The sequence below is a fragment of the Brassica rapa genome, chromosome A05 (genome assembly GCF_000309985.2).
Source record: "Brassica rapa cultivar Chiifu-401-42 chromosome A05, CAAS_Brap_v3.01, whole genome shotgun sequence".
In the NCBI taxonomy this organism is placed as follows: Eukaryota; Viridiplantae; Streptophyta; class Magnoliopsida; order Brassicales; family Brassicaceae; genus Brassica; species Brassica rapa.
This window is the reverse complement of record NC_024799.2, coordinates 8,516,751-8,624,539: the sequence shown is the minus strand read 5'-3', so window position 1 is coordinate 8,624,539 and position 107,789 is coordinate 8,516,751. Positions and strand designations below refer to the sequence as shown.

At 32.0% G+C, this 107,789-nt stretch overlaps 9 protein-coding genes and 3 long non-coding RNA genes across 14 annotated transcripts; 6 read left to right on the top strand and 6 right to left on the bottom strand.

Annotated features, from left to right (window-relative positions):
- Nucleotides 1–1,219: 1,219 nt before the first annotated feature.
- LOC103868311 (GLABROUS1 enhancer-binding protein-like 1) lies at nucleotides 1,220–2,755 on the bottom strand. 2 transcript variants are annotated; one of them, XM_009146416.3, is made up of 5 exons: nucleotides 2,642–2,755; nucleotides 2,407–2,556; nucleotides 2,040–2,342; nucleotides 1,838–1,963; nucleotides 1,220–1,741 (listed from the first exon to the last, which is right to left on the bottom strand). In XM_009146416.3, the coding sequence occupies exons 2-5, from the start codon at nucleotides 2,554–2,556 to the stop codon at nucleotides 1,418–1,420; spliced, it is 903 nt and encodes a 300-aa protein (XP_009144664.1). In that variant the 5' UTR covers nucleotides 2,642–2,755; the 3' UTR covers nucleotides 1,220–1,417. The 2 variants fall into 2 exon arrangements, with proteins under 2 accessions (XP_009144664.1, XP_009144666.1); XM_009146418.3 differs by lacking the exon at nucleotides 2,642–2,755 and having other exon boundaries at nucleotides 2,407–2,640.
- A 7,199-nt stretch (nucleotides 2,756–9,954) lies between these two features.
- On the bottom strand, nucleotides 9,955–16,149 carry LOC103868312. The gene is made up of 2 exons (XR_632840.2): nucleotides 10,702–16,149; nucleotides 9,955–10,270 (listed from the first exon to the last, which is right to left on the bottom strand). It is a non-coding gene; the product is annotated as an uncharacterized LOC103868312 (long non-coding RNA).
- Nucleotides 16,150–19,896: 3,747 nt separating this feature from the next.
- Nucleotides 19,897–29,042, bottom strand: LOC103868313 (beta-glucosidase 42-like). Its single transcript, XM_033291555.1, has 12 exons — nucleotides 22,925–29,042; nucleotides 22,797–22,863; nucleotides 22,512–22,722; nucleotides 22,366–22,440; nucleotides 22,201–22,288; nucleotides 21,826–22,051; nucleotides 21,565–21,680; nucleotides 21,184–21,401; nucleotides 21,057–21,091; nucleotides 20,835–20,937; nucleotides 20,561–20,669; nucleotides 19,897–20,484 (listed from the first exon to the last, which is right to left on the bottom strand). Exons 1-12 carry the CDS (start codon nucleotides 23,002–23,004, stop codon nucleotides 20,256–20,258), a joined length of 1,557 nt encoding a protein of 518 aa, XP_033147446.1. The 5' UTR covers nucleotides 23,005–29,042; the 3' UTR covers nucleotides 19,897–20,255.
- Nucleotides 29,043–29,989: 947 nt separating this feature from the next.
- Nucleotides 29,990–33,033, bottom strand: LOC103868314 (NDR1/HIN1-like protein 6). Its single transcript, XM_009146420.2, has 2 exons — nucleotides 30,626–33,033; nucleotides 29,990–30,513 (listed from the first exon to the last, which is right to left on the bottom strand). The coding sequence occupies exons 1-2, from the start codon at nucleotides 31,083–31,085 to the stop codon at nucleotides 30,218–30,220; spliced, it is 756 nt and encodes a 251-aa protein (XP_009144668.1). The 5' UTR covers nucleotides 31,086–33,033; the 3' UTR covers nucleotides 29,990–30,217.
- Nucleotides 33,034–34,613: 1,580 nt separating this feature from the next.
- On the top strand, nucleotides 34,614–39,592 carry LOC103868315 (sucrose synthase 5). Its single transcript, XM_009146421.3, has 13 exons — nucleotides 34,614–35,092; nucleotides 35,446–35,600; nucleotides 35,679–35,862; nucleotides 36,346–36,464; nucleotides 36,557–36,869; nucleotides 36,957–37,130; nucleotides 37,238–37,354; nucleotides 37,605–37,771; nucleotides 37,867–38,091; nucleotides 38,269–38,835; nucleotides 38,935–39,073; nucleotides 39,167–39,252; nucleotides 39,335–39,592. Exons 1-13 carry the CDS (start codon nucleotides 34,847–34,849, stop codon nucleotides 39,381–39,383), a joined length of 2,541 nt encoding a protein of 846 aa, XP_009144669.1. The 5' UTR covers nucleotides 34,614–34,846; the 3' UTR covers nucleotides 39,384–39,592.
- Nucleotides 39,593–41,861: 2,269 nt separating this feature from the next.
- LOC103868317 (protein REVEILLE 2) lies at nucleotides 41,862–48,667 on the bottom strand. Its single transcript, XM_009146422.2, has 6 exons — nucleotides 48,428–48,667; nucleotides 47,959–48,033; nucleotides 47,706–47,817; nucleotides 47,262–47,572; nucleotides 42,226–47,176; nucleotides 41,862–42,078 (listed from the first exon to the last, which is right to left on the bottom strand). The coding sequence occupies exons 1-5, from the start codon at nucleotides 48,482–48,484 to the stop codon at nucleotides 46,766–46,768; spliced, it is 966 nt and encodes a 321-aa protein (XP_009144670.1). The 5' UTR covers nucleotides 48,485–48,667; the 3' UTR covers nucleotides 41,862–42,078; nucleotides 42,226–46,765.
- A 25,506-nt stretch (nucleotides 48,668–74,173) lies between these two features.
- Nucleotides 74,174–74,992, top strand: LOC117134440. The gene is made up of 2 exons (XR_004458615.1): nucleotides 74,174–74,886; nucleotides 74,923–74,992. It is a non-coding gene; the product is annotated as an uncharacterized LOC117134440 (long non-coding RNA).
- Nucleotides 74,993–78,248: 3,256 nt separating this feature from the next.
- LOC103868062 (O-acyltransferase WSD1) lies at nucleotides 78,249–83,048 on the top strand. Its single transcript, XM_009146153.3, has 7 exons — nucleotides 78,249–78,503; nucleotides 79,256–79,834; nucleotides 79,924–79,990; nucleotides 81,853–81,947; nucleotides 82,046–82,255; nucleotides 82,355–82,492; nucleotides 82,637–83,048. The coding sequence occupies exons 1-7, from the start codon at nucleotides 78,303–78,305 to the stop codon at nucleotides 82,802–82,804; spliced, it is 1,458 nt and encodes a 485-aa protein (XP_009144401.1). The 5' UTR covers nucleotides 78,249–78,302; the 3' UTR covers nucleotides 82,805–83,048.
- A 269-nt stretch (nucleotides 83,049–83,317) lies between these two features.
- Nucleotides 83,318–92,110, top strand: LOC103868061. 2 transcript variants are annotated; one of them, XM_033291285.1, is made up of 6 exons: nucleotides 83,318–89,820; nucleotides 89,898–89,984; nucleotides 90,082–90,091; nucleotides 90,160–91,678; nucleotides 91,754–91,850; nucleotides 91,941–92,110. In XM_033291285.1, the coding sequence occupies exons 1-6, from the start codon at nucleotides 89,726–89,728 to the stop codon at nucleotides 91,972–91,974; spliced, it is 1,842 nt and encodes a 613-aa protein (XP_033147176.1). In that variant the 5' UTR covers nucleotides 83,318–89,725; the 3' UTR covers nucleotides 91,975–92,110. The 2 variants fall into 2 exon arrangements, with proteins under 2 accessions (XP_033147176.1, XP_009144400.1); XM_009146152.3 differs by having other exon boundaries at nucleotides 90,058–90,091.
- Nucleotides 92,111–92,183: 73 nt separating this feature from the next.
- Nucleotides 92,184–94,083, top strand: LOC103868059 (protein C2-DOMAIN ABA-RELATED 1). Its single transcript, XM_009146151.3, has 3 exons — nucleotides 92,184–92,582; nucleotides 93,404–93,499; nucleotides 93,570–94,083. The coding sequence occupies exons 1-3, from the start codon at nucleotides 92,472–92,474 to the stop codon at nucleotides 93,867–93,869; spliced, it is 507 nt and encodes a 168-aa protein (XP_009144399.1). The 5' UTR covers nucleotides 92,184–92,471; the 3' UTR covers nucleotides 93,870–94,083.
- LOC103868058 (glutamate receptor 2.8) lies at nucleotides 93,885–105,463 on the bottom strand. The gene is made up of 6 exons (XM_009146150.2): nucleotides 105,073–105,463; nucleotides 102,681–103,990; nucleotides 102,209–102,521; nucleotides 101,627–102,033; nucleotides 95,016–101,384; nucleotides 93,885–94,855 (listed from the first exon to the last, which is right to left on the bottom strand). The coding sequence occupies exons 1-5, from the start codon at nucleotides 105,350–105,352 to the stop codon at nucleotides 100,815–100,817; spliced, it is 2,880 nt and encodes a 959-aa protein (XP_009144398.2). The 5' UTR covers nucleotides 105,353–105,463; the 3' UTR covers nucleotides 93,885–94,855; nucleotides 95,016–100,814.
- Nucleotides 105,203–106,770, top strand: LOC117133981. Its single transcript, XR_004458066.1, has 2 exons — nucleotides 105,203–105,433; nucleotides 105,510–106,770. It is a non-coding gene; the product is annotated as an uncharacterized LOC117133981 (long non-coding RNA).
- Nucleotides 106,771–107,789: the final 1,019 nt, after the last annotated feature.

Below are 107,789 nucleotides of genomic sequence, written 5' to 3'. Positions count from 1 at the left end.
ATAATTACATTAATCATATAATAAAAATTTTGATTTTTTGTATATATTGTATTTTGAATTTTTCAAAACGAAAATAAATTACTAAAACTGTTAAAAGTCTCAAATAAACTTTTGTGATCAAGGTTTAAATTTATTTTCTATAATAAGATACAATGATTATAAAATCATATGAATAAATAATTTTATTTTAATAGGTGTTTATGTTAATGTATATATATATATATATATCATATCGTTTATTAAACTATATACATCATATCAAAATACATACTTATATTTTAATATCTACGTTGAACATATTTTAAAAAGTTAATATTTTAATTTTTAAATCTTCATATTTTTGAAATGATTATAAATTATTGAAATCACTAAACATTCCATATTATAAAAAAATCGTTGGTGTAAAATTTTGTTACAAAAATATGCAAATAATCATAAAATCATATGAATAGAAATCTCATTTAATAAATATTCATATTAAAAGTATACTATATATCTATGTTAATATCATTTAAATTTAAGTATATATCATATACGATAGATAAGATTGATTGTTTTGATTTATTTACCCTAAAACGATTGCAAATAACAAGATCAATCGTTTGATTTATATGCACACACCAATTTATTACATAATAGTAACCGATTTCTTAGTTATTTAATATATAATTATTATTTTTTATTTTATAATATGAAGAAAAACATAAAATAAGTAATAAATATAAAATATTTATTCTGCTCAAGACGCGGATCTTAACATAAGTACGCATGTCTTTATTATTTTAAATCTTAAATATTTTCTAAATCTCAGGCCAAAACAAAATAACGAAATGAGAATAAACTCAAAAATCAATATTTATATCGAACAATATCCAAAATGAAAAAAGTGACACAAAAATGAGAAAAAATATTGAAAGTAATTAGGATTGGCACATGAACTTAAACTTTTCATAACCATAATTAACTTTTAAATTGTTAAATCATGATATAAAACCAAGCTCTCATATTTTCATTGTAACAAAATAGTAGACCTAAGGTTCTTCGGCCTAAACATTAGATTCTTATGCGATAAATGATTTTTTGAATAAAGTATTTTTAAAATGAAATCAGCTTATCAGTAAACAAATTATATAATTAACAAAAAAAAATTAAAAAAATTATTTAAGGACCAAAAATATTTATTCGATCAAAAATATAAATTTTATTTTTTTATAAGATATTTCTTAAATAATTTTCATATAAATTCACCATGCGCAGATCTTATCCGGGTTTCCAAGTAAAGTAATCAGTAAAAGAAATTGTAATAAGCTGGAGAAAAGAAAACACATCTTAACTAATTAAAACTTATACTAAAACGTACTACCAACTCTCTAACTAAACAACACCATTACAACAAAAATGATGCAATGGCCTAGTTTCATCCATCATTTGCTGCCTCTACAAGCTTTACGGTAAACCTAAGCTTCTTGATTTTCAATTTTACTTCCTCAGAACATAACGCTTTCCATTCATTGCTCAACTCTTTTCTTTTCTCCGTTCCAAGGTTCATCATCAGCTTCTTAAGCTGTAACTTCCTCTGCCAATCACTTAAACCTTGCAAAATCGTGGTCTCAAACGCATCTTCAACAACGCGCAACTCATCATCATGAGTCTCTTTTCCGTCAACCTCACCTTTCTCCGCCCCGTTTTCATTTACAGGTTCATCATTACTTACTCGCCCATTTTCCCTAAAGCCATTCTCCTGATTCAACACAAACACTCATAACTGTTACTGCGATAGCAAAACTTTAGACTTGGAAACAGAACTTGACAAAAAAACGATAAATGAGTCACTTACGTCACTCTCGATCTGCATTACGCTCTCCATGCCTCCATTAGCAAATTCAGATTCTTTGCCATCAAGCTTACTACTTTCAACCCCATTGTAATTTACATGTCCAGCATTATCTAAGTGTTCATCCTCCTGATTGATCAGCAAACCATACACAAATCAGTTTTAACTATTAACAAAATCAAGAAACAAAAGATGAATCCTTCACTTGAGTATCTCCTGGTGCTTTCTCAGTGCCTCCGGCGTTAGCAGCAACTTCAGCTTGGTTTAGGCCCCAGATCATGTTGGAGTATCCAAAGGCTTGAGAGTCAGTGAGCCTAGTAAAGAGCGGATCTTCCCCACGATCGATTCTCTCCATGTGAAGAACGAACTTCCTTCTCAGCTTCCTGACCTTACTAAAAAGCTGCTCCTTGGAGAATCTCACATGGATGGAACCTTGCACGGAGCAGAAGAAACCGTCCCAATCGAAACTTGGATCGTGCCTTGTCTTCACTCTGTATTCCACCAATCCCTAAATCCACAGCGAGTGAGAAGAGGGTGATCTAATGGAAAGGAGTAGAGTCGATGAAATGAACCTTTAAGATAGAGAGCTCATCGTCCTCGTTCCAGATCCGTTTGATCACCGGAGATGCCAATTTCTTTTTCTTGTTCTTGTTCTTCTTCGTCGAAACTTCTTCTGAGGGAGAATTCTGCAGACTAGTATCCGAGAAATTGAGGCGCTTCATCTGCACATACCTTACACATATGTTTGCATCATAAATCAATTTTGACCCATATCGATCAGTGGGATGAGCCGAGAAAAAGACGAACCTGAGACTCGAGCGTTAATCAAGTGGAGAGAGACGTTTTTCTCGACAACACCAAAGCCCTTAAATTATTCTAATTTGAAAATCCCTATTTGTTTTCTAATGACACCCTCATATTTTCTTATATCTTCCCAAACAACCCTTATATTTGAATGCAATTCTCTCAAATAGCTTTTTCTAAGTTTTTATCACGAAAATAACTTTAAAAAAAAAGATCAAAATAGTTTTTTTTATTTTGAAAATTTTAATTTTAATTTAAAAATTTTGAAACCTTAACCCAAAACTCCTACCCCTTAACTGTAAATCCTATAAGAGCATGACTGGTTTTTTTCGCTACCACCTGCAAACGCAGCTTTTGCGGTTGATAGCGGTTCACAGCATTTTGAAACAATCACACAAATCGCTACAAATCGCTTCAAACCACTCCGAACCTCTTAAAATCAAAAGCTGGTTGCGGGCGGTTGCGGAAGGATCCCTTTTTTTTTCTTTTTTTAGAAACCATCTAAATACAAAAAAAAATATTCAATAAAAATTTTAAATTGAAATTATAAAAATACTAAAAAAAATGAAAATATATCTATTATATTTTAATTAATATTATAAAATTTTAAAATAAAAATATTTTCTATAATTTAAAAAAAAATTAAAACTATAACTTTCTAACTAGAATTTTCATATTTATTATAATATTATGATTTTTTATATTTTTATAATTATATAAATGTAAATATTGTTAATTTATTATTAAACCGCTGATGTATTTGGTAGTTAACCAGTCACAAGTATCCCGCAAACGCACCAATTTCTAACTGCAGAACCAGTCGTACAAATCTCTTAAAACCGCTAGAAACTGTAACCATCCATAGCTGCAAACTCCCGCAACCGCAACTGCAACCGCTGCGTTTGAACCAGTGAGGCTCTAAGTTTAGATTAATTAAACATAGGGCAAAAATATATTTTTATCCTTTAATAAAATTTAATTTGGTCATTTTTTCATTGAGAGTTATTTTTTGTAACAAAAACTTAAAAAAAAATTATTCTATAAAATTTCCCTATATTTAAAATAAATTTCTATAGCGGGAAAAGAAATTTTGGAGATTTCATCACTGTTAGCTATGTCACTCGAGTTTCGGTTCTCCCTCGGTAGAGAACGGTCAAAACGTCTTGTCCTCTAAAATTAACAACTTCTTTAAAATCGTAGTTTTGTTTTCCTCTTCCTAGCTTATGCTCCTGCGACCGATCTTGCGGCGACTCCACCACCGCCGCAAAGAGTGTGAGGTTGTTCGTTAAGAAAAAAACTATATGTAGATTATTCACACTTGATTTAGTCTGATGTTGGTTACTTTTTGAACTTATTTTTGATTTTGTTTCTAACATAATCTCTCTTAGTTCAAGAGGAAATAATGATGAATAAGGTAGAGCAGGAAAGTGACTGATATTCTTATAGAATACAGAGATTATAAATCCTTTGGGGAAATACATATCTTGAATAAATGGGGATATATGTATATGTTAATTTTGAATAAAAAGATCAAATTTTGTGATGGGATGGGATGGGATGGTTAGAAAAAGAAAAACCTAAGAATCGAGCCTAATCAGGTGGAGAGACACGTTTTTCTCGACAAGACTAAAGCCCTTAACGACCTTAAATATTCGTCCAAAATAGCAAAAAGAAAATTTAAAATGGCATTCACTCACAATTTAAACCACAAAACTTTTTAATAAGCATATTAAACTATCAAATTGGTTTTTGTATCACAAAAAACTTTGGGTTTTCAACTAAACTTATTTGTACATCAAATAAAAATGGTGATTGGTGTGGGAACCGAAATTTACACCGTCGATTTCCGTAAATGAAGGAAAGTCAAAAAATCCTAACTTTTTCTGAGATCCCGTATTCTATGCGAGAGCCAACGACAACTGATCTAATAAATTCAGAAAATATGAAAAGATAACAAAACGAATTTATAGAAAAAAAATACATCTTATTTTGAATCCACGTAAGAACGTTGCGATCATTACAAAAGATTATAAAAACTTCGGCCGCAAGAGTTGTCAGCGAATTACCGCAGCTCGATAACAAAAGACGAAAAAATACGAAAAAAGTTTTGATTGATTTCGGACTGAACCTTATGAAAGGATGCTTACGTACCCCATTCAAGGATTAAACCGAACGCAGTTCAACTGAAAGAGTGGAACAAAAGATCGAACTGCTTGTGCGAGTTCGTCTAGTAATCGTGTGCCAGTCATAAAACAACACATGTCAAGAATAATGCCTAAATTTTCTAAGTGCATAGAGTTCTAAGATTCTAAGACAATCGTCCTTGTGCTCCTTACCTTGGCTCCCCTTATATATGCCTTCTAAGTCGGTCATCCTTTCCTTTTCTGCCCACGGGTCGAGTTTACCCCTTCGCGGAAATATTTCATTTTTCTTCGATCTTCATGTTTATCCTTTGAAACTTGACATTTATCTTCTCCTGCAAATATCAGATAAACCGTTATAGTAGTTTCGGGTTCATGCTCATCCAAAATCGTAAGTGGTCTTTTGCCGCGTTTTAGACCCTTTTCGAGCCATTTTTTTACTTAAGTGTTTTTACAACTCCTTCGAAAATCTCCGTTACGACGTTGGTTTTATGAAATAATTCAAGCCAATTGTATAGCCGATATAACTTATGGTGTTAAGTTGACCGTTATCGTTTTATACGATTGGTTCGAATTTATACGAAAAAACCAATCTTCGATAATTTTATCGTAAAGTTTAAACGGCAACTCCAATCGAGACAAAAAAAGGGACAGTTCAATCAAGGCCCGAAGGAGAAGCTAAGATTGAGTTAATCAAGACGGATCCTGGTCGCCTGATGGCGAGTCGGATAAGGTGAGTTGGACGAGGTTGATCCAAATCGCCATAAGGCGAGTTGGACGAGGTTGATCAAACTCGCCATCAGGTGAGTTAGACGAGATCGACCTAACTCGTGTTATGGCGAGTTGGATGCGGTTGATCCAACTGCGAGGGTGGACGCACGCTGATGCGGTCGTTTTGTTACTTGGGAGTTTTCTACTTATGACTTTTCTGAAATTATTTCGAGAAAGTTTCCTTAAGAGATGCAATCTTGGACATTGATTTCGAGATTACAGTTTTTGACCCCAACAGTCAGCCCCTCATCTCGCACATTTCCAGCATGATTCTTGCGGACGAGTGATGGTTTTAATCGGAATCTATGGCTAGGAGGGCTTTTCCTTTCTTGAAAATTTATTGAAATTGTTTTTATTATAAAATTTTATAATATTAATTAAAATATAATAGATATATTTTAATATTTTCATAATTTCAATTTAAAATTTTTTATTAAATATTTTTACTTTTGTATATATATTGTTTTAAAAAAAGAAAAAAAATTTATCCTCCCGCAACCGCCCGCAACCGCAAACGCTAGCTGGAGCCAGCTTTTGAATTTATGAGATTCAGAGCGGTTCGAAGCGGTTTAGAGCGATTTGAGTGATTGTTGCAAACCACCGACAACCGCTACAAACCGCAAAAGCTGCGTTTGCGTGTGGTAGCGGGAAAACCAGTCGTCCCCTTACTTACTTGAAAAGATGGATAATTAATGTGATTTATATGCAGTAAAAATGCTTTTGGAAAGGAGATCATGCTAAATATAGGAAATATATAACTTTTTAAAAGGTTTTTGGTAATAACCAGATATACGTTTTTCGTTGTGACTGAAAAAATATTGCTAATTAAATCACTATATTTGAGTTTCTTTATTTATAAAATGATTCAGTAGCGACTAACTATCCCTATATATTAATAAATAAACGTTTAAAAAATTGTAATTTTAAGTTTATATAATATAGACAACAATTTAAATCAAAGTTTACTATATATTATGGCCTAAATATTGCATGCTTCAGCTATAAATTGGAAAGTAATAATTTTTTAAGTGTTGGTTTTCTTATTAATAGCAAAGAGAAGCTTTGATAAAAAGAATAGGAAAGAGACATAAATATTCAAAATTATTTTGTTAATAAAAAAAAGACGAATATTGTTCGGTTCTCAGGCTTTCCTCGCCTACATAAATTGATATAAAGAGTAATATAGAAATTGAGTTTCTTTTCTATTACCAAACAAACTTATATATCAAACATTTTCCGTTGCAACACAATTCCTTAAAACTTAAATTATGAAATTTATATTGAAGATTAAGAAAAAGCTTTGGCACCTGCGTAATTGTTTTTCGTAGTCTAGGAAAACATTAATAATGACTTTTCTTAGTAGTTAATGACGTTAACCTCACTTTCATCCTAAAAAAAAGTATCAGTTGTAAACAAATAATAATATCATCTTTCTATATTTGGGCCTTACGTATAATACTATTAGGACTGCAAAATTTTAAGTTGTCTTAATGTGGCACATAACCATACTATACTTCAAATTATAAGCTTAATCCAATTTATAATTGTCTTTTCAATATTTTAATTTTTCATCTTATGTTGTCAAAAAGAAAGTAAAAATCTGATCTTCTGAAAATTAGTGTAACTTCAAAATTGAAAATATATAAATTTTATTTACTGATAAGTTAGCAAAATAAAATATCCAAATGTATCAGCCCAACATATAAATGACTATATAAACAATCAAAAACTGTAGACATATAAAAACAATTTGATCATATATAATTCTTACATTTGTCAATACAATATGTTTAATTAGAAAGATTTGTCAATACAATATGTTTAACAACTACTACTTAATTAGTATTATCTATAGACTATAATTGAGGTCGCAAAAATGTTTTTTTAATTTCAATTGAGCCGAAGGAGGATCAATCGTAAACTGTCGGTATTATTATGGTTAGATGACAATAAAAATTAAAAATATTAAAATTTGAACCAAATTTTTGTGATACACAATTTTAGAGTCAAGCTCTTTTGGTAAGTTTAAATAAATTGTTTTTATACCAGGCTGTTTAAATAAATAAGAAAATTTTCCACCAAGTTAATGTTTCCACCGAATTTTTAAGCTTGGTACACAATTTTGAAGTTCTATATGGTAAGTTTAATTAAAGATAATAATATAATTTGTCACCAAGTCTATAATTTCGACCATTGAAAATAACTTGCCAAATATGTTTGTGGTAGTTATTGAAAATTTACATAAATATTGGTGTAACGTACTCCCTCTGTTTCATATTAACTGTCATTTTAGCTCATTTTTCTTGTTTTACAAAGAGTGTCATTCTACAATACCAATGCAATTTATACAACTTTTCAGCTAAAAATTAATTGCAAAATACATTAATTTTATAAATAAATCGATTTATCTAAAATACTATTGGTTAGATATGTGATATTAATGAAAACGTAAATGCATTTTAATAAGTCTCTTAATATGTGTGAAAAGTGTCTAAGTGACATTCTTTGTGAAACGGAGGAAGTATCATGCTAAATATTTCAAATTTTCAAACAATCTGAAAACTACATATGCCTACTATATATATATATATATATATGGTTGAGTTTTTCCTTAGACACACCATCAAAAAATTTCACAACTCTTACTTTATGATTATAGGAGTATCAATGATATCACATTTTAATTGTTTGATTTAGGCTTCTATATTTTTTCTATGTGTGCCATATATTTATAGTTAATTAATTATTTTATATTGAGACAAACATAAATATCAAATATATGACCACAAGAACACATGTATTCAAAAATCATCAGATTTTACAATATGAAAATATAAGTTTTTTAATAAATATGTTATCATGCACAAGGCGCATGTCTTATCCTAGTAATTTATAATCTTTAAGAGGTCTGGCATCTCCGTAGAACTGCTAGATTTTTTTACTTTCGAACCCGTAAGAACTATGTATTACATTCCGTTTAGCATATTTTTTTTAATTGATTTTCTATTTTTACACTTTCCCACCGGATGTTACATTCATTTCAATGAATAAATTCTCCTCGCCCACGTGCGTTGTCCTTATGCTTCAAATTAATAGGTACAACTTAATTCCCTATATATTAAAAGAGAAACATTACAACATATTTTTGTAACCACATGTCATCACAACAAGCATTCTTAGAATTCTTAGAAAAATATGTTGGTCCATATAAATATATAATAAGATTTTTATTAAACTAACCATAAATTAATCATAAATATTCTTCATTGTTTCCTTAAATAAAAACCACGGAATTACCTAATGTGGCTAAAGTATATATATGACAATTAATGATTTTGAATAATAAAGATTTGATAAAAATCAGTCTATTCTTTATCATTTTAATTCATTATAAAATAAATTAAACAACCACATTAACTATATAATAAAAATTAGATTTTTTTGTATATGTTATATTTTGAATTTTAAAAAAGAAATATAAATGAATAAAGTTGTTAAAAATCTCACACTGAAATTTTTGTGATCCATGATTTAAAATTTATGATATAACAAAATACAAATGATTATGAAATTACATAAATAGGAAGTCTTATTTAATAAATATTATATATATGCATATTAATATATTTTTTAAGAAAATTATATACCATATAAAATACATAAGTATTTTAATTTCGAATTTGATTTGAAAATTTTTGATAAACAGTTTGAACAGTTATTCACAACTTAATATTTAGATTTTAAACTTTGCAATGAATGTTTTTAAAATTATTAATTATTAAAACTTTTAAACATCCCATAAATATTTTATTGTTATCATTGATTTAAAATTTTTGTTATAAAGAAATACAAATAATCAAAAATAATATGAGTATAAAATATTTTTTAACAGATTTCAATATTAAAAATGTACTATATATCTATATTAATATCATTTAAACTTAATTTTATAACATATAAAATAGAAAAAGATGTTTGTCTGAATAAATAAAATTTATTTTAGTATTTGTACAAATTTAATTATATATGTAATAGTTACTAAATTTTGAATTATTCAATATTTTTATTATTTCATAATATGAAAAAATATATAATACTTCAAAATAATTTATATATAATATTCTTTCCGCGTAAGGCGCAGGTCTTAACCTAGTCTCTTTTAAAACAACAAGGAACAATCTTTTTAAAAACAAAAGACATACCAAATCGTAATGCACACTTTACTTGCAACCTAAAATACTTCGAATTAGTTTGTAGGTGTGCAGTCTGCACCTTATACTTTCACATGCAAATTGGGATTGAGACAAGTGCTGAATATACAGTCCACAAACTTAAGAGTCCAAATTAGAGAAACCCACAATTAACCAACAAATTATGGATTATAATTATAAAAAGAAATTACAATAAGAAAGTCCACATTCACCTCAAACATAATTCCTACAAACCCTAATACTATTTGAAACCATAAACATCAGAATACACTGCTTTTACAAAAACGAACATAAAATACAACGAAAGTATACAATTATATAGTTAGATATATCACATGTAAATCAAAGCGCGGATAGACCCTAATATAGTATATGATAAAGCTAACGAGGAGATCATAGCTTTGGGGAGCCTGGAGGACGACCCTTTGATGGGCCTCTTCTTGAGCCACTTGGCGTTACTCGTACCTTTCTTTGGTATACAATTTGTCGCATTCCATCTTTTTCTCCTACTGCAGTGATCATAACACATTCCATTACTAATAAATAGTCGTACCAACACCTTCAAACTAACTATCTAAACAATACACAAATCTTGATTAGTCACAAAAATTAACAACGGAATATAATCATAACTTATAAACATTCTTTCATCGATTTTCTAAAAATGATTAACTAAAGTTTAGATGACGAATCAGCAGATAAAAAAAATATGACGAATCATGTTACTGTAACACAGATCCACGGACTACATCGTAATTTATCATGCAGATTTTCAACTACATTCTTATTGACGAACTATTTTACAAACTTAATTCATAAGGTAATTTGATTATTTTTTTGTAATGAACAAACATAAAATCGAGGAAGAAACTATATATATACTCTAGAGAGAAACCAAATTAGAGCGTCGCACATATACATATAAAAAATAAGAACTCACTGATTTTGCGGTGTAATGTTAATCCAACAGAAAGAGCTTGTAACTGACTGAGAAATACAGGACATAGAAGGAGCAAAACAATTAGAATTGTCGAGACTTGTGAGTTGTTTTGACTCATAATGCTGCTTCTCTAATCTACATTCACAAATCTAGTTTCTCTTCCATTTACACACATATATATATATATATATATATATATATATATATATACGTATATACTTCCCCAGTTTGTTTATTATTTTTCAGTGGCTAGTGGAAACATGGGTAGAGTTATCTAATTTAATATCGCTCAAGTCAAATTAAGTTAAAGCATCACAAGAGGAAAAAGAAGAAACACCGTGATGCAGAGAAAAAAAATACATGCAGCTTTAGAGCATGTTATCTTTGGGTTTCATGATAGAAAAAATCAAATAGTTGTATCATTTTTTTTATCAAACAGTTGTATCATTTTTTTTGTCAACAAACAGTTGTATCATTTATATCATCATTTTAGTAAGAATATAACTAAAAATTATTAGAAAATTAAAAATTTGACTTAATAAATGAGGATTTTAGGTAATTATTTATGGGAAATTTGCCAAATATCACTCAAAACTTGATTTTAACCACAAAAGTATACTCAAACTTGAATCAAATACAAAAATAACACAAAATCTATTGAAATTAAAACCAGCTCCTTATGACAAAAAAAAACAGAATTCATTTTTACGAATATATCTCTGTAAAGTCTTCTGAGGTTTTTAAGTATTTTGAGGTTCCCTAAGTCTTCTGAAAAACTTATAGAAAGTCTTCTCATATAGTACATCTTAAAAGTAATTTATAAATTTTATAAAAAATATTTTGATGGAGATAAAATTGAAATCATGTAATTATAAATATTTGTAAATGATATAAACTAAGATATAGTAAAATTGAATTGTTTTTAACATAGATAAATGAATGCAGTGTGTCATGGTATTTTTTGGTTAAGAGTTTGGTAACATATGTTGTAGTATTATATGTTTTCTTAGGTTTAGATTATGAAAGTTAACTTTTTCTGGAAAATTAAATTTTGACTTATATGTGTTTAGTTTTTTGTATATTAAACACTTTTTAAGTTTAATAAACTGTTTGCTTCTATTTAGTTAGTTATTTGAGTTTATGGTTTATATTTAGGGTCTAGGCAACTTCAAGAAAGTCTTCTGGTGAATAGTATTTTATGGGTAGAAGACTTCCTTGAAAGTATTTGAATTCCCGCTAAAAATATTTTAGTTTTCCGCTAAAAATATTTTAATTTCCCACAAAAATATTAAAGTCTTCTAGGCGAATAGTAAATTTCTAGAAGACTTTCAAGTAAATCTTTTAGGATTAGAAGACTTACTTGAAAGTCTTTTGAATCGAAAATATTTAACATTATTGGAATTTTTGTCTCCTTTTATATAAAGAAAATTTACACATTATATATATTCCTCTCAAATGGCTGCCACAAAAATGTAATGTTTCTTATTCTAAAACTCTCCAACCTCTCTCTAATCTCTTTGAACTTAAAAACACCAAAATTTATATCAATTTATTGTTATTTCATGTCTTCTTACTGATTTATTTGTTTTTGCAAGTTTTTCATTACATGGTTTTCATCTTCCACTCCTTTAAAGATAGATCTATAAATCATTTTTTTTTCATTTGGTAACCTCTTATTGTTTAAAGCTACTTTTTGAAAACTTTTTTGATTGTTTTAAGTTCTTACTGTAATTTTGAATTTTTTCTATGTTTTGAAGTTATTTGAATGCTTTTGTATATGCAGGTTTTTCAGATCTGAGACAGATTTGGAAGACTTCCATGAAAGTCTTCAAACATTTAATGCACTAGGAAGTTTTCTGGGATGTCTTCCGGAAGACTTCTTCTCAGAAAACTTCTGGGAAGACTTAAATTTCCAGCGAAAATTTTAAAGCGGGAAATTAAAATTTAAGCGGAAAATTAAAATTTAAGCGGAAAATTAAAATTTAAGCGGAAAACTCAAATTTTAAGTGAAAATTGATATTTCAAATTATTGAAAGTTAAAAAGTATATATTATGATCTAAGAAGACAAATTAAATCATACGACTTGATATTTTTGAAGTTTTTTTTAACACTTTTGAAAGTTTAAAAACATATCTTAAAGTTGAAAATACAAGCTTTACAAAAACTAACATATGAATATTGTTAACCTCATTATTATCATCAATTAAGTTATGAATTTCATCCAGGAGCCCCAATATTGACTAATGTACATGAATTAACAAAAAAAATGTTAAAAAGTCTTTATAATTTTATAGAAGATGAAAGTTTTATTAAACATTAACGTAGAAGTGCCATTCGACTTCTACGAAGTCTTCGATTTAGGTCATTTTTGCAATTGAAAATTTACAAAGGAATACTTCTAGAGAAGTCTACTCTACAACAGACTTCTTTGTATGTCTTTCTTTGTAAATATGGGCTTACTTTTGTTTTTTAAAAAAATATTAAAAATACTAGAGTAGACTTCCCGGTAAGTCGTCTAGAACAGGTTAGTTAAGCAATTGGCCGGATTATGTCAGATATTTGACTTTCTCTAGACGGCTTAAAAGGAATCCTTCTGCCAATAAATAAAATTTAAATATTTAATTTTAACTAGACGACTTCCATGTAAGTAATCTCATCTTACTTTTGAAATTGTAAAATAAAATTATATATTTTATATTAATTAGTATGACTTCCAAGTAAGTCTTCGGCAGATGACTTACACGAAAGTCTTCTATGATAACCAAGGTTTGACCAGAATCTCGAAATAAAATTTTGGAAGACTTTCGTGTAAGTAGTCACCCGAAAGACTTAAATGTAAGTCATCTAATTAAAATAAATATTTTAATTTTTATGTTCAGTTGCAAAAGTAACCTAAGACAACTTTCATCGACAGTGAGATGACTTCCACAGAGAGTTCGGAAGACTTACATGGAAATTTTCTAGCGGACGACTTCCCTGTAAGTCGTCTAGAGAAAGTTAAATTTCTGAAGCAATCCGGTCAATTGTAAAACTAACATGTTGTTCATATACGACTTACTTGGAAATCTTCTCTGGTATTTTTAGTGTTTTTTGTTAACACAGAAAAGTTAGAAAACTTCTAGAGAAATCGTCTCTAAAAACTCACATAAAGTCAATTGGAAAACTAACATATGCATTGGTCAGAAGACTTTCGTGTAAATCTTCTCCGATGTGAAGACTTATACGGAAGTCTTCTGATAGACAAATCTAGAAAAAATAATTGATTTCATAGTTTCAACCAGTGACAGTGAGATAACTTGCTTAGCTTCTCCAACCACAAAAAACTTCACCACCAAAATGACCTACTTGTTAATGACCAATAATCATAAGCTTGAATGGCTCTTTGAACTTTAAAAAGTTTCGAATCAAAATCTTGAGATTTTTTGGATGAACGTAGAGAAAAAGTGAAAGAAATGTTTTAGTGCATAAGAAATAAAATAGAATGACTAAAAATCATTTTTTTAGATACATTAAAAACTTCAAATTGGTTGTTTATGGTGGTTGTGTATTCATGGCAATGACAATATTGTAAATACTTGATGAAGATGAGAATGATAGAGTAAAATATTTATTTAAAAAAAGAAGAAATTTATGACATTTTCAAGGATAATCCAAACTTTTGGGATAAATTTAACAAATAAAATTTTAACAAAATCAAGAATTAGTTTGGTGTTTGACTTTAAGTTTTGAGTCGTATTTGCAACAAGCATTACATTTATTAAGGGTATCTCAATCCTTACTCTATTTTTTCTTTTAAAATGGAGTAAAAGTGAATATGGAGTAAGGAATGCTCCAACCCAACTCTATATCTCACTTTATAATGAAATTTATTTCATAAATGGAGTAATTTATTTTTTGTTTGTTTATCATTCTATTATGAAGTAAGAAATAGAGTAAGGTTGGAATAATTTTACTCGATTTTTATTTTTATTCAATTTTGAAGGAAAAATAGAGTTTTACATTGGAAATATTGTAAGGACATCTTGTAACAAAGAAAAAGCATAAGTGGAAGAATACAGTCTACGAGTGCATGTGGCCGACAACTTTGACGTCTCTTTAGACTTTGAAAGTCCATTACGACAGCGTATTTCTTTAACATATTTCCTTTCCTTTCTTTTGTTTCCATTCCCTAAACCAAGAACCCCATATTATTTTAAAGGAAAAACTTTCAAAGGAAATTGCACTCAATATACATGAAAAAAACATAAATGCACTAACTAACCAAAATTTTCTCCTCTTTTTTACTTTCTTTTCCTATTTCTCTACTTTTTCTTCCAAAATCTAATTTTTCATTTTTTTTTATTATTTGGCAAATAAGCCCAACTTTCAAACAAAAAAAAAATTGACCAAAAAGTATTTCATAAATAGATAAATAATAACTATACTCTATAGATATATAAATATAATAAATAAGAAAATAGAAAGTATAAATTTTATTTTATGCTCAAAAAAGCCGTATTCAATTCAAAATTTTATATTATTTTTCTTTTTAAATTCAATTTTTGACAACAGAAATTTTATTAAAGCTATAAATAAAAAATAATATATATATAAACAACTATTTAAATAAATAATTTAACAATACAAAGATAAAATACAAATTTTGTATGTTCACAAAAACTTTATTCAATTTCAAACTTTTTATTTTTTCAAATTTGTTTTGATGTTTTTTTGAAACTCAATTTTTTAAATTATTTTACATATAGTAATTTTAATATCAAATTTTAAATTTGTTTATAATTATATATTTTTAAATGTTAACCCCCCCCCCTTAAATTATTTTAGATATAGTAATTTTAAATTAATTTATAATTATATATTTTTAAATGTTAACCCCAACACCCTTCCTAGCAGACCTTTTTTTTTATTTGGTAGGTAACATTGCCGAAACGTATTATTCCGGGAAAGGCGGCTAATACTAATCTAATAATTGAAGTAGTCATCGTCTGACCAATTGACTCGGACACCAGACCGCTCGTGCCCGCGCATCTGTCTTATCCGATTACTTAATAGAAGTCAGTCTCATCTTTGAATTGCTGAGAGGACTTGGGAGAAGCTTATTCGTGACTATGAATAAAGACCCGGAGTAGTGATTCTCATACAAGACTTTGCCCGAACGTACTTTTCGTTTTCATTATGTTGGACCTCTCTTTTTGGTCGAGTAATTTCATCAATCCCAAGTATATGTCTCAAAGTATCCTGTTGTTTCCTGTTGGTCTCTTTGAGTTCGTTACTCTGGTTACCGCTGTAGTTTCAGTGAGCGTAGTGAATGCCTCGTATTGTTGCTAGTTTGTCTGTTATTTCTAGAATATGTATAGTACGTGCTGTAACATGGAAGTATTTGCCTAGATGTCTGCTGCTTAGAATGCCCTGTGGTTCTCGTTCTAGTTTCTTTTTCTCTGCTAGTTGCTCTGGACTGACACAGTGACCTGGAATAGGCTTGCTTCTTCCTAGCGATCGGGCCTCATAAAGAGCATACCACAAGTAGGAAGTGGAATTAATACAATGAATTCAAAAGCATCATACCTCTCTTGGTCGGAAGAAGTCAATCCTTATGTCCCCAGCGAGCAGGTCAAGGTACCCTATGTTGCTGCTTGCCTTTATCTTTCAGTCTGCCAAGCAAGCTGGACACCTTAACTGAAGAGAGCAGATGAGACTTTTTCCGCCCTTTGCAGAAGCAGGAAATCGATCTTTAGAATTGAATAACTCCTCCTTCTCCTCTTTCATCGTCGTTAGTCCTTTTGACATAAGATTCTCAGCCACCTTTGGTCTGACTAGGAAAACGTACACGCTTTCCCCTTTACCCCATAGGGCCTTCTTTCTCATCAGTTGCGGGGTCTGGTGGGCCGAAAAGAACGGTGGTGTGGGATGAAAGAAGTGGGTTTAGTATGTCCTAACAAAACCGCTCGTCTAAGGGTGTCAATGCAGCTAGAGAGCTGCTGCACCTACGCTTCTCTACCTGCAGGAGGTAAACTCACTGGGGAGACGCTTGATTCGCTGCAAATCAGAGTGTTCCACCTTCTTGACATAGTTTCCGTCTCTTGAATACCAACTTTCTGCAGGGGTGGATTGAGCCGAAGAAATGAAACAAAAGATACGGTAGAGCCCTCCTCAATACGTTGCCCTCACAATCTAAACTCTAACTTTTAATATTTATAATAAATATCTTTTACCATTTTAATGAAGTCTATTTTAGCTATTTTGATCTTTGTATGTTATATTTCTGATTTTTTTCTTAGGATTATCCTTAAATATTTTGTTTGAAGTCTTGTTTCTCAATAACCAACCAAGACGAAGTTGACTTTCACCTCATTATATGAAGTCTTGTTTCTCAATAACTAGAAGTCTAGAACACATTCTCTCTTGAATGAAAAATCAAAATGATGTTACCAGTCCTTACAACAATCTCACGTCCAACGACTTAGAAATCATCTTTAGCTTCTTATTCTTCGACACTTCCACTTTGGGTCTTGATTTCCCCCCGTACTTGATGAATTTCCCCAAAACTACTAACTCTATTGGCGTTCATTCGATTTCTGCACTATTCATTGTACCAACTCCTGTCCAATGACTCATCGAAAACTAAAACTGTTTATAAAAGTTGTATTTGATTTATTTTTTTGACTAATATTTTTCTTCGGCCATTTCTTAGGCATGTCCGAATCCTTATTTTTATTGATGGTTATTAAATTCTTACCCCCCCCCCCCCCCCCCCCCCCCCCCCCCCCTCCTCACTAGACAGAAGATGTTACAACATTAGAGATGAGCTGGTTATAAGATGAGAAGAAAAGAGGAGTTAAAGACATTTAGATAGAAGATGAGTTTGGGTCGACCAGACCATACATGCCGTACAGGTCTGGCTCGACCAAACCTCGACCGAGGTAAAAGAAGTTTACCCGAGTAAGCCGGATGGTGAATAAAAGGTAACTGAAGCTTCACCCTTTGGTTCTGACCGTTGAGAGGAAAGAAAGGAGCCATGAACGTGTATTTTATGTGTATTTTCAATGAAATTATAACGTTTTTAATTAAGTGTATTTTCAATTAAAAGTATGACAATTTAAAATGGCCGACAAAAACATGCCATGAACGTGTATCATATGGAATTATCTAGTTTGATTTCCAGATAAATCTATAGACCATGAATATCCTGTAACTATATGGAATTATTTAATCTGATTTCCACATAAATGTATAGACCATGAATATTCTGTAACTATAATATCCATGGCAAAATCCATAGAAAGCCACGTTTAGTAAATATCTTTAGTCAAAATCTACTCTATTAAAATAGAGTCTTATATAAAATTTGCCTTGCCATATTTTAAATTTGGACTTATTAAATATGTTGTGACTTAATATTATTAAGTCATTTAAATTATGGACCTACTTAAAATAACTCAATCTAAGTAAGATAATATTTGGAAACTAAAATATTATCGCATAACTACCTCCTTGAATATTGTCTTATATATTAAAACAGAAGTCACATCCTTGATTCATGTGTGATTTAAAAAAAATGGACCTAATAGACATATTCCTAAAAAATCATGTTGCATTTAATCTCTAATATTATCATTTAAATTTTGGACCTACTAGAATTTTTTATTGGGTTGTCAATATTTAGATTTAAACAATAGATGATCCATTGAATTTATAGATAGTATAAATTAAATATATATAATTTAATCTTGTAATACTATACCTCCATATGTTAAATATTTAAATATTTGTCGATGTTAACTTTTAAAATTATAAAAAAAAATTTTAAATAACAAAAATCATATTATCTAACAATTATTAATCTTTATTACCTTAAACCAATGAATTTTTTTTTAAACTATATAGTTTATTTTAAAAATTAAACAAAAACCAAATGTTTAATTATTTACTTGATAATATAAATTTATGAAGCGAAAAGTTTAATTTTTTAAAAAACTTTCTAAATTTGTGTAATGTTACAATATCTTTTGAATATGATAATAAAACAATATTTTAATAATATTTATATATATAGTTATGATTTTAATAATGAAATAATAATCCAAAATATATATATATAAAAAAAATACAAATACATGTGAAAGTTTGAAACAATCTATTCAATGAAAAAAATATACCATAAACTTATTATGCTTTAAAATTTATAGACACATATATATTATAATATATACCAATTTAGAATTGAAAATAAAATATTTATATAAAAATAAATGAAAACAAAAATCCGCGCGATAGCGCGGATCGAGATCTAGTTATTATTTAAATTTCGCTTACATATAGAAATTTTAAAACAAAGGTTTATATTGCTATAGAAACGAAGTTTGATAAATGTGGAATCACCTACCATATTCTTATATATTCACCCTTACATAATTTTAATATTATAGATGACTATATATATTCAGTAGTATCTACTCCTAATTTCCCCGTGTATTTTGTAACCCTCCTATCCTACCTCACTAATATTATTTAACCTTCTTAACGTTCCAAACGTGACATACCTTTTGAATCTTATAATATAATTGCTATAACTTAGTAAAAGAAACTATATATACTTAAATAATACGTTTCATACCAAAACCATGACTATTAACATGTACTATATATCGTCCATAGATTTTCCAGCACATTTTATACACATTTCAATTTTATATTAGATAAATTATATATCAGCTTTCAATTTTTAAATTCAGAATGAACAAAATAAATCTTTATTCTGAATAGAAAAAATTCATTTGGCATATCATTCTAAATTAAAAGATGAATAAATCGCTGATTATTGTTATACTATAAATTTCACAATTTTAAATTCGTGCATTGTTTGTTTAAATTCTGAAAACAAAAGATATTTTTGTTATATTATAAACATATGTAACCATATATTTTGAAAAACTTTCCATGTAAATCAAAATGATATATATTTTACATAGTCAACCTACAATATTGTTTAAACTGAAAATATAATAAATAAGTTTTGTATTGTTCAACATATATTTAGTTTAATGATTTGAAGAATATTCTTATAATTTATTTTACATAATTTCATATCTAAATTCAGATGATCAGATCCATGCGCTTGAACTAAACTCAAAATTTTGGATTTCTAACATTGTTATTTAAACAAAGCCAAAAACTAAAATAACAAAACCCAAAACAAACCAAACTCAAATTTATATATAATCAAACCATTACTATACTTTTAGAATCAAAAATCAAAATCCACAACCAAACCGGAAAATCAAGAGTACAACCTCGACGTAAACCGAAGTTTACAAAATATCATCAAACCAAAAAAAAGTTAATTTTGAAACATAAATTATAAATATAAATGATGATAAAATTATAAATACATATATAAATAATCACGCGCGGTTGCACGGATCAAAATCTAGTACAAGCTTTAAACCAAAGAATGGCATAAGTGATTTGTTTTGTAATGATTTTATACCACCACCATCATCGACTAATCTCCTTGGTACAAATTTATAATAACACAGCGCAAATCGTGTAAATGTTATAGTAGCTTTGGATTTCCTTTCTCTGTTTTCCATTCCTTTTTACCTTTGTTGTCTTCATCACCTTTAAGAAACTTCATGAACCAATAGGCAGAAGATTTTGGGTGACGGGTTAAACCATTCTTGTAGTCTACATATACCAAACCAAATCTCTTGGTGAAACCTTGCACCCATTCGAAGTTGTCCAGCAACGACCATGCGAAGTATCCCTTTATGTCCACTCCGTCTCTGTTTCAGTTTTCGTAATTAACAAAACTAATTACTTTATTGCTACCTAATTATTTGTTTCCTAATGTTGGCTCACTTGATAGACTCCGCGACATTGGCAAGGTAACTCTTGAAATAGGCAACTCTACGCTTATCGTCGAGCATATCATGGATAGAGGCAGATCCGTCATCTTCATCATCCATGCCTGTCGTGTTTTAACAAGATATCCAATGCTCAGGATATATATATAAGAAATGGGATATAACAAAAACAAAGTAATATTTGCTCAAATGCAAACTTAGCTATTCTGCTCTTCTTACCAGACTTTTGCATTTAATCGAACTATAGAGTTATAAGGATAGGTAAGTACCATTCTCAGTAATAAATATTGAAGGGTGGTTGTATTTTTCGCTGACATAATTCAAAGTCTTCCGGATTCCCCAAGGCACAATGTAAAGCCAATCCGAAGCTGCCTGTAATTGGGACAAATTTGGTTACTTGATCACTAGCTCATGCGTACTTGCGTTGGCATATGTGCAGAAATGTTAACAGAGTCACTAGACTGAGAGGAGACTAAGAAGAGAGCTCTTACCCTGTCGCCTATAGGCTCTCCATCTTCCCATTCAACTGTGGACAGAAAAGAAAGAGATGACTACAAGGAAGTAAGTAAGTAAGAAGATGCTAGTGGTGAAATAAATTTCAGTGTTTATGTTTGTTACCATTCCTCTCCAATTCTTGTGCTTTGTAAAAGTCACTCTCGGCTTCGTTGTTTGAGACATGAGCAATTATCCTCGAAGTGTAGTGGTTTATGCCAAGAAAGTCCCATGAGTTCTGAAGCATAAACTCCTTCTCTTCCGGAGTAAATGTAGGAAGATTATCTCCAAATTTCTGGCGCATACTTGCAGGGTAGTCTCCAAAAAACAAAGGATCCAAGAACCTGCAAAAAGATTTTAATCTATTTTTTCAAGGACTGATGTATACTTCAAAACGACGTTTTGCTCTTGCCAAGTAACCCCAAGTCAATGGAAATTTGATATTACACCTTCTCAAAAAAAAAAAAAAAAAAGGCAATTATGCAACTCAATGCATATCTTACTTACCATCCAAGTTGAAAGTCAATTCTCCTACCAGCAGCAACCTTGTCCTCCATTTTCTCCGAATTTGCCTCTGCCCACTCACAATCAACCGACAAACCAATTTGTCCGCCTTGACTTTCCTAGATTCATATATGTAAACGAAAAAGCGCACTGGTAAATAACAAGAACTGTGATGCGCACTAGCTGTCAACAACAGAACCGTTGACGCATCTTCCAATAAACCAAAGGTCCCAGAGAGAGAAGAAACTAAAGTAGTGGCTATACCTTGTACTTGCTTCTATATACTGAAACAGCAGTTGCATGAGCCAAAACTTGATGATGTGAGACCAAATATGGCTCGATCAAGGGTTTTTCATTTCTTCCAGGTGCAAATATCCCAATGCAGTGTCCATTCACCGAGGTCTGAAGTGGTTTATTTAATGTAATCCAGTGCTTCACTCTATCACCAAAATTGGCAAAACAAGCTTCTGCATAGAGGCCAAAATAGTCTCTGCACATGAAGAAGAGAAAGATTTAGTGTCAAAACAACCAGGAAGGAGGCTTCATATAAGAAATTGTGGAAGAATGCAACTGAAGCATAACCTTTAAACTTGTATTTCTGCATTTCAAGATCTTACAGACAAAGATTATACTACTTACACAATTTTCCTGTTTGTCCAACCCCCGATGGATTCCTGGAGATGTGAGGGGAGATCCCAATGGTACAGAGTGACAAACGGCTGAATACCTGAAATAGTAATCATCTTGTGAAATGATCATCTACAGATAGTGGAAAAGGCTCGCTGCTGCGGGTGGAGAAAATACCATTTTCAAGAAGGGAATTGATAATATTATTGTAGAAAGCAATGCCTTCTTCATTGACTTCAGTTCCCAGACCATCTACAACAAATGCAAACAAAAGAAAATAAGCCTTTCAATTAAAAAAAAAAAAGCAAAAGAAAAGAACATACCAGGGAAAATGCGAGACCAAGAAATGGAAAATCTGTAAGCGCTGAATCCTAATGCTTCAATAAGCTCAATGTCTTCCTGAAAATTACTGAAGAAATAAGGAAAGCATAGGGAAAAAAAAAGGAAAAAAAAAAAGAAGTTTATTGTGCTAAACCTTATATCTATGGTAATGATCCACAGCGACATCGCCATTGCTTCCGTCAACAACTTTTCCTGAATCACAAAGTGTTAATCTACATAGTCTTCGTAGTGATAATTAAGCTGCAAGGAAGGAAGGAAGCGGATACCTTCAAGATGAGTGAACTTGTCCCATATGTTTGGCCCCTATTTACCTTCGTTCCAGCCTCCTTCGATCTATAATAAGAATCAAAGGTTAATACCTTCTTTCTACACAAACTTCAATACAAGTTTCAACCTGGTAAGCGGAAGTGGCGACGCCGAAGGTGAAGGTGGAGGGGAAACTAGAGCGGTAGACGTCCGCAGAGACGGCAACATTATCCAAGTTAAGCTTCTGCGCCATTTCTGATCAGAGTGGAATCCGAGATGCAAAAGAGATGCGTTGACAATAAACTTTCAACACAAACGAAAATAATAATAACAATCATAATGTGTAGTTGTTAAATACCGCTTCGTTCAAAACAAAACAAAATACCGCTTTTCAGTGAGCCGGATAGTTTTTTTTTTTTAATTTCGGTTGAGTCAATTTGATCACTCTCTCCGGTTTATTTTTCCTACGTGTTATCGTATCACTAGTCTTATCTTATAAATAATACTCCAAACTAAACTAATTAATCTTTGATTGTTCACCCTACTTTTATTATTTACTGATTTTAAACTATTTTCCTAGCTTCATCACAATTGATTTAGATCTATTGTGTGTCCTCATTCCTTGTGGATTCGATCCATAAGTACTACAACTGAATCTCTTATTTGAGAGAGTACAAGTCACTCCTTAAGATAATTTGAGTGATATAAAAAGGTTCGAGAGAGAGATAACTTCGGAAGACATGGAGAGATTTATCTCAAATGTGTGAGGATAATCAAGCATTGGGGTTCATTGGAGTTTATTCGAAGAAGAAGAAAATGCAGTGAAAATCGCCTTTAGGGTTTACAGAGACATCAGAGAAAAAGAAAAGAGAAAAGGTTAAAACGTCGAAGTGTCGGTGCTATGTATTAAGATCAATGTGGAGATTTTTGGTCCTGGCTTTAGACAGAGTCCTCACGCTGACTTCTTTGTATTGGGCCGAGAGTTGAAGTAGAAGAAACGATCAACATGGGACGAATTCGCGATAGTCCTAGTCGTCATAGCCTCGAGATTAAATACGAACTGACGTGTTCATCTTTTTCATAAATTTCTACGTAACAACCTGAAACAAGAGAGAGAAACAGATTCAGTGAGAGAGAATATCAAGATCAAGCAAGCCAAAGAACAGTTTTAGCTTCTTATTTTTATCTCTTATGTTGTACTCAGAGATAGATTCACGTAGCTCGTTACAAAGGCTGTAAAGGCTCGAATTATATTATCTCTTGTGAAACTCTTGATGCCACAAAGGATGTGGTGTGTATATCATTCTCTTTGATAGTGAATCTTTGGGAGGACGGTCTCCCATGAGAATTAGTGGTTGCTGGCTGTGAACTCGTTAATTTATTGTGTTCATAGCGTAGGATCAATCAGAAAGCAATTCGAAGTTACATTGATAATGTTTAATCATCAATCTTAACTTCTTCGATGAATGGCCACTCCATCATGTCATAGGCTTTACTCATATCCGTTTTATTGTCATTATTTTTTCTCTTCTACTTGGCTTTGTCCGTAGCGCATGAAACATTTCATGTGTTGTCATGAACTTGTCTGTAATCTGTCTTCCAGCAACAAAGGCTTACTGGATTTATGATTACGTTCTGGTAGGAATTTCTTCAATCTCTGGTATTGGACCTTAGAGATTATCTTATAGCTGAAATTGTACAAACTAACCGGTCTGAACTGGGACTTTTATGTTAGCTTTGTTGCTTTGGGATTAAACAAATATGGCTATCGTTTAGCCCTTTTGCCATTGTTCCCTGAAAAAAGAATTGATTAATCATACAGGTTAAATTCTCCTTTGCGATATCCCAAAATTTCTCGTAGGAGAGGGCCATCATCCCATCCGGGCCTGGAGCTTTTTCTGGATGCATAGAAAAAGCGTCAGTTTCACCTCCCTTTCAGAGACCAGAGCTGTTAGATCATTATTTATAGACCCAGTGATTGTTGTTGAAACCTCATATAGCGCTTCTTCTATATCTTCTGGGCTAGAGGACTCCATGATTTTACTAAAATAACTAGTAGCAACGCTACCAATCCTTCCTCCTTTTCAACCATATTTCCGGCCGCATCTAAGAGCTGTGTAATCTGATTCCTTGCTCTCCTCTTCTTTGTTAAGGTCCTTTGAATTATGTCTCATTCTCTTAACCATAGTACCTGAATTTTTTTTTTGTTTCCAAAACATTTTCTCTGCCTTAAGAGCATCAGATAGTTCCTTGCTTTTGATTGTTCCTCGGTTGTACCATCATCAATCGAGTAAAGATTCCCGTCCTTCTCTTTCAAATCCTCCACCAATTTTTATGAATTCATATTGTTCTGCCTCCTCCATTGGCTTAAGGCTCTTTGGCAACTAGAAATATTTTCCATAATATTTTCTTCAAGAGGGAGATCTGATGAATTTCATCCCTCAAGAATGACTTGCCTCAATTCCTCATTATCCAACCAACGCTTATCAAATTTAAATTTAACTGTTGCCTTAGTTGGTTTTGTGAGAATGTTTGATAGGACTGGACAATGATCTGATCCCCGTAAACGCAAATACTTGACAGCTGAGTGAAGAAAATTCTCAAGCTAATCCTCATTTTAAGCAGCTCTGTTTAATCGGCATCTGACAGTGGTGCGTCATCTCTTTCCAACCCACGATGTCATTTTCCAGTAAATGGAAACTCCAATATGCGAAAATTACTTAGTATCTGCTTAAAAGGCAAAAACGAGCTTTCAGAGTGTTGTCTTCCAACTTCCTTTTCGTTATGACTAGCGATTTCATTAAATCTCCTATCATAAACCAAGGTCCAGTTTGTGTCGTTGAGAAACGTGTAAGACGTTCCTAAACTTGATCTCTGCATTTTAAGACAGGGTCCCCATAAACAAACGTCAAAAATACTTTTATTCCATCAATGACTGCCTCAATGTCAATAATTTTGTTATTCGTAAATAAAACATTTATTTGAAATTCATCCATAGAAAATAAAGCTAAAACTCTGATGAGGCCAAGTGGCTCAACGGTAAACAAACGATCAAATCCTAAGCCGGCCTGAATGTTTTGCAACAGCAGCCTCCAGTTCTTCGTTTCAGAAAGGAACACAAGTCTCGAGCCTGCTTTTGACAAATGCGCTGAACTGTGAAGTCATTCCCAATCCCCCGATAGTTTCAACTCAGAGACTTCATAGAAGATTGTTCGGGGGTTGACCCCTGCAAACCATTATCCTTGTGAGAGCTGACTTTATCTTTCTTTGATTCACTGTGACGCTTGTTCCCATGATGCTCAGTTTCCCTGGAAGAGGGTAAACCACCCGAGTTAGAATGACGTTTCCTTGGAGATCCCTGACGAAGGAACTCTACATTTTTGCTTTGAAACCCGTATGGTATTCCAGTCTTGCTCATTCCTTGCTTGATGATGAAACTTTTGTTTTTTTCACTCTTTGCAGCAACAATAGTAACCGTTTATTTTGCAATAAAATTTTACCTTCTTCCATTGCTTCCAATTCCTCACCAAGTAAGTCATCCCCTAGGACATCACATTCCACCATTGTTTCATTTTGTTGATCTACAATGGTGGTTGAGTCACCAATTTCCATACCTTGCAAAGTTCCAACAACCTGACCATTATCCGGGGCGTTATACAAATTATCTTTCTCCGTAGGAGAGAAAGTGATAGCGCGGGCAGCACCTTTATTATGGAATGTTACGTTAATCTCACTAGCAAAGTCTTCTCGAGATGGAGTAATTATGATACTGGCAAGCTTCCTACCAGTGTGAGAGACCTTCAGCTGACTGGAAATAGGATCATCTGGCACTGATGTTGACGAGTTTCCAGTCCTGAGAGGATTATACGACTCTGATGTCCACTAGTAACTTTTGTACCTGATTTTCCAAAATCTGCTCTTTTGTCATATTCTCTCCATGTCTGCAACTTCTTATGCTCATTCTTATGTTCATATGGAACATATGGACGGCTGTGTCTAGGAGCAGGACGGAACCATCGATTATCTCCTGGCCTACGTAAAGCTCTCTCCTGATTGTAGTCATATCGTCTAGCATTTCTTTCAAACCGGTTATTATGTTGATTCTTAGAGTGTGATGTTCTGTATGATATTATCTCACTGCTCTTGAGCAACTGACGTCCATTGTGACTGATAATGATCACGATCATCTCTATCCCGCAACAAAGATTGACGGCCAAGAGTATCATAAAGTAGTTGGACACGCGAGAATACTCCTGACTTCATCGATTGAACACACTGATCATCCTCCTTATTTTTGCTGTACCCGACTTCATGACTCAATAATCCACAATATGAACAATGCTTAAATAGCTTGTGATATTTAATTCGAATGGAAACCTCCTTCCCACTTGGTCTCTAGACCTTTTTTGGTGAACACAAGCGCTTTCCTAGTGTCCAAATCAACCAACAAGCGACCTTCAGATAGCTCCATTGTGTCAATGTTGCCAATCTTTCCTCCAATGTTCTTCAGGTTGCCACCATCCAAAGGTGCAAGGGGATTCCTGTAAGATCCACCCATAAGGGAATAATCCACGGATATTCATCATGAACTATCTGTTCCCATCGGACCATCACAAACATGCAAACGTTATAATAAAAACATCCCTGTCTTAACACCCATTGCAAGTCTTTTCCTATGCAAAATTGAATAAGAATATTCCGTTGGCTGTGATTTTATCTCGCATCTCCCATTGGCATGAACTTGATTAGTTTTTTGACGTTTTGTTTTTTAGGGTTTAGGATTTTTCCGATCAAGGACATACGATATTCACGCATGGTGTGGGAGTCGTTCTGATCCACCAGGTGAATAGGTTCATCCTCATCCTCATAGAGGATATCTTTCCCTTCGATATCTGCCATATGAGCAGAACGTAAGAGATCGAGGATCCCATGTAAGTATATGATATCGCTAGGACGAAACAGAGCATTATGAACGGTGAGACGGAGCTAAACCAGCCAAGGAGTCGGATAAAAGCAGGACCTGACGTAAGATCAGATCTGATGAGAGGCAAAACCAATCCAAACCAATCAGAGATCAATGAACCCGCAGATTGGTGAGCCTTTTTGGTGACTTGATGAAGAAGACTTAAAGAGACAACACGAAACTGGTGATGAGAAGCAGATTCCTTGAACGTGAAGAAGGAGAGACACGGTTGATCTAATGTCGAAGAACGTTTAGATCAAGAGAACATCAAAACCCCAATGAAGATTTTGATCTCATGAGCCGGCATCCCCTATCGACTCGCCAGTGCTAGGGTTCTTTTAAAAAATATCTATCTCATGACTAACTTATGCAGAGAGTTATACGTAAGCAGTAAATTAGATTGAATATTCATCTATGAACATATATATGTATCGTCAGGTCAATTAAAAAATCCAAAAGTTTGTACACACAAATGGTTTTGTGCTAGTCGCCACTAAGTTGTTCTTAATGCATTGGACAGAGTAATCAAATTGTGAAAATAAGCAAAAGACAAAAGAACAGAAATCATGTGAAGGAAAATTTTGGAGATCAAGCATCATCGTCTGGGATGATCCGCAAGAAAAATAATAACAAGATTGTTCAGAGAGTAGTCACCAAGAGAAAAACTACAGTTGAAATGGTTCTTAAGACTTTGAAAGATCACAACTTTGTCTCCACAAGATAAGAGACGTGAAAGCCTCTTTGTGTTGACTTTTACTTTTAACAACTTTTTTCTCCTTTTCGGGTTCCAATGTAGAATCGACATTTTCCTGTCCTAGAAAATGTTTAGTAAGTAAATAAAATTCAATGCTTCTCGAAACATTGGTCTAAGACAGTTAAACAATAGGACATGAATTTTATTTACTTACTAAACATTTTTCTCGAGAAGCATTTAGTTAAACAATAGGACAGGAATTTTATTTACTTAAATAAACATTGGTTTAGTAAGTAAACATTTTCCTGTTCGTTTGCTCACCCAGGTGATCCATCTGGATGAAGATGCAAATTGATGTTCGTTTTGGCTCTGTTCGTTTGCTCACCCAGGTGATCCATCTGGGTGAAGATGTAAATTGATGTTTGTTTTGTGCATTATAATGCTACATCCAGATAGATCACCCAACTGAATTTTTAAAAACTCATCTCAAATTCTCACCCAAATGAAGGTGAGTCTTGATGGTGCATCTGGATGCAGATGCATCTAGTTCAATCTGAAATGATAAATGACAAAAATGATCTTTTAAAATCAAATATTATTTTCAAATCGTAAAAACGCATTTTTCCGCCAAAACTATAAAACGCATTTTCCCGCCAAAAACCGGAAAAATCATTTTCCCGCTAAAACCAGAAAAAGCATTTTTCCGCTAAAACCGAAAAAACGCATTTTCCCGCCAAAACTGGAAAAAGCATTTTCCCGCTAAAACCGGAAAACCGCATTTTTCCCGCCAAAACCAGAAAAACGCATTTTCCCGCCAAAACTGGAAAAATGTATTTTCCCGCCAAAACCGAAAAAATGTATTTTCCCGCCAAAACCGGGAAAATAGATTTTCCCGCCAAAACCGCAAAAATGCTTTTCCCGCCAAAATCGTGAAAAAAAAAAATTTCTGCCAAAATCGTGAAAAAAAAAAATTCCCGTCAAAAAAACATTTTTCCCGCCAAAACTTCATAACACACTTTTTCCGTCCAAACCGCAAAAACGTTTTTTTCCGCCAAACCCATTAAACGTATTTTCTGCCAAAACCATAAAAATGCACTTTTTCGCGAAAACACACATATTTCCTCAAACACCACAAACATATTTTCGGTCAAAACTGTAAAAAATGCTATTTTTCCGTCGAAACGTAAAAAAAAAATATTTTAGTCATTTTATTAACAAGTCCACCTGGATGAAGATGGAAGTTAAAAAATGAAAAGCAAACGAACATAGTTGCAGTCAGATGATTCATCTGGATGCATGGACGAAATGAAAAAACGAACAACACCCAGATGGAGCATCTGGATAAGACATCTAGATGGACCATCTAGATGCATCTTCCAGATGTACAAACGAACAAGGCCTAAGTAAATAAAATTCAATGCTTCTCGAAACATTGGTCTAAGACAGTTAAACAATATATACCAGTCTTTTCTTTTCGGTCAATGCGAAAGAAAATTCCATTTTTGAGTCTCCAAATCATATTATATTTTTGAATGAAACAAAAACCTAACCAATAATGAACAAACAACAAACAAAAGTGTATATTATTTATTAATTATTTACAAGGTTACAAGGTGTGAAACAAAATTGTTTATTCTCTTTTAAAAACAAAAGCAAAGGAGATGATCGTCTTTTGGGGTGGGGGGAGGTACTACGAATTGAAACTCAACCCCTCCATATTGTAATGCAAATTGCTGAATAAACACAGTAATTAAATAATTTTGAATTTAGAAAAAAAAATGAAATTATAGTCTAAACCTGAATTTGCAGTTACTACTTCTAACACTAATCACATTGTTAGCAGCCAAGCTATCAACGGATACACCACACCTCACCATGAACTTTACTTCCATCAGCTTTAATTTCCCGAGTTTGATCCGAACCGGTTGTATAACTCTAATCCGCAACGGTATACTTCCGGTTAACTGTTGTTGCTCTTGCAGTGTCGCCATTAAACTGGTTGCATTCTGAGTATAACCAGTCATTTCTACGAATATAATAGTCGTATTCTCATGTCCTTGGTAGAATTTCGGCAACGACCCTGTAGAGGCATAAAAATAATATCTTGTTTTGGTTTTCTTATAAATAAATTTAAACAAATTAAAACAAATAAACTAAAATATCATAGTTAACAAATTAACATTTTTGAGTACCATTGCTAAGTCTGGTTTGCATGTACAAGACGCTAATTCTGCTTCCGTCTTCATAGTAGATTCCAATTTTCTCGTTGGGATTCTTGGCGGTAATGGTGACGTTAAACGCAGTGGACAAACTGGAATCTTGGTTAAGTGTAAACCGGGTGAGCTGTAACCGGTCGATATTGTAATCCGGTAACTTCGGTCTAAAGACAAGGTAGAGAATACCAACGGCCGCTCCAACGATGACAATAAGGAGGAAAATAACTAGGAGCGTGTAACACACGCACCTACAGCAACAGCTTCCTCTCTTCTTCCTCGGAGGAGTATCCAACAGTGGTGGTTGCGTCACAGATTCTTTGGTCGGGTCACCGTGTTCCGATCTTGAGGAGCCACGTGGGACTAGAGGAGCCGTTGGATGTGCCGGAGGTGGAGCTTCCGGGTCGCTCACCGGATGAATTTTCTGGTGATCGGACATGTTTTTATGTGCTTGAAGATTGGTTTATATTTTGGTAATTAAAATTCAGGTAATCTTTAGATTTTTGGGCAAATGAAGGAAGAAAGTTTTAATGGAGAGAGGATCTTCTTCACGTTTTCTCTAGGTTAATGGTATTTATAAGCTGGTTGGTGTTTGGTTTAATACGTATGCATGTATGTATGAAAGTTTAAAAAGTAGGAAAAAACATCTGCTTGACGGAATAAATTAAACATTTAATTTTTCAGACAAAACGTGTCTTTTTGAATTCCTTGTACCCTTTTTGGACCGTAATCGTCAACCGTTGATTATTAGTCGGATAGTTTTGTGTCAAACCAAGCATAATTAACTCGATGTCAATTCTGGGTTCCGCGGACCCTAGGATGAAAGTTCGTGCATAGTAGCAACGGGTCTGATTGAAAAACATATGCATTTTAATGGGCACTTAGGAGTTTTTTTTTTTGGGGGGTCATCATCGTGAAATAAGATTGAGTATTTGTACTCCCAACACACAACTTCCCCCCTAATAGGACCAGTGGCGGACCAGTGGCAGACCCGTGGCGGACCCAAAAAAAAAAAATTAGGCTTTTAAGGTGTTGTTGAGGAGATTCGAACCCCCATTCCGTGGATGCATTCCCACACTATCTAACCAGTACACCACAAATGATCAACAAAATTAGCTTACAAATTAAGTTTTTGTTATTATTTGTGGTGTCAACTGATACCATAAATCAACAAGTGGATCCATCACTAAATAGGACCGTGTATCAAAAACCGAAACTTTGTAGTTAAATCTAAAATTGTAAGAACTAAGAAAATATATAATTTTTCCATAACATAAGGTTTATTTTCCAAACTTTCTTTCAATTAGATTATCCTCTTTAAGGTTTCTTAGAAAAAAGTCTAAGAATAAAGAAACTTACAAGTATCTCTCTTAAGCTTTGTAAAACTGATACAATCTTGATCAGCTCGACCATCATCCAACACGGATTGAACATCGGCACGGATGAGACAAGCGATCCAATCATCGATCATGCCAGTCCAACCGGCAAGCACGGCGATATGGGCGATCCGAGAGTTCAATCAAGAAAGCTTGGAGTGGAACTAAAGGTTCATGAGCTCAAATGGATTAACTATGGTCACTTTACTCGTCCAAGAAGTCATGAAGAAGAACTTGGTCGAGCCAGATCAAGCTTGGAACGAGCTAACTTGAAAGATTATCAATACTTCATGACTATCGACCCATTCGTCCATAAGAGTCCATCGGATAGATATCTGATCCACTTAATGGTTTTTGATGAACCAAACTCATTTCTACTCAGTTCTAAGTCATGTTTGGTGGGTAATATCCTTACAATCAAATCTGGTTTATCAAGATATCTCCATCCTATCTTGTGGTGCCATTCGACCAGCTGATTATCAAAGGAGCGTTCTAAGTTAGGGTTTGGGTCTTGGGTTTCATTTACCTGAGGTTCAGTCCACACGCCTTCTTCAATCCTAAGCTTGATCGCCTTGTTTCCTTTGACAATCGTCCTAAGTACATTCTTTGTTTTGGGTTTAATATACCCAAGGTGCTTGCTACATGACCTTCTGGAAGTGAAGGATTATCCAATACCATCCTAAAGTGCATTCAGGGACAGATCGTACCCAGGATAGCATCAGGTGATATCAGAGACACTTGAGGTTTCAGTATTTCTATCTTATATCCATCTTTCTCATCTTTTCACAAACACTTTCTCTATCTACTGTAAGGAAACTGAGCAGCTTGGTAACCTTGTACAAAAAAAAAAGCAAAATCAAATTCAAAAGAAAAAAGAAAAAGAAACGAGATCGAGGAGAAATCCGATCCACAAGCTTGAATTTCCAAGAAAATGCAATCTTTCTATCTAAACTTCTATTTATTTGGAGAACCTCACTGGATTTGATTGATTTGTTCTATTGGAACTTCTGAGAATCACTGAGTGGTTCGAGAGAGAAAGAAAACAGGAGATTAACACTTGTGAAGATTTTATTTCTAACCTTGTTTGCTACTTGTGCAGGAAACACTCCTAGGGATCTACTTTGATCAGCGATTTTTTCTGCTCACTAGTTTCTTAATAGTGATGATCCAGAGATAACCCACGTTTTGCTACGATTTAAATAAGTTTTGCCATGTTTCCTTTTTCGTAACAAAACTGTGGCAAGTTCGTGTATTTTTTTTTGTTTTGCTACGAAATAACCGTGGCACTTTCGTTGCTATATGCGTTTTTTTTTACTAGTGAAAATAACTAACGAAAATGAATATTTTTTTTGTCAACAACGAAAATGAACGTTCAACGATAAAAATCATGACGATAAAAGATTATATAAAAGATTATGTGAAGTTTATTTATTTATAGAAGAAAACAATTAGGATTTTCTTAATTGGATTTTTATGTTAGCCCATTTTTAATTTATATTTTAAGATAAAAACTGGATTAAAACATGGAATGAAAATGTGTAACGGAGATCCAAGCTTTTTAAATATATGTGGGTGAAGTAACTTGTTGAACTGAATTTAAAAGTTTTTCTCTTTTTCCTATTAATTTATTTTTAGTTTTTCTTCAATACAATACAACCGGAAATTAAAATGTAAAAAGAAAGAAAATACAACAAAAGGTCAACCAGAAAATAAACCACAAGCCAAATAAATGCGGACCGGGCTAGTATGAAACCGAAACAAACTGACTAGAGGGACAAAAGGAAAGAATCGGCCTGATAATTAGTTTGAAAGTTAATATTGGAATTTGTGGTGTTAAATGTAAGAAACAGTTTAGGTCATTTTTCGCTCTGACATTTTAAGTTTGTATTGACGAAATTATCTTACACATGTATTTTTTTGAACCACTATCTTACACATGTATATTGTATAACTTTTTCTTACAATAAAATAAAGAAAAAGATCGTTTTGAGGCAGCTATGAAACGGAACGAATCTGTGTGTATGGTCCACTTTTAGATCCTTTACTTTCGTCTTGCTCTATGCTTTTGGAATTTCCCTTTATCCTTCCTCTGCGGTACTACATATAGGATAAACAATTAAAATCCTTTTTTAAAATCTCTTGGTATTTAGTATTTACTAAGTTGGATAATTTAGGTGATGACTACACTGTTGTAAACCATAAATACATGCCTTTACAATAATATCATATCATGTAAAATAATTGTCAACGACTTAATAACATAAACTATTTTTAAAAACCATAGGAAGAAAATATGGAATAAATCATTCATATCTATGATTTCCTTTGCAACTATTTATGTTTTGCAAAATAAAACAAATAGCCAACAAAGGTTTAATTAGTGGCTTAGTGCATATATTCTCTGCAACATTTATAAATAAGTAATAAACTGCATATTGGCTATTTTGACCTTTTCGACAGTAGAATTATTACTTCTTACGCCATATTTCACTGTCACTAGCTTATTATTATCATATTATGACTTGTGACAGAGCTTGAACCCCATTTAAATGAATTTCTTTTGACCCAAATTTCTTTTTCCCAATTTCTCTCAGGTGGCCAAATATTTATTTGGTTATATAAATTGCTTTGAATCCTTCCAAACACAAACAAGTAATTTGATTAGTTGGAGGACAAAACATGCACTCGCGAAAACGTAAGGTATATGACAAACACAAATAACATATTCGCAAAGGCATGTCATATCTTCCCTATAAAAGTAAACAAAGTTGGCATTGCGGAAACCACCCAAAACTAACGTGAAACCCCACGTTTTATTCTTCTTATGATTAATCCTGAGATACATAACACAATGGAAATGACTTCTGGATTGTTAGGCAATGGGATCCCAGAAGCGATGGGACAAAACCGCGGGAACATAAAACGTTGCCTCGAGAAGTACATTGAGAAGGGCAGAAGGTTGTTGAAATTGAACCAGTTGATGGATGAGATGGAGATTGTTATCAATGATTTAGTCCAAAGAAAGCAAGTCATGGAAGGTGATCTTGGCAAGATCTTATGCTTCACTCAGGTCTTACCATACTTTTTTTTTAATTTTACAGTCTTTAATTAAATGAAATTAACAATTCAAGAAGCTTTTTATGTATATGAAGGGTCATAGATTGACATTATGCTAATAATCTCATATATTTAGTGCATAATACTTTCCAAACATATTATGTCAAATGGCAAGTTCAATTTTAATCTATATATCTATAAATTATATTTCCAAATACTTGGCAATAAATGATGTTATCTCTAACAAACTTGATTATGTTTAATTTATACTTTTCAAAATATTCAAAATCGCTAATGCTAATTGCTTTGCGAAATAAAACATATGGTGAGCTAAAGTTAATAATATAAATGTGAATAAAACTACAGGAGGCAGTGGTAATACCTCCAAATGTAGCATTTGCGGTACGAGGAAACCCGGGAAATTGGCAATATGTGAAGGTTAACTCTTCCGATCTCTCCGTGGAGGCTCTATCGAACACTCAATATCTCAAACTCAAAGAGTTTCTCTTTGATGAGAACTGGTGCCTATACATTCCCTCCTCTTTTTCTTCACCAAATACATTCACTTTCCTGGTGTCTTGATCTATGTTTGTAATCAGGGCTAAGGATGACAATGCATTGGAGGTCGACTTTGGGGCGTTCGATTTCACTCTGCCTCAGCTTTCGCTGTCGTCTTCAGTAGGGAACGGCCTGAGTTTTGTGTCCTCAAAGCTTGGCGGCCGTTTAAACGACAACCCGCAGTCTCTCGTGGACTACTTGTTGTCACTTGAGCATCAAGGAGAGGTTAATATTTTTTCTCTATAAAATTAGTTGTTTCAATGATCTCTTTTTCCTTGTGTAATTCACAAAACTTCTTGTCTTAAACAATAAATAAACGTGTATTATTTCTAAAAAAAATTCAGGTGTTTGAAGGGATTTTGAACTTATAAATGGTTCTAATACATTTAGATCCCCTTCCTAAGCTGTTAAAACATTTCATTTGTTTAAAATAAGGTGTCTTTGAAAGTGTACGGTTTATATGATAGTTTAAAAAAAACGTATATGGTATTTTTAGAATTTCTCAGACTTTTATCCGTTTTCTTATGATATTATTTTCTTTCACGTGTTAAGTTTACATTTAACTAACAAAACTTGTATATTCTTTTGAAGAAATATGACAATAACATTTTGTTAAAAAAATATCACATTAAGCATAATAACACAATTGCGAACATAACACAAAATATACCTAATTCTGAGGCTCTGAGCATACGTTTATGTTTTCAGAACCTTATGATGAATGAGACACTAAACACGGCAAGAAAGCTTGAGATGAGTTTGATTTTGGCTGATGTTTTCCTATCGGAGCTGCCTAAGGAAACACCTTTCCAAGCCTTCGAACTCAGGTCAACCGTTGAACTATTTACATGCATTGCTAATCCATGCGTTAGTTAACTGATTTAATTTTGAGTAAAAACACACACACACATACACACAGGTTTAAGGAGTGGGGTTTCGAGAAAGGATGGGGAGAAAACGCAGGAAAAGTAAAAGAGACAATGAGGATCTTGTCGGAGATTCTTCAAGCCCCTGACCCCCGAAATATTGATAGATTCTTCGCCAGGATTCCTAGAATCTTCAACGTTGTCATCTTCTCGATTCATGGCTATTTTGGTCAAAACGATGTTCTTGGTTTGCCTGATACTGGTGGTCAGGTCGTTTACATTCTTGACCAAGTCAAGGCCCTTGAAGATGAATTGCTTCATAGAATCAACTCTCAAGGCCTAAATTTCAAACCTCAGATTCTTGTTGTAAGTTCTCTTTGAATCTTTTCCACCCTCCCTTAGTCGTAGCCACATAAAGTCTTGAATGATATTGAAATCGTGAAATTGGTTTAGGTGACAAGATTAATCCCCGACGCCAAGGATACTAAATGTAACCAAGAATTAGAACCCATCACTGGTACCAAACATTCAAATATTCTTCGAATTCCATTTGTAACAGAGAATGGAATTTTACGTCGTTGGGTATCTCGCTTTGATATCTACCCTTACCTAGAGAAATTCACCAAGGTAAAAAGACCAAATTTAAGAATATAAATTTTTTTTTACTTTGAACCAATTTCTCTGTATTTTTGTGTAACTTTTACTTTGTACTTGTAAAATTATATCATGAGTAGGATGCAACAACAAAAATCTTGGATATTTTGGAGGGGAAACCTGACCTAGTTATAGGAAACTATACGGATGGAAACTTGGTGGCATCGCTGATGGCAAATAAGCTTGGAATTACTCAGGTTACTTAACTTATATATATAATGTACACTCATTTGATGTACACTAGTTGCCTGGATTATATATATATATATATATATATAATGTACACTCATTTGATATATATAATGTACTTATGTACACTCTATATACTTGCCTGGATTTCATTTCATTTGATGCACACTAATTATATATATATATATAATGTACAGTCGTTTGATGTCAAAACAAAATAATTGAAATGAAAAAGTTTTTTTTGTTCATATAATCCAGGCAACTATTGCACATGCCTTGGAGAAGACTAAATACGAAGACTCGGACAACAAATGGAAAGAGTTTGATCCTAAATATCATTTTTCATCTCAATTCACGGCGGACTTAATCTCTATGAACTCTGCCGATTTCATCATAGCTAGCACTTATCAAGAGATTGCTGGAAGGTGATTTAATTTATTTCACGAGGACAATGCATTATTCTCATCAAGGAAACTCGACCATGGTTATAACATTGTCTTGTTCGGTTTAATTTTGACAGCAAAGAAAGAGCGGGACAATACGAGAGCCACATGAGCTTCACACTCCCGGGACTATACAGAGTTGTCTCCGGCATCAATGTCTTTGATCCGAGGTTCAACATTGCAGCTCCTGGCGCGGATGACTCTATATACTTCCCTTTTACCTCACAAGACCGAAGATTCACCAAGTTTCATCCTTCCATTGAAGAACTATTGTATAGCCAAAATGAGAATGATGAACACATGTATGTCTCTTTTCCCTGTTTACCTTTTCTACTCGTTTACATTCAACTGTTTGAATAAAATATCTATCACATTGAGTGAAATCATCAATTACATTAGATGTTTATTTAAAAATTCTAAACTGATATATTTCTTGTCAGTGGTTAAATTTAATGGATATTTTTCTTTATGAACAAAAGTGGCTACTTGGTGGACAAGAAGAAACCGATCATCTTCTCAATGGCAAGGCTAGATGTTGTGAAAAACTTAACCGGATTAACAGAGTGGTACGCCAAGAACAAGAGGCTACGAGATTTAGTCAACCTTGTAATCGTAGGAGGATTCTTTGACCCTTCCAAGTCTAAAGACAGGGAAGAGATCTCGGAGATAAAGAAGATGCACTCCCTGATTGAGAAATACCAACTCAAGGGTCAGTTTAGATGGATCGCAGCTCAAACTGATCGGACACGAAACGGTGAACTTTACCGGTGTATTGCGGATACAAGAGGTGCTTTTGTGCAACCTGCACATTATGAAGCCTTTGGTCTTACTGTCATTGAAGCCATGAGCTGTGGTTTGGTCACATTCGCCACGAACCAAGGAGGTCCTGCCGAGATTATCATGGATGGTGTCTCTGGATTCCACATTGATCCGAGCGATGGAGAAGAATCGAGTGATAAGATTGCAGATTTCTTTGAGAAATGCAATATCGATCCTAATTATTGGAATCTGTTTTCGGCTGAAGGGCTGCAACGCATATATGAATGGTATATATATCTTCAGCTATTTATGGAAGATAATAGCTTAGGCCATCCAAAGGGAATGATTCTAAAAGTAGTATCATTTCTATGATTATATATGTGCAGCTATACATGGAAGATATATGCAAACAAACTGATAAACATGGGAAGCACATATAGCTACTGGAGGCATTTGAACAAAGATCAGAAATTGGCAAAGCAAAGATACATCCATTCCTTCTACAATCTCCAATACAAGAGTTTGGTAAAATAATTTAATCTTCTTTTTTTCTTTAACTTATGACATGATCAGAATCAAAAGTTTGAAGCATACATGTTTTTTTTTTGTTTGGACCAGGTGAAAATTATACCCATAGTGAGTGATATTCCTCAGCCTCCTCCCCCTCCTCCTAAGCCTTTAGTTAAACCATCAGCAACTCGAGGGTAAACTGAAGTAACTATTCAAAAATAACTGGAGACTGTTAGTATGTGCTAATTACTGCTAGTTTTTTTTCTTACTTTTCAGCTCGAAGCGAACACAGTCACGATTGAGTTTCAGGCTCTTTGGTGCTTAAGCTCTCTTGAAAAGGTGTAGCTAATTGCAAAAATATCCAAACGTCGTTGGTGTTCTACTTCATATATTTATGTGTATTAAATTGTTTGATTAAACAGTAAAATAAAGGGAAAACACACAAATGTATTTCACTTTTACCATTGTTCTTATTTGAAAGTTTTAAGTGTGATTAATAATTAGTATGCTGAAATTGAAGGATTTGAAAATATACATCGAACTAATCTCTTATATATTTATTGAGAATCATTTAAAAAGTTGTAACCTATATTTTGTACTAATTAAAAAAAAAGACTTGATGATGTATCACTTAATTATGATATCAATTTGACTTATGTGGCAGCATAAGAATCAATTGAATAATTTGTAAGTCCAAAATCTAATAGCTAGAAAACCTTATAGTATAACAAACGTGTACTGTATATTATTTATGGTATACGATAAGCAAATTGGTAAACCAAACTCGAGCATAGTAAATGTCTTTCAGTTATGATGAAAGACAAAAAAACTGGTTTAAGTATATTCGTATTCATACGTCGTCTAATACAAATACACTTTTCCATTATGGAATCATATATAAACGATGATGTAAATATGGAATATTTGATAATCCTATATAATCATATACAAACGGTGATATAATCTGTGAGTTTTTAAGTTTTTGATAATTCTAGTGTATGAATGGTGACCAGGGAACGGCGAGGAATAATGCATTTCCTAACGTTCCTAAAAAAATCACCATTCACAACGAATAATAATTCTTTCTTATTCCCTTTCATTCATTTTTTTGTAGAGAATTAGAGAACAAAATTATTCCTTGATAAAATTGATAAGGAACAACCATTCTTTTTCATTCCTGTTATTTTATTCTCAAACATTCATTTTTTTATTCGTTCTTCTTGTTTCCCGAATGGTCACCAGTCAGACCAGGATATCATATAGGGGATTAATTAGTGTTCTGTATATTTAGTGTTGAAAACAGAAGAAGGTGTTGATGTTGGTTAACTTCAACAACATTCAAAAAAAAAATTGGTCGGTATCTATTCTATTAATTCTGCAGCATGACTATTTGATATTTGTTTGGTCCAATTATTTATAACCCACTTTCTTAAAAATTTAACTGCCATGACATGTATATATATTATAACCTCCTCTTCCGTTGATATGTTATAACCTCCGATGGAAAAAAAAAAAACATCCTCTTCCATTTACTTCCTATAATTTTGGGATGCATTAATTTGAGTGAAAAACGTATTCTACTACAATCATTGACAACAACCAATTCATCTATTAGATACTTTGATTTTCCCATGCCTGATACCATTCTGTATATACATTATCAATAACAATTAATAGCATTTATATTCATAGTATCAATAACTATGTTTACAAATAAATAAATAATTATACCAGCTGTTTGAATAAAAATATCAAATAATTTGGATAATTTTAAATTTATGGATAAAAATATTCGGGTAATTTTGTTAATAAATAGTATTTGTAGTATATTTAACTATTTAGAAATTAAGTATAATTAATATTTGTGGGTATATAATTTTATTTTAAAATTTTGGATACTTATTTGGTTAGCGGTTTGGTTACGGTTCAATTCAATTTTTTGGTTACAGAGATATATGATTCACTTGATTATTTATGAATTAGGTTTACATTTGGTTTTAGTTTTTTGGTTCTGGATAAATGTGTCTAAACCTATACAATATCTTATATAGAAATTAGGGGTAGCCGTTCGATTACTCATTCTGATTTGGTTAGGATCTAATTCGGATTTTGGGTTTTCGGAGTTTAATATTTTAGCCCCTTTCAGATATTTTTAAATTTTAGTTCTGGTTTGAATAACCCATTTAAATTATTTTAAAAATCTTTAAGTTCATATACTAAATAATATTGATAACTAAATTGTATATTGATATGTTTGTTGCTTCCTACGAGCAAAACACATACCTAGTTGTTGGTAGTTTTAAGCTTTTGGGTATCGTATCAGGTTATGTAATTTGGCGATTATGGTTTCTTTTACTTGAAGAAACATATATGAAAAGAAAGTTCTTAATTTTCTAACGTTTCGGCAAATTTCATTTTCTTGCAACTGTTGATTTTATTGTGGAAATTACATTTTTACATAAACAAACCAAATCTAAATCAAGTTATACTTATACATAGTCGAGATGCTAAGAATCAACTGAAGAACACACCAAGATTCCTGATACAAGTTCAAATCGTATGATTAGTTAGCTTATGTTATCGAGTTGTTCGAGTAGGAAGAAAGTTGTAATTTGGAATTTAGATCCCCACACAACCGTTACATTACCAGACTCATCTTTTGTTCATTGACCAAAATTCATGTCTCTAATTCAACAATTCTTTCGTATATCGGTGTTATTAAGTGCATTTCCCAATTTTAGTTATGTATTTTGGGTACTAATAGTTTTTAGCGGTCGTTCAAAAAAAAAAACGTTTTCAGCTATGCCGTTGTATTCGAACGGTTCAATAATGCATTATTATTATTTTTATTTATCGAAAAAGAGTTGTAAATATCTTTAATACATCGTCATAGAACATTCAGAACTGATCATCCGCAATGTGTGATACAATCTTGAAACTCTTTTTTACTGTGACTAGTAACACTACAGTTCCTTATGCATACTGGGTTTGGAACATCATCTGGCCTTATTGTTTCCATTCTGCACACAACCACAAATTATTATTACATATGTTAAAATGTATATATATGTATATACGCATTGACAATGATCCATTAGGTTTTTATGATAAAGGTTGATCTGGAAAAATATCTTGATGAATAAATGTGATAACTGTAAGTTACGTACGTTGTGAGATGGCCTTCCTTTGACATGTTTTCCATTCCAATGTTTTCCATTCCACTGCATGCTTTTAGATGACATCCGATCATTATCAGTGTCATCATTATCATACACACCTTTTGTGCCATTCTCTTAGACAATTTTGTTATTTAGACTTGGAATTCAAAATTTAAACTGATGTTTGTTGTTTGATATGTATAATTTGTGTATGTATATATTATATATGTACATGATGAGATGAATGAAATCAAACATTAATTGTCATTGTAATACATTTGTTGCTTTGACTTGAATACAATTCATTTTGTATGACTAAAAAGAGAGAATACAATTAATTTTGTAACTGTTCTATGGATAGCAAATCTCTATTACTTTAATTTATATCTTACAGTATTTGGAAACAAAGCAAAATTTATAATTAAAAGATCCTAACCATTTAATTTGACAAAGTAATTAATCATATTCTCATAAAAATAAATAAATCATAATTGCATGAAAAACATACAAAGAACTAATCGTAGACATGCATTTATTTGCATCTAAAAGGAATAAAAATATAGCCAGAATGAAACAAAAAGACAGAATAATCAAGAAAGAGAATAGTCAACACAAACGAAAAACAAGAGCCATCACAAATATCTAGTTTGGAAAGAGATGAGGTCCATTCTTTAGAGCATTTCTAATGTAATATTCAATTTTTTTCTACCAAATAGAGTAAAACTGAATATGGAGTAAAAATACTCTAATTCTATTTTATTTTTTACTTTATAATAAATTAATGAACAAAAAAAAATTACTCCATTTGTAGAATAAATCCCATTATGAAATGGAATAGGATTGAAATAGTTTTTATTCCATACTTATTTTTAATCCGTTTTGGAGAAAAACAATAGTGTTGGATTGAAGACGTCGTTACATAATGCAAATGCAGAAGAAGCATATGCTTTAGGCCACAATTTAATAAACTTGTTTTAAGGGCCGCAATTTAATAAACAATTTAATAAACTTGTTTTATGGTTTTTTTATTCACTGGTATTAGTAATGACATTATGAAAGTTCGACTCCAATTATGGTAGTTTTTTTTAAATAATATTTTATGTATTCTCTTACTACATTCTGTCAGATGTAATATATATTGTTTATTTAACTATATGTTCTCTTTAAATTTCTTCATTTACAGAAAAAAAAAACTATATGTTTTTTTTTTGCAGCTGAAAACTGTATGTTCTCCTTAAATCTCTTTTCATTCTTAATAACTATTGTTTTATAGGTTTTATTTATTTATAACCAGTTTGTTGTATCTGAAGTTGTTGTAATACTTTGATGATTTTTGTAGCTTCATATCATTTTTACTGTCACTATTATAAAACACTACTAATCAAGTAGACAATGTTTTTTATTATTCCCTTGTTAGATATTGGCTCATTTCTGTAAAATTTATTTTCAAATTCATTATTAAAAATATACATTATTATCATAATAAAATTTAGTTATAAGGAAACTATATGATATAATCATTTGATAATTAAATATAAAGGCCACATTATGTTAGTGTGCTTTAGGCCACCAAACTAATAGGAACGGCTCTGAAAGAGATAATCAAATATGAGAAAATATTATATCATATTTACATATTATAAATCTTTTGTACATAGAAAACAATCTTTCCACTATCTTGTCTTCTTTTGAAAATGAAATATAATATTGTTTAATCTTTATGTATATAGAAAACAATCTTTCCAGTAAAATTTATCTTTTAGGAAAGACTGTAGTTCAAAAAAAAAGGAAAGAAATGATTTAACTATTATATTATTTATCACATTATTTGAATATTTTTCTATACAGAAGAATATTTCTATATGCAACTTAATTTCGTATGAAGTTACCGTCTATTTTATATCTAATTTAAATAAATAGAAAATGGGTCAGTGGCTGGTTGAATAAAATGGCGCATTTAAATTATTTTAAAAATCTTAAAGTTCATATAATAAATAATATTGATAACTAAATTGTATATTGATATGTTTGTTGCTTCCTACGAGCAAAACACATACCTATTTCTATTCTATTAATTCTGCAGCATGACCATTTGATATTTGTTTGGTCCAATTATTTATAACCCACTTTCTTAAAAATTTAACTGCCATGACATGTATATATATTATAACCTCCTCTTCCCTTGGTATTTTATAACCTCCCGATGAAAAAAAAACCTCCTCTTCCATTTACTTCCTATAATTTCGGAATGCATTACTTTGAGTGGAAAAAGTATTCGACTACAATCATTGACAACAACCAATTCATCTATTAGATACTTTGATTTTCCCATGCCTGATACCATTCTGTATATACATTATCAATAACAATTAATAGCATTTATATTCATAGTATCAATAACTATGTTTACAAATAAATAAATAATTATACCAGCTTTAAATATCGGACGGTTTGAATAAAAATATCAAATAATTTGGATAATTTTAAATTTATGGATAAAAATATTCGGGTAATTTTGTTAATAAATAGTATTTTTAGTATATTTAACTATTTAGAAATTAAGTATAATTAATATTTGTGGGTATATAATTTTATTTTAAAATTTTGGATACTTATTTGGTTCCGGTTCAATTCATTTTTTTGGTTACAGAGATATATGATTCACTTGATTATTTATGAATTAGGTTTACATTTGGTTTTAGATTTTTTGGTTCTGGGTAAATGTGTCTAAACCTATACAATATCTTATATAGAAAATAGGGGTAGCTGTTCGAGTACTCATTCCGATTTGGTTAGGATCTAATTCGTATTTTGGGTTTTCGGAGTTTAATATTTTAGGCCCTTTCAGATATTTTTAAATTTTAGTTCTGGTTCGAATAACCCATTTAAATTATTTTTAATATCTTAAAGTTCATATACTAAATAATATTGATAACTAAATTGTATATTGATATGTTTGTTGCTTCCTATGAGCAAAACACATACCTATTTCATTTAATTGCTTTTTACATTTAACTGATTTTATGAATGTGGAACGGGTGATATTCCTTTTTTTTGTTTCACCATGAACAGGATGATATTCATTTTAAGCTATTTATAAAAAATATACCGAAGAAACAAAACAAACAATATACCGTGCTTTGTAGCGCGGATCAAGATCTAGTAACATATTAATCTTCGCAAACCAGTATACACATTTCGAAGAAGTGTAATTTCGTTACATATAAATGATGTTTTCCTTATTAGATCAAACAATTAAGTACTATTAACTTAATACTCTTATGCTTAAATATCGAATATAATTGGCTTGATATACAATTCGGTACGAGGTAAATATAGAAAATTTGTATTTAAGATGCAAAAACTTTGGAACCAAGCCAAAAATTGATAATATATTTTGGGGGAGTTAAGGAAAATTATGGTAATTGGTTTTCGTATTAGTTTATTAGTTTATGGTAATTATCAATGACGTTAACCTAACAGCAAATACTATATACAAGATTAGATATCAGATTTAATAAAGCATGAAGATATTTCAGTTTTTAAATAGAGCATTTTTCTTTTTCTTTTTTACTATTTAAAATAATTAGTAAAGATATTAAATTAATAATAATAATAATTTGAATAAAATAAAAATAAGAAAAATTAGTAATCCTTAATATTATTAAAAAAATAATACTAGTACATGTATTTGTCAACAAAAATAAAATAAAATTATGTATTTATCCTTCTATTATTTATCCTTCTCCAAGTCATTGTCTTCCCATACGAACGACCAGAGGGATTGAAAGCTCTTTCTCATTCGGTAATTAATCATCATTGATTCAAATGCATTCTAGAATTTTTAATAAGCTTTAAAATGCTATTTCCTATGTTTTCGAAAGTAAGAATTTTTAAAGTGTTCATGCTTATTCAAAATTCAATAAATATTTATAATTTAATTTTTTTTTTTTTATTATGCACTTTTCAATAACTTTTCACCAATAAAATTTAATCAATTCAAATATTTATATTTAATATTTTTTAAAAATATAAAAAAATACCTTAAACATATATAAAAATCTATTTTTGTGGAATTAGTAAAAAATCTAAAACTTCTTACTTTCAGAAACAGAAACAGAGGGGGTAATAGATTAGTAATCATTAGATTAGTGAACTTTTCCTGTCGATGTTCTTAAACATTTTATTGAGCCGGTACACTTTGCTTGGTGTGCAACACGTTATTCCTTTGTCGGCAAGCAGTATTTAAGTGTAAAATTGCAACATGAATTTGTGTCTGAGAGCATGTGGAAATGCAATAAAAGAGTACATGGAAGATTTGATTTTTTTTTTTTTTAACTTAGAGAAAAGTTGACTATTAGATACATCAATTTCATACTGGTTACATAAAATACTTGGGAACTTTGGACTTTTCTTACGAATGAAACCCCAAACAAGATGACTGTCCCTAGCTCTCTTGACAAATTTTATACACATGATCTGTAGACTGTAGTTGAGATCAAAAAGACTTTCACAAACTGACTTTAAGAAAAGCTTTACACAAACCACCTCACCATATAGGATATGACGTTTTCACTAAACTGTTAGTGTTTCCTTCCACCTTCATCCTTTTTTTGTAAGGCATGAACCCTTTCATATTCTTCATCGCAATCGCAGACGATTTCAACTGAGAAAATGCTGATCTCTCGCTTCTTTTAAACTCCTCCGATACTACTACTACAACTACCTGTTGTGTCAATTCCGTTTCAGCATTTTCTGATGAAGAAGACGAAGAAGAAGTGCATCGGACAGACTGCGTTTCTAAGTCTGACTTCTTCTTAACATCTTCTGAATCATTAGAGCTTGTCCAAGAGTTGTAATCACCAACTACAAAAGTCTTTCCAAACAGCTTGAGACTTTGTTGTTTGGTCTCAGCTTCAGGAGACAATGATTCCTCAGTGTGAGATGATAACTCATGCACCTGTCGAAAACATAACAATGTCAGAATTAAACACAAAATGACAACTAAACACTAGTATCAGATTGTGTGTCTTGTAACTACAAACCTGGTAATCAGCTGAAGAAGAATTAGGCGAATTTGAACCAATGGAACCTAAGCCATCTGAGCCATGAGCTGATAAAACCGATGTTGGCGATCGGCTATCTTCATCCGGAACCAGCTTGCCGGCGTATGCCATCTCTTTTGCATCTGGAATCACTAGCTTTCTAGGGTATGGATGCATCGGCTTTCTTTTCGGCCGTGGAGGCGGGATCTCAATGGATTTCTCAGAGGTAACACCGCAATCACGAGCAACCTTAGTAAAGAACTTCTGAGCATGGCTTCGAATCTGAACCGCAGTCTTTGTTCCAACATGTTCTGTTCAAATCAAGAATTAATAAATGTCAAAACAATATATACCCAACATGTTCTTCAAACCTAGTATTTTAGAATAATGTGTATTAAATAAAAGATTCTCTAAAGTCAGATAAAGCAACACACACACACACACCTTCGATTCGTCTCCAAGCTCTGCCATAGAGTTTTAAAGCTTCTACAAACTTTTCATGCTCTGCTTCTGTCCACTTCTCTCTTTGTTTAGTGATCGTGTAAGGCTTTCTTGTCTGAATAACAGCAAAACCCAAAACAACAAAATTTAGAACTAATTTAACACACTCATTATTTAAAAAAAAAAATAAAAAAATATTTAGAACTAAACTTGAAATCTGAAACCTATCAAGAGATTTAGAAACCCAATTTAATACCTTGAGACAAAAGGCATCTGTGGAAGAGATAATAAGCTCATCCGAAGCTCTGTCGCATAAGCTCTCACAATGTTCCTATAATCAGAAAAAAAAAACAATTAGTCTCTAGACAGGCAGAGCTCATAGTAAAGATTTGAAGTCTCTACAAAACTAATTCACACGCATCTAGAGGAGTTAGACCATCAAATAATTAGGGTTTCGAGACTTGATCTTACCTAGTTCCCAATAACATTTAAGTAGGACTCTCCTTAACACACAACCGACCTTAACATCCCACAAACTCGCCTTGTCTATTACACAATTAACCTGCGACAATCGAATATTCTTCAGTTCCAATATCTCTCCGACATAGACCATCAAAACTCGTTTGATCTTTTGGATTTGGAAAGACCTAACTTACCTCTCTTGGTTTTTTCCTAATTTCAGGTTTTGTCTAACATATATAAACAAAGGAAGAAAGATCTCACACCTGCATAACCATGGTTGTAGAAGAAAATGACTCGTCCGATATAAGATTTTGTACCATTCACCTCGACCCAAGTACCGTTGGTAGGTATATTCACCAGATAACCAGAAACCGGACTTGGTTTCACCGGAAAACGAAGAAGAAGAAGCAAAAAAAAAAAGAGAAGTCTTTTTTTATGTTTGGTGAGAGAGATGAGAGATGTTTATGGAATGAGCAGAGTCAAGGGTTACTTTAAAAGAGCAAGAGGAAGATAAGCCACGTCAGTATAAGTTTATTTAAATTTTAAAATTTAGTTTTTAAAAATGTTAAGTGAGATGAGTCGAGAACTCTGTTGTATCATGTGGCTCAGGTTAAAAGATGCTTTGACACGTGGTCGATGTCTTCTCATCTTCTTCGCTTTCGCTTTTGTTTTTGCGAGAAGATATTATCTGTTTTCTGTTAAATCCTGTCGGAAATTTTATAATAATTATTGACAAACGCGAATGGCAAGCGCGTGCTGTCTAACAACGTTGTCAGACATACTTAATTAAACCAGTTTTATTTTTTGTTTTATAATCAAGTAGGTAATACAATTCACTTTAATTTTTTCAACAAATTTGATTTAATTAGGTTCATTTTTACACAGACGATAGCATTATTCTGAGCTGTCCTATGAAATCTATTTCTACAAGTAAATCTTGCGCCATGCTAAAGATATTTAATTTTAGTTTAAGCGATGATTGTTTGGATTAGTTTTTAGTTTTAGTTTTTAGATTTTGGTTTTTAACTTTTTGATTTTGATTTTTAGTTTTGATTTTTAGCTTTTGGTTTTGGTTTTTAATTTTTAGATTTTAGTTTTTGGTTTTGCTGTAGTTTTTTGTTTTTCACAAATTATCAATATACATAATTTTAAAATAATAATACAAAATAGCAATGAAATATTTAGAAGTTTCCATTAAAATTTATCAAAATATAGTGATTGTTATTTAAAAATAAAAAATATATTAACATGTTCTTACAATAATTTAATTTAAGTATCATACAAAAATATAAACCACAAAATATCAATAAATTAAAAGAACTTAAAATTTTAAAATATTTTAATTTTCTTATATAAAATATATTTATTTTTAACACTTGAGTGGCTATTTCAAAATTTATATAATATATTATATTAATATTTTTAGTTAGTTTTAGTTATTTTTAGTGTGTCTGATAATTCTTACAATTATTCAGTATTTTTATTTTAGAAATTAATAACTAATGGTTTAAGATTAAATGATATTATATAAAAATTTCAAAATTTATTTACAGATATGAGAAGCAAATAAATTATTTTACATTATTGTTTAAATGATATCTTATCTTAATAAACTTGTATGGAAAATGTTTCTTTATTAAATATTTTTATTTAATTAATTATTTAATTATTAATTAAATAAATGAGTACATTCTATAAAAAAAGAAATAAATTCGTTTTTTATTAAAAGCCCACAAAAGTTGATTTTTGGTTTTTCTTCATAAATTAGTTGAAATATTGAAAAACAAATTCCCTAAAATTTAGGGAATCCCTTTGCTAAAAATCTTGATTGACATATCAAATGGTTTTTACAAAACGAAAAACTAAAAGTTAAAAGGTAAAACTTTATTAGATAAAAATGACTTTTAGAAAAACAAAAAACCAAAAACTAAAGCAAAAACTACAGACAACCAGTTGATTTGAATGTTTTTTTGTGTCTAATGTTGTATTTAATTTTAATAATAGTTGATAATTTTTTTGTCAGCATAATACTTGATAATTTGATCAGATTTTTTTTAAATCTAGTTCATATTTTGTACAGAAAAAGTTTTTAAGCACGGTTAGATAGATTTAGCTAAAATTTTGATTTTTCAACATTTTAATTTAAACTATGAAAACTATCTTATAAATTGAACTTATTAGGTTTCTTTTTGGTTCATTTAATTTAAAATTTAGCATCTATGGACATACCAAAAATATCTGACGCTAAAAAAATGGATTAAAAATCTTAACATGTACATCTTTGAACAAAAAGAAAGTCGTAACATGTACTCCCTCTGTTGCAAAATGTATGATGTTTTGGAAAGCTTTTACTGTTTTAAAATAGATGATGTTTTGATATATTTATATTAATTTTAGTTTTATTGAAAAATGTGTGACCAATGATGTTTTATACTTATTTAAAAAAATTGCCTAAATTAAATTTTGGCTTATATTTTTAATGTAAATATATATTTTTTAATTATTCTTTATATATATAAAACGTCAAATATTTTGGAATCGAGAGGGTATTATTTATACTAAAAAAACTTGGGCTACGAACATAGATAACCAGGAATAGTTAGGTTTATTGACAGATCATATTTCTGGAGTGCTTCTCTGTTGACCAAAATCATGTGGCAAAGAAAGCGAGTAGCTTATGAAACATACACGAGGGTGGTTTCCAAAAGAAGGAAAAGATATTTCAATTTCAGTAGCCGTCAACTTCATAAACAAATTGTTAATAAATAAAATAGATATTTTATGTGAAGGACAAAATTGTTTAAATATCTAGTCTAAAATAACTATTTATCCATTTAGACTTTTTCTTGTACAACTGTCTCAAACTAAAGGAAGAAAAGAACATAACTTTGGTTGCACTTTTTCGCCGAGTCAGCAAAAGTGTCTTATGGGATGCTCGAAAGGTCAGACACGTGGCAGAGTGTTTAGGGGAGAAAGAGGAGATATGAATATGAATGGTTTGCAATTGTACGCCACTCGATTATTATTTAATTACCGAAAAACGTAGCCCACTCGTTCGGTATTCTAAGCTTCTAGGTTTATGTTTTCCTTTTATTTTCTCATTGTTTATGAAAGTTTGCATTTAGAATAACTGGACACTCTACTTTCAAATTTGCAAAATTCATATTTAAAGTACGAAAATATTTTTCTTCAAAATTAAAACTTCAAACATAACTTCAAAAATATTTATATTTTATATTTGGTCATAATTAAGTTTAAATACATAAATTTTTTATAAATAATTAGCACATATATAAAATATTATAATAATATTAGTTGATAAAATTTTACAGTAATATATAAAATTTAAATAGAAATATTAAATTGCAAACAAAATACAACATTATTACAGAAAACTATTGCCAAAATTTCAATTTTTTTCCATAACATTTAATCTTATTTTAAAGTTTTTATTTAATTTCATGTGTAAAATTCAAATTTGTAAAAACAAGTTTGAAATACTAATGAGATATAAAAACTTTTAAAAATTAAAATAATAAATAATAAAGTATTTCAGAATCATAATTGTGATGTATAATTGTAAAAATTAAAATGTAAATAAAAATATAAAATTTTATATTTAAAGTATTGAAATTTATTTTTGGTGAACAAAAATTTTCATATTTGAAGTTATATAATTTATTTGGGATATGTCCTTATAGATCTTACCAACCTAGACACTATTGTATATAATAATATAATATTAATACCGGCAATACTGGCGTAGTGGCCACTGAGAATCTGATATGTTATTAGTCATGTTTTCATGTATTTTTCTGCATTTTGTGACAATTTGTTTTTCTGAATTCGGTTAAAACTCATATTTTGGTCATTATATATCACTAACTAAAAAGATTGCTAAGACCATCTCCAATGATTCATTTTACTTTTTACTTCACCAATAAATTGATTCTATAACTGAGTTATGTTTTATCCCAACTATGCTCTATATTAGAAAATAGAATGATACACAAAAAAATATATTATATTTATAGAATAAATTCATTTTAGTCTATTTAAAATGAAAAATAAAATATCATTAAAATATTTTTACTTTAACCTCTTTTAAAAAATGAAAAAAGTGGATTGGAGATGCTCTAATACTACCTTAACTAGATGATAGTCTGCGCCATACGCAGAGTGATTTACAAAAACATATTGTACTTAAATATTATAAACAATATACATTTTGTTATCAATAATATTTGATTCGAGGTGGACATTCGAGTACCATTTGGTTCGATTCGGATCCTTGAGGGTTTAGTTCAGTTCGGATCTTTGCGGGTTTAGTTTGGGTTTGGGTTCGGATAACCTATTTAATTTTTTTTTCAAAAATTGAGTTCATATATACTTAAATTTTTTCTAAATATAAAAATAAAAATAACATATAACATATAAAGTTGAATAATGTATGCACAAATACTTAAAATTAACATAAAAACTGGTTTAGCTTAAATATTTGGATAGGAAATCAATAGATATTTTAAGTATTTTAGGTATTATAAGAATCGTTTAGCTGTTTTAAACATGTACTTATAACTATTTGTATATATTTCCAAGTTTTTTGGACAACTTAAAAACGTCTTATATATTTTGTTTATTCTTATAGATATTAAATTTAAAATTAATTAATATATTTAAGTATATAAGTCTTGTTCGGATATATTCGGATACCTAAAATATTTTAGTTTGGATCGGGTTCGGTTCTGGTTCTCTAGATGCCAAAAATTTTGAACTCATTCGGATATCTAACCAATTTTGGTTAAAGTTAAGTACTATTCTTTGGATCGGCCTTGGTTCGGTTTCTTGGATTCAGATTTTTTTCCCAACCCTAAATTTTTATTTTGACAAAATTTTAAATGAAAATGAAGAAGGTTCATATTGATTTTGGGTATGCAACAATTTTAAATCAAAACACATTTTACTATGTACGTGATGCATTTAGTTAATCATTAAAAACTGTTCTAGACCCATTTAAGATAAATAATAGGATGAACTTAAAAAGAATTACCATTTCAGATTATCAGTCGACACTTCAAATATTCTCTGTCAGTTTTGTGACGAATAGAAAAGGGTTAGGGTTAATAAAGCAAATTTGTTGTGTAATCCATGTTCTCGCTAGGTGATTTCAATAACTTCTAAATAAATTGTAGTTGTATTGATCTCTTGTAAGATTTTCGAACAATATTAATTAATAAAATTTTATACTGCTAGAGTAATCAAATGTTTCTCAATTAATATATAAGAGATTATAGTAATCACATAAATCAAAACAATACCTCTTGTTTATTTACAATTTATTTATGGTAAAAAAACAAAATAATCATTTTATTTGTTTTATATGGTATATAATTAAATTTCAAAGATATTGACATAAATATATAGTATATTTTAATATAAATATTTATTATTGAGATTTCCTACTCATATGGTATTATTAACATTTGTATATTTGATTTAAGAAAAAATTTAAACCATTAATCTCAAAAAAATTTGATGTGTTCCTTTTTCGAAGTAAATTTCAAAATTAAAATATTAAAGTCTCAATATTTTTTTCAATGCAAATTTCAAAATTAACTTATTTATGTATTTTTAAATGGTATATAGTTTAATTTAAACGATATTAAAATATATATTACTTAATATGAATATCTTTTAAATAAAAAATCATATTAATACGATTGCATGATTATTTGTATCTTGTTATAGCAAAAGAAATTAAGCCATTGATCATAAAATTTTCAAAGGGATTTTTAACATTTTTGTAATTTAAATTCGTTTAAGAAATTCAAATAAAATATATACGAAAAAATCTATTTTTATTATATGGTTAGTGTGATTAATGTTTTTTTAATAATATAAAATTAAACAAAATGAGGAAGGATATAAATTTTTTTATCAAATCTTTATCTATGTAGCTTTTATTTAAGGAAATAATACACGTTTCTTATATTTTGGGTTAATATAATGTTATCTAATAATTGGATTTTGGACCAATTTTTTCAATTGATTCTTAAGCTGACATGTAAGATTAATTGGCATTTTAATTAAGTGACAACTCAGAAAAACTCTTTTGTAATTATTATCAACTACAAGTTACAACTTTTCAATGTTTCTATATTAATATATAGGGGATGTTATAGATTTGATTTTACTTGGAATGGTGGTGTAACATTAACTCACATTTGATTTAGTTATCTTTCTTACATAAGTTAACTAGATGATAATCCGTGCTCTGCGCGGGATGAATTTTTTAAAATATATTGTATTTAAATATTATAACAACATACATTTTTTTATCAACAACCTTTTTTATATTTATATAGAGGTAGACATTCGATTACTATTTGGTTTAGTTCGGATCCTTGCGAGTTTAGTTTGGTTCGGATATTTGCGGGTTTGGTTTGAGTTTGGGTTCAGATAACCTATTTATTTATTTTTTCAAAATTAAAGTTCATATATACTTTATATTTTTCAAAATATAAAAAAATAAAAATAGTATAAAACATATAAATTTGAATAATGTATGCCAAAATGCTTAAACTTAACATAAAAATTGGTTTAACTTAAATATTTTGATAGGAAATCAATAGATATTTTAAGTAGTTTAGGTATTTTAAGTATACTTTAGCTCTTTTAATCATGTACTTATAACTATTTGTATATATTTCCAAGTATTTTGGACAACTTAAAACATCTTATATATTTTGTATATTCTTTTAGATAGTAAATTTTGAAAATAATTAATAGATTTAAGTATATAAATCTTGTTCAAATATATTCGGATACCCAAAATATTTTGGTTCTGATCAGGTTTGGTTCCAGTTCTCTAGATACCAATATTTTGAACTCATTCAGATATCTAACCAATGTTGGTTAAAGTTCAGTACTATTTTTTGGATTGGGTTTGGTTCAATTTTTTTGGATTTAGATGTTTTGCCTAACACTATATTTTTATTGTAAGAAAATTGAAACAAAAATGATGATGGTTCATATTGATTTTGAGTATGCAATAATTTTTAAACCAAGACACATTTTAGTATGTACGTGGACCATTTAGTTAATCATTAAAACTGTCCTAGGCCCATTTATAGAAAACAATGGGCTGAACTTAAAATAAGTTACCATTTCAAATTGTCAATCAACAGTTTCATATAGTCTATGTCGGTGTTGTGACGAATAGAAAGGGGTTTAGGGTTAGGAAAGAAAATTTGTTGTGCAATCCATGTTCTCGCTAGGTGATTTCAATAGCTTTTAAATAAATTTTTGTTGTATCGATCTTTTGTAAGATTTTTAAACAATATTAATTAATTAAATCTTACATTTGCGAGAGTAATCAACTGTTTCTCAATTAATATATAGGAGATTAGATTAATCACATAAATAAAAAAATACCTCTTGTTTATTTATAATATTTTCATGGTAAATAAATTAAAATAATTATTTTATTTATTTTATATGGTATATAATTAAATTTCAATGATATTAACATAAATATATAGTATATTTTAATATAAATATTTATTATTGAGACTTCCTACTCATACGTTTTTATTCACATTTGTATATTTGATGTAACAAAAAATTTAAAACATTAATCCAAAAATTTTCGATGTGATATTTTTTTGATGCAAATTTCAAAATTAAAATATTAAGGTATCAATACTTTTTCAATGCAAAGTTCGAAATTAACATATTTTTGTATTATTAAATGGTATATAATTTAATTTAAACGATATTAAAATATATATTATTTAATATGAATATCTATTAAATAAAAATTCATATTAATACGATTTTATGATCATTTTTTCTTGTTAAAACAAAAAAAATTAAGCCATTGATCACAAAATTTTCAAAGTGGGATTTTTAACATTTTTGTAATTTATAATCGTTTAAAAAAATTCCAAATATAATATATAAGAAAAAACCTAATTTTTTATTATATGGTTAATGTGATTGTTTAATTTCTTTTAATAATATAAAATTAAACAAAAATGAGGAAGGATACAAAAATTATTATCAAATATTTATTATTTATCATCATTAATTATCATATATATGTTAATCATATTAGGTAATACCGTAGCTTTTATTTAAGAAAAGAATACATGTTTCTTATATTTTGGATTAATATAATGTTCCCTATCAATTGGATTCTTATATTTTGGGTTAATATAATGTTCCCTAGAAATTGGATTTTGGACCTACAAATTATTCAATTGATTTTTATGTTGCCATGTAAGCCAAATTAATACCTTAATTAAATGACACATCATTAGATCTTTTTTTAATTAATACAAAATATATGTTACAATTTTTTTAATAATTCTCAATCAATATATAGGAGGATGGTTCCGATAGCGTTTTCATGGCTAGTCAGCTTATATAATTCATCTTATATTTCACTTTCGTTTTAATATTATACCCAACTCACAAAATAATGATATTTAGTGAAATAAAAAAAAGTTTAGTATTGGCATCAAAAAGAAATAAAAACAGTCTAGTATTATCTGTGTATGGGAAAGTAGAGCAGTTTTGTATATAATTATGTATAATCTGTGACTTGGACCAATATTTCAATGGTCTTTGCTAGGCGTAAGTAACACATGAAACCCAAAGTATAAATTGCTTAAGTGAAAGATGTGCAAGGGTTTTCATAATAAAAAACCCAAATGTAAAATTTAAGCTGAAGGGCATTTTTATGGATAGACAATATCTGATAATTTGGAAATGTCAAATTGATAGTTCCTAGAAAGATTCATACCACTTGACTGGTCATGGCTTCTCGTAGCATCATAACATAAGATCTATTATCCAAGTTCTTTTCACCCAAGAAATCTTTCACCTAGCTATCACGAACGGGTTGTTTTTACAGGAAGAATGCTAGGATTCACCCTTGTGGTTTATAACCAACCAAAGGGTCAATTAGTAAAAAATGTAATAAAATTCTTTTAAAAGTAGCTTAAAAAAACCAGTACCAACGTTAATACCATCTGCAAAATCCTAAAATTTAAAAATCTAAAATCTAAACCCTAAATCCTAAACCCTAAACTCTAGACCATAAATCCTAAACCAAACACCCTAAAATTTAAAACCCAAATTCTAAACATTAAACCCAAAACTCTAAATCCTAAACTCTGAACCCTAAATCCTAAACCCTAAACACTAAACACTAAACCCAAAAACTCTAAACCATAAATCTTAAACTCTAAACCCTAAATCCAATAACTCTAAACACTTAATTCTAAACCATAAAACCTAAACCATCAATCTTAAACCCTAAATCATCAATCCTAAACCCTAAATCCATCACTTGTTTGGATTCAAGTTTATGGTTTAGAATTTGGGGTTTAGGATTAAGGGTTAAGCGTTTAGGATTTAGGGTTTAGAGTTTAGGATTTATGATTCATGGTTTAGGTTTTATTGCTTAAAATTTAGTATTTACGATTTAGGATTTTCGGTTTAGAGTTTTGGGTTTAGGGTTTAGGATTTAGGGTTTAGGATTTATGATTTGAGATTAGGGTTTAGAATTTAAGATTTGGGGTTTTGATTTTAAAGTTTAGGATTTAAGGTTAGTCTTTAGATTTTTAGAATTTAGGTGTTTGCAGACGGCGTTAAGGTCGGTATTGTTTTTTTCCAGCTATTATTTAAAAAAAATCATTACTTTTTTTTACTAAGCCTATGTGACATTTTGGTTGGTTATAAAAAGTGAGGGGAATTTAACAATTCACTACAGGAAGTGAACCCAAGTATTGTTTTTTTTACAGTGTTTGGAATTGCACTATGCGTAACACATTCAGTTGGGAAGGGCCTAACACCAAATCAACTAATTGGAAATTTATTTTAGTGATATATATAAGGGCAATTGTCAATAATAGCACATTTTGAAGTTTATGTCTCAAAAATAGCACTAGAAGGAGAAAGTCACAAAAATGACATTCATTAAAGGGTAAAATATCCCTAATACCCTTGGTTTGAAATTAAATAAACAAACAAAAATAAATAAAAAAAAATTAAAAAAAAAATAAATTTTTTTTATAGTTTCAGATTATGTGTTTTCAGATTCGAAATTTTTATAATTTTTTTTTAAAAAAAAAATTTTTGAATTTTTTTGAATTTTTTTTCAAATTTTCTTTTTATAATTTAAAAATACTTTTTGAAACTGTTTTTAAAAATTTTATTTTTTATTTTAGTATTTATTTTTTATAAAATTTTAAACCTTAATTCTAAAACCCCACCCCTTAACTCTAAACCCTAAGTTTTGGATTAATTAACCCAAGGGGTATAAGTGTATATTTACCTCTTTAATGAAACCTATTTTTGTGACTTTGAGCCTTGAGTGCTACTTTGGGAACAAAAACTTGGTTTGGTGCTATCTTAGTCTTTTTCTCTATATATAATGGCTATTTTAGTATATATATTTATAGTTTTAAAGAAATGTGTAAAAGACAAGTTGGCCTAATGGTTAAGGTTTGACTAATTCTGTTATGCCTACCCTTGTTATTCGTTGTGTGAAGAGTTTTGTTCTCTTTTCGGAGAACTAGGTTTTCAGCTTCGAGCTAAGAAAAAATCTCCACACTTTGCTCCAATAGCTTGGAGTGTTCGTTCAGCGTGGTCTTTAAGGATTTGAACTTCCGAGAGAAGCTCATGATTATTTGCAGCGCCGTTTCGAGCTTTATCCATCTCGGTGACTTGGCTTTGCAAGGCTTTGATTCGAGCTTATAATTTAATTTTGACCGTGGTGGACAGAGGCTGCTCGACATGCTTACTGTCTATCATCGTCACATAGCTTAGATTATTCCATCCTTCTAGCACTAAACTGTTAGGGTATTGTTAGGTGGGATCTTTAGGTACTATGTGATATACCATAGATTTTACCGGTTTTTAGCCATGGTATATAAGTTTTTTAGAATCTATTTATTATGTTTTAGAGTCTTTTTAGAGTATTTATAGGTTCATGAGTGTTTTGGAGATATGTGGTGACTTTGGAGCATTTTGGAGATAAAGCTCGAGTTGTTCGTCAAACCATTCTAGAGTCGACATTCAGAGTTAAATATCGATCGACAAAAATATCTTGTCGTCGATCAACAGCGAAGCGCGCAAGGCCCAACTTGGTTCTAGCCGACTTGAAGCTCAAGTTCCACATCAATTACAGAAATACCTTTGACCGACTTTAACCTAATATTTATGTGTTCTACCAATTTTTTGGGCAAGAGACGCTTTCATACTTTTATATTTTCACAGCAAACATATTTAGGGTTTTTAGTAGTTTGGAGAAAATATGTAAGACTCCTTCAGAGATTTGTATTGGAACTCCAATTTTTCTACCTTATTTTATTTATGCATTCTATTCAGTTATTTGCTATGTTCTGCTTTCTTTTGTCTGAGTATTTCTATTGTTAGATTTAGGGTTTAGGTAAGGTTATGAGGGATTAGCCCAAACTATAGAACTGATAAGGTGATAGATATCCTTCAAGAAATTTCTTGTAATGCTTGTGTTCTAGAGTAGCTAACTAGAACCCTAAACTTAGTGTAACTAGGCGCACGCGGCGGCATGGTTTGTTACCAGAATTAATTCCCTTGAGCTAGGATTGCTAGAAACAAACGACGGCTGATTTAGTTAAGACTAGTGAACCTATCGATCAACCCTCTAAAGCGTGCCTAAGGAAACATCGATCAACGCTAATCTCATAGTATTGATCGACGGTCGGTCCGTATCAACAAGCGACATATGAGATATTGGATTTAATCAATAGAATTGATTTGCACGCGGAAGCTGGAATACTTTCTCACTAGAATTCGAGTTATAGGATTGACAACCTAAGCATCTATATAATTATAATTATGATTACCTGAAACCCTAGATCTAGCTCATTTCTCATAATTGTTTACTTTCAACCAATCAATCAACTGAAAAACTACCTTGTTCACCTTTACTTTTTATTGATTTACTCTGTTTGCCTAGCTTAATCATAAACTGGTTAGGATCTATTGTGTGCCCTAGCTCCTTGTGGATTCGATCCCTAAGTACTACGACTAAACCTCTTATTTGAGAGTGTAAAAGTCACTTATTGGAGTAATTTGAGTGATATCACTATGGAACAACAAGTAAGCAATAAAGAAACAAGATTTCAAACTAAAAGAAATGTATTATTGATTCTTTGAGCATGAAGTACAACGTTTGATGTATAAAATTTAGTTCTAGTCGCCTAGTTCTATTCTCCTAGTCTCTGTTTGTCGATCCCTTGTTCTAGGGTTTAGGCTCCCCTTATATAGTTGAGTCACAGTCGATTTTCAGTGACTTCCATATTCAAAAATATTGAAGAATCCCCCTTAGTAGAAATCTTCCATTTTTACCTGGAGGAAGGGAGAGAAGAGTTTGAGCCAGGATTTATCCAGTCGGGAATCTGAAGGTCGTGCTCGGAAGCTGGAGTAATATCTTTCTGGATTATTGTTTCCCAACACCTTCCATGGTTCCACACCTATAAACCCAAATACCGCCCCTGGTAGCCGGAACCATCACCCTGGAGCAGGAAGACCGTGCGGTCATCATTATAGAAAGGCCACTTCTGCCTTACGATCCATCTCTCATGCGGCTACCAAGAAAATGACAACATATATTGGCCTAGGTATGGGCGTTCGAGTCCCGTTGGGGTTTAGAGCGGGTATTTTGGATTTTGTAAACAAGATGAATTACCTTATAAATAGAATAGATTTGTTATTAAAACAAGCAAATTTATAAAGTACTTATTTATAACTAATTAAGTATTTAAGGTATTTATTTAAATTTTAATGTTTATTTTTCTATATCATATCAACATAAATATTGAATTGAGTATTTTAAATGCTTATATATATTTCAAATATTTATATTACCTATTAATTTTGGATTTTTCGGGTTACATGTTTGGGTTTGGTTAATAACATTTTGGGTTCTGATATGTTTCATACCACCCTAAAAAACCCATTCGGGTATTTTTACATTTCAGATCGAATAACGGATCAGGTTTTTTGGTTCGGGTTCGGTTCAAATTTCGGGTTCCGGATTTTATGCCCAGACCTATACTGGCCCGTGCACATACCACCTTTAGAGTATTGAAGAGAGGAATTTTGAAGTCTTTATTATGTATTCCGAGTCATTTTAGAGTCTTTTCAGTTCTAGGTACGTTTTGGGAAACTTTGAAGATTCTGAAGCAATTTGAGGTGCTGAAATGTGTAGATATGTCAGAAATATAGCAACGGATGGAAGACTTCCCAGAATCGGGTGAATCCCATATTTTGATACAAGATATAGAATTTAGTTATCTTAATATTTCCACCGGGTTGAGGTCGATCAGACAGTTGCACCAAAAGTTATGCTCGTTTTACTGAAAGTGGTCCGTCTAAAGCGTGAGGGGAAACTGTCAGGGGTGTGGCATAGTGTCGATCAACACTCCTTCTGATTTACTCCTGATGAGTTTTTATCAGGTTTCCAGAATTTCAGTTTGGCCCCAAAGTTTCTTTTATTTACAAAAGGGCCTATACATGGCTGTGCCTGATACCAAGCAGATCAAGTATTGGCTTTGGGGCCAACAATAAAATATTTACTTTAGAGGCCAAGAATAACTGATGTTTCTCTCTAGTTTTGGTGGCAAAAGCTAGGTATATTACTGCTGGAGGTAATTACATGGGAACACCTTTTAATATTTTCATGTTTTATTTAGATTATGGACCAAAATTTGTTTTTTGCTTCTGGGCCCGAAATTATCAGGCCCGGCCCTGGGCCTATAATGTGTTTTAACCTATATTATTTGTTTCTAAGCCATTCTTGACGGCTAAACTTTATTTTAGATTGGAGAGAAGAGAAAAACTCTCTTAGAGTTTTCTTGGAACTCCCGTTGGTTATTATTTTTGCAATCTATTCAGTCTATAATTATGTGTACTTTGATCACGCCTGAGTAAATATCGTGTTATATTACAGTTCTTCAAAGGCTATTGAATGAATTGTTATGCTTGATAGGATTGTTAGGGTAATCCATTAGTTCTTCATCTAAGTTGTCTATAACGCTTGTTTCTCGATTAATCACCTTGAATCTAGATCTTAGGATAAACGTGAGACACAACAGTGTAATCAATTTCTGGAACTGAACTTAGATGAGCTAAATGTTTATTTCAGCGAGAGCTGGTGTGAGGATTTAGTGAACTGATCAAAACTTAGTTTATTGCTAGTCTGATATAATTGAATTTGCAACAAAAGTAGGGATTCTAGGATTTAGACATCATATAGTCTCTGAAATGAGAGTTGATTGATTGTTGTTTTGAGTTTGAGTTTGAGAATGAATCTTAATTAAACTCCTGATAATTTATCTTATCTACAGGTCTGAACACCTGCGAGTTTCATTGGGTCTAACTCCTCTCATCTTTGATAACTTACAGCCTTCTTGGTTTAATTGTTATTCACTGCATTTCATTCTCTATTGTTTAACTTGACTTGAAAATGAAAGTCTATTGTGTAATCTTAGAGCCAAGGTGGATTTAACCTTTAAATGCTACAGTGAAACATCTCATTGAGAGAGTAGCTTAAATGATAATTTGAGTATATTAGCCTGTCTTCACCATTAACCTGAGACAAAGAAACAAAACAGCTAGGGAAAACAAATTTAGGGTTAACAAAACTCAAAATCACCTTTTCGAAAAACAGCCATCCAAAGACCGATTGAAAAACACTACAATCTTGTTCTCACTGGTAATTTCAAAGGAATCAGTGTGTTTTCCTACGAGCTCATTCATGGTTTGACCTTCATGCCTTTGTATCATTGGAAATGGAATTTCTGGTTCGGTTTCTTAACCAGCAATGACTGGAATCACTTCAGAAACTTGGTTCTTTTTCTATTTTCTCCACCATGGAATGTTTTTTTTTCTCAACAAGTGAACCAGAACATACATCAGGTGTTGCTACTCCTTTTCTGAGTTGTGGCTCAACTGATCTGGATAACTCTTTCTTTGAATTCCTCAAACTGTTTGTCAAATGCCAATCTCCTTTGTTCTCGTTTGTCTAGGACATGCACATGATTTCTCTTCTTTTTTTTTTTTTTGAAAGAATTTTAAAATTTATTCACTTCAAAAAAACCTTTTTACAGAGGGGACTGCTTCCTATTACAAAAAAGAACTCATATCTATTGCTTAACTTCTATACTCCTTTCTTCACCTTCTTTTAAACCATTCCTCCATTGCTTTCTCATATTTACCTCCATTCTTTCTTCTCAAAGAAGTAATTCTGTTTCTGACCTGTTTGTCCAACTTTACCATAAGACAAGAAGTTGGCAGAGCTTTATCCTCCACACGCCTCGTATTCCTCTCCATCCAAATCGCATGAAGAACAGATTGGAAACAATACCTCCATAAGAACGTCACTACCCTTTCATGTAAGCCATTGATCAGTATCTGCATAACCTGCGCCCATTGACACACTCCACTGCCTGTTAAGCCTCTAGTTAACCCCAACCAGACTTCCTTTGAATAATCACACTCGAAAAAAAGATGATCTCTAGTCTCCAAATGTGTTTTACATAACCAGCAAACAGACACTGCTTGAGGATTCCACTTAAGTATCCTATCACCAGTAGCCAGCCTGTTATGAATGACAATCCATGCCATAAAGGAGAATTTTGGTGTGGCTTCAGGAAACCAAATACCTTTAGACCAGGGAACCTTCTGCTTCTTTTCTCGTAACAAGTTCCAAGTTTGGGAAGTAGAAAACTCCGATGCGTAGTCACCACTCTCTCTTTTCCACAAACAAACATCATCCAGCTGATTAAGACTTCTCTCCTGCAGAACCATAATCTCTTGTTCTATCTGCTGTAAAATAGGAACTCTACGCCTTCTTCTCCTATAAGTTTGAATGACTCTCTCCACCGTTGCATTTATTGGAATACCCAATTCTACACAGCCTCTTCCTCCAGTGAAATCAATAAGAACCCCCAAAGGTGACCATCTATCGAACCAGAAAGAAGTAGTAGAGCCACTGTTTATCTCCACCTTAAAATACTGCACTGCAACAGCTCTCATCTTCAGGAGTTTTCTCCACATCCAAGAGCCTAGAGTGCTCCTTTCATTTACACTCCAGAACGATCCCTTCCTTATGAGATACTTCCAAATCCATTTAACCCATAGCGAAGACCTTGCAGATAACACTCTCCATATTAACTTCAGACAAGCCACTCTGTTTGCTTCCAACAAATTCCTCAAACCCAACCCACCTTCATCTCTTGGTTTACAAACATCAGCCCACGCAATTTTTGCTTTCCGTGTGGATAGCGTTGGTCCAGACCAGAGAAAAGCAGAGCAGATGCTGTGGATTTCCTTTATACACTGACTCGGAAGGCGAAAAGCCGACATCCAAAAGTTGGTGATGCTGTATATCACTGAACCAATCAGTTGAAGTCTTCCTGCAAATGACAAGTGCCTTGCAGTCCAAGAAGAAACACGAGTTCTTATTCTTGATATCAGAGGAGAATAATCTTGTACACTCATCTTCTTTGTTAGTAAAGGAAGACCAAGATACCTTACTGGCAGTGAACCAGCTTCAAATGGGAATTGCTCCAGTATAGAGGCACTATCTTCACTCTTAACTCCCGCCAAGAACAGGGTAGACTTCTCAAGACTAATATTCAAGCCTGATATCTTAGCAAACTCCTGAAACACCTCTAGAATCCCTTCAATTGAACTCTTTTTCCCATCTGAGAAGACTAAGACATCATCAGCGAAGCATATATGAGTCAAATTCAAATCTCTGCAATACGGGTGGTAGCCAATCCTTCTCTCCACTGCAGCTTTATCAAGAAGCTTTGTTAACACTTGCATACAGATCACAAATAAGTATGGCGAGAGTGCGCATCCTTGACGTAGCCCTCTTCTACTATTGAAATATCCTGCCAGCTCGCCGTTAATTTGAATAGAGAAAGACACCAACTCTATACATTTCTTAATCCAGAGAATGAACTTTGCTGGAAAATTCAAAGCTTCCAACACAGATAGCAGAAACGACCACTGAACCGAGTCGAAAGCCTTTGATATATCAATCTTCACTGCACATCTCTCTGTGACTGAGTCCTTATTATAACTCTTTACCAACTCCGAAGCTAGAAGAACGTTCTCCATGATCAGACGATCTTTAACAAAAGCTGATTGGTTTAGCGATATAAACAATGGCAGAAGTCTTTTCATGCGATTGGCAAGAATTTTCGAGATTACCTTGTACAATACGTTGCAGCATGAGATAGGTCTATAGTCTTTCATGTAGGTGGCATCATTCTTCTTCGGTATAAGAGCCAGAATGGTGGAGTTGATGCCCTTTGGCAGAAACCCTTTCTCAAAAAATGATTGAACCGCAACCACAAAATCCCTGCCTGTAATAGACCATGAAGCTTTGAAGAACTCACTCGTGTAGCCATCAGGGCCTGGAGACTTGTCCGCTGCCATAGAGAATAGAACTTTCTTAACCTCCTCCGCAGTAACTACCCCAATCAACATTCTTCCATCTTCCTCAGAACATTCATAGTTTAAAAGCAGCTTCAATTCATCCCTTGGCACTTCTCTGTAGTCTGATGGAATATGTGTGAGGAAGTTTCGAAAATGATCTACTGCCTCCCACTTTATATCTTCTTGACTCTCTGGTACTGAACCATCAAGCCTCTTGATTTCTTTTATGGCATTTCTAACTTCTCTCACTTTAGCTGCTTGATGAAAGTTCTTATTGTTTCCATCTCCCACACTTAGCCAATGGACTTTTGCTTTTTGACTGATAACCCTCTCTTCCACCATTGACAGAAGAGACCACCTTCCATAAGCAGTTGATTCTGCCACCACATTATTCTGATTAGGATCCTCCAATGTCTTGATTTGGGCTTCGCAGAGAACCTTATATGCTTTCCCCGTTCTTTTAAAAATATCTCCAAATTTTTCTTTTCCTAGCTTCCTCAGTAGTGGCTTCAAAGCTTTTAGCTTCTTTGACAACCGAAACAAAGCAGAAGTTGAGACAAACAGATTCTCAGTTCCAGACCAGAAGCTCTCTACCACCCTGAGAAATTCCGGAGTGTCAACAAGCGCATTTACGAATTTGAAGGGCTTTCTTGGCTTCAACAGATCCATTTTTATGATAACCCTGCATCTCTGATGATCCGAACAGCCACCAGCTTCAAATACACAATATGATTGAGGATAGCTCTGAAGCCATACCTCATTTACCAAAGTCTGGTCCAACTTCTTACAGATAATACCATTTTCTCTCTTATTTGACCAGGTAAACCTTGGACCTTGATACGACATGTCCAACAAACGACAATACTCAACAGCTTCTTGAAATTCTCTCATACCCACTGAATCATGAGAAGAGCTTTCTACTGAATGCTCAATTCCTGATAATATCTCATTAAAATCTCCCTGAATGATCCACACCCTTTTGCTGATAATTGGAGAATCTTGATGGGATTTGAGATCTCTCCAAAGCTCTCTTCTCTCTTCCTCCAAATTCAAACCATAAACAAAAGAACAGTAAAATTCTTCCTCCAAACCCTCCATTAGTATAGATACTGTGATAAGCTGCTCACTCTGAAAACAAGGCGTAACCCTTACCCCCTGCTTCCACACAATCCACATTCTTCCCAACCTATTGTGTTCATAGTTCTCCATATAGGACCACCCTGGAAACACTTTATTTACAATCCTCCTGATTTTATTCTCCTTCACTATAGTTTCTATTAGACAACCAAATTGAAACCCTCTCTTCTTCACCCATTCTTTGACCACCTCCTGTTTAGATGCTTTATTAAAACCTCTTATATTCCAATAGAATCCAGACATATTAGCGTCGAGATTTCTTCTTTTTCAGATAGCTAGGATCGCCTTCCTGAGCTTTCTGACCTCCTTTGTCTCCCAAATATCTGTGATTCAACTTTGAGTCTCTAGGCAAGACTTGCCTTGACACTCTTACTTCCTCCTTTTCGTTCAATTTCGAATTAGACTGCACTGCAATCTGTTCTACATTCTCCTCATCATCTTGCATTCCTTCTTCTGGTGATAAAACCGAGAATCTGGATTCTGTAATAAGAGAAACTTGATCATATTCCAATCCCCTTTGACTCGTATTAGGGGAGCGGCTAGCTTTCCCTGGAGTAATTTCTGACCACTCTAGTTCCTTCTCTTTCTCCGTACTTTCCTCAACTTCTTCAAGCTTCTTCTCTTCCTCCTTATTTTCCATGTGACCCACTCTGTCTTCCTCCTTTCCTTCCTTCTCCACTTTTTCCTCACTCTGAACTTCTCTTATTTCTCCCTCTTCAATTTGGTCTTTCTCCTCGGACTGCTCTTCATTCCCTTGTGGACATCTCTTTACTGTATGTCCCCACTTCTCACATTTTGGGCACTTTGTTGGTAGCCACGGGTAGATGTATTCCACCATGACTTCCTCTCCCTCTATATTAAACTTCATCTTCTTTGGCAAATCTTTTGAAAGGTCCACCTTCACAAATATCTTTGCCACTTCAATGTTGAGACATTGAGTTGTCTCCGGATGCAATCTCACTGGACTCCCCAATGGACTTGTCACAAAGCTCAGACCCTGCCACGAGAACAGCTTCACTGGAACATTTTTGATGTGCACCCACATAGGAATTGATTGTGTGGGTGGCTTCTCCTTCTCAATCACTGGTGACCATTTCGTTAACACCACTGGGACACCAGCAATGTTCCACATTCCTCTGCGCAGCACCCTGTTCTCTTCCTCTCCTCTTTCACTCATGATTTGTTCTTTTTTCTCAAATTTTTGGATAGATTTTCAGAGACTCTCAAGTTTCACAAAACAATCAAGTCGGTAGTCGAACCTCCAAATCAAACAACAAAGAAGAGAAGTAAGATTGGTAGTTGAAATATTTTTGCAGCTGAAAATTGTCCTAAACATGATTCGATTTCTCCCGGATCTTTTCTTTCTTTTTATTTATTTTCTACTGTTCTTTCTTTCCTTTTTGCTTTCTCTTTTATTATATACTCTTTTTTATACGGCCGGCTCGGTTAGCAAACATATAGATAGATAAGAGTTTAAGATGAATAGATCAAGAGATGATTAAGACGTTGATAACGATCTAGGAAATTGTGCTTTGATACCACGTAATACGATCTGGACCAAGGAATGCACTTTTCTGATGGTTAATTGGATAGGCCATTGGTCGATGGGTTACTAACACCAACGACAGAAGGAAAATGGATCGAAAGATTGCACAAAAGTTGTGGAATTGCGTCTGATTTACCCTATAACAGTCGTTGTTGGATATGACAAAAAGTTTGATTGAGTTTGACTGCATGATATGACACACCAACAATAGATTGTTCAAGAAGAATGATATACTATGGTTTTTACCGGTTTTAGCCATATTATAAGTCCTACTTAGAGTCTTTATATTATATTTTGAGTCTAATTTAAAGTCTTTTCAGGTCTAGGTATGTTTTGGAGCATTGTGGAGATCATGAAGCCATTTGGAGCTTAAAAATGAAGAAACATGTACTTATTCAGGAAAATAGAAGTGAGGGCCGAAAATTGAAAAGAGTGTTGATCGACACCGATGCGAGTACGCGACTCTATTTCTCGAATCAAGTTTGGTCTAGAAGTTTCCATAAATTACAAGATTCCCCGTGGCCGACTTTTAACCTATTTATATAGTTTATAAAGCCATTGTCTTGGTAAAAAAGATTGAATTAAGCTTTATATTATTCTTAGAAATTTTTGAAGAGAAGATTAGAAGACCTCTTTACAGATTTGATTGGAAATCCAATATTTATATTTTGACTTTTTAATGCAACTCATTTAGTTTATCTTTATGTCTTGCTTAATTATGTATGAGTACTTTGCTTGTTAAATTTTATGGTTTTTCTAAAGTTTTGATGAACTTATAAAATATAGAACTTCCAGGGTTATTATCTTGGATCCTTCAAAAGATTGATCTTATTGCTTGTATTTTAGATTAGCTAACAAGAAACATGATCATATGATAATCGACAACCGCGAGAGTGTGTTTGACTCCTAAATCTAATCATGCTGAGCTAGGTTAATAAATACAAAGAGAGTTTTTTTTAGAAAACTAATTAACATATCGAACTGAAATTAATGCTTGTCTGAACAATTGAATTCACATACGAGAGTTGGAATTCTAGGATTTAGACATCTGATTATACTCGCAGCAAGAGCTGGATATGTTACTTATTGAATTCGAGTTCCAAGACTGTTCTTATTAAACCCTTAACATCTATAAATTTGAGTTCTGATTGCCTATATGAAACCCTAAGTCTGACGTTTTCCAATTTATCTCACAATCAATTTTATTGTTTATTTACCGCTTTTAATAGTGTTGCCTAGCTTAATCTTAATATTTATAGTCTATTGTGTGATTCACGCTCCATGTGGATTTTATCCCTAAGTGATGCAAACATTCTCTTATTTGAGATGTTTCTCAACGGTAATTTGAGCTAGATCAAAGAACAAAAGAGATAAAGTCTCACAAAGTTGATAAAAATGGTTCATTTTTTTTCATTTTGGTTATTCCTCCTTTTATAGAATTCCATATGTTGGTAAACAAAAAGGACTAGATAGTAACCCGCGCTTTACGCGGGATAAGATGTCTATATTAATGTTGAAATGATATATTATGATTATGTATAACATAATATATACTTTAAGTGATAGTTAGATAGAACTAAAGGTATAATGGGTGCACTAATATTAAAATTTGATATATGGTGTTTGCATTTGAGAAGAAGATTCGGAAAATATTTTTTTTTTTTCGCTTATCACGTTATAATAGTTATGGATTTAGGGATTTAATAAATAAAATCGAAAAAATATGGATCAATAACATACTATAAACAAAACAATAATTGTGTGAAACAAAAAAAGTATAGCTTTTTTAAATTCAGAAAACATAGTTGCATAATAAAAAAAAATGAAAGTTATTCGATCTTCTAAATTGTAAAGGTTGTTCTGGATGTGACCAGCATGTGAGACTTGCTGGTGGTTCGTTCCTGAATTTTTTTCCTCATTTTCAAAGTCGTCTAATGCAGAGCTCCCATGGCGGTGAAGGTGGTGACACTCGAATGCTTATATTGCTTGTTCGAGAAGACTAATACACTAAACTGAGACGATTTACAGTGATTCAATCTCCTCGAAACAGATATCACCTCATCGAACAGTAACAAAATCGAGTATGACACATTTATCTAGAAATATATTTTCAACGTCCTCTTTCAGTAATGAGAGACGGTTCTCAAGAACGCGAGTGCTCTACTAAATGCATGAAGGCATGTATGGAGAAAATGGTTATTTCATTAACACTTGCATCATACTAAAGTTTCATCATTTTGTCGTCTCTACGAATCAGTCGACTTAATGGCGATAGATCAAATGGGTTATCGTTTTTAACAGAAACATATAGAGAAATAAGGAAGATTTATTGATGCTATGATTATATTGAGACGATTGATAAATCAACTAATCAAATTTGAAGCTGAGGGTTTATCACTTAAAAGTGTTCGTCGAGAAAAATAATGATAAAGATGGTATGAAGTTTTTTTTAAAGGAATGTTAGTGTGAACGCATTAAATTTACAGTTTTGGTAAGAAGCGTTCTCTGCATGACACCTAAGCGTTTTACTAAATAAAAGCTTCTCGTGAAGCCACGTCACCACGTCACATTCCTTGCCATTAAACTTTTATGGTAAGTTTTAAAAGTGCTTCTCCTTTACTATATAGGGGATTGACGAGAATAAGAAACCTAGGAAATAGAAATGAAGACAAAGAATTTTTGACTAAAATAAATGTGTTTGTTGAATGACTCTTTGGCTGGTCAAGACCCTTGACTTGATGCACGACTTTGAACTTTGTAGACTGAATAATATGTTCCTTTGGCCTGCCTGGATTGGTCGTTGGTCGATCAGAATGAAGGTTATCCATTTTTAGCTTTTTGGGTGGTCGAACAAGCTTTCTCAGCTTGCTCAGGCGTCCAACTTGTCCTAGCCCGACTTGATGAGCTCGTCCAAAGTGTTCACCTTGGCCTAGCCCGACCTGATGAGCTCGTCTAAAGTGTTAAACTCATTCTAGCCAACCTGATGAGCTCGTCCTAGCCGACCTGATGAGCTCGTCCTAGATGACCTGATGAGCTCGTCCTAGCCGACCTGATGAGCTCGTCCTAGCCGACCTGGTGAGCTCGTCCAATGTTTTGGTTCCTCGGATGATCGAACTAGCTCGATATGGATGAGAATGTGGCTGATTCAACTATCTTTCAAAATATCATGACCCAAACTGACTTTGGCTTGACTGAAGTGTTTCTCATGCTTTAAATTCCAATACAAGCTTTCTTGGGTTTTCCAGAACATCATGTGGGTTGTCCTGATCGATAGGTTTGATGGTCGAGCCATCCACTTACGTATCAAATGTCTGACGCATCTATATAGTTTTGCATTTTCAATTTCATTTTTTTTCATCCAGTTCGACCTTGTTCCAAGTAGACCTAAACCGTGTAAAAACACTAAATAACACCAAAAGGCTCCAAAACACTTATTTCACTGGATAAAAAAACTCAAAACATAGATTAAAAACTAGTTAAACCCTAATATATCATTTATCTCTTCCAGTTTACTCAAGCATTATTGGTAAATTAACATGATTATTGTCTTGCACCTGGAGAAAGAAAAGAGAGAATTGTGGCAAACTTGGGAAATTTTGCGTATGATCCATACAACTACATTATTCTACACCAACTAGCGTATGCTTTTTGCCAATTCAGAACCTAACTATTCTCTACTTTATTTCTGTAGCTCTACAGGAAAGCACGAGAACTTCCAACGAAATTCAGACAAAACACATATGTCTGAAATTTATCAATGAATTCCCGAATATGTAGTTGTAACTTCAAACGGATTGCTGATGGAATTAATAACCATTATGCAGTTGTTTTGAAAATCTTAAAATTTCTGACGAGTTTCTGATGGATTTTTTAATAGAAAATTAATCAAAAGACCAGCAGAAATTTATCCATATTTATCTATAAAAATCACCTTCCTCATTCACAATAAACCAAATAAAATATGTCATCTATCAAAATTTTAGTAATTGTTTATCACCCAAAATCCTAGATCTGGTCTTGCAAAATAGTGCAGGCCGGAGAAGATCTATGGTATTGTGAAAGATATCCATCAGATCTCATCAGCCGTTCTTGGTAGTTTCATCTTCCTTGTTTGTCTAATGGTGAAACCGACTGTTTTGCTAAAACCACATTAAGCAACTATATTGTATTGGACCCAACACGGGCTGAACTTTGGATCTAAGATCTTTTAAGTGTTTTAATGAATTTTGTGCAAAAAAATAATCGCCTCTAGAGTTTATAAGAAAAAATCATACGCTTGTGAATTTTTTGCGTGTCAATCTTCGATCTTTCATATTAGAATATTTTTTGAAAATAACTAACATTGTAAAACAAGAATAAATATGTAAAACAACTTATATACTAAGTAATATTCTAATTTGACTATTCATTACAAATTTACAATCTTTAATGATTAAACCCTATAAAGATTCATAACAAGTGGTACACGTTTTTTTTTTGTAACAGTCGTGCACGTTCACCCTGTGTAATTCCATCAATATCTAAAATAATATTCATAACAATTTGAGTTAATACAAGGGAAAATTCTTTAAAAATACACGGACTAATTTTCATTTGCTAATAAAATACACGAACCATTTTGGATCTCTGTTGAATACACGAACTAATTTTCGTTGCCTATTAAATACACAAACTTTTGAAATTCGTAGGTTTTACACATAATTTTAGACGGCGCTAACTATATTTAACGGTAGTGACGACGGCGTTAGTGTTTAATTAACACGTGTTTAAGTTTTGAAAATAATTTTTTTTAAAATACACAAACTATTTTTCATTTGCTAATAAAATACACGAATTATTTTTGAATCCTCGTTTAATACATAAACTATATTTTGTTTTCTATTAAATACACAAACTTTTGAAATTTGCAAATTTTACACATCGATTTAGACGATGTCAATTATATTTAGCAGAAGTGAAGACAATGTTTAAATTAAACAAGTGGTTTAACTGTGAAAAGCACGCTTACCCTCAGCCAATTGAAATTCATTTGAGTTAGTTTCAATTCAAGTTTGGCACTCTAATCTGTCCCAACCTCTTTTATTCTCAAACTATGTTTGTATCCGATTTGAATATAGTGGGTGCTTAGTGGGTAGGTACATCATACAACAACTACCAATATAAAGTTGTTCATAAATTTTTCTGAACACGCGTACCATTTTTCATCTATCAAAAGCTACGTGACTTTTAATTAGATAAATTGTGTCGTCGTTTGAGTTGTACCATTGAAGTCCTTTGTTGGACACGTAGTTCTCTGTCTCTCTCACATTTATTTTATATCAACATTTTACATATTAAAACAGCAGTTACAATTTTGAATTATGTGTAATTTTTTTGAAAATGAATCTAATAGATCTATTCATAGAAAGTCATGTTACATTTAATCTCTAATCTTATCATTTAAATTTTAAGCCTACCAAAATTTTTTATTAGGCTATCAATAATTGAATTTAAACAATAGATGATCCATTGGATTTATAGATAATATAAACTGAATATATATTATTTAATGTTGTAATACTAAACCTCCATATGTTAATTATTTAAATATTTATCGATGTTAACTTTTAAAATTATAAAGATTTTTTTTTTAAATAATAAAAATCATATTATCTAACAATGATTAATATTTACTACCTTAAACCAATCAAAACAAATTTTAAACTATATAATTTATTTTAAAAATTAAACAAAAACTAAATGTTTAATTATTTACTCGATAATATAAATCTATAAAGCGAAATGTTGAATTTTTTAAAAACTTTCTAAATTTATGAAATGTTACAATATTTTTGAATATGAGAATAAAAAAATATTTTACTAATATATATATATATAGTTACAATTTTAGTAATGAAATAATAATTTGAAAAATATATATATATTCAATGAAAAAATATACTGTAAACTTATTATGTTTTAAAAATTAATAAACACATATATTATAATATATACCAATTTAGAATTGAAAACAAAATGTTTATATTAAAATAAATGAAACAAAAACCCGCGTGGTTGCGCGGATCGAAACACTACTTAAGATGATACATAATAAAATAGAGATGCAAAATACTACTCTCTCTGTATCACTTTAAATAGTTTTTAAATTTTTTTATTTTATTTCATACCAAGTGAAGTTCTCATTATTTAAAAAAAATAATTTAATTTAAACTTTGTAACCAATTACAAAATATTTTTTTTATTGATTGAACTGATTTATGTAATGCTACTTTTGTATAACCAAAATAAACTACATAAAATTTTATATTTTTTTAATCTTTGTGTAAAAACTTTAAACACTACTTAAAATGATAGATAATATTACTATTTAAAAATAAAAAACTAAAAGATTTTAAAATCACCTAAAATGAAAAAAAAAACGTTTGGCTGAAACATCTTGTGTCATGAAGGAAATAGATGAGTATATATTCTTTTGGTAACCCACAAATTGAAAAACAAAAGCACTGAACAATGATCATGCGAGAACTATGGCAATTGGTAGGGCTTTGTTTTTGTTGTTACAAAAAAAAAAAGGTAGGGCTTTGTTTAAATATGACCTAAAATTTCAAGTCTAACATGAAAATAATCTATGTTTTTAATGTTTTAAAAAAAAAAAAAATTTGACTATCCACCTTAGAAACTTGAGTTATTCACAAATATGTCATTATTATTTTCTTTTCAAAAATGAGTCTTTTACCTTATCATCCTAATTTTCACAAAGTATTTACAATATTGCAACTACCATCAATACACCAACTAACATAAACAACCAATTTGAAGCTCTTAATGTACCAAAGTTTTGTTTTTACTCTTCATATCAAATTAATTATGCATACAAATCATATTTCTTTCACTTTCTCTTTAAATTCATCCAAAAAGCCAAGATTTTGTTTCCAAGCTTTGTAAAGTTTGTAGAAATATTGAAGCTCATGATTCTTGGTCATTAACGACTTGGTAGATTTTGTAGTGAAGTTCTGGGTGTTTAGAAAAGCTAAGCAAGTCATCTAACATCTTCAAAGTATGAAATCGTTTTTTTTTCAAATCTGTTTGCGAAGAATTTTAGAAAACTTCGGGAAGACATTCAGAAGACTTTGCTAGATGTGTTCTCCATCAAGTAGACTTCTTTAGAAGTCTTCTAACTTTTCTTTGTTAAGAAAAAAAACCGGAACAATCCTAAAGAAGACTTCTCGAGACTCGGATAAACATGTTAGTTTTGCAATTGACCGAAATTTGTCAGAAATTTAACTTTTTATAGAAGACTTATCGGGGAAGACTTCACTTTACCTTCGGAAGACTTTGTAAGATTTCAGAAAGCTTCATTAGATTTCAGAAAACTTAGGAAGACTTTAGAAAACTTCGGAAGACTTCCAGTAAGTCTTCCAAAGTCTGACTCAGATCTGAAAAACATGCATATTAAAAAACGTTCAGATGGCATCAAAACAGATAAAAACTCCAAAAATAAATTTTGGTATTCTTAAATAATATATTGAACAATCACATTATGTTGAATCTACAAATTGTTTTAGAATCTAAAATATAAAACACACAAAATTTACATGATTCTGTAACACCGTATTCTTCAAAATAAAATAATAAGTAACAATCTCTAAAAATTTCTATAATGTATAATGATATATGCTATATATATAATCTAAATGTATAATGATATATGCTATATGTATAATGTATAATGATTTTATACATATCGCATATATCAATAACAAAAATGTATACCACTTTGATGTATTCAAAAATATTTTTTCTCATGTTATTGAATCAAATTTTCAAAATATTATACCACTTTGATGTATTCAGAATATTTTTTTCTTTTGTTGCATTTCAAAAAATTATACTTTAGCATCTATGATTTTATCTTTTGAAAATTTTGGAATATTATCATTTCAATTGGAAAATTAAACAACTACTTTTGAATTTAGAAAGTTATATCGCTTTTGATTTTTTTTGTCACAAACTAATGCATTATATTTTCTCAGCATATTTTGTTATAACTCAAAATAAAACAAAATTTATAGTTAAAGTTGATTTATTATTAGTATCTTTTATGAATTATTTATATTTCAAATTTTTCAAATAGCATATTTTATAAATAAAACTTTAACTAAAGGTTAGTTACATACTATTATATTTGTATATAATCAATTTTAGATGGTATATTGTTGTGATTTTTAAAATAAATAAATATACAATATATTGGTAGATATAAAATTTTGACATTTGTTAACAATTTTTTTGTATAAAAATAATATATAACTTACGAATTTTAATTATTTAAACAGTGATTCATATTTAAATGAAATTAAGTTTTAAAAATATTTTAATTTATCAATTTAACATATTTTCATATTTCATTCATATATTTATTTTATTTTAATACAATAGACTACAATTAAAGTTTATATAAAAATATCATATATTTTGTATAATAAACTTTTATTTGTAAGTAATTATAATAATATATAATACTAGTTACTACATTAATAAATGAATTAATTTGAAAAAATATTTAATTTTTTCGTAAGATTTATTTAGATATTTTTCTCAAACAGATTTTGTTATAACTAAAAGTAAAATTTATATTTACATTTAAAAATGATTTATTATTAATATCTTTATAATTATTAATTTTTGAGAAATGTTATATATTTAATAGATTAATGTAAATAATCAAATGAATGTAATTGATGATATTGACGTATTACAACTTTTTATGATAGATACAAATTTTACTTCTCTTTTTAATAAAAAAGATAAGAAGAAATAATAGGACAAAAATATTTCTAGAAAACTGAAATACCTAAATCAAATTTAAGTAATACTTTCTCATTTTATACTTATCAACAAAATATTTGAACATATATATATATATATATACACTTTAATAAAACACTTGATTGTTTCAGTTCTAAATTGGTATATATTATAATATATGTGTCTATCAATTTTTAAAACATAATAAGTTTACGGTATTTTCTTCATTGAATTGGTTGTTTCAAACTTTCACATGTATTTGTATCTTCTTCTATATATATATTTTTGGATTATTATTTCATTATTAAAATCGTAACTATATATATAACGATTAGTAAAATACTATTTTATTGTCATATCCAAAGATACTGTAACATTTCACAAATTTAGAAAGTTTTTTAAAAATTAAACTTTTCGTTTTATAGATTTATATTGTCGAGTAAATAATTAAACATTTAGTTTTTGTTTAATTTTTAAAATAAACTATATAATTTAAAATTTGTTTTCATTGGTTTAAGGTAGTAAAGATTAATCATTGTTAAATAATTTTATTTTTTTGTTTAAAAAAATATTTATAATTTTAAAAGTTAACATCGATAAATATTTAAATAATTAACATATGGAGGTATGGTATTAAAATATTAAATTATATATATTTAATTTATATTATCTATAAATCAATAGATCATTTATTGTTTAAATCTAATTATTGATAGCCCAATAAAAATTTATGGTAGACCCAAAATTTAAATGATAAAATTAGAGATTACATGTAAGATGACTTTCTAGGAATAAGTCCATTTAAAAAAAAAAACACACATGAATCAAGGTTGTGACTTCTGTTTTAATATATAAGCTATATATAATAAATTATTCATATTAATTTGTACAAAATATGTAAAATAATAGTTTTCAGATTTTATTTGAAACATAAAAAATCATATAATTTCCTTCCTCTAAGATAAAATAAAAATAAAATCATTTTTGTGAGAAATGAAAGAAGTCATTCTTAGCTACATAAAAGGTCACAAGAATAACAACCACAAAACCCTGATCTAATACCAACCTTCATTAAATAGGACAAAGAAACATTGGTATAAATGGATCGTATCTAATGCAAAGGTTGTCGAATCATCAAACTAACTATGGAAAAGAAAAAATTTCTGGAGAGAGACGACCTCGAGACAACGTCCATGGAGCCGCTTAGCCCAATGTCACAGATGCTAAGTTCGCCAAATTTGTTCATTGTGATAACTTTTGGGTTTAAAACTAAATGCAACCCATCGGCCTTTGTTGAAGGCTTCAAGACCACACTGATCAATGCTCCCAGATTTTCTAGCAAAATGGTAAAACAAATTACATTCACGCATGCATATGTGCACACACGAACTGGGAATGTGTAAGAAGTATATTATTATTATGTATAATAACTAAAAGTCTTCAATAAACGATAGGAATTTTATATGATCCACTTAATTTGGTTAGGTAGAAACTGATTAATTATTTCTATTATTTTTAGTTTCTACTTTGGATTCTGTTTTATTTTCTTAAGTACTATTTACTTCATGATTATATAAACGGTGTAAATACAAAAATAAGTATATCTATTTTTCAATAACAAAATACACTCTTCAGAAAAACCCAAAAATAATATAAACATTGATAGTATTTTTTTTTATAATCCAACAAAATCATCACTATATATATTCTTCTTTTGGAAATAAGTATTACATATTCAAATCCATACAAAAGATGAAAAGATATTATACAAACATAAATGAAAAAAACATACACCTTATGTTTTTGAAAAAAATATCTTAGATCAACGCAAAAAAAAACTATATTAAGGTCTTTGATACTATAGTCACAAATGTGAACTGTTTATGTATTCTTAAATTCACTTTGCTTGAATTCCATTGTTAATGTCTAGGTATATATTCTTCTAAATCATGATGATCTATATAATTCCTTTGGTTCACTCAATATGTGTAAACATAAAATTTTAATTTGTTCGTAAACAGTTTAAATTAAAATTTTCATAAATTACTTAATTACAAGTTACTTAATTTGATCTGTTTTCATAAATTAAAATTTTCAGGTTATTAACTATAAGAAAAATGGAGAACCGGTCTGGATTCCTGTAAGCATCCGAATAGAAGATCATGTAACTGTTCCGGATCTTGATTACCCCAATATCGAAAATCCTGATCAGTTCCTAGAAGACTATACTTCAAGAATTGCTAATATTCCAATGGACATGTCTAAACCCCTTTGGGAACTCCATTTACTCAACATAAAGACATCAAATGCAGAATCTGTGCTTCTAGCAAAAATACATCATTCAGTTGGTGATGGAATGTCTCTTATGTCTCTTTTGCTTGCTTGTTCAAGAAAAACATCAGACCCTAGCGCACTAATTTCTAATACCTCGGCCACAAAAAAACCTGTTAAATCCATGATTTCGGCATGGTGGTTGATTGCTGGACTTTGGTTTATGATAAGAGTCACCTTCACCACTCTTGTTGAGTTTTTCAAGTTAATGCTTACAACATGTTTCTTGCGGGATACCAAAAATCCTCTAATGGGAAACCCCGATGATGGAATTCAATCTTGGAAGGTTATCCATCGGATAATAAGTTTTGATGATGTCAAATTAGTGAAGAACACAATGAACATGGTATATATTTATTGTTGTATTGATTTATATTAATAGTTGATATCGTCTTCTTACACTAACAACTTCATTACGTGAATATTATCATGCAGAAGGTGAATGATGTTCTTCTTGGAATGACCCAAGCAGGTCTTTCAAGATATTTGACTACAAAATATGGTAAATTCAAAGTTCTCTTACCATAATATTGTTATCAAACCTACCATTTACTTGATACCAAGTTTTGCAATAGTATATGATTGAATATGGATAAAGATGTAACAAACAAAACATAAAAAGTTCAAAATAATTGCCTACTGAATATGATTTGTACTATAAAATTTTAAGATATTTTTATTTTGAGATATACTCTATCTTATTATTTTTAAAAGATAATAATTTTCAAATAAAATAGTAATAGTGGTAATTTTATAATAATTTAATTTGTTAATGATATTTATATAATCACTACGAAAATAAATATGATCTACATATAAAAATATGAAAAAACTAAAATTATTATATAAGTTTTCTTAACCCACTTAATATGTTATCTTTATAATATTATTTAAAAAATCAGTTTTATTTGTGTCTCTCTTACCTTAATTATAACATAGATCAATTACAAATTTATCCTTAATAATTATATTTTCTAACATAATAATTACCATTATTAAAGAATATATTTTCTTTCTTTTTCTTAATTAATTTTAGTTACGTTTTTGTTAATTTTAATTTCCTTTTAAACTTTTATTAAAATCACATAAATAATAAAAACAAAATATCTATAAAATATATAAATTTTCCGTATAAGAATTTAAATTTTATTTTTCTTCATATTTGCATAATGCAACATAAATAAGAAAACGAAAATATCTATTTTTAAATACATATAGTTGTATATATAAACCAAATTTTACAGAATAGTTTAGATATTTATTTTTAAACAATAAAATAATATTATTACCATATATATAAATTTGGTTGATAAAATTATTCTAAATAGCATTAGCATATTATGAAATTGTAGAAAAGTTAAAACATACTGCCTCTATGTCGGAAAATATTATTTTCTTATCAAAATTTAATATGTGTAAACACACATAAATACGCATCTTTGGAAAATAGATGCACAGAGTATATATTTTAAAATATAAAATGAGAACCAAAATATATACAAGAAAAATAATCTGTTTGTAGTTAAACTAGAACAAAAATAGTGGTGTTTCATTTAGATGAATATATACAGCTCAATATCTCAAATAATGAGTAGCTGAATGGATCCAAATTCTTATACTAAAAATAGAGGCCTAATTAAGACATTAACATATTTTTATTTAGAGTAATTCTATTTAATTTTTATGTATATGAATTACAAACGACTCAAAACTAATGAATACGTGATTAAAAGCTATTAAGATTTAGGTTTTGTAAATATTTATATGCATTCATGAAATTTAAAATATTTTTGGTTATATTCACTTATGCAATTTCAGATCGACAATATTTTCCTATTTTTTTTCCAAATTAACGTATATCAAATTATACATGATCTAACCAAAATATATTATAAATCCAAGACACTGAACTAAACTAAATGCAAGAAAAACAGTTAATATAATTTCAGCTCATTTGGAACAATGAAACAAGTCTGGTCTAACTCTAAGGAATAAATGCAATCCAATATTAACAAAAGAATAACTGAACCGATAAGAGTTTTTTACAAGGAAAGTCACATATATATTTGAAATATTGTATTTATTTTTATACATATAAATTACATTATAAAACACTTAAACACTAATAAAACTGAAAACAAAATATTAATCATTTGTAATAATATATATATATATATATCCGTGAATGAGAACATAAGAGTTACCTAGTGTAAACGTATACTAGGAGATTTTAATCCCAGTTTCAAATATCAACAGAAACTCATATACTTTATATTTTTCATAATGTTAGGTTTTCTACTAGATAAGAGAGTCTTGTTAATACATTTTTCTACAACAGTTCTAAAATCTGATAATCATTGACAGATGGATATACAATGTCCCAGAAGAAAAAAATCTTGGAAAAAATCCGTTTTCGTGGAGCTGTAGCTATAAACCTCAGACCAGCAACGAATATAGAGGTGATAATCAATATATATAATTATACAATCAAACGAAATTGTATTTTTTTTAACTAATTAACTAGAGTGTAAATTTTTAATAAAATGTGAAAATGTAGGATTTGGCTAATATGATGACGAAGGGATCAAAGTGTAGGTGGGGAAACTTCATAGGAACTATTATATTTCCATTATGGATAAAATCAGAGAAGGATCCTTTGGAGTACGTACGACGAGCCAAAGCTACTATGGATAGGAAGAAAATATCACTAGAAGCATTCCTTTTTTATGGAATCATTAAATTCACCTTGAATTTTTTTGGGGGAAAGGTGAGATACCAAACGTATATATGATCTATTCAATCCAAAATTATATTAATTATTGTGCATATTACATTATTACTAATTTTGATTGTGATAAAATAATAGGCAGTAGAAGCTTTTGGAAAGAGGATATTTGGTAACACATCATTAGCATTTTCAAATGTGAAAGGTCCCGACGAAGAAATAAGTTTATTTGGCCATCCAATCTCTTATGTCGCAGGAAGTGCATTAGTTGGATCACAGGTGAGTGTATTTTTCTGAAGAATATAGTTATCAACTTATCATGTCTTCTCAAGAATATAAGTTTATTTTTCAGAAACAATTTTCAGTTTTTATAAGATTAATTAATTTATTGTCGTTTGTGGGTGTTACTTGATGTTCAACAAGGCTCTCAATATCCATTTTATAAGCTACGTAAACAAGATTATCATCAATCTAGCTGTGGATACAACGACAATTCCAGATCCTCATCAGTTATGTGATGAAATTGTAGAAGCGCTTAAGATCATCAAATCAGCAGTACAGGAGAAAAGATCTCATAACATGGAGGTGTGAAGCATGTTATTGGATGTTTAGCCCCTGCAGTTCTCCAATATATAATTATGAAGTCTTTTATTTTCGAATAAATTCGTTAATGTTACAAATATTGTGGTGTTAATGTTTATGAATATTGTGGTGATGTCCATTATGGAAAGTCTTTAATATATTTGTTTCCCAAATTTTACTTATTTTTCAAATTAGACTTTGTCTCAAAATTATTGTACTCTTACTATATAAATAATTCATTATATTCATGGAATAATACACACCAATTCATTCTCGTCTCTTCTTTACTTATAATACATTATCAACACGAGTTTACAAGTTTATAATCATTTGAGTTAAGCTTTAGTTGATGATATACATTTATCCTCATTTCAAGATAATCGTTTGATCATTTTGATGAGATCAGGTTAACGTTAATAAGCTAGAGTTTAATCTCGTGATTTTTCCATTTTGAATCATTGTTTCATTCATCAAAATTTATTCATTGTTTGCATGTAATATTAGGACTGTTCTTTAGTAACATTGTTATATCATAGAATATTGTTTACGTATGACTACTGTTTTCAGAAAAGCATATAGCTCATAAATCAATGTTCACAGTTGCGTATAGTTATGAATATTTGTTGAGATGAATTGCATCCTACATTCCTTCAACAAGGCTCATCGAATGAAAACTCGGTTTACAAAGTCTGTTCAACTCAATGCTGCTTGGCATCATGAGCTCGACACACGAGCTCGGCCTGATAACCTCGACTTAACTCGGCGCCATGAGCTTGGTCTGATAGCCCGAAGACTCAGCCCTGTTGCTCAGCCCGTTAAGCTTGACCCAACACATTAGATTAAGCCGACTTAGGGAAAAGAGATGAAGAGGTATATGTATAAAAGGAGGACAAGGAAGACCAGAGGGAGGATCCAGACTAGGACACATAGAGAGTGCCGGCTAGAAATTAGGGTTTTACACTTTCTTAACTCCTTCTCGCCGACTTGTATTTTTCCGGTATACTCCACCGAATGCCGGCTTATTTCTATCTTTTTCATACACATTGTAACACCTCTCTTATCAGATAAATAGAAACGTCTTCGAAATAATCCATAATAAAATTTTGTTTTTCTTATTCAAGACGAGAAAACTCCAATTAAACAGTTGGCACCCATCGTGGAGCTATACAAAGTAGCGTTAATAAGATCAGCATGAATCCTGACTGTTCGATGCTGGGACTGAACCTGGACAGGTAGAAGAGGCACCGACCATGACGGAAATGATGCATCTCATTATGTAACACCTCGCTCAGCAGGAAGAGGCTTACAAGGAGACAAACGAGTGTCTCGCCGCGCTAGCCGCCATCTTCACACCACTAGCTAGCAAAGCCAGCGGTCCAGCGAAGACAAGAAAAAAACTCTTCACCACCACAAATCCTCTGACGACATCGAGTAAACAAAAGACGACATGAACCCTACTACTGGCGGTGTCGTCGGCTAAGAGTCAACAACAAGCCACCAAATCTCCGACCTCCAGCTCTCTGTGCAAGACACCAAAGATTAACTCGTTAACCTTATGGACTAAATCATCCTTCACTATATTCCAGAACTCCTTGTAGATTAGAGCAGTCATTCCATCTGGTCCAAAAACGTTTTCAGGATGCATCGAAAACATGGCTAGTTAGACTTCTAATTCTGGAACATGAGATGTAAATTATCGTTAATTGAATCTGTGATAGTCGTAGTAATATCTGCTAATGCGTTCTCTACCTCTTCTGGATTTTATGATTCAAAAAATCTCCTGAAATAACTATTAGCATCGCTACCAGTCCCTCTTAATCCTTAGTTATATTTCCTGATGCATCAATTAGTCGTGTAATTTCCTGATACCAGTCCCAATTTGATTTTTCGCCAGTCTTTGCTTTGTCGGAAAACTTTTGAGTTCCTATCCCCTCTCTCAACCAGAGAACTCTATTCTTTTTCTTTCAAAATATTTCCTCAGCCTTAAGAGCTTTAGATAGTTTCTTTAATGCCTCTGCTATTTCTTTTGTTGATGCATCATCATTTGAATACATAGCCTCCACTTTTTTTTAGTTCCTCTACTTGCCTCTCTAAATTTATATCATTTTGTCTCCTCCACTGGCTAAAATCTCTGCGGCAACTCGGGATATTGGAAATTATATTTGCATGATGGAAGCTCTGGTGAATTCCATCCCTCTGAAATGACATGTTGGATCTCCTCGCTATTCAACCAGAGCTTATGGAATTTGAACTTTTTTTTAAATTGGTTTCACTAGGAAGTTGGCTAGATCCGGACGATGATCCGATCCCTACATGTGTAAATACTAAACTGAAGAATGTGGAAACTTTTCAAGCAAGGCTTCGCTTCCTACAGCCTGATCAAGATAACATCTAACTGGCAGTAGTCATCTTTTTCGAATCGAAGACATCACATTTCCAGAAAATAAAAACTCTAACATTCCATAATCACTCAGCATCTGCTTGAAAGACAAAAAAAAGCGCTATGTAATTGGTGCATGTCTCCTTCCTTTTCATTATGTCAAGTAATCTCATTAAAATCACTGATCATGAACCAAGATCTATTTCTCAAAGTGGTAAAACGCGTAAGATGTTCCCTCACTTGTTCTTGTCTCTCTAAAAAGGGTCCCCATAAATAAGCATCATAATTTGTTTTATTCATCAATGACTACTTCAATGTCAATCATTCCATTATTCGAAAATAAGACATTTCTTTGAAAATCATCCGTAAAGGTAGTATTGAACTTTCTATTTAGCCAAATGGCTCAACAGTAAAAAAAATTATCAAATCATAAGTCAGCCTGAATGTACTGCAACATCTGTTTCCTAGTATTCATCTTTAGAAGATTTGTGATCTTGGGGCTGTAATCCATGAACCAGAGGCAGCTGATAACGATACTGCAAATGGATAAAATATCGCAGATGATGACAATGTTGTGATTGTTCGAACCAGAACGTTGGATGAATACAACATACCAGATCAGTACTATCATAGGATCTGTGTTGTTTAACAATATCATTATAAAAAATTCAGAGCTTTCAATAAACCAAGATAACCAAAGCAATAAGAAACCCAAAATTTAAAAATTCTGTGAACACAAAGCTAAACATGAAGGAAGAAGATGCAATTAAAATAGTATCCAGAATTGATGTGAAACAGTTTCAGCTGAACTTGGGGAAGTCGTAGACTCGTCCAACACGGGATTCAGAGAGTTTGGATCTTCGAGCAAGTAGGCATAAGTAGCCTCAGTCCAAAATCACAACTCTAGCGCAAGCTGCAACTGGTAACTCTCGTCCATCTGCTGCGCTCAAGTCTTCACAGATGACGACCCCCAACTGAGTGATGTCATCTGAATCTTCAAATCTCCTCCCACGATAAATTAAAAAAGAATGGTAAACATATAAGATTCCCTGGGGTAAAATTGGTTTCATATAGAGTTACAAGGTCTCTCAAGATCAAAGTTTAGGCAAGAACTATAAATTTAACCAACAAAGTTGAGAACTTTACCTTGCATGTCGGCAACTGATGATCTTGGGAACAAGGATGTGTGGAGGCGGTGGCTAAGAGACAATGGCCGCGAAACATATACCAGTGATAAGGTCGAAATGAATAAAAAACAGTGGATATTGGGATTCAATTGAGATAAAGGTTTAGCAAACTCCATCTTCTTCTTCTCCATAGCTTGGTTTCTTCTTCTCCATAGCTTGGAACTCTAAACAGAGACCAAACCAGATTCAAGAAAGATCAAACATTTAGAATCCAGTCAAGAGCTTGGTTTCTAACATGTGGCTCCCATCCCCCAGAACACAATCACTTGAGGTAATCAGCTCTTTGCAAGAACTCAACCTCTAGCTCCAACAAATCTCGGACTCTTTCTCCTCTCAATGATGATGGAGAAGAACCCATCATCAGTGGTTGTGGCTGACGGAGACGAGGCGGAATGGCGACATGAAAACCCGGTGAAAAAGCGAGAAAGATTAGTGAAAGAACGAGAAAGATTAAGAGAGGATCCAGTTCTTCGTTGTCGTCAACAAAACTAGAAGAAAAAAAAAGAAAAAAAATTAGAGTTCATGTATTTAGAAAAATGGTTTTGATCTAAGATATGAGAGAGAATGAAGAATTTAGAGAATGATTAGTTTATATATCTTTGTTTAGTTTGAAAATAGGAAAGTGCATAGTTAGCTTAGTCTAGGGGTATAAGAGACAATCCACATGAAATTTGTGTGTCACATGTGGGACGTGTCTCTAAGTGTAAACTCAAATTGTATACCTTTGAATGAGATGCAGTTTATAATGCAGATTTAATTCAAAACATTTATTTTGCATAATGAACTGTATTTATTGTCTATTCATCTTTTTAAATGCAGATCATTTATATATCGTATAATCTGCATGCAGATTATTGTTACAAGGATATTTATTGATCTGCAAAAAGTAAGGAAAAATGGTGTGAGAAATAGAGAGGACCAATCATGTAGGTTTTATTTTGTTTCCTCCCTATTATTTTTTTATAAATAGTTTATTTATCTCATTTCATTTATTTTCAAACCAAAAACCAAATCTTTCATAATTATTGTTAATATTTTATACCATTTTCTTTTTATATTATAATTTTTAAAAAATATTATTTATGAATATGTAATATACATATGTATTCTATTATTTATATCTTGTTTCTTATAAAATGGTTTAGAAAATATTTATAATTTTAGTTTACATATTATAATCTTTTATATTATAAAGCACAAGTTAATTTACAATTTTAGTATTGACATGTGTCACCAAATATTTTAAACAATTGTTTTCTGTGTTTTTTTCCGAAAACAAATGGGTTAACAAAAATGAATTATGACAATTATTATTTCCCATGATCTCTTTAACTGTTTTTAACTTTTTATGTCCACGATCTCAACTCATCTTGAAATTACATAAATAACTATAATTCCTCTCTTAAAATCACCATCAATGGATAACTTTACTCTTTATTATGTGTAAAAAAACGATAAACATTACATAGGCATACGATTTTTTTTCTGGGTTTGACCTATAAAGATGTCAGAATTAAGATAATTTATGCTCATGGGTAAGTATTGTTTTCTATTGAATTGTGACTTTTTAAGATTTCAATTGACACTCTTCCCAAATTTGCAGATAAAACTGGCGAGGATCATGATTCACTTTCAAAATTTGTAGATAAAACTGGTGACGATCATGATCTACCCTAATCTAGTGCTTCCCAAGTCCATAAATTTTTGCAAATCATGTTTCTAATAGGTGTTCTCTTCTTACCTTCACAAGTTTGATTAATATGTTTAATTGAAGAAAATAGTAATATTGTGTTTAATTGCTAAGATATAATTTTTAAAATGTGTATGCTTTTAATTTTCTAAAAAAATATGTAAAAATATTTAATCATTTTGATAAATATTTTCATATTTTATAAATATCTTAATATTTTTATAAATATTTTATTCAATCATAATAAATAAATTTATATTATATTTTAAGAAAAAGTATATTTTACATCGCTCATATCTTTAGAAATTTTAATATATTTTTTATTAACATTTGTATTAAAAAATAATGTGCTGCTGCATAGCAGGGACCATAATACTAGTTTTATATAATTTATTTGCAATAAGTAGTCAATAGTAAACAAGTAGAGAATAGAAAACATAATCCCCTTTTGTCATTATACAATTGATGTTACCTATTTGGTTTTGGTGATTTGTATCAGCCGCAAAACTTAATTTTATTTTGTGTATATAAAGTCTTAAAATAATTAAAATGAGACGTAATACGTTAACTCTTCAACACCGATGATATATTTAAGAGACCAACATTTGTATTCTTCATTTTATAATCAATAAAGATTGTAGTGTTTCAAAATGTTAAAATCATTTCATAAACAAACATTATTATAAGAACTCACTCCGCACATACGCGCGGATTATCATCTAGTTTGTATTAAAAATAACGTGCTCCTGCATAGCAGGGACCATAATACTAGTTTTATATAATTTATTTGCAATAAGTAGTAATGCATGACTTATATAATCTAAAATATGTATTATTTAACTACATAATCATATAATATTTATCTCATTTACAAAACTCTTTAAAAGTATGATTTAATTCATTTCTTATTTTTACGTAATATTTATTTTAGATGGATTTATTTATAATTAGTGATATACATATATAAGTGTATCCTTTAAAATTATTATTAGTAAGAAAACATGATTAATATTTTTATTTTAATTATTTTAATAAAATGATGCGTATACTTTCATATTATTACTTATACTTATATATTTAACGGTTATTTATAATTGCGTAATATTTTTTCACAATGAAATATCAAACATAATTTGTTTGTCTTTAAACATATATATATATATATGTATGTATTGTTATATTTTAAAAATTTAGATGAAGATTATGCTGATATAATACCATATATAAAATTAACAATATGAGTTTTATTGTAATGAATTTTATATATTTTTCAAAAAATTTACTAGATATTTTTTTTATTTGTCAACATGATGTTTATTTTAAATTTATAACTTGTTTTTTAAATTTTTTTTTTTTAACATTTAGTTAAATACAGCAATTCAATAAATAAGTTTGGTCTCCATCTGTTCTGCATAAGCTAGGTGATCTGAGTTTATTTTGGTTGTTCATTCAGGATTGTAAATCCAACCTACCTGGATAGAACCGAAAAAGTACGAAAAACAGAACCGAAAAAATATCTAAACCGTACCAAAAAGAAATTAAGGATTGTAAATCCAACCTACCTGGACAGAACCGAACCGAACCATGTGTTCAGAGCTGCCCGTTCTTTCAACTTCAAAGTTCAGACTCTTCACCAGATAAACATTTAACTGATAAACCCTAATCCTAAGAAGATGGCGATGGATGGCTCAGATTTCTTTCAGGATGATTGCGATTCGATAGCTGCAGCGATGAAAGACCAAGAGGAGCGGATTCAACTCAAGAGAAGGTTTATATGATTCTCGAATGATTATTAGATCTTGAACCAATCTCCCTATTGATTAGTTCTGTTTTTATAAAATATAGGTGGCTGTTGGGTCTTGATACGCCTAAACCTGAGTTTCTCGAATCTGAGGATCACACTCCAGAAAAGACTGAGTTTCTCGAATCCGAGTGAGTTAGCTGCTGAATTTTTTAATGTCTTAGATTATACAACTATGATGAGCTTTTTTTTGTGTTTTGACAGATGCCTCCCTGAATCTTTGCTCAGGGAAGATGATGTAAAGTCTTGCTCTCTCTCTCTTGATATTTTTCATTGAGATGCCTTTTGACGAATCTTGTTTTTCAGTTATTCTACGAGACAGCAAAGTCGCGTGTAGAAGAAGCATTTGGGTTTCGCAAGAGCCAAGAGGCTCAACGAAAGGAGTCCATGTTGTGCTCTAAAGACGTTGTTAGAAGGCTTAGCATGTATCTTGATTCTTTAACGAATGAAGGTCTCTCTCTCGTTGTAAAGATCATCACTGGAGGCTCTACTTCGTTTGACAAGACTCGGCCCAAAATGAAACAGATTATCAGAGAATCTATCCGCACAGATTTGAGAGAGAGAGACGTTGTTGAGCAGTTGCATCAAGCTCTTGGTGATTCTGAAAACTTCCGGAATGATTCAGCAAAACCCATGTTCCCGTCTCATCGTGATGCTGCGTTGAAGGTACTTGATGAGCTAGATAAGTTGTCGACCCAGACTCTACTTGCAATGAAAAGGAAACTTGAAGGTTCAGTTACGACGATACCTCGGTTGAAACCAAGTAAAACGGGTGAAAAGAAGATGGATCTGATAGACCAAGTGAAGCAAGCTAGCGAGAAGATGCTCTCAGAACTTTCTTCAGGGGATAAACTGCAGGAGCCATTGGCTAAGGCAATGTCATTAGTAGATTTATCACTTAAGTTAAGTCCTGGCTACAACAAAACTAAAGCTCCCACAGATTTTTTCCATTTCTCACCAGAAACAAAGAAGCTGCAGAAGGAGATAGTGAAGGCAGTTTGGTCACTCCGTACGGCCAGGATTGATGCTGCGTTTGAAAGAGTGGGTCTTATCTTGGACCCAGAAGCCCAAATATCGAAAAACAGCTTAAGATCAGCGGTCGAGAGAATGCTGATTGAATATCTGTTTGAGTGCTGTGATATGGATGTCATCCCAAAGTCTTTGACAAACGCTCTTTCATTGGTCAACAAGAGTACGCGGACTGTAGACCATAGAGTATTTCCAGGGGAAGCAGTTGAGGAAGAGACCGAGTGTATATTAAATGTGAGTGCTCAAGTGAAGCAAATAGTTTGGCAATGTATACCAGATTATGAGCTTGATCAGGACTTTGGCGATGCTTATATGGAGGAGCTAGAAGACAGTGATGATGATTACAGTCAAGACGATCCGGATCAAGACGAAGTTGGTGCAGAATGCTCAGTTTTGAATTCGACTGTTTCTTCAGACCAAACAAACCAGCATCATATCAGCTCTTCTCTCGTTATAAGGGACCTGACAGAGAGTATTACAAGAGATCATCCTATGTCTATCTTTGCCACTCCCACGTCCAGTGATTTTAAACCTGTCAGAGATAACCAGATTAGCCCTCGTTCATTGTATTCTGTTGAAAACATAAAGAGTGATGATCATGGTGCGCAGAATCCAATCAGAAGAAAGAACAAGTACCTCGCAGTTCAAGAAATTTGTGACGACGCAAGCTTGGTTGCGTATAACCTAATAGGACGTTTACTAGAGAAATTTGCAGACCAGAAAGGCCTAGACTTAAAAGTGGATCAACGTTCATATCTTAGAGGAGGAGAATCCAGGCTTCAAGAAGATGTAGAAGGTGAGGGTAAAAGCAAACACATTTTCTCCCCGTACATGTTCATTCTATTTGTTTTAATGTCTGTATATATTTCAGTGAGTGAAGAAAAGCAAGCTTTACAGTTTCAAGGGAAGTTAGATGAGTCCATCACACTTTCTGCTGTCCAAGAGATAATACCCTCCCTTGATAAGAGGTATACACATTATTTCCATTTGTTTTTCATTTTTGTAATGATAGTTTCATCTTGCCTGGTAAGCGCGCTGAGTATCTCTGTTTTCAACAGTGTCTTATTGAAATTGAAAGAGTTGTTGGAGTAGCCGCAGTGGAACGCAGAAAGAAAGAATGGAAGTATATTAATGGATTTTAGAAATATGTATCATATTTGTATTGACAAAAACTAAACATTCTTACAATTTTGATTAGATCAAATCATTAAAATATATTTTGCATATCTTTAGTTACTATTTCCAAAAAATATTTATCCAAAAATATTTGCAAAATTTAATAGAATATCTCACTCCGTGATCCAGTAATCTATTGATTCTTTTCATGTATTTTGAAATGACGACCACAAGGGAAACAAAGTTAATAGTATATATATTCTCCGTATGTAAAAAGACAGAGGTTGCCAGAGGTAGAATAATAAAAATATTTTTTCTTAGGTCAATGATAAATAACAAAATAACTTATTGTAAACCAAATGAGACCTTCTCTCCTCTGACGCATCTCTATATAAAATACTAAAACCTACCACAGCTTTCCAAATTGTTAAATCAGTCGAGAGTCCAAGAAAGAAGAAGAAACCAAATTTGCAATGGAGAATCTGTTGGGCCTTCTAAGAATTCATGTAAAGAGGGGAGTGAATCTCGCCATTAGAGATATCTCAAGCAGTGATCCTTACGTCGTCGTTCACTCTGGAAAGCAGGTAAAGGAAAATATCTTGGTCTCTTAGTTTCAGTTTTTGCATGTTTGGCTAAATATGTTGTTGTGTTTCAAAAAAAAAAAGACTAAATCTATTGATGCATCTGCTCGAGTCTGGTGTGTTTGTTAAATGTTGGTTGGTAATCAATAAAAAATAATATGATCTGTATAGTGATAACTCTATTGGGTCTTTTGATGAGGTTTACTTATTCTTGATGGTATAGATCTCCAACATAATTTCACGAAGAACTGAGATTTAAGGTGTTAATGGGATTTGAAGGCAGACTTAGAGGCTGTACATGTCATAGTTATGCATTAACTAATGTGAAGTCTTTGGTCTTGATTTCTAGTATATGTTTGAAGAGTGGTTATGGTGTCTTTATGTCTTAAACTAATATAAATGAGTGGTTAGACTTTTGCATATCTTTCTTCTCTGCTAGGGTAGTGGTTGAGAAGACGTGATATTTTTTCCTCTGCAAAAAGAAGACTTATGATTATGTTCTTATTTGTGGGTCCTTGTACAACTAATCTATTGAATTTATGTAACTGGCATATTGGTACTTTTTTACTCCAAGCCACCAACTTTCTTCCTTCTGTCAACAAAAATACTCCATTTCCACCACAAAATAATTGAAATGATGACTTGCGATATTTATTCTGTACATATTCATAATAAGAATCAAAAACTATCAAATGCTTTTTTGTAAGAAAAAATAAGAAAAGCATACTAGAATTCTTGATTCTTTTACTTAACTGAATTGTATCCTAATCTTGTAGTTTGTGATGTTTTTTTTTTTTTTTTATAATTTTGTTTATTTGATACAGAAGCTGAAGACCCACGTGATCAAACACAGTGTAAACCCCGAATGGAACGACGACTTGACTCTTTCTGTGACTGATCCAAATCTACCCATTAAACTCGTAAGTGATCCTTACGTTTTCGTTTAGCTAGTTTCACCCGAGAAATGAAGCATTCTTTGTCATGACGCAGACAGTTTATGACAAGGACTTGTTCTCGGCGGATGATAAGATGGGAGAAGCAGAGTTCAGCATTGCTACATATCTTGAAGCCGTTAAATACCGCCCTAAGGTCGAAGGAGGACTTCCCAATGGAACTATTATAATGAAGATACAGCCGACCAGACAGAACTGTTTGTCTGAAGAGAGCCATATTGTGTGGAACCAAGGGAAGCTTGTTCAGAACATGTTCCTTAGGCTCCAGCACGTGGAATGTGGAGAGGTAGAGATACAGCTTGAGTGGATCGATGTCCCCGGTTCAAAGGGTATTTAAGTCACCAATTTATTGATCCGATCCTTCGTCACTTGTGCATACATGGTTTAGAACTTAGACCTGCGGTGGGGTTTCCAACTGGTCAGAGAAAGAATCTCGAACTGGTTATGTAATAATCTCGTCTTCTTTTTTTTTATTTGAGTCCCAAAAAAGTGCATGTCCATGAGGAATAACTAAGTGTAGCATTTGGTTTCAAAGACAGTTGTTTCTCATATAGCTTAAACATGATCACATTAAATTCAAAGGCTACTCTTGTTAGAGCAATATTCCAAGCAATATCAATGAAAATACAGAAGTTTTAGCTACACAAGCACATATTTGTGAGGTTGCACCCACAGAAAGTACTAGCTTTTAATAAGATTGCCAACCTCCCAAATAGCCACTGTTCATTGAGGGAAGATCTATCCTAAAATTATCTTGTCTCGGAAGTCAATGATACATACTACATAAAACCCTCCAAATGAAGCTGTGGTTGTGGATGAAATGGATATGGCCGGTCCGCCGGAGTAGCAGTGTGATCACGGGTTTGCGTTATTCGAGCTATGGGAGTCTGCTCCTGAAACAGAGTCCTTGCAATGCATGCAGACATGACCGCTTCTGCTCAGAGTTTCTTACAAGAAAAGCCACTCAACCCAACTCAAAAGGTCAAAGAACGAGATGCAATGGACTACAGTTGGTGGTGGCCGTGAACATATCAGCTAGTGATCTATAGCGAGCTAATCCTTCACTGACTCGTCCTTTTCTCTCTTTTCCTTATGTTGTCTCTTTAAAACTAGCTTAAGTGTGTGCTTAATAAAAAAATTCTCCTGTAAAATACTCTTACACACTGAATGACACAATGTAATAGTTACTTTGCATTTTAATTGAATGCCGAAAAACATGCAACAATGTGTAAGCCCACCTAATTTACCCCTTATAGTTTATCAGAATCTAGTTGGAAACTGATCACAAACGTATTGTTCTCAATAATCTTGGATTCCTCATACCTAAAATCAAAGAAAACAATCACTATCATGTTTTCGTTCGATGATTGTATGTAAACATTGCGCCCAAGCATACACGGTGGTATACGCAGAAGGCTCAAACAGAGGAGCCGTAAATTTTTCTGATTGCATTGTTAAAAATTTCTATTCATTGTAACAAAACCTTTCTCTAGAGAGCTCCAGAGTGTTTTCTTCTTCGGAGGCGAGCTCAGCTTCAGTGTAGCGGCGTGTGTCGGTCCTCCAAGCGTAGGCCCGTGGAGACAAGAGGCGTTGTTGTTCGGTGGGGTCGTCTATAGCCTCCCCGTTACAGCTCTGACGGTTTCCTTCTCTCTGTTTCTTTTCTACACGGCACCGGTTCTCAGCTCCCGGAGAAGCAGTCTTGATTGTTTCAATGGTGCTCTGCTCATGGTTCTGTTTGGTGTGAAAGCAGAGGCTTAACAGAGGTGAAGAGGTAAAACTTTCTTATTTCATAAACTCTCTTGCATTGTTCTTTGTTTACAATTGCTTATATAGAGAATTCTACTAGGGTTTAAGATGTCTCTGCCAGCTCATCACATAGAGCTTGGAATTTATTAGCCGTTGCAATCACATGAGCTGTCTGTGAGCTTGAGTTTGCTTTTACGGACGCCGCCTACAGGTCTTTAACGTTGGGAGCTTTAATGTCTTCTTTGTCTTGTTTGCAGGTACGGCTTGACTTCGTAAAGATATCGGCGACCTGAAACTTGTTTGAGATGTTCCTGACTTTGACAGCTTTCAGAGCCACACGTTCACGGATGTAGTGGTGGTCTCTGGTGAAGTGTTTAGTCTTGGAGTGGAACGAAGGATTCACTGCAAGCATCACGGTGGAGAGATTGTCGCAGAGCATCAGAGGCGTAGTAGAAAGAGGGATTCCGAGGTCCTTAAGCACGAGACACAGCCAGGTAACCTCCGATCTTGTCTCTGATAGAGATTGATATTCTGCTTCTGTAGAGCTCTTAGAGATAGTAGATTGCTTCTTAGATGACCACGATACAATATTAGATCCTAAATAAGTAGAGAATCCTTCAGTTGATCTGCTGGTAGAGGGACAGCCTCTCCAGTCACTGTCGCTGAAGGCTGTGACACTGAAATCAGTATGTCGTGAGAAAGACACACCCATCGTGACAGTCCCTTTAACGTACCTTACGATCCTTTTAAGGTGGTTAAGTCAGTGACCGAAGGGGAGTGCATCTTCTAACATACATAATTCATTGCGAATTGTATGTCATGTGTGGTCAAGGTTAAGTATTGTAACTTACCAGCTAGACTGCGAAAATAGGTGGGATTTGAGAATAGTTCATCTTTTGGAGTTCCTCGATTTAGATCATGAGGTAGATGTGTGGGCATAGGACTGCGGTCTGCCATTTGGGCCACTGCTAGTAGGTCTTCGGCATATTTTTGCTGAGACATGAACAACCTATTTGAATTCCCAAAAAGTAGCTTAGCTGACCCAGATCTTTCATTTTGAACTGAGTGTTGAGAGCATCGTGTAGGTTTTGAAGTAGCTTTTTAGTTGTTCCCTGTTACTAACATGTCATCCACATAAAGCAAGAGAATAATGATGTTCTCGTCTTTGATGCAGATGAACATGGAAGGATCAGAGAAGCTGCAAGTGAAGCCAAACTCCAAGAGAAACGTGCTGAATTTGTCAAACCAAGCTCGGAGAGCCTGTTTCAGACCATAGATGGCTTTGCGAAGAAGGCACACGTGATCAGGATGATCCTTGGCCACAAAGCCTGCAGGCTGCCTCATGTAAACGGTCTCACTCAAGTCACCATGGAGGAACACGTGCTGAACATCGAACTGGTGGATTTCCCATTGCATCACCGTAGCTGTATGAAGAACCAGTCGTATGGTTGCAGTGCGTACCACCAGACTATAGGTATCAAGGTAATCAATCCCCTCAGATTGTTCATAGCCTTTTGCAACAAGTCTAGATCTCCTCTTCTTTAGAGTTCCATCTGCATTTAATTGAGTTCGAAACACCCATCTACAGCCGAGCACATGCATTTCTTCTTTGTAAGGAACAAGAATAAACTATAACGTTCTAATACTCTAGAAAGGAAAGAAAATACAAAAAAATAAAGCTGATGGTCTTTGTCTTCAATGAACTAGCCGTTAGGCTGATTTGTAGCCATTTGGAAGGTCTGATCTTGTATCTTGATATCTTGGTTTTGTATCCACGAAATAGGAGTCTATGATTGTTGAATAAACTCACATTTATCTTGGTATCTTCTGGTTGGAAGGGAAAGAGCCGTTGATCCTTAATTCCTCCAAGAAAGAATGATTTCGAAAAAGGCAAGTTACCCGAAATAAAGATTCTCTTGTTCTAATACTTGCTGGTGTATGGTAAAATGATGTAAGGCTCTTCTGGATCGTTGGATGTGTCCTCTGGATGTCTTGGATCGCGTGGAAGCTTCCTTGGTTGAGTATTCTTGGTTTGGAGATTGTTGGCTGAATTGATTTCCCAATCTTTCCATAACTCTCTCCTTATAACCGGTTTAAGAAAATTGTTATATCTTCAACTTCACTGGGCTTTTCCTCATGATTCTTGGCTTGTTGGATCCACAAAACATCCCTCTTGAAGTCCATAATTGAGTTTGGCTTGGGCCGCTTCATGATTGGGCTTAAATCCACTTCTAAGAGCTGATACTAGCAACTGGACGGTCTGGGAAACCTCCAGTTTTAAAATCCATAACTTCTTTCTCCGTGAAGCTTTTCTTGTAATTCCAAGCCTCAGTGATGAATTGTTGAGTTTACCTTCCGTGAAAATTGGTTTAATGCCAATATTTCTTCTGGTTGTTGAGATGCACTCTTTGGAATGAACCTCTGTGGCTGGTAGCTCTATTGAGGCAGTTGTTGCAGTTGTTGTTTGTCTGGCTGAGCTTCGGTTCAGGTATGGTTTCTGTGCCCACAACATTTCCTCCCCCTTGAAAAGGTTTCGACCTCAAAACTGGATAACCTGCACCAAGACAGATCAAGTCAGCTTTCATTCTCTTTGGGAGTCTAAGGGGGTGTATTCAACTGAAGATTTTAGGTGATTTGTATTAAAATAACAAATTCAATGTTATTCAAACATTAATGTTAAAAACTCATTTAAATCCACTGTTATTGAACTTAACATTTCGTAAAGTACTCTAAAATCCACTGTTTTTATAAATATTTTAAGTTGTGGAGTTTTAAAGTTTTCAGGTGATTTTAGGGTGTTTAGGTGGAGTTTCTTAGTTAAAAAAAAATTAAAACCCAAATCTCATGGTTTTAAGTTATATTCTAGAGTGGTTTAACATAAATCACCTAAATCTCTGCAACTTATTAAAATCATCTAAAACTCTATTAAAAGTCAAATCACCTCAAATATTATATTGAATACACCCCCGTCTTACTGTGGTAAGATTTTGGTTTAGTGATGCATGGTGCATCTGGTTGTTCTTCTTTGAACAGGTAGGATATGATAACCCCTCCGGTCCGGTCTGGTTTGATCTTGGTCTTGGACAGATCTCCTCTAAAATCTTCAGCTTTGGTTCCTGTCATAAACTCAACATCTTTGGCTAGAGACAAGTGTGTTATGGCAGTCATGGAATAATCAGAATATAAATCAGTTCGATGTATTTCAATTTCAACAGATGGAAAAATTTCTTGCTTCTTTTCTAAGTGTGATCGAAGACAAGAATTATGATCTAGACATCCTAGTCTTTCTTCAAACTCTTCAGGGCATAATAAACCAGTATGCACAACTTCCAATTCATTGATTATCAAACAAGGAATAGTCGCACTTACCTGATTTGGACGCTTGATTGGTGCATCTAATGGCACAGCCTGTCTGTTTGATGACTGGTCTGGGGGTTCTTCCTGAATTAAGATGCTGCTGGTTCTAATGCCATCTTTTCCAGAGAGTGTTTAAGCCAAGAATGCTCCTTTGGTGGTGCCTTGTCATCTGTCTTTAAGACCACCTTATTTTGCTTCATAGGTTTGTTGCTAAATGATGTACATGTTTCATACATTTTGGGACTAGACAAGCATATCATGGCAGTCCTGGAAGAGTCAAAACAAGAGAACACTAATTTATTTAAATTATTTTGTACCTTCTCATGTGCTTGAACCGAAACATCTCCTAGTTTCAATAGATCGCTAGTGACTGGTTTAAGTCCTTATTGCGGGTCTGGTTCACTGATGATTTCTTCTTGTTTTAACCTTGAACCCACGTTCTCCTGGTCCTTATGTATACCTGCATAATCATCCTTTGGGCAAGAAAAGTGCATTATACCAGAAGTAAGAAATTTACATATTAAGTGAGATATAACTTCGATAGTTGAGTCAAGGTATAATACGGTAATCGATACGCAATGATACTAAATGCGGTCTAGCGGAACGCGCCGATGATATGGATTGAGCGAAGGTAGATAGGAGATAGTTGATTTGTGTGATTTTGTGTGACTCCGCTTGTAATCGGATCATTATTCATGTTCTCAAATTGTTTAATATAATTAAAATTATAAAAAATCACATAACTTTTTTTTGATCAATTTAATAAAAAAGGGTGCAACACGAGGACTTCCTGGGATCCGGTGCATTAGTGCTGGTATGATCGCACCCAAAAATTCACATAACTAAATTTTACATTTAAGGATTCAATCATGAAACTTCCATATTAAAGATTTGGTTTTTATTTTGACATGAATAAAAAGAGAAATGAATACGATAAAAATAGGTTGAAAGTTTAAATATGGTTAGCTGCAAAGAGAGGATAATAAAACAGCAAAGATTTTGTGGTAAATCTTAAATATATGTAGTATACAGGAGAAATAAACACTATACATTAATAAATTTCTTCGGTCTCGAAATCATTTCTAAAATTTTCAAAATTAAGTTTGATGATCTCATGACTGAGTTAACCAGAAAAAGACAAAGTTTTAGGAAAAACTACATCTTGTACTAACTAATGTCAACCCTAATAAGAAATATTTTCAATTATATTACGTTAGCAATATCATCATTTAAATATATATTTTTTTTATTTTACATTCACAGCAATGTATCCCATTGAATTTTAGAAAAGAGGTCTACCGCATGCACATATTTTACTCTCTTTTTTTTTTTGAAAAAGCAACCTACTGGTGATGATATTAACAATTTTATAAATGCGAAAAAATTTAACAAGACAAAAGAGCCAGAGTTGTATAAGGTAGTAAGTGACAGTATGATGTATCACTTATTAGCATGGAAGTGTTCTAAATTTTTTCCGAAGAATCATGATATTCAGTTTTCTTAATTTAACTACTTATCGAGATTTTAGTTTATTTGAGTAAAGTTAAGATTTTTTATTAAAGTAATTAGATATATATGGTTATTGATTCGAAAAGATCGGTATTTATGTTTTAGAATATTATTGGCATGCATGAAATTCCGGAAATCTAGTTGATTAGAAAATTTAGTTGATTGGAAATTTTGTTTTGCTTTTAATTTAGTGGTTTATATTCATAATACAGATAAGTGCACACAAATATATACAAACAATTAGGAAAATTTTAATGTTAGATTATAATAATTTTGAATTATGGAAATCGTTTGTCACCTGTAAAACTTTGAAGCTTGTATTATGATTGATCGTTTTCAAAATAAAAGAATGATTGGAATTGGAACGGATGAATGGTAATGGAAACAGCATTAGCATATCAATGTATTGTTTTTAGGCGGAAGTTTGCAGATTCTAATAAAAGTTGAAGCATTGGTGTTTATGGAAAAACATTATCAAAACACAGCAGAATTGATACATATACTAAAAAAATGAAATATATTTGTAAAATAATGTAGTGGTCGTATCTAAACAGTGGACCTTGAGCGACGGCCCAATTAGCTTTGTAGATCCGATTGGTTCAAATTGTTGGGTGAGTTTGTTTTCTAACCTTTAAATAAAAGGAAAATCATATTTTTTCTAACTCTCTAGCTATCGTTCAGATCCAGATTCAATATCAGATTCTCCATGTTTATTATGTTCCGCTTGCGTGGTGAGACGTTCTTCACTCATGAAAAAAGAGGCTCGTCTTAGCTCAAACTCCCTGTTTAATGACATACTTCGTGGCCATGGTCTCATCTGCAAAGTTGAAGGGCTCGGAGTACACTGAGTAACAGGTGAACTCACATTATGAACGGCACTGTTCTTGAAAGTATGAGACTTTGTGTCTTTCGCATCAAAGGTTCTGAGCAAAGACGTTAGCTTTCTCCACAAGGAACCTTCGGTATTATCGCAGAGCGTGTGCCTATGTTCGTACAAGAAGTGGCCTACAAAGATGAGAAATGCCAGGAATGAAGCAATGCCTGCTATTAGAAATAGACCCCAGAAGCTACTGAGGCTGAGACGGTTAGATGAAAGAGCAGTCTTTGGATCAGGACATTCACTAGCGAGGCTGAGACGGTTGAACCATTTGTTCTCGATGCCTGCCATTTCTTCACCTTGTGTCAAATTCAAAATAGCCCTTGATACATCTCCTGTCATAGGCGAGTTCTTTGGGAATGCCTACCACATTTATCACGGAAACAAAATAAGCGAGAGCAAAGAAAATACATACTGTTTTTTTGTTAAGAAAAGAAAAAGAAAATACATACTTACTCTTTGGTATTTTTAAAAGACCCTTTTTAAAACTAAGGTAAAACCCTTAAAAACTTTTTTTAAAGAAAAGAAAAAAGGAAATACATATATACTTTTCAGTATTTGAAAAATCCTTTTTAAAAGTAAAGTGAAGAATATAAGGAACTTACAAACCCAAAACCAGCAGTCTTAAAGGACGGTTCAACTATTGCATATTTGGAGCAGTACTTAGAAAGGATAGCCTTAAGGTAGGCCACTTCGTCGAAAGCTGCTGCTATACCACCTTTCGATGTCCCATTGGACAAAAGCTCGTCGCATTTTTCAGCAGAACCAAAAGACTTGAGCTGTGATTCCTTGAATCCTAGACCTTTTAGAGTATCTTTAACAAAAGCCCCATGTTGGAAACCTACAGACTCCCCATTTCTGATTAGATCTTCCACACTTGTCGCTCTTGGTTCTAAACGTTGTACCGTTAGGAAAGAGGTGAGATTCGCTGTGTAGCTCTGAGTGAGCACAAGCACCACAAAACACCAGACGATCACCACAAACCTTGCTAAATTGCTCACCACCTTCTCGCCTATAGACACACAAACAATTTCTCTACCTTATAATATTGTTTAAATTATAAAATAATAATAATAATAACAATAAAATTGTTTTTAATATTATTGTTTCTTACTATAATATATGTTATTAAGCCAATAAACTTAACATTTATCACTATCGTATTCTTGATTGTTGTAAGAACTTACGGTGAGCAAAGACCATAGTGGAGAAAGAGAACCAGAAACTGGTGCCAATCTGGTGGTGAGGCGGTCCACGAAAGTCGGAGTTGACTCTATGTTCGAACAGCCACACAATAAAACCGATGAGGACGAAAAAGCAACCGGTGGTGATCCATAGGTCTAAGCTCCATGGTTTCAGGAAAACCCATGTGTTCTTGTTTTCGTTGTCCCTGAGCGGCACCAACATAGATACTCCAGACTCTGTGTAAGGTAAGGTGAAATCAACATACATTGACCTATTTGCTGTTATGGTTATATCTCCAACAACTGCATCCAACGTCTGCGTCATTTATTAATTAACAATATGTTAACAAAAAACACACGTTAAAGAAAAAAATTATCTAATCTACTATATATTATGGACTTGTTACGAATGGTGATTGTATAATTTTGTTATAAATTGGGAATATGGGAAGAAAAAAAAAAGAAAAGAACTAACCCCGTCATAGACTTGGTGGACCAAATAATTGTAGTTATCTTCTGGAGACTCGATACGGTAGTAACGAGGAATGACTGAATATGGCAACTTCTTAAGAGCAGCTTCAAAGATGTCTATGGCGTAACCCTTTGCGGTTGTTACGTTAGTGATCGGATTTGTCGTGACCTCCACAAAATTGAAGAAGCCTTGCTTTACGGGAACGCCTACTTTAATTTTCTTACCGTCCGTTGGAACCTCCCAACCTTTTGGAACACCATACGAACTCCCGGGCCATACCACCGGCCCCAACCTTTCGTTTGAAAACAACGTAGTTTTCTTTGAATTTGTATTCATAAGTCCATCTCTTGGTGTCCATGTTCCGATTATCCTCTCTTCGTTTCCAACAACATTGATGATATCAAAAGTTGATGCCACGAGCTGCCTGTTAACGAGACTAAACTCTCCTGCTAGACCCTTGAATTCTACACGGGAGAGAGCCTCCAGAAGACTTGGACCGTAGAGAGAGACCCCTAAGGTCCCAAGATCTGTCGTGTTATTTGACAAAGCGCTAAAGTTATCATACCTCATGTTATTTGTGTTGGTTTTCTCCACGGCTGTGGCCAATGCAGTGATCGAATCATACGCCCATAATGCGAAAACATTCAGCTCTACATCATCCCTCGTCGATGGGTTGTCCTTCTGGTACTTTCTTTTCCATCTCAAACGAAAATCTTCAAGCTCTTTTGATTTACGGACATGATTCCTCACACCTAGCACGCCTTGCATAGTCTCTAAGCTACGACCATCATGTGTCATCATATTCGTCATTCCATTTGATAGTAACCAGACATACTCTTTCTCCAACATCCCGATCTTCCTAGCTTTCTGCAAAACCCGGAACCCGAGTCTTGAGGCCATGTGGATAACGAATACCCTTGTCTGTCTTGTCTTAAGCTTATAAAGCTCCTTTAGAATCTGATCATCGCTAGCCTCCGTAGAGATCACACTTCTGTGGACTTCCACGTCTTGCAAAGCATCTGACAATGAATGCATAATTCCTTTACCTAACTCGTTGTCCACATAAATGGCCACGACGCTTCTCCACCCAAAGGAGTTAACAACGGCCGCAATGGCTTCCACCTGGCACGAGTCGTCGAGAGTGGCACGGTAAAAGTAAGGGCTCTTGATGGACGTTAAAAGAGGGCTTGTTGCTGAGAATGTGATGATCGGTACTTGAGATTTGTTGGCCATTCTTATCATAAATTCAGCTTGCATAGAGCTTCTTGGTCCTATGATGGCGCTCACTTGCTCATTCTTGATCAGGTCCAAGGCTGCAAACAAAAAGATTGAATGAGCTCGAGAAAATATAAAACAAACCTTTGTTCTACAGAATTTATTATTAGAATATTATGTGTGTCCTAAACATATTAGACGAAATAAATTTTGATTTTGTTTTTCATAAAACAATTTGGGCAGGAGAATATTTGGAATGATTTCTTTTTTGGTATACAAAAAAAAAACAAATTGATCATATAAAAATAAAATGACTAGTTACTACTCATATATATTGTCCAAAATACAATATCTTAATTAATGTTTAATTTCGGAAATTAATCATCTATGCAAGTACTTTAATTAACTAACTACAATATAATTCTTATCATCTATTTAAAAATGTTGATTACGAATCAATTAAATTAGTTTGCTTACTTTTAATATATATTTAAAATTTTAATTATTTATTTCACATCATATGGTACATAACATTAATAAAAAGTTAGTAAATGTTGAATAATTTTCGATGTTCATTACATATAACTTCTTTAAGATAAGAAAAAAACCGCCCTATATCTTTATGATATTGATAAATAATGACAATGAAATAACATTGATTAATATACGAGAAAGCATTTGTGGTAATGTTATCATGCATATGATTTTACATCAGTGATCTAATATATTAGAAAACCAGTGAATTTTAGGAAAAGAATGAGAAATGATTTTGACGATATATTAACATGAATTTTCAACCATACAATTCGGCTTCTCGCCAAGACTTTCTAGAAAAGAAAGAGACATGAGATTTTGTCTATCCAGAGAATTCTCTTAGAATAGACCACATTAAGAGAACTTAGAATTTTAATAGTAAAATTTGAAAGAGCAATCGTCACCAATACTTTAAACAAAGACCACAAAAGAAGACTTCCAAACAACTTGGAATTCTAATAATCATCGGAAAGATTGTTCAGATTCATTGAAAATAGTAACCAGCTGAATCATGTCTGCATGTTACCTTAACTTCTTAATTAGTAAGTATGTTTTATTCAGTTAAATCTAATAACATACTACGTATAGGAAATCAGGCAACAGCCATACATGTAGAACAGAAGTAAGAGAGAGAAAAGAAACGAACCTGCAGCTGAAGCCTGGACAACATCTTCCATGGAATCTCTGGCATGAAGCGCAAGTCTTGTACGGTAATTAGGATGATCTCCATAGAAATCGGACAACGACATATTAATAGAAGTGAGACAGATCTTGGAAAATGTTGTTTTGAGATCAAGAACTACTCCTACTTTAATTTCACTTGTCGGGCTTTGTCCTAAACCAACTTCCATCAACACAAAACACGAAAGGAACAAGACAAAGTGACTCAAAAAGGTGTTACGAGTTTTTTTAGTAGTCTTCATCATCGAAAGATTGGGGATACGGACACCTAATGTGATTCTTTTAACTTCCCATTTATGTTATGTTATGTTACATATATAATATATGTATAGAGAGAGAGAGAGAGAGAGAGAGAGAGAGAGAGAGAGAGAGAGAGAGAGAGAGAGAGAGAGAGAGAGAGAGAGAGAGAGAGAGAGGAATGAATCGGTTTGAAAGAGTCTTAAGATCTATGAAGACTTTGAAATGATATTACCAAAATTGGTACTTAAAAGAAGAAGTCTAGGAATGAAAAAAAAAACATTAGTGTTGACTAAAAAGTAATAAAAAACAATTGTTTGAAAGAGTCGGATGAGATTTGAAATACAGCGCAGATGAAATTTCTTGGCAAAGCAAAGCTACAAATTTTCGAACTTATCTTATATAGAAAAACAATTAAACAGAAAATAAGTAGCCACCTCAAGTGAGATACGGGGTTCTAAAATACCAGCATTGATTTTGGTTTCTTAGAATTTTCATTGTCATAAATTTTATGTAATAATTCGAATAGTTAGATTCTAATATCAGTTGGTGGATTAGGCGATTAGCATACAAAAATTTAAGGTAACTGAAGTCAGTGTCCCTCAATCAGTCTATCTATTTATTCAAAAAATCAGTATATTGTTCTCTTATTTTGATTTAGAAAAATTTTTAAATAATGAAAAGTGCGGAAATCAAACATTCTATAGAACAACTTTTTTGTCTTCGTAGAAAGAAATCAATCAAAAAAATATTCTCATCTATACTATTAAAAAAAGAAAGAATCTTAAAAAATTTACTTAAACAGGTTATTGCACCCTTTCATTTTTAGTCCAATCTATTATATATAATCAAATATTATAACAAACCTTTACTATATAGCAACCAAATAATATTCTCTAACATTTATAAATATATGTAACCTCTCCTTTAATCTCAATTTTTTTTGACCCACTTATCTTATCTACGTATAAAAATGCTTAATGGTTACCAAACGTACCCACCTATAGTATCTACAACTTATAACATCTACCATTAATGATGTACCAATATCAACACTATTAAAAGCAAATTATAGCAGACATTGTGGACAATGTTAAAGGTTTTGTATTATGTTCTTAGATTATTGTTGGGATTGCAATATTAAATTAGAAAAAATGTGCCAAGTAAATCTTAAATCTCATCAACCTAACAATAACTCTTATAAAATACACACATTGTATGAGAGTGAGAGAGTAAGCTTTAGAATTCGGGTCTCAGACCAAGTATGGAATGATTCTTTTTGGTTTCCAGACATTAGACCAACTAGGTATTTGAATATTTTCAGTTCGGATTCAGATCGGTTCTTTTCATGTCTGGATCAGTTCGCATCAATAATTTAAATAATTATAATTTTTGAGTATATGACGGGTCATGTTAGTTTGGATATTTAGGATACAAAAATACTCTAAATACCCGAAAACAAAAAAATATTTGAAACACGAAATTTTTTGAAAGCTCAAACAAATACCCAAAAATAGTCAAATATCTTAAACGACTCAATTTTTTTACCCGAAATATAAACTAAAGAATTGAAAAATACCCAAAATTTTATTCGAATACCCAAAATATATAAGTAAAATTTTGATAGCTTTACTCTTTTAACTTAAAAATATCCATAATACCGAAAACATATTTTAAATACCCAGATACAAAAAAAAATTGGGTACTTTAGGTAGCCGATCGGTTCTCAGATAGGACTCATAAATCGAAACCCGCAGGTCGAAAAATATACCCAATATGTACTTTGTCTTGGACGTGGACACAAATTGAATATGTATTTCCGTGTCAGTTTTGGTTTGATTTTTTAGGTTCAGATAAAATGCTTAGTTCTGATAGAAAGTTACGTAAAAGTGTACATACAAAATCTCAAATAAACTTATTAAGTTTAAATAAATTTTCTTCATCGATATATACAACTTTGTAATATAATAATGTACAACACCCAAAATACTAATTCATATCAAAGTGTGTTTTTATTTATAATCCAACAAATCCGCGCTTCAAAAGCGCGGATCAAAATCTAGTGAGTCCTTAATAAACAAACTTCACACACACACACACATATATATATCAGGAAATATAATGAAAAACAGATTCTACGTCATCTTATTAAAATGAAAATAGGTTTAAAACGTATAGATATAGAAATAGTATTTGATCTCTTGTGTGTCATCATCAAGTGAGAAACAAAAAAGTAATACATCATCACATTTTTAATATTTAATATTTTCTATATTTTTTTCTATTATTGCACCTAGGCCTGGGCATTCGGGATCCCAATCGGGTTTCGGTTTTATCCATTCGGGTTTCGGTTTTTCGGGTTTATCAAAATCAGCCCCATTCGGATTATATGAAAGTTCGGTTCGGGACCGGTTCGGGTTCTATCGGGTTCGGGTCGGGGTTAGT

Coding starts and splice junctions, on each gene's coding strand:
- LOC103868317 (XM_009146422.2), bottom strand. CDS start 48,484: ATGGTACAAAATCTTATATCGGACGAGTCATTTTCTTCTACAACCATG. Junction 47,573..47,705: donor AGCTTGGAGACGAATCGAAG/GTGTGTGTGTGT, acceptor TGATTTGAACAG/AACATGTTGGAACAAAGACT. Junction 47,177..47,261: donor CTTCTTCAGCTGATTACCAG/GTTTGTAGTTAC, acceptor TGTTTTCGACAG/GTGCATGAGTTATCATCTCA.
- LOC103868059 (XM_009146151.3), top strand. CDS start 92,472: ATGGAGAATCTGTTGGGCCTTCTAAGAATTCATGTAAAGAGGGGAGTG. Junction 92,583..93,403: donor TCGTTCACTCTGGAAAGCAG/GTAAAGGAAAAT, acceptor TATTTGATACAG/AAGCTGAAGACCCACGTGAT. Junction 93,500..93,569: donor CAAATCTACCCATTAAACTC/GTAAGTGATCCT, acceptor GTCATGACGCAG/ACAGTTTATGACAAGGACTT.
- LOC103868314 (XM_009146420.2), bottom strand. CDS start 31,085: ATGTCCGATCACCAGAAAATTCATCCGGTGAGCGACCCGGAAGCTCCA. Junction 30,514..30,625: donor GCAAACCAGACTTAGCAATG/GTACTCAAAAAT, acceptor ATGCCTCTACAG/GGTCGTTGCCGAAATTCTAC.
- LOC103868058 (XM_009146150.2), bottom strand. CDS start 105,352: ATGATGAAGACTACTAAAAAAACTCGTAACACCTTTTTGAGTCACTTT. Junction 103,991..105,072: donor TGTCCAGGCTTCAGCTGCAG/GTTCGTTTCTTT, acceptor TTTTGTTTGCAG/CCTTGGACCTGATCAAGAAT. Junction 101,385..101,626: donor AGACTGCTGGTTTTGGGTTT/GTAAGTTCCTTA, acceptor TAAATGTGGTAG/GCATTCCCAAAGAACTCGCC.
- LOC103868313 (XM_033291555.1), bottom strand. CDS start 23,004: ATGTTGCCGTCTCTGCGGACGTCTACCGCTCTAGTTTCCCCTCCACCT. Junction 21,681..21,825: donor TATATAGAAGCAAGTACAAG/GTATAGCCACTA, acceptor ATATGAATCTAG/GAAAGTCAAGGCGGACAAAT. Junction 20,938..21,056: donor GAGAGCCTATAGGCGACAGG/GTAAGAGCTCTC, acceptor TCCCAATTACAG/GCAGCTTCGGATTGGCTTTA.
- LOC103868315 (XM_009146421.3), top strand. CDS start 34,847: ATGATTAATCCTGAGATACATAACACAATGGAAATGACTTCTGGATTG. Junction 37,131..37,237: donor ACCTAGAGAAATTCACCAAG/GTAAAAAGACCA, acceptor TATCATGAGTAG/GATGCAACAACAAAAATCTT. Junction 37,772..37,866: donor TATCAAGAGATTGCTGGAAG/GTGATTTAATTT, acceptor TAATTTTGACAG/CAAAGAAAGAGCGGGACAAT.
- LOC103868311 (XM_009146416.3), bottom strand. CDS start 2,556: ATGAAGCGCCTCAATTTCTCGGATACTAGTCTGCAGAATTCTCCCTCA. Junction 2,343..2,406: donor ATGAGCTCTCTATCTTAAAG/GTTCATTTCATC, acceptor CTGTGGATTTAG/GGATTGGTGGAATACAGAGT. Junction 1,964..2,039: donor AAGCACCAGGAGATACTCAA/GTGAAGGATTCA, acceptor CTGATCAATCAG/GAGGATGAACACTTAGATAA.
- LOC103868062 (XM_009146153.3), top strand. CDS start 78,303: ATGGAAAAGAAAAAATTTCTGGAGAGAGACGACCTCGAGACAACGTCC. Junction 78,504..79,255: donor CCAGATTTTCTAGCAAAATG/GTAAAACAAATT, acceptor TAAAATTTTCAG/GTTATTAACTATAAGAAAAA. Junction 79,991..81,852: donor ATATTTGACTACAAAATATG/GTAAATTCAAAG, acceptor AATCATTGACAG/ATGGATATACAATGTCCCAG.
- LOC103868061 (XM_009146152.3), top strand. CDS start 89,726: ATGGCGATGGATGGCTCAGATTTCTTTCAGGATGATTGCGATTCGATA. Junction 89,821..89,897: donor CGGATTCAACTCAAGAGAAG/GTTTATATGATT, acceptor TATAAAATATAG/GTGGCTGTTGGGTCTTGATA. Junction 91,851..91,940: donor ATACCCTCCCTTGATAAGAG/GTATACACATTA, acceptor TGTTTTCAACAG/TGTCTTATTGAAATTGAAAG.